Source organism: Oryx dammah, unplaced genomic scaffold (genome assembly GCF_014754425.2).
Source record: "Oryx dammah isolate SB20612 unplaced genomic scaffold, SCBI_Odam_1.1 HiC_scaffold_2, whole genome shotgun sequence".
Lineage (NCBI taxonomy): Eukaryota > Metazoa > Chordata > Mammalia > Artiodactyla > Bovidae > Oryx > Oryx dammah.
This window is the reverse complement of record NW_024070186.1, coordinates 120,329,570-120,449,960: the sequence shown is the minus strand read 5'-3', so window position 1 is coordinate 120,449,960 and position 120,391 is coordinate 120,329,570. Positions and strand designations below refer to the sequence as shown.

Below are 120,391 nucleotides of genomic sequence, written 5' to 3'. Positions count from 1 at the left end.
AGGTGGGATAAATGCTTGATTGGTTCTCTTTTTTTTAAAAAAAGAAGAAGTTTCAAAATAATGAGTTTCTCAGCATTTTGTAGCAGTTACCAGTTGTGAAAGTTGCTCAGTCGTGTCTGACTTTTTGCAACCGGATGGACTGTAATTCACTAGGCTCCTCTGTGGGATTTATATCAGTTTGTTGAAAAAACTCTCCCATTCCCCACCCCTACAAACTCAATAGCTTAAAACAATAAAGCACTTATGAATCTTGCCAAGATGGAGAAACAAGGTCCAGATTATCATCCTGGCTAAAATAATTTTTAAAAATATAAAATATATGAGACAACAATTTGTAAGACATTGGACATGAGACAACAAAGAACAGTTATCTTTGAGAGACATGAAACAAACAAGGTAAGCTCCTGTACTGTACGAACATGGAGGGATTTAGAGGCCACAGCAAAGGCAGGGAAAGCTGAGGCAGGTCCCAGCACACGCCCTGAGTCGAGGAGATGCAGGCAAGATTGTAGTGAGTCCAGAGAAACTAGAGTTCAGAGGAGATAGTACCGGAGAAGAGAGAACTGTTCATTGATAGAACTGTGGGGATAAGTAGAGGTATATCCTCAAGTATCAGCTGAGTACTGATCAGTATATGCATGTGAGGAAATTACCTAAGGTTGGAGGAGAATCAACAGAAAAGATTAGAGGCAGCAGTGCCTAGCACTCAGACAGGGCCACAAATAGTGTTTGTTCCCATGAACCAGACTAGAAAACCCATAATTTATAAAGTGTAAGGAACAGTACCTGGAAGGGTCTTGTCTCAGAATTAGAGATTACCTGGCAATGGACCAAGCAATGAACTGATCTCACTTAAGAATCTTAAATTCAAGAGTTTGAAAGGTCAGCTATTTTCAGGTCACAAAACTGTAACCCAGAACAAAGTTCAAGAATCCTTTTGGAATGCAGAAAATACCCAATACCCAACAAGATAAAGTTTAGATTATCTAGTAGCCAATAAAGTATTATTAAGTATGGAAAGAAGCAAGAGAGTAAGACTTACTGTTATGAGGCTATAAGCTACTTAATCAAAACTCATCCAGAATGGACACACCTGTTAGTAAACAAAAACATTAAAACATTTATTATAACTTTACTTCATACATTCAGCAATTAAGAAGAGATATGAAACATTAAAAAGATCCAAACCAAATTTGTAAAATTGTAATGTGTGAAATGAAAACGTTGAATGTAGTTAATGGCAGGTTAGAGACTCTAAAAGAAAAGTTTAGGGATTAATAAACCTGAAGATACCACAATAGAACTATTTAAAATAAATCACACAGAAAAGAGGGAATTTTTTTGTAATGAACAGAGCTGTGAGCTGCAACACAATTGAAGCAGACTAATCTACACATATTTGTAGTCCCTAAAGAGAGGAGAGAAAGGAAGAGAGAGAAAAGTTATTTGAAGGAAACCAGCTAAAACTTTCCAGATTAAATGAAAACTATAAAGCTACATCTCCAGATAAGCAGAAGAATCATGAGTAAAAATATACCAAGGTACATCATAATCAAATTGCTCAAAACCAAGGTAATCTTAAAAACAACTAGATGAAAAAATGCAAAATACACAGTATATACATGTGACAGCATATTTCTTGTCAGAAACAGTGCAAGTAAGAAGATAGTGAAGCAAGAACATTAAAGTGCTGAAAAGAAAAAAGTGCCCATTCTATATACAGTGAAAAATATTTCAAAGATGAAGGTAAAATAAAGACATCTTTAGACAAACAAAAGCTGAAAGATCTCCAGTATACCCACACTGTAAGAGATATTCAGGGAAATCCTTCAGTTAGAGGGAAAATGATGTAAATATGACCAACACTAAGGAATGAAGGAAATGGCAACCCACTCCAGTGTTCTTGTTTGGAGAATCCCAGGGACAGTGGAGCCTGGTGGGCTACCGTCTACGGGGTCGCACAGAGTCGGACACAACTGAAGCAACTTAGCAGCAAGGAATGAATAATTCTGGAAATGGTAAATTCATGGGTAAATGAGTATTTCTTTATTATCTAAATCTTTTAGAAGATAATTGATTATTTAAACAAAAATAGTAATAGTACAGTGTTGAGTTTATAACAGACAAGCTATATAACAAAAAATATGATGACCACAATAATGCAAAGGTCAGGAGAGAAGAAGGAAGTATGTACTATTGTAAAGTTCTCTTTATATACTTGAAGATGCATATGATAAAGCAATGGAGTAGGAAATGGAAATCCACTCTAGTATTGCCTGGAAAATTCCATGGACAGGGGAGTCTGGAAGACTAAAGTCCATGGGGTTACAAAGATTCAGACACGACTGAGCTTGCATGCAAGGCAAGGATGATAAAGGTATATACAATAAAACTTAAAGCAACCACAAAAATGACAAAGCAGTCAGTTACAGCTAATAAGGAAATAATGGAAATAATATTTTATAAAATAATTAAATCAAAGGAAGGAAGGAAAAGGGAGAAAAACAGATGAATAAAGTAGAAAAAATGAAATATTTAAATTACCCATACTATCTACATTAAATGCAGATTGTCTAAACACCCCAATTAAAGGGATAAAATTGTCAAATTGGGTTAAAAAATCAAGACCCAACTGTATGCTACGTACAAAAAAACACACTTCAAACATAAAGATAGAAATAGCTAAAAATATAAGAATGGAAAGATACACCATACTATTAATAATCAAAGAAAGAATGGCTTCCCAGGTGGTGCTAATGGTAAAGGACCCACCTGCCAGTGAAGGAGACATAAGAGACCCTGGTTCAATCCCTGGGTCAGGAAGCTCCCCTGGAGGACGAAATGGCAAACCACTCCAGTATTCTTGCCTGGAGAACCCTATGGACAGAGAAGTCTGGCAGATGTATTCTATGGAGTTGCAAAGAATCGGACCCAACTGAAACAACTTAGCATGCATGCATTAATATCATACAAAATAGATTTCAGAGCATAGCATTTTAGCAGGGTAAAGAATGTCATTTCACAATGGTAAAACTGGCAATTTATCAAAAGGACAAAACATTCCTAAATGTTTATTCACCAAATAAGAAAGTTTTAAAATACATGAAATAAAATTTATAGCTATAAGGAGAACTTGGCAAGTCTACAAGTATATTTTGAGAGTTTAATACCATTGTCTTAATAATTAATGTAACATGTAGACGTAAAATCAGTAATTGTCCTCAGAGTTCAGTGATCTATGGCCTGAGAGCAAAATCCATCCTCTGTCTGTCCCACCTGATTTTGTAAATAATATTTTATTATGTTAGCATTCTTTCACTTGTATGTATTGTGGGCTTCTTTTGCATCACAACAGAAGGTGTCTATGGCTGTTTACACACTGTACCAAAATAGTAGTATTTAGGGGAAAAGTTATAGTACTCAGTGCCTATATTTTTTATAGAACAAAAATAAAAACCAACACATCAAACTCTGTGAAACATCACTAAAGCATTACTTGGAGGAAAAGTTATAGCACTAAGAGCCAAAAAAGAAAAAAATAAAGATCTCAAATAAATTAATTTCCACCTTAAGAGTTGCATAATTGTGCCAAAGACTCTATGGCCTGCAAAGCCTAATATTTTTACTATCTTTTTCTTTATTGAAGAGTCTATTAATGCATGACAGAGAAGACTAGGAGAGTATCACCACTTTGACCTGATGGATGTTTATAGACTACTCCATTCAACAGTAACAGAAGACATTCATTTCAAATGCACATGGAACATCTACCAAGAAAGACCGTATTTTGAGCCGTAAAACAAGTTTCAGTTCAAAAAGATTAAAGTCATACAATGTATATTCTCTGATCATAGGATGATGGATATATCTGTCAAATCGTTCACAGTGATGGTTTTATGTGTGTACACATATGTCACAATTTACCAAGTTGTACAGGTTGAATATGTGCAGTTTATTGTATATCTGTTATATTTCAATAAAACTGTTTAAAAAATAGGCTTGAAAAGTAATCTGGGCAGTTCAACTTCTCCAGGCTGAGCTTTGTAGGTCAGCAGGCAGCTGGCTGGCATAGAATGACCTCAGTCAGTTGAGATGACTTAATTCTTTTACATGTAATCTCTCATCGACCAGCAGGCTAGCCTGGGCCTTTTCACAACATGGTAGGAAGGTGGCACAAAGGAGGAAGCACAGCTGTGTAAGAGAGCAGGCAGAAGCATGCTTACTTCTTGAGGCCTAAGACCTGGCACACTGTCCTTTCTGTTGCATTCTGTTGGTCAAAGAGAGTCGGAGGGCCAGTCCAGATTCAAGGGATAGAGAAAAATACTCTCCCTTCTGATGAGAAGAACTGCAGTCATGTCATAAGGAAAGGAAATAACTGAGGGGGTTTTTTGCAGTCAATCTTAGGATCATTATTAACTCATGGATTTAATCTTATTTGATGTATTTTAGTCCATCGTAGTTATACTGCATTCAAATTGTCTGTATTAGGGCAGTGGGACCCACCATTTGCTTGGAAGTCCTGCCACATTCTCTAAGTCTGGAAACCACATTTTCCAGATTCCCCTTTCTTGTGTGGTTTTAGGTCAGAGTGTGTCAGTGACAGGAATGCATGCAAAATTTGAAAGTTGAAAGTGGAGGCAGACGCCATTATTTGCAGGAGTTGGCTGTGGCCAGATTTCATTGGCTTCACAGATCTGTCCATGAGCTCACACTTCAGAGCCACTGTAGGGGGAATGACAGCTTCTTAAACTCTTCTAGAATTCTTTCTTTTCAAACTGATTTCAGCTTCATGCTGAAGAATTAGAGATGTGATCCTCTGGCTGCTTTCTCAGCTTTTCCACACACTCATGTAAATTCAGATTCTTATAACAAACCCTTTTATTCCAATATTAATTGTGGGGCTCTTCTCTTAGTTGAATCTAGACTGATAAAGAGGTTCTTCAAGTTGGCCTCTGAGTCCTTTTGATATAATATTGTGTAATCTTTAATAATTCTCTTACTTTCTGGTATAAGAAGATACTCTTAAGTATACCTTTTATTATTACTGCCCAAGATCTGAAATCAGCCATTTCTTCAAGGACCAGCTTTTTTTTTTTTTTATTTTTTAAAGTTACTTAGAATAGTTGCTCTCTGAGTACATGGTTTATTAATAATAGCTCCTTTCGCTATCTGACATTAAGTCATATATATATTTGCTTATTGTCTGTCTCCTCCTCTAGAATATGTCTAATAGAAACAAGGACTAATGGGATACCAGTGTATCCCTAGTATATTTTCAGCCTCTAAAATGCTTTATTTTCTTAGTCTTATCAAGTGATCTCTTACATTTTCTATTTTACTACTAAATAGCTTGAGCTCCTTTAATGCAGAATTAACTCCTGTACCAGAAATTTGTTTATATTCTTACTTTGTTTATCTATAAAATATATTCCAAAGATTTCTGACATCTATTTTTTTAAGGCTATGTGCAATGAAGAAAATGTTGGCAAGATAAGTTTAATTAAAATTACTATGCAAGGTAACAAGTCAGTTGCTATTTTTTGTCTTTATTATACTGAAATTAATTTGAACATTTACAATTTCAGAAAAAAAATTGCAGGAAAGTGCCTGTGATATGCAGCCAGGCATTTTTCTTCCAAGGACAAGCCTTGGATTACATACAATAAGAATCTACTAAACTGGGGCAAAAGTAAGTGTGGCTTTGAGCAAAAATTTGTTGCAATGCAGCTGTCATGTGACACCTAGTAGCTCTGTGGGTTTTGTGGACACAAAAAATAAACAGTGAACTCAGAAATGTATCACCACAGTAGTCTATTTTATATAAATATTCCAGTGCCAAACATTTGATGCTAACCACAGATCAAAAAAGTCAGTATGCAGATTAATACACGGTAAAAATTGAAATGTAAATAATCATAGTTGCACCAGTACAAACCACATGTTTTTCATAAAATGTCTCCAATTTGAATACTTAACTGTCAGGCTAAGTATCTGTAATTGGAGAAAGGCTACAGTCTAGAGAAATACAAACTGTCTACTATAAACTCCAGTGATTTGATTGAGATAGAGGAGCACCTATAAACCCCTTGATGTTTTAACAAATTTGATGTTTAACGAAAAAATTTTGGTGTTTTAACAGCTAAACTAAGTGTAATTAGAGAGGTCCTTTATGTTTTACTAAGTCAATATGCCTTAATATAAAAATTAAAATGTTGAAATTATATTTGCGTTCCCAAAATTCATCAGGTTTTTAAAAACAATTCTTTTCTTTATATTTTTGTATTCTTTTATAATTTGCTTATACAGTCTTCAGAGATCCTGTGAATTATTCCTATCTGAATTGTTCAGTTTCAGTGTTTTATAAAGTAGCAACAGATTGAAAATGGAAAATGTTAACTCTAAATCAGAAACCACTCACAGATTTCTTAAAGCCAAAAAAGTAAACAAGAATGATCTAATTGGTGCTGCCAAGCCAATATCTTAAGTTGTGATCTACAAAATGAGACTATTTGGTTAACTACAAGTAAGTTAAAGAGCTAACAGTATTTTTATTCTTTTTATACTATTAATATACTTTATGTCAAACCAGGGAAGGCTATAATAAAAATAACCTATTGATGTATAATAAAAATACATCTATTTTTGATAGCTCAAAATTCATTTCACTGCAAGCCTTGATGGGACAAGGAATAAGGAAAGCAGAGCATGGTGGGTAACAGTAGTCCATTTCCTGTAGCAGCATATGGGAAAAATCAGATTGCAAGTCTTCTGGGCTGGGCTTTCTTCTTAAATAAATACCGTGCTGTGCTATGCTATGCTAAGTGCACACACACTAATTTTCTTCTATCTGTGTTGTCCTGGAAACAAACACCAACATGGAGTTAGAAATGCAAGAGCTATAGTGGAGATCACACATGTGTAAGAGGAAAAGCAGAGGGACCAAAAGTGGTCAAAGAAAGTTTACAACCTACAATGAAAGTCTGACACATGTGAAAGTGAAAGGGGAAGCAAGATCCGGGAGGCAGAGCCTCAGACCACGCTGCAGCTCTGAGAAAGTCTCAGTCAGCCCAATGGGGAATGCTGGTGCAAAATTGTCCATAGTTTTGAATTGGGAAGAAATTGCATGCTCTGCTAACCTGCTGTGTTTAGTCTCTCCAGGGAGCTGCTTGAAGACAGCTTGGCCTTAATTTGAACCCTGGAGTATAACCTGAAGGCACTGCTGATGGAGGGGCTGTCAGCTCACTGGACTTGTGGCAGCTTCTCTATCTTTTGTAAAAATATTTCTTAATTGAAGTATAGTTGATTTACAATGCTGTGCCAATCTGCTGTACAGCAAAGTGACTCGGTTATAATACTTGTATAAATTGTATTTTTTAAAATATTCTTTTCCGTTATGGTTTATCACGGGACTTCCCTGGTAGCTCAACTGGTAAAGAATCCGCCTGCAATGCAGTTCGATTCCTGGGTTGGGAAGATCCACTGGAGAAGGAATAGGCTCCCCATTCCAGTATTCTTGGGATTCCCTTGTGGTTCAGCTGGTAAAGAATCTGCCTGTAATGTGGGAGACCTTGATTGGGAAGATCCCCTGGAGAAGGGAAAGGCTACCCACTCCAGTATTCTGTCCTAGAGAATTCCATAGACTGTATAGTCTATGGAGTCACAAAAAGACACAACTGAGTGACTTTAACTTTTAGGGTTTGTCACATGATTTTGAATATATTTCCCTGTTCTATACCGTAGGACTGTGTTTATCCATTCTAAATATAATAATTTGCATTTACTAACCCCAAACTCCCAGTCCATGCCTCTTCCTCCCCTCTTCCCCTTGGAAACCAAATTCTCTGTGTCTGAGTCAGTTTCTGTTTTGCAGACGGGTTCATTTGTGCTGTATTTTAAGATTCCACATGTAATTGATATCATATGGTGTTTGTCTTTTTCTGAGTAACTTCACTTAGTATGATAATCTCTAGTTGCATCCATGTTACTGCAAATGGCATTGCTTCATTCTTTTTTCTGGCTGAGTAGTATTCCATTTATATATATGTACCACATCTTCTTTATCATTTCATCTGTTGACTGGTATTTAGGTTGTTTCCATGTTCTGGCTATTGTGAACAGTGGTGCTATGGACATATGAACAAAGGAGTTCCAGAAAAACATCTGCTTCATTGACTATGCTAAAGCCTTTGACTGTGTGGATCACAATAAATTGTGGAAAATTCTTAAAGAGATGGGAGTTCCAGAACATCTTACCTGTCTCCAGAGAAAAGTGTATGTGAGTCAAGAAGCAACAATTAAAACTGGATTTGGAACAACTGACTGGTTCAAAACTGGGAAAGGAGTACAAGTCTATATATTGTCACCCTGCTTATTTAACTTATAGGCAGAGTACATCATGCGAAATGCTAGGTTGGATGAACCACAAGCTGGAATCAAGATTTCCAGGAGAAATATCCATAACCTCAGATATGAAGATAATACATTCTAATGACAGAAATTAAAGAGGAACTAAAGATCCTCTTAATAAATGTGAGAATGAAACTCTGCATTCAGAAAACTAAGATCATGCCATCCAGTCCCATCACTTCATAGCAAATGGAAGGGGAGAAAGTGGAAATAGTGGCAGATTTTATTTTCTTGGGCTCCAAAAATCACTGTGGACAGTGACTGCAGCTGTGAAATTAAAAGACCCTTGCTCCTTGGGAGAAAAGCTATGACAAACCTAGACAGAATATTAAAAAGCAGAGACATCACTTTTCCCCTAAAGGTTCATATCGTCAAAGCTATTGTTTTTCCATTAGTCATGTACAGATGTGAGAGTTGGACCATAAAGAAGGCTGAGCCCTGAAGAATTGATGCTTTCAAATTGTGGTTCTAGAGAAGAAGTGTGAGTCCCTTGGACTATAAGGAGATCAAACCAGTTTCAATCCTAAAGGAAATCAACCCTGATTATTCATTGAAAAGATTGCTGTTGATGCTGACGCTCTAATACTTTGACCATCTGATGTGAAGAGCTGACTCATTGGAAAAGACCCTGATTCTGGGAAAGATTGAGGTCAAAAGGAGAGGTGGATGGCAGAAGATGAAATGGTTGGATGGCATCACCGATTCAATGGACTTGAATTTGAGCAAGCTCCAGGAGATAATGGAAGACAGAGGAGCTTGGTCCATGGGATTGCAAAGAGCTGTATACGACTTAGTGACTGAATGACAGCAACAACAACAACAAGTGCCATGCCATTACAGTTCCAAGGTGGACCATCAAGGTCAAAAAGTGGGCCATGGCCCAATTCCTGGAACTCCCCACCCCTTCCCCCAAATATCTAGAAAACTCCTCCCACTCATTAGCCTATAAAATTACCCACCTGTGTAAAAACTGACAACCCCATACCCTGGTGCTTCTCTTGTTCTGAGATGGCCTACACTCTGTCTGTGGAGTGTGATTCTAAATAAGTCCACTTCTTACCTATTACTTTGTCTCTCACTGAATTCTTTCTGCAGTGAGACATCAAGAACCCAGGCTTCATTAAGTCTTGAGACCAGGTATGACCTCAATTATAAAACTATAGGGTCAAGTCCCAATGTGAGTATCACAGTTTTGGGAGGAATGTCAAAGAATTAGGAGTCATTTTTGATCCACCAAACAGCCCAGTTACCATTCAGCAATTCTTGCATATAAATGATATTCTTAAATATATTTTTTCAGTACCCAAAAGAAAGAAACTTTTTGTTCCTCTCTGTTCTCAGATTAATACTGCTATAGCTATATTACATTGTACCTTATATTATGCTACTGTCTATATTTTAATACATTTAAATATTAAATATAGTTTAATCACCACTTCTGAAGTCTACACTAAGATATTTTATATTTATGCCCAAGTTGTTTATATACCAATATGAATGAAAAGTGAAGGCAGAAATTTCATAACACTCATTTTACTCCTCACTCTTTCCTTCTTTGCCTCTCACTGTTTAAATACTTCAGTCTCTTTACTCTTTTAAAACAGATTGAGTGTGCAAATTACAAGCATCTCAGCATGCACAGACTTCTTATCATTATCATTAAATGATAGAATGTAAACCCCAAAGTATTTTGGGAACCATATAGACCAAATTTGGCATTTCACAGGAGTGAAATCTAAGGCTCACAGAAGTCTACACAAGGTTGTTCAAATCATGCAAATAATTTATGGATGAACCTAAAGTAACATTGAAGGTTCATTGATCCTCTTCAGTTGTACAAATAGCATGTGTGTTTTTTGTTGATATATTTTTCAAATGGAATTTTATTAGAAAACTAAAAAATTATTTTAAAAAATATTATTGGAATATAGTTGATTTATAATGTTGTGTTAGTTCCAGAGGAACACAAAATAAATCAGTTATACATATACCTATATCCACTTTAAGATTCTTTTCCCTATAGGTCATTACAGAATATTGAGTGGAGTTCCCTGTGCTATATAGGGAAAACTATTTTTAAATGCCAAATTAACCATATTCATAATACCAAGCCATAGAAATGATTGAATTTCCTCTGATTACCCAGTTACATCCTTCCCGTCTCTTAACACAATTCTGGTCACTTTAGCTTTATGCAACCACTGACTCTTGACTGTTTACAGGATAATTTCTTGTGGAAAATATTGGGTTGGCCAAAAATTCATTCATTTTTCCCATAACATCTTTGGGGAAAATCTGAATGAATTTTTGGCCAGCCCAATAGAATGCATTTTCCTTCCATAGGAACCTACTACCTAGTTAGTCCCCACCTTGGATATCTAGTAGAAAACTGACCCCTCTTAAAGAACCTATAAGAGGCAAATCAACTGTAGAATTCATCTTAACTTATTGGCAAGCTTAGTTTTCCTCAGGCTGCTTGCCTGGTAATGACGATACAGGTGATAAATAGCACTTGAGTAGATAAAATTATAACACCAAGGTTTATAATTAATGCATTTATTCATTTAATTGATTTTATAAATAAGAGAAATTCAGTCATTATAAGAAATCTCACTCCAAGGAAATGACAAATCTCATTCAGTCAAGGTGACAAACAACTCTCTCAAATGCCAGGAACAAGTTTAAAAATTTTTGACAGTACTTTTCCTGTAGACTATTCTCATCACTCAGGATATAGCACCTACTTTATGAGTTCATTATCAATCAGCTCTAGCTGTTTTAAGACTGAAAGTATAGACAAAATTCTTTAAAAAGAAAGGCTATTAAGTGCCATACACATGCTAGTATGTCATAGAAGCAGCTGGGTAAAGAAGGACAATGTCAAATTTACAAAAAGGATTATCAAAAGTGTCAATGATTCCTGAATTTTCAGAGTATTGAGCATAAAGTGAAACAATTGACATCTTTTATGCAGATCCTTCAGAGTATCAGTTCAGTTCAGTTGCTCAGTCGTGTCCGATTCTTTGCGAGCCCATGAATCGCAGCATGCCAGGCCTCCCTGTCCATCACCAACTCCCGGAGTTCACTCAGACTCACGTCCATCGAGTCAGTGATGCCATCCAGCCATCTCATCCTCTGTCGTCCCCTTCTTCTCCTGCCCCCAATCTATAATTCTAAATTAATATGACCACCATACCTTAGGCACCTCTCACACTCATAAAAGCATAACATATATGACAGATTCTCTTTTTAATGGGTTCGATAGGCTCCCACTACCTAATGGTCAGTTGTTTGTTCTAGGGATATTTCTAGATTAGAAAGTATACATATGCATGTACCAGAAAATAAAAATCCCTGTGACTCTATTACTCAGAGATAAATGTAAATACCTAAGGGTGGATCACCCTGCTTATTTAACTTATATGCAGAGTACATCATGAGAAACGTTGGACTGGAAAAAAACACAAGCTGGAATCAAGATTGCAGGGAGAAATATCAATAACCTTAGATATGCAGATGACACCACCCTTATGGCAGAAAGTAAAGAGGAACTAAAAAGCCTCTTGATGAAAGTGAAAGAGGAGAATGAAAAAGTTGGCTTAAAGCTCAACATTCAGAAAACGAAGATCATGGCATCTGGTCCCATAACTCCATGGAAAATAGATGGAGAAACAGTGGAAACAGTGTCAGACTTTATTTTTTGGGCTCCAAAATCACTGTAGATGGTGACTGCAGCCATGAAATTAAAAGATGCTTACTCCTTGGAAGAAAAGTTATGACCAACCTAGATAGCATATTCAAAAGCAGAGACATTACTTTGCCAACTAATGTCCATCTAGTCAAGGTTATGGTTTTCCCAGTGGTCATGTATGGATGTGAGAGTTGGACTGTGAAGAAGGCTGAGTGCCGAAGAATTGATGCTTTTGAACTGTGGTGTTGGAGAAGACTCTTGAGAGTCCCTTGGACTGCAAGGAAATCCCATCAGTCCATCCTAAAGGAGATCAGTCCTGGGTGTTCATTGGAAAGACTGATGTTGGATCTGAAACTCCAATACTTTGGCCACCTGATGGGAAGACCTGACTCGTTTGAAAAGACCCTGATGCTGGGAAAGATTGAGGGCAGGAGGAGAAGGGGAAGACAGAGGATGAGATGGTTGGATGGCATCACCGACTCAATGGGCATGAATTTGGGTAAACTCCAGGAGTTAGTGATGGACAGGGAGCCTGGCGTGTTGCAGTCCATGGGTCACAGAGTCGGACACGAATGAGCGACTGAACTGAACTGAACTGAGGATAGACTAGTTTAATCTCTTTGCATCCAAGCGACTTTCAAGAGTCTTCTCTAGCACCACAACTCAAAAGCATCAATTCTTCAGTGCTTCTTTATGGTCCAACTCACATCTGTACATGACTACCATAACATTGATTATACAGACCTTTGTTGGCAAAGTGATGTTTCTGTTTTTTAATATGCTGTCTAGGTTTGTCATAACTTTCCTTCCAAGAAGCAAGTGTCTTAGTTTCATGGCAGCTGTCATCATCCACAGTGATTTTGGAGACCCACAAAATAAGATCTGTCACTACTTCCACTTTTCCCCCTTCTATTTGCCATGAAGTGATGGGACCAGATGCCATGATCTTTGTTTTTTGAATGTTTTTTCACTCTCCTTGTTGTTCAATGACTAAGTCATGTCCGACTCTTTGTGACTCTGCTAAGAGTCACTGCAGCATGCCAGTCTCCCTTTCCATCACCAGCTCCTGGAGCTTGCTCAAACCATGTCCACCGAGTCGGTGATGCCATCCAACCATCATTCTCTGTTTTCCCCTTCTCCTCCTGCCTTCAATCTTTCCCAGCATCAGGGTCTTTTCCAAGGAGTCAGTTCTTTGCATCAGGTGGCCAAAGTTTTGGAGTTTCAGCTTCAGTGAATATTCAGGACTGATTTCCTCTAAGATGGACTGGTTGGATCTCCTTACAGGCCAAGGGACTCTCAAGAGTCTTCTCTAACACCACAGTTTAAAACCATCGATTCTTCTGTGCTCAGCTTTCTTTATAGTCCAACTCTCACATTCTTACATGACTATTGGAAAAGCCATAGATTTGACTACACGGACCTTTGTTGACAAAGTAATGTCTCTGCTTTTTAATATTCTGTTTAGGTTGGTCATAGCTTTTCTTTCAAGGAATAAGTGTCTTTTAATTTCATGACTGCAGTCAGCATCTGTAGTGATATTGGAGCCCCAAAATATCAAGTCTCTCACTGTTTCCATTGTTTCCCCACGTGTTTGCCATGAAGTGATGAGACTGGATGCTATGATCTTTGTTTTTTGAATGTTGAGTTTTAAGCCAGCTTTTTCACTCTCCTCTTTCACTTTAATCAAAAGGCTCTTTAGTTCTTCACTTTCTGCCATAAGGGTGGTGTCATCTTCATATCTGAGGTTATTGATATTTCTTCTGGCAGTCTTGATTCCAGCTTGTGCTTCATCCAGCCCATCATTTCGCATGTTGTACTCTGCATATAAGTTAAATAAGCTGGGTGAGAATATATAGCCTTTTCTAATTTGGAACCAGTCTGTTTTTCAGTGTCCCTTTATAACTGTTGCTTCTTGACCTGCATAGAGATTTCTTAGGAGGAAGGTCAGGTGGTTTGGTATTCCCATCTCTTGAAGAATTGTCCACAGTTTGTTGTGATCCACACAAAGGCTTTAGTATAGTCAATGAAGCATAAATAGATGTTTTTCTGCAATTCCCTAGCTTTCTTTATGATCCAGCAGATGTTGGCCATTTTCTTTCTGGTTCCTCTGCCTTTTCTAAATCCAGTTTATACATCTGGAATTTCTCATTCACATAGTGCTGAAGCCTAGCTTGAAGGATTTTAAACATTGCCTTGCTAGTGTGTGAAACAAGGGCAATTGTACAGTAGTTTGAACATTCTTTGGCACTGCTCTTCTTTGGGATTAGAATGAAAATTGACCTTTACCAGTCATGTGGCCGCTGCTGAGTTTTCCAAACTTGCTGATATATGAGTGCAGCACTCTAACTGCCTCATCTTTTAAGATTTGAGTAGCTCAGCTGGAATTTTGTCACCCTGAGTAGCTTTGTGGTAGTGCTTCTTAAGTCCCACTTGATTTCACACTCCAGGTACATCTAAAAGTGCGCATTAATGACTACATGGGATCTAGACATGAATTTCCTACTTACAACTCTTGTGATCTCACAGTAAGTTGATAAAATTCTGTGTTAGTCAAAGAATAGTTGTGCTATTCTTAAATAGCATAAAAATCTACAAGGGACGAAGATGAAAAAGCATCAGAGGAGAAAAAGGAAATCAGATAGGAAAGAAAATTTAGGGAAAAGACTGCATCTTATTTGTTTTGTGTTACTATTATACTAAGTATTGGGTTGGCCCCAGTGTTTGTTCCATGAATGTGGAAAAATGTGAAGAAACATAGTGACCAAGGCAACAGTAAAGAAACTACTATTGTTCTGCGGGAGTAAGCAAGGAGATGTTAGGTCGTCCCCTAGTAGAAGAAGAGTATTCAGAAAAATGTACATTCCACAATAGCGACCTTCATGGAGAGGAACAGAATTAAATTAGCAATGATTCTCAGACATGGAGTTCCAGTCCTGGTCTAGTGCTGGTTCTCTGAAATAGAGAAGTCTACTATATATTCTGTGTGTGTGACACAGATAACATGTGCTTGTTTCAAGTCAACATACAAGTGTGTAAAACAAGGTAAATATTGCCCCCAGCCCCATTCAATACCACCACTTGTTAGTAATCTTAATCTGAATCATTTGGTGTGTTTTTTTTTTTTAACCACATAAAAACATATTGTGCTTTGCATAACATTTTTTCTCCAAGATACACTTTGTATTTATATATGTGTGTGTATGTGTGTGTGTGTGTGTATATATATATATATATGAATTTAACATTGTGTCTCTTTTAATCTATTCTTTTAGATCACTTGAATAGTGTCATGATATGCCTGTGTCATAATTTTTGGACCATTCCAATGGCAACCCACTCCAGTATTCTTGCCTGGAGAATCCCAGGGACAGAGGAGCCGTCTATGGGGTCGCACAGAGTCGGACATGACTGAAGCAACTTAGCAGCAGCAGCAGCCAGTACTGCTGAACATTCATAGCACTTGCAGTTTTTTTATGATTATAATATTAAAATGAACTTTTTACATATATCTTTATACATTTGCTATTTTCTTTCTGATATATTCATAAAAGTGGAATTTGTTGGATTAAAAGGAATGCATAAAATATTATTACTACTGAATAGGTACTAAATCAGCATAGTAAGAAAAAAATTAAAAAGTCATTGTGTTCTATTACATACTGATTCCTTGTATGCTTAAACAGACAAGATTGTGGAATCTGTCATCTGATACACGTATCAACCCAGGAGGTTAGATCATAATCACCATTAGTTAGTGTCTAATCGATGAAGTACACCAGTGACTACCATGATATCCAGTATTCAGTGACACTTGATTTATCATGGGCATTGCAGTAAAATGTGGCAGGTTCTTATATTATAGGCATTTACATTGGTCGGTCCCATTGTTTAATAGGGCTTTCCTTGGTGGTTCATATTTTAAAGAATCTGCCTGCAATTCAGGAAACCCTGGTTCTATCCTGGGGTTGGGTATATCTCCTGGAGAAGGGAATGGCAACCCACTCTAGTGTATTCTGGCCTGGAGAATTCCATGGACTGAGGAGCCTGGTGAGCTACAGTCAATGGGATCACAAAGAGACATGACTGACTCACACTTTCACTGTTTAACAGATTTTAATATAGAAATTTATATTTTATCGATAAAACACACTACCAGATTTTCAAGGATATGCAGACAATTTAATTTGCAAATTTTCAATTTTTATTGCTTCTGTACAAAATAAGACTGGGACAATCAAGATAAAACCAATGATAAGTGTTTTGTTGGTAATTTACTAGTCTTACAAGGAATTGGTTTAAAGAAGTTGGCTAGAAAAGACGTGCTCTCCCACTCTTCTGCCCCCATTGCTGTGTTGTGGCAACAAATCTTTACTTTCTCTCACGTATCCCCAGTGGCTAGCGTAGCTTCAAGCACACAATAAGAACTAAGTACTAGTTGATTGCATATTACTCATGTTTAACCAAGAACTTGAGGCCATGAACTTTTAAATTATGATTCCAACATTTAAACAAGAGTGCACCAAGCATTCATCCTAAGTAGTATGCGTTTAAAACAAGTGAAATCAAGTAACATGATCAAAGTCATGCCATACGTATAAAACGCATCACAAGTCCTATTCTATTTGCTAGTTTTCATCTTCATCGTGCTAGGTTAGCTAGTCTGATCCCAGGAACATTTTGCAATATGAGATACCATGTTATAGGTGCATAATACAACTCAATTTACACAGAAAAAAAGGGAACTGTTATGAAACTCAAAAGCACATACATTCAGTTGGTTTACATTTAATAAAGGTTATGATGAGATTCTTTAGGAAAAATGATGTGTCTCTGATGGTTTGGAGATACTAAACTGGAAACAAGAGTATTCACAAATTTCTTAAGGCCCTACCTTTTTGACTTCAGAAAAAAAACAAGTCAATTACTTTATAAATTCACTGAAAAGTCGAAGTCGCTCAGTTGTGTCCGACTCTTTGCAACCCCATGGACTATAGCCTGTTAGGCTCCTCCGTCCATGGGATTTTCCAGGCAAGAATACTAGAGTGAATTGTCATTTCCTTCTCCAGGTGATCTTCCCGACCCAGGGATCAAACCCAGGTCTCCCGCATTGCAGGCAGACTCTTTACCAACTGAGTTGCCAGGGAATCACCGAAAATATAAATTCATTAATATCTTACAAATAGCAGTAAATAGAAGGACTGTTTGCCCTCAAAACTAGGTAAAACTAATAAAAGAGTTTCCACTTCTATACATTTTCCTCCAGTGCTGAATAAGGATATAGCAAATCTTTCAAAATCCCACTAAAACTTATGAGATGCAAATTAGGCCCTTGTCTTCCATTGTTAGTATTTCTAAAGGTAGAAAATTACAGTATGTTTCCAATTAAAAGTACTGATTAAGTGTATTTAAATATTACCTATACAATTTTAGGGGAAAGGGGCTATCTGTAGCTATGATGTGAATTTGATTTCACAGAATATATGCTTTGATACTGGGGGTAAAGACCGATAATCTTTCAAAGAGATGTAACTAGTAGGAAAATAAATCTATACTCATAAAACTTTATTATCTGTTGGAATTATGAAATATATGCTATTGACCCACAAAACAAAACATGCTTTCAAAACATTCTGAAATAATTTTTGAAATTTATTTCTAAAAGTCACAGAGACAAAACTTTAAAAGCAACAATTTATACTAAGTATACATGCATGAGCAAAAAAAATAAGCAAGGGAATACACAAATAAACATAGTAAAATTTTAATGAATACAGTATTCTGGATACAAGTAGAATACCACTACGTAAGAACTGTATTTACCTCAGAAATCTATGGTAGTATGGATTGAGATAAACCAGGCTTAGGATAGTCACTTCACTATTCACATTTTAATCAGGGTGGACTAGAAGCCAAAACATTTTAGGCTAAGATTTTCAATTAAATTATAGAATGAATTTTTTATTTAATAAACATGTTTGAAAGTGATCTGTACTCATTTATAAGGCTGCTGGAGCAAGTCAAACCACAGAGAGCCCTTACAAAGACTAAGCACCAAATGACAAATTGTGGCTTTTGTTTTGGGCCACCTTACATTTTTCTAAAATGTATTTTCCATTAACATTTACGTACAGATTCTTTCAGGCAAAAGGTCTGAATGTGGAACTTTCTGCTTGAAGATCTTGCCAACTGTCACAGTAGTTTTTAAGCAATGAATACTTCTGAACAATCCCAAGCCGATACTTAATTGGTTACAATTTTAAGATGCAGAACTTTATTTTGGTCCCTGAAAATTCATTAGGGCCAAATGCCTTAACTGGTAGTAGCATTTGTTTAAAATAAAAGAAGTCTTACTCAAAGATGATAATGAATAAAATAACTATTTAGGCTCCAATATGCAATCTTTCTCAATTTTCACCCTGTAAGAAATGATTATGTCTTTCAGGCTTGCTATATGCCCCAGAGAATCAAAAGAAACCAACAAGGAATTTAACATTTCAACAAGTTAGAAACTATTTACTGTAAGCATATAGTGAGATTCTGGAAGACATACTACCATACTTTGAGAAAACGCTATTTTAACAGGTAAGCATGTGTTGAAGGCAGTTTATAAATGAAACATAACAAATCTTATGTTTATGCATACAACTTATAAAATAGAAAAAAATGTGCTATTTTTTCCAATAGTATAGCATCACACTAACACTATAGTTAAGACTGAAAGCGTCTGTACACATGTCCACTACACACCACAGCAGCATATGCCTCTTATTCTGTTCGTTATCCAGCGTATGCCAACCATGGTTTCACAGATTTGTACCAGTTTGAGCAGGCTAATACAATCATTCTGCCTTATCTATTTAACTATGAAGTAAAGTTAACCAGTTTCAGGGAACGAAAAATTTCACAATCAGTAAAGAAACATATTAAACCTCCACAACAGGATGGAAAACGCTTCTAAGGACATGATATAATCCTAACAGGAAAGATTATGCCTCTAGATATAGTGTATGTGTGAAAAGTTAGGAGCCTGGAGAAATACATCAAACTATAGGGGACCTATATGATTATCAAATTAGTTTTAACTACTAAATACTCAAATGTGAATTATTGGTGTTTTTCTGGTGCAACATCATCCAGTTTACTGCTGAGGACTACTCAAAGCTATTCTGCCACGTTTGCTGTTATTGCAAATTAGTATCTAAATAGGGAGCTGTCTGATTCATGAGTCTTGAAAAAATTAGAATGATTGTTTATCTAACCTTATCTTTGTATTCTGAAAAGAATGCTATAAAACTCAATTATTTTCCTAGTTTCGTAGATCTGGTACCATCTTAGATAATTCAAATCAAACATGGTTGCCTGCAAATCCTTTATTAGAGGAAGTAAAAACAAAGTACATTTTGGTTATGTTTTGCTGCTGGTCTCCTCTTGCATGTGCTTTATCAATGAGAGCACTATTCTGGGCATTAATTGTGCTACTTTAACACAACTGAACATGAGAAAATCTGGTAGCTCAAATTCTGACAAGTGATTTTTCTTTTTTGGTGGCAGGCTTATTTAAAAATGAAAACCACCAAAAAAACCTCACATAAATCTAAAATCAGATGGGCACTTTGACAACCCAAACTAGGAACTTAAATCTACCAAAAAAGATATAGAAAGCTGTTTCTGAAAAACATCTTTTTCTTACTCACTTTGGCTTTTTTAAAATGAAGATTTGTGGTAAAATGATCTCAAGGATAGCTCCCTTTACATCACATAGGGCATCAATTATCAGTGCTTGTAATAGAAATATATTTTATAAACACTTTTAACTTGAATGTTTTCAAAGAATTTAAGACTTTTTTTTTTAAAGCTCTAGTCCAAGTTTTCAGCTGTTCAGTTTTTTAAAAATATATTTTGGGTATCCAACAAAGACGACAACTGGGCTAAGCTACTTTAATAACCTTACAGGATAGTGAAGTTCAGATAGAGCTCATTTCCTGAACATGGTTGACCTTTAACAGAACTGATTTATTTCCTCACCCAAACAGTTATGCAGGATACTGCCAGATCACCACTACAAAAAAACCTTGCCAGTATTTCTAGACAATGGTTTATCATCTATGTTTAAAAACCTTGTACCACCGGAGGCAAAGCATGTAAAAGTGAAAGTAAGTAAACTTATTTCTAGTCTATTTATCTAAATAAACTTTTATAATATCATATGGAAAATTAATGCATAAAAAGTAATCTCATCTGATTTGTCAGCCAAAAAGTAATTGCCAATTCTCTGTAAAAACAGGAAACTCAATCATAAAATGTCTACTTGTTTAAATTAAAATGCCAATCTTGAAGCCTTTTAATACCATGACATAAAAAAAGAAGTTTGCAAATTCAGAATGACACTTGAAATGAAAGCCTATGGTTCAAAAATCTGTTTATAGTTAGAGACTAAAATCGTATCACTGCAAAATTCCCAGTGGCTTTGGCACTGCCATGAAGATTTCAGTCTTTTGGTCACTTGAAGCTGCTACTAAATACAACAAGAAGCCTTAAAATAAAGAAAAAAAAAAAAGGGAAAAAAGACAGTGAGGAACTGAAGGATAGTTAAGGTAACTATATCATATACAAGTAAAGCACAGTCTGCAATAAACAGTCTTTTTCTGCTAGGAATCTGAAGATATAAGAATAGTTTCCCACCCTCCCTTCTTTTTTGAGGATCCTCTAATCAGGGAAATAATTTCTTTAAGTTACTGTGAGTGGTATTGCCTGGCAGCAGCTTCAATTTCCTAGGCTAGTCATCAATCCAAGTAATTAGGTAATCTCACAAGGAATAATTATACATGGCAACAGGGTAAAAAAGCAGGGCAGTTCTTCCATGCACAAACATTTCAGGAGAAAAACCATCAATTTTAAAGATAACCATCAGGTTTCAGGTATCCTAGCACACTCTAACCCTAAGTTTTGCTTTACACCATTGGTGACTAAAATTAACAATACATTTTGCAGTGAGTTTTTTTTTTTTTAATTTTTTGCCTGCAACTGTATATACATTGCAAAACTATTCTGCATCACATGATTAAAATGAAATAAATATAAAAATGAACCACACAATCAACACGTAACTTTTAATACTCCACATTATTTATCTTGATCACAATGGTGGTAACCTCCTTGTCAACAATCTTGTGAGTTAAGGAGCTGATTCTCATTCTCGTATCCATCAGGCAGGTATGCTCTCCTCAGTTGGTCTGACTTGGGTATGGAGCCTCCATTCTTCACATGGCGAGACAGGAAAGCACGGACTGCTGGGTGATCAGCCTTCTCAAGTGGGATATTGGCTTCCAGGCACATTTTCACAAAGTCCTGGATAACACTGACTTTCTCTGTTTGCGCAGTACTGTTGCACTGAAGCGATGCAGTTAGAGGCCTCTGCTTCTTTCTCACATTCTGCTCTTCAAATTCTGCCTTCCTCTTGGTATGAGTCTTTGACTTGAGGTGGTCACTAATGGCAGACTTGCGAACATGATTCAGAACCACATTGCAAGAAGTGCAGAAGAGCTTTCCTCCATCTTCGTGCAGCTCACCTCCAAACTCAGTGACTCGATCCAGGGGAGTCACATACAAAGCAGTCTTAGAACGGTTTCGAGCAGGTGGTGCTGTTACTACAAATCGTTCCATTCTGACTTTGAATGGGGTTCTTTCAAGACAAGAGAAACAAAGATAAGTGTTATAACACTTCATGCAGGAAGCAAAAGTAAAAGGTAGGTATAAACATTTTAAGATTAAAGGCTTCAGAAAATTTAATTCAAATTATTATTAATAGATTTGTCTATTAAGTCTTAACTTACCTGAAATATGTTAAGGGAAGGGAAAACCAGAGAAAATTACTAGTAACAACTAAGTCCATTCCTTGATTTTGATGAAATTAATTTTGAACTATTAAAAAAAGAACTCCAACTATCATAGATGTCACTATCCTTTAGAAAAATCTAACCACAGGTCTACATTAATGGCATCAATTGTATGAATCTCATCTAATTTAGATGTGTGTTCAATTTTAAAAGAACTTTGTTCCTGTCACAATTCTGGAATGACAGATTTTAGGAAATCAACTTCAAGGAATTATGTACAAAATTTATTTAAACAGGTGAGCCATTAAGCTAGTATAATTCTATATGGAGATGAATATAATTTCTAAAGTTCTTCTGAGAATAAAGAAAGTAAAAGTCAAGAAAGGACACAGGCCAAATGTGATTAAAAGCAGCAACAATGACATTAAATTTTACAGTCAAATATAGAGCTCAAATTAGTCATTTTTATTTAATGTATATACACCTCTACTAAGACAACTTTCCAAAAGGTGATGATAGTCAAGATATGCAAAGTAACTTTTCTAACACTTTTGTTTACATCGAAGAGTAATGTTTACATTTGCTAATATTTATTTCATTTATTAACTATTAAGTTAGACCAAAACCAAGAACTTAACACAGTATCTCATACATGATGGATGCTCAATCACAATTTGTTTGATATGGGATAATAATTGATTATTTTCACAAATATTTAACTCAGAAATAACTTAATTTCTCAATTTATCCCAACAACAGATTTTTCTGATCATGGCCAAAATCATAAGGTTATGCGCACTGAAAACTTGAGATAACAAAGGTTGTAAATGATACCATTTGTTGGATTAAACTCTTACATTAGTCCAGATAAAAGAAACTGAAGTGAATTTGATAGATTTCAGGATGGAATTCTGTTCCGTTTAAATACACTAGAGAAAAATTCCCAGGTGTGTTCTGAAGAACTATGCTTTATAAGCATAATAAAAAACATTGGAGTATTCCATTAATCTGTGCTACAGAATTCACAGCTGGTTAACATGAAATCTCTCTCAAAAGAATTTATGTATTAGACACCTGTGGACATAACCTCAGAGAACTCAACATTTCCCAGTATTCTTGGAAAGTTTAGGCTTTAATAGGTTTAATTCTATTCTTTTTTTTTCCAATAAAAATCTGTTAAACCAAGGCTCTCATGTGTCAAATATTTAGGCTATAGGTTTTCAATTGCAGAAGACAATTCCTGCGTACTTAACAGTGAATTACCATTACACATATTTGTACTTTATGGTATGTGTTGTAGAATCTTATACCAAGTCAGTCCCAATTATAATGAATGATTCCAACCTCTTTATGGAAAACATTACATATTTGTGACTAGTGATGCTTAAATCATTCTATGTTTAAGGTCTATCTTTGAATTTCAAACTGTAAACAATTAACATGTTCGTTATTCTCTGAACCATAAAATACGCAATCACTTGTGTTAATATGAAAGGCCTATTCATTATAAAATCTTTTAAGTTTTCTAGTACACTTGTGTTACTGCAGAGGCAACTATCTACCCAGTAGAGGTTGCTCGAGTTTACAGAACCGAAGAACAAAAGTGTTTTCCATAGAAGTAGAGATATTTTAAACGAGGAAGTTAAAAAGTTAAGGCCAGTAATTGGCCAACAAAAGAAGCAAATCATTTACTGGATAAAAATAAAACTCATCAGAAGTTTTCAAGTTTAAATGTTTACCGGATGAGTTTCCAGTTTTTTCGTCTTGATACCTAGCAGTGAAGGGTCTCCAGCGCAAAACCAAAGACGCATTAAATCCTGGCACTTTCCGTTTGTTCAAACCCGGATATGCCTTCAAATCAGTTTTTCAACAAGTGGTGATGGGGAAACAGTTTCTGGGCTTGCACCCTATTTTCCCTGAGGTGCTGGGAAGTCATGCCTTTACTGTAAAACACGAAAAACAAACGGAAAGAAAAAATGGAGGAGGGGGAAGAAGGGTGGATGAAAAAAACGAAGAACGTACACAACAGCCACCACGCAGGTGTCTTTAAAATCACCCTAGTTAAGTCCATAAATCCGGATCCCAACGTTTACCCCAGCTCTCCTCAGCCCAGTCCCTCCTCAGTCGTCCGCCCCAATCTGAGCCTCCTCGAGTGCCCCAGCCCCAGGGATCGGGAGGAGGGAAAGGCGGGGCTCGCGACGCTCCCGGCGTCTAGACTCCCTCCTCCCGCGCGGAGCCCAGCACGCCGGCGTCTCACCGCCCCTGCCCGCTAGCTGGGCAGGGCCGAGTCCCAGCTGCCGGCCGTGGGCCCGGGAACTCGACAGCCGAGTTGGCGGCAGTCTCAAGGGAGGAGGCGGCAGGCGCCTGGCGGAGGCGGCCGCTGTCAGGCTTCCCGTCCCCTCCCTCTTCCTCCCGCCGACAACGGCGCCCCGGCCCCGCCCCCGGCTCCCGCTCGGGACGGAAGGCCCCGGGCCCAAAGCCCGCACCAACGGCCGGGCCCACCCTCGGCCTCCCTAGCTCCTCGGTACCGTAGGATCTGGGCCGTCGCTAGGGGAAGTGGACGATACACGGCCGGAAAGGAAAGGAGGAGGAAGAATAGGAGGAGCAATAGGGAGAAGGAGGAGGACCAGCCGCCGCCGCCACCGCCGCCGTCGCCGCCGCCGTTGCACGAACGAGCCCCGCGGCGGCCGCCGTGTCCCCCGCCGCGCCCCGTCCTCCTGTGCCACCAGTGGCAGAGCTCGTAGGCGGCCCCCAGCAACCGCCGAGCAACATTGACCAACGGACTGCAAGTCTATCAAACAGACGGCAAATTTGACCAATAGTGGTAGAAGGGCGGACATGTGTATGATTGGCGGCTAGCGTTCTCCAATGAAAACTGGGGGCGTGGGTGGGCGGAGCCGGAAGTAGAGCCAGCCTAGAGGCCCCTGTCCGGCTGGGGAGGAGAGAAGGGGGAGGGAACTAGAGGAGGAGGAGGAGGTTAACCGAGGCAGCTACAGCGGCGGCGGCGCAGGGGTTGGTACGCGCTGGGCGGCGAGAGCCTCATGGCGGAGGAAGAGAGCGACCAAGAGGCCGAACGCCTCGGAGAAGAGCTCGTGGCCATTGTGGAGTCCCCGCCAGGCCCACCCGGGCTTAGAGCTGCGGGCGACGGCAGAGGCGGCGCTGGCGGCGGCAGCTGCGGTGGTGGCGGCGTCGGGATCAGCAGTCGGGATTACTGCCGACGCTTCTGTCAGGTGAGGCGCCCGTCGGCCGCCCGCCCGGACTTGTCAGCCGGTCCTGGGCCTCTTTGCCTCTCCTGCTCTTCCCGTCTCCGAATCTGGGCTGTGTCCGGCGCTCGCGCCACCGGCGCAGCGAGGAGCGTGGAGGATGAAGCTCCCTCCTCCACCTATCCGGCTTGGGGTGGGGGGCGGGGAGCGGGTTCGGGATGACCCGCGCAGGTTGAGGGTTGCGGAGAAAGTGAGAGTTTGTCCCGGGTGGAGGGGTTGGACCGGAGGGTCAGCTGGCAGGAAAGCTCTGTACTGACATGCCTCCCCTGCCCCAGACAGACCCCTTTCTGCCCGAGGGTCCCGCCTTTCTTGTGTTTCCTATCCTGTTTCTTGTCACCTCATTTGGAGTCTCTGGCAACATATCTTGCCTTCCCTTCTCCGCCTCTTGCCCCCCGTCTTCTCCCCTTTTTCGGATATGGGAGGCGTGCCATCTCTCTACCGCCCCCTCTCCTGTCATCGCCACCCCTCCCCCTCTGCTAGGGTCTCCTGTCATCCCCTCACGAGATCCCGCTGGGCCAGTTCTCCAGTTGGCTTAGGCGCTGACCCACAATGATTTAGTTACTTTTTTGGGGGGTGGGGTTAAGGCCATGGGATTGTCATCTTTCCTTTTCTTACTCCTTTCTCCGATACACACAAGCTCTTTTCTGATAAACTGCTAATAGAGAAAGTAGCTTTCCTGAAACTATTGCTCTGGTTACATCACCACCACCCCCCCTTCCTTTAAATTATAGTGTATTTTATTTAGCCTGTGGAAAAAAACAACAACAAAAGTGTCTGAACAGTGACAGTAAATTACTTACTTGGTCGACAGCCACAACGATTTGATGTATTTAGAACGTTTAAGCATAATCAAATATTAAAGTACCATATTTGTGCAGGGGTAGAATTTATGTAATCTATACATTTACATCTGCATATATTTATAGTTTAACATTTTGTTCTCTTTCGTAGCACTATTATTTTGCAAACTCTTGGGAAAAAATTTAATTGCTTCTTTTCCATCTCATTCCTTTGTTTATTATCTTGGATGTATAGGATTCAAATCTTGGTTCCACTACTTCTAGCTGTGTTATCTTAAACAGATTACTTAACCTCTTTGTGCCTTAGTTTCTTTACCTTCAAATCCGGATAGTAATTAAACGAGTGAATATGTAAAGGATCCAAACCCTTTGGATCCTTTACATCTTAAAGTTAGCCATTAATTTCATTCTGGTAGCAAGTAAGAAAGCTAAGCAGAAATGAGCATCATGTTTGCTGAAATTTGATTTTATGTCTTTCCAAGCGTTGAGACATTGCTTGGAAAAAAGGGTGGGGTTGACATCTTCAGGAAGATTTCATCCCCCTCTTCTCCAAAATAGATAAGTTTGTTTGATGGTGGAAATTGTCTTATTATATGGGATACGTGAGTTTTCTTTGGCATTGCTCTCTATTTAGTAACTTTCTTAAACAAATTTTTTTTTATTGGCATTCAGAATTTAGAGGTTGTGTCATTCCAGAGCTTATCTTCTATGTTTTATATGTAGAAACCATGTTTTCAGTAGATTATTTACCTGTAGGAGTTTTAAACTGCGTAAAATTATGTTACAATTGATCTTTTTAATAGCGTCACAGGCAGAAAGTCTATCTTTATCTATATTTTGCTTTTTATATCATTAATGAGTATCTTGGCTTTGGTTACATTTAGCTTTGTAAATTTATTTGCTGTAGAACGCAAAATTTAGTTTGAGGGCCAGAACATTTTTGGAGAACTTTTAATTACTTTCCTTCTATTTCTTGAAACCAACTTTAAGAACAAATGAATAAATTTAGCTTGTGAAATACAGTGTCCGAATAGTGACCGTAAATTATTTTAAGAACAAAAGAAGTTGACTATTTTATAAAACTCCACTACATCCTAAAATATCCAAGGAAATAAAAGTAAACAGGAAGAGCTTAGTAAACCTTTATATTGCTAAATTATGAGTGTTATACTGACATACTTTCATGTTACCAACTTTTATCTGAAATCTCATGACATATTTTATAATACTCTAGATTACCAAAAGATCTCTTCTTAGGGTTCCTATCCTGGTTCCAACTTGCAGGTGAGCTTTGTGAAGTGGTTTTTTTTGTGTTAAAACTTTAATAGAATAAAAGATTACCTGAATTAAGTTGCATTTTATGACTGATTAATAGAATTCTAGTATAGTAATTATGCTTTGTTTACCAGTAAAGGAATACAATCTAATTCCTAAAGATTGTTTCTTTTTAAATATTTGTTTTCCTAATATTCGCTAAGGGTAACTTGCCTTCATTAGTAAATTACTAGTTGTGAGTAATCCTTAAAATGGATAACACATACTTGAGTTGGTGACAGTTAACTCAATATATGAATTATACACACAGCCTTGTAAAGTTGAGAAGAAAGGCTCTAATTTTTCTTTCTCCTATTAGAAATATGAATCAAAATTTCTTGGCAGTTAGTGTGTGGGTGAAGGGAGAGGAAGGAACACTTCTTTTCAAGAATGGTTCTGTGTCTTTTACCACAGGGAAGAGTGAAAACAGAAGACTGTAGATAATATAAGTGAAAAATTATGCATGCACTCAATGCATTTGATGATAAACTTTCTATTTGAGAAACAATACTAGTAATTATAAATCTCAAACTGAGGGGATAATCCCTTAGCCTATAACTGATTTTTGAGATGATGGATTTGGGAGACTGAAATGTTCATTTCCAGTTGCATTGAATAATATTTGACTGCCCCATCATATCCTCCCCTTGGCTTTTATTAGTACACTTCAACAAATGCTTAAATAGAATTGGCCCTTAGCTTATATTTAATTTGAGGATGAAAGGAAGAGAAACGTAATTTTTATTGAGGGCCTACTAACTCTTAAGGCCTTCAGATAGGTCTTGTTATGCAAGTTATGTTGTTGAAATTGAGGCCTGAGCAACTTAATTTGTTAGGTGAACAAGCTGGGATTTTTGGACCCAGCCTTCGATTTCTTCTGAACTATAGACTGAAATTACAAATGAATCCTCAAATACTTATAAAGTGACTTTTATTTTTTTTGGTCAAGTTGTATAAGAGAGAAAGATTTGCTGAAGAACTCAGGGGATAATGGATGGAAAATTTTAAAAGTATTCTTTCATTATGCCACTGTATAAAAAATATTCCAAGTAACAGTTAATTATCTCTGATTTCTTAGGGGCTGTGAACATTTCCCCAATACCTGAAGGTTGTGGTAATTCATCTTAATTTTGTTGCTAGATACATTGAAATTTTTTATCACAAATTATAAATTAAGTTAAAGATAACCTTCTTAGTTCAGTGCCAGAATGGATATAGTGAATGATATATAAGTATTTCTGAAAGCACTTCAATATGTTGATTAAAATAGACTTTAAACTCATTTCTTATTATAGTGGGGTTAAATAGCCATCCCATGAGGATGTCATAAGTATAAAATGAGAGAATGAACATGAGGTTCTCAGTACTATACCTAGCACATAGATAGGCTTAAATAGATAGAGGCTATTAATATTTCTCACATGTGAAATCCTCTGAAGGTTTAAGAGGACCATTAGAGATAATCTAATCTGTAGGTCACTTAAAGTTTGTATCCTGCAGTAAACTTGAGAGAGAATTTAGAAATGTTACAATTCTAAATCATTAACTAGAAAAGCCAAATGTTCCTAATGAAGCACTAACTGATGCAAAAATGACTGTTGTTTTTCAGATTTTATTTCTTGTAGCAGACATTGGGCAATGTCTGGAGATATTTGTGATTGTCTTACTTGGGAGCTTGCTACTGGCATCTGGTGCGCAGAGGCCAGAGATTTTGAGCATCCTGCAATGTACCGGGCAGCCCTGGCAGCAGATTATCTGGTTCATAGTGGTCAACAGAATTATCGATAGAACTATCTGGTGCCAAAGTTGAGAAACCCTGCTATAACCTTACTTTGGAACTCTTAGTGGATACTCTGTCTTGAAAGAAAGTATTTAATCATCTCATCAAATAATTTTGAGCAGCTAGTGTGCATCCTGGGTAGCAAGAAGGGCTTCCCAGGTAGCTCAGCTGGTAAAGAATCTGCCTGCAATGCAGGAAACCCCGGTTTGATTCTTGGGTTGGAGAGTTCCCTTGGAGAAGGGATAGGCTACCCATTCCAGTATTCTTGGGCTTACCTGGTAGCTCAGATGGTAAAGAATCTGCTTGCAGTGTGGGAGGCCTGGGTTCGATCCCTGGGTTGGGAAGATCCCTTGCAGGAGGCCATGGCCACCCACTCCAATATTCTTGCCTGGAGAGTCCCCATGGACAGAGGAGCCTGGCGGGCTACAGACCCTTGGGTCGCAAAGAGTCCCACACCACTGAGCAACTGAGCACAGCAGTGTGTAGCAAGCACTCTAAACAGATAAACAATCTAACAGAAAAAGAGTTCACTTCATAGTTTTACAAAATACATACTCATGCCTCTTTAAATTAAAATTTAATTGTTTTAGGAAAATACAACCCTTATCTCTTAGTCTTGGTATAAAGTTCACATAATATAGTTTCTTGAGCAGTTACTTAGAGTATAATACATTTTTACTATTCCTGGAATTATTTTTTGATTTAGTTTTATGTTTTTGTATGTGCTTTGTTTATTAATAAGTCATATAAGACTTAAAATTGAGGAATTGCATTTTGCTGCTAGAAGTTCAGTTCAGTCACTCAGTCGTGTCCGACTCTTTGCGACCCCATGAACTGCAGCATGACAGGCCTCCCTGTCCATCACCAACTCCTGGAGTTTACCCAAACTCATGTCTATCAAGTCAGTGATGCCATCCAGCCATCTTCTCCTCCTGCCCCCAATCCCTCCCAGCATCAGGGTCTTTTCACATGAAGTGTTCAAAGTATTGGAGTTTCAGCTTCAACATCAGTCCTTCCAATGAACACCCAGGACTGATCTCCTTTAGGATGGACTGGTTGGATCTCCTTATAGTTCAAGGGGCTCTCAAGAGTCTTCTCCAACACCATAGTTCAAAAGCATCAATTCTTTGGCACTTTGCTTTCTTCACAGTTCAAGTCTCACATCCATACATGACTACTGGAAAAACCATAGCCTTGACTAGACTGACCTTTGTTGGCAAAGTAATATCTCTGCTTTTTAATATGCTATCTAGGTTGATCATAACTTTCCTTCCAAGGAGTAAGCATCTTTTAATTTCATGGCTGCAATCACCATCTGCAGTGATTTTGGAGCCCCCCAAAATAAAGTCTGACACTGTTTCCACTGTTTACTGACTTAAATAGTTTAAACAAGTACATATTTATTTCTCATATGAAAAGTCTTGAATGGTTAGTAGGAATGATATGGTAGCTTTATCATCATTTGTTCTTTCTTATTAGTCGTCTTTATCTTCTATCTCAAGTTTGCCTCATGATCCAAAATAGTTGCTGAAGTTCCAAGCATCAAATCTCAGTTCCATGTATCAGAAATGGGGTTTATCTGGGGTAAGCCAAAAACATCTTGCTGTAAATTCTACTTTGATTTCAATCTTGTTAGCTAGTCCCATCTGAAAAGAATGTTAGGGTATATTTTTGTATTTTTCTCCTGGATAAACTCAGGCCTGTGATTCCCCTGTGATCAGCTGGTAAAGAATCTGCCTGCAATGAGGGAGACCTGAGTTTGATCCCTGGGTTAGGAAGATCCCCTGGAGAAGGGAAAGGCTACCCGGTCCAGTACTCTGGACTGAAGAATTCCATGGACTAAGCATGAGGTCCCAAAGAGTCTGACAGAACTGAGCGACTTTCACGTGATTCTATTAATAAGGAAGGAAGAAAATAAGAATGGATATTGTAGAGGCAACCTTTTTTTGTTTGTGTTTTTATTTTTTTTTCCTATTTTGCCATTGATTATAATAAAAAAAATAGTGGTCATACTTTTGTCCGGTTCCTTCCCCACATATTCCCCAGAAGTAATCACTTGCAATTCTTTTAGCAAGTATGATGTTTACCTCCATGTTATTTATTATAATTATTGTAATAAGGAAAAACAAAACAAAGTGAATCCTAGACCTTGTTGGCTGTATTTAGGGAGCTAAATATTTTGCTATTGTTTATGCTTTTTCTTCCCCCCTGGAGAAGGAAATGGTTACCCACTCCAGTATTCTTGCCTAGAGAATCCAATGGACAGAGGAGTTTGGCAGACTATAGTCCACAGGGTTGGACACGACTGAAGCAACTTAGCAGTATGCTTTTTTTGGTTGACTTTCAGGTTGACTTTCAATTCTTTCAATTATGAAAGGTTGACTTTCAGCATTCAGTTCCGTTCAGTTGCTCAGTTGTGTCCGACTCTTTGTGACCTCATAAATCGCAGCTCTCCAGGCCTCCCTGTCCATCACCAACTCCTGGAGTCTACCCAAACCCATGTCCATCGAGTCGGTGATGCACTGAATACTACTAATTGTTCATAATTACATTATTTGTAATAGCAAATTATTAAAAATTAGCTAATAACAAAAGTTAGGAAAATGTTACATTTAATTGAATCCTTTCTCCTAACAGTCATGTGTTGTTGTTTAGGCTCTTGTGATCCCATAAAATATAGCCCTGCCAGGCTCTTCTGTCCATGGGATTTCCTAGGCAAGAATACAGGAGTGGGTTCCAATTTTCTTCTCTAGGGGCTCTTCCTGACCCAGGGGTCAAACCCATGTGTCCTGCCTTGGCAGGCAGATTCTTTACCACTGAGCCACCTGGGAAGCCTCTAAGAGTCATTATATAAGGGATATTTATTCATATGGGAAATTGTTAGTGGTATTATAACAACAGAAAAAGAAGACAGGTGATATCACTTTTGTAAATAAAAAGACCCCCCTCCCCCCAAAAAATCAAATTGTAAACAGTGGATAATTTATTAGTGATATTAAATCTTCTATCTTTATAATCAGAGGAAAAGTAAAAAATAAAAACATTTTATTTATTCCTATTTCACAGATTGCTTATTTTCTGTGAATAAATGCAAGAATATTTTGAGCATGATAAAATTTGAACTCCTTTGTTTTCTCAAAAATATGTGAAATGCTTTTTTTAAAAAATGAATTGGTTTATAATTTTCGGTTAACCATTAACAGCCTAAACTTAAATAACTTCTTTATATACAGTCTTGCATTAAAATATATATTAATTACTAATTTCTAATAATCACTCATAACATTGGGTTAAAGAAATTTATTTCAGATTTTGTAGATAAAATGGTAGAAGAAAATGCTTTTAAATGAAGTCATTGCTTTGAAACTTTGAGTGATACCATTATTTTACAGTTCTGCCAAACAGACGTTAAGGTACAAATTGTACTGTTATTGTTGGCAATGATCTTTATTTTCTTGCCGAAATTTGATAAACTATACCTTTAGCAATTACAAATAAAAGCAAAAAAGAAAACTTTAAAGGAACATATGGTAAAAGGTGTATATGATGAGGCATTTGAAAAATAAAACACGATCAATAAAATATGGTCAATTAATATGCTATTTAAAATATATACTGGGACTTCCCTAGCAGTCCAGTGATTAAGACTCCATGCTTCCACTGCAGGGGGCAAGGGGTCAATCCCTGGTCAGGGAACTAAGATCCCACATGGCTTGCAGCCAAAAGTTGTTGTTAATTTTAATAAAATGTATATTAATATGTAATGAAGAGGATATTAGGCCATTTGAAATCTAATATAATTTATTAAAATACTAACTCTAGTTATATTTTTACAATACCTAGTCTGATTTGGAGAGTATTTTTAAAGTTTGTAATTTCAAAGGAATCTAATACAAGGAGGTCTTCAGCTTCCATGTAATATGTATCACCTTTATTTTTTAGCTTATCTCTGACAGGTTGGTTCATCATTTCAGCGGTACACTCTGTTCAGTAATAGGTTAGCTTTCTGGGATGAGACCCAATCAGCATCGCCTGTTTAGCACTGTGGTGGAACACTTGGTGGCAACTAAATATGAGAGGAGGTCAATCTGTATAATGTGTGACATAAGATCCTAAAGTTCAGTATATTGACACTCATATACCAACCACTTAATACCTTCAGTTCCCCAAAACAGGGGTGAATGTGAAAAACAGTTGAAAGGCTTTGTGTTTAAACAGTAGGAAAAAAAGTGATTGATGTTAGGGTTGATGCTTATTGTTTATAAAATTGGCCCTCCATATCCACGGCTCTACAGCCCCGAGTTCAGCCAACCAGAGATGAAAAAATATTGGGGGGAAAATTCCAGAAAGTTCCAAAAAGCAAAACTTGAATTTGGTGCACACTGGCAACTATTTACATAGCATTTACATTGTATTAGGTATTTAAGTAATCCATAGATCATTTAAAGTATTCAGGAGAATATGTGTAGGTTATATAGAAATACTATACCATTTTAAATGAAACACTTGAGTACCTGCGGATTTGGTATCTGTGGGCAGGGTAGAGGTTGTAGGAATGGTCCTAGAACCAGTCTCCCAAATCCTGATGAATGACTATATAATGCATGGTCATATAGTCATAATCAAACAGGCACTGTCCCTGTTTTAGTGTATAGCTATAACTTTGTTAAGGTCTACAAAGAAAATGTATATATAAAATGCAGGCAGGCATTCTTGGGCAAGTTGACTTTGACTGAGATTCTTTGCTTTAGTTTGAACATGTTGAATTTAAGGTGTCTCCAAGGAGAGATCTCAGAGACGATTGGCTTTCCGTAATCTGGAGCTCAGACGTGAGGAGTGGTCAGTCATAGTTGTGTGGGTGGCATTTGCAGCCATGCCTGTGAATGAGCTCACATAGAGATAATACAGAGAAAAAGACTTGGAAGGGAAGGGACTCCGCAGGTAAATGGCCTGATAGAAATACGGAGGCTTGATATGAAGTCTGAGAAAAATGAAAGAGCTTGGAGAAAACCAGGTAACTGTGGTGAAACAGAAGATAATGAAGGATGAAGTGAATGGTAATTGACATAGAAAACTATTGAGGTCCAACCATTGAATTAACATGGAGATCTTTGGTGACTTTAAGCAAAGCTCTGTTTTCATTTAATGATGGGAGCAGGAGTCAGACTGAAGTAGTTTGAGGAGTGGGAAGCAAAGACATAAATAGTAATACAGATAATTTATAAAGGAGATGGGAAGATATGGGTGGAAACGAGAATTTGTGGGTTGAAGGTGAAATTTTTTATTTTTCCTAAAATTGTTGAGAATTTGTTGTGCTCAAAATGTGATGAGAATGATTCATTTGAAAGGAAGAAATAATGGAAGAAAAGATAATCTGTAAAATAAGATCCTAAAAAGGGAAAGGATGACAAGATTCAAAGCACAAATGGAAGAGGTGCTTTGTATAGGAGTTTTGGGGTAGGTGGAAGCTTCATCTCTTGAGAGTATATGGGGGTGGTTAGAGATATAAAGTGAACAGAGGTCTAAAATGGTAGCTTCTTAAAGAGATAGATTTAATTGACCTGCAGAACCATTTGAGTTTGCTGATTTTGAGAACAGAGTGATCATTAGTCTGTACTTTTGTTCTTCAGGGCTTGTCTGGGTAGGTAAAGGCATGGAGAACTTGATTAGCTGTATTTATTCAGTGTTGAGTGATACACTATAATTGATTAGTTAATTAACTTTGAGAGAGAAGGGGACATCCTCCTTTTATGGCTACATTTATGGTAAAACAGAGAAGTGAAAAGAGAAAGAAATTAGAGAAGTAGTTGTATCAGTAGATATTAATAGATGGGTACACAACATTGTTCTTTGTACCTAATATACGTGTGTATGTATTTGATACTCTGATAAAACATGTACACAATTTACTAATACATGGTTCTATAACTGGAGTTTACTAAAATTAACCCATATCTGTTTTAGTTACCCTGAAGTTAAAACGTTCTAAATATTACCTAATCAGTTGTCAATGATTTGCTATGTGTGTGTTATATTTTTAGTTATTGGAAAGGTTTACTTATTTTATTGAAGTTTATGAATATGTGATATTTTGAGTGTTTTCTGTGTGTCAGATACTGTGATAAGTGTTTTACCTCTTCTGTCTCATTTAATCCACTACCCTGTGTGGTATGTGCCATTATTCTCATTTTACAGTTTAGAAAATTTTAGACCAAGAGAGATTAAATGGCCTAAGTCAGATTGGAATCTTGGCTAGTCTGTCAAGAGCCTGTGTACTTAACCATTACAGTATACATATATATTATATCTATCAATAAGCATTCAGTATCTATTATAGTATCTGTGCATATACATCGGTATATACTGTGCTTAAGCAATTATTGAGTGGAAGTAGTAATTTAAAAGTACTCAAGGCAGCAGAAACTAAAGATGTTCATGAATGCGAAAGAGAGAAAAAAAATTAAGCTATCAGAAGTTCTCTCTAATAAGTGATTTTCAAACTTTTAATTTTTTTCCCCACCCACTTGAGTGGGATATGCTTCTCTCTGAAGCAGTGGCTCACTTTAGTGGTCATTTTTAAAATGCAAGAGTTAATGATTAAAAACCAGTTACTTCATGTAATTACCAAGTATTTTGAAGGCTGGAGGATTATGGAATATATTTCAGATGTTTTTCTTAATGATTAAAATTTTAAAGTTTGTCTCTCCATATTATTTAGATTAACCTTTAATATTTTCAAATTTTACTAACACAGAGCAGTGGATGTGCATTTTTAGACTTTATTATCCTTTGCCATGTTTTGGAAACTTGCCGAACATCTCTCAGGTTATAGAACTCATCAGTTAAGTTGTATTCCATGCTCATGAGGGTGTGGTGAAATGGATACCTCATGTTCAAATGATGGGAGCAGAAATCACCACAAGCTTTCTGAACCATAATTCATCAAAATAGATTAGAAACATTAAAAATGATTTGTACTTTTTGACTTAAAACATTAATTTCTGAGAAATATAAATTTGGATATAAAGCAATTCATCATAATATTAACTAATTAAAGGAATGAGTTGAAAATGAAAATGCAACCAGAACATCTAAAACAGCTGAACATTTTTCAACCTCATCAACTATTCAGCCTTAAAAAATGTTCTCAATGACTATATAATGACCTAGGAAGATAAAATATAATGATGAAAAAATCAGGTGGAAAAATTTGTTTGTAGGAAGACTATACAGTTTGAAGGCTGGTCCATTCTCACCAGATGCACTGTATTTTAGAGGGGTTTGGTGCTGTAAATAAAAATCAAATGAGCTACTTCACTAGAGACAGGATTTCTTGAAGATAAACTTTAGGAGCCATTTGTGACTTCAGGAAGTCTGTGAACTCTAAAACTATTTGCAAAATAAGTTGTACTTGGGTTTCCTTGGTGAGCAAGTGTAAAGTTGTTTTTTTTTTTTTTATCAGATTCTCCTAAGAATTTTCAAAACTTACTAAACAAATACAGGCCACAGTCATCCAAACACACCAACAAGTTATGAGCCTTTGCTGTAAGCCATTGTGACATAAGCAACACTGCCTGCTTTTGCAAAGAAAAATTTATTGGACTTTGCCTGTTCACTTCTGTATTTTCTATGGTTAAGTAGTTGAGATGGATAATGTGTGGCTCATAAACAGCTTTCTGGCCTTCTCAGAAAAAAGTATCTCAGCCCCTGTGCTACTTTCTTATTGATTCTTTTCTATAATCCTGTGAGATAGGTACTGTTTTTAATCTTCATTTTATGAATGGGACAGATGAGACTCAGAGAGGTTAAGCAACCCCAAGTCACACGCTAGAAAAGAGAAATTACCAAGATGTTAATAATGGTTATATGTGGGCAGAAAATGATGGATGATTTTTTAATAATCCAGATTTACTACAGTGAGTGTATATAACTTATCAAGAGGGGAGACAGTTGAAAAAAAACTAGAACTGAGTTAGAATCTTAAAACTCATTCATCCTTTTTTATTATTTTAATTTCCTCCATTTCATCCCGTGCTTGTGAAGAGCAAATATGCAATTTCTGCTTCCCTTTATGGGACTTAACTCTTACTATGCAGTCCTTTCTTACCTTGATTTTTTTGAAAAAAAAATACTCTATTTGTAGTTTCTTTTTTTTTTTTTTTTTGTAGTTTCTTTAAAACTCTATATTAACTGAAGCCATTTTGTCCTTTAACTCCTTTTTTATTACTGTTTTAAAATTTTATTGTTTTGAATTGCTAGTCTATTATTGAAGTATAGTTGATGTACAGTGTTGTACCAATTTCTGCTGAACAGCAGAGTGATTCAATTTTACACATATATACATTCTTTTAAAATATTATTTTCCACTATGGTTTATCCTAGAAGACTGGATATAGTACCCTGTGCAATACAGTAAGACCTTGTTGTTTATCCCTTCTATATGTAATAGTTTGTATCTACCAACCCCAGATTCCTAGTGTATTCCTCTCCCCTGTCCTTCTCCCCTACTCTAAGTCTGATCTCTATGTCTGTGAGTCTTATTCTATTTTGTAGATAGGTTCATTTGTGCCATGTTTTAGATTCCACATGTTTTGCCCTTTAACTCTTGAGATTCTTTGTATTCTCTTTATATTTTGAACTTAACTTCAGGAACTAGTAAGTGCTCATAACTTAATAGGTATTTATAAAATGCTGCATATATGCCTGTCTGACAGTATATATATATAAAACTTATTTTTTTAAATATCAATCTATTGAATTATCCTTAATTATCTTAGGCATAGATATAGATACATAAAGGTATTCCTAAAAAAAAACATTGGCTGTGTACTATGTGGGAAGTTTCATCCTAATGATTATAGGAGATTAAAGGAGGAAAAGTTCACAATCCCTTCCTTCAAGAAACTGTATCATCTAGTGAGGGAGAAAAAGTTTATCTGACTGCTGCAACCAATGTCACGACCTTGATCCAAGCCATTGGTCATCCTTCCTCTGGGAAATTTTATCTCCCTGCTTCCAGTTTTCTCAGTTTTTTTCTCCACATAGCCAATTGATCCTTTTAAAGACATGAGAGTGAGGTCTCTTCTAAACTAAACCTTCCATGTTTTTCTGTCTTAGGGTCAAAGCCAAAATTCTTGCAGTGGACTGCAAGGCTTCATGATCTAGCCTCTGTCTAGCTTTTTAACTTGTCTCCTATTACTTTTTGTCTCTGCTACTTACCTTCAGCTACTCTAGTGTTTTTGCCCCCTCCTTCAGTGGAATAAATATTCTCCTGCCTCTTGTCTGCCAGAAAAACTTCATTTGGACAATTGAATGGTCTGCTATGATTAATTTCACAAAGAGAAATTAAAGTCTAGAGTCCCAAACAGGTTCAGTTCAGTTCAGTTGCTCAGTCGTGTCCGACTCTTTGCGACCCCATGAATTGCTGCACACCAGGCCTCCCTGTCCATCACCAACTCCCAGAGTTCACTCAAACTCATGTCCATCGAGTTGGTGATGCCATCCAGATCTCATCCTCTGTCGTCCCCTTCTCCTCCTGCCCCCAATCCCTCCTAGCATCAGAGTCTTTTGCAATGAGTCAACTCTTCGCATGAGCTGGCCAAAGTACTAGAGTTTCAGCTTTAGCATCATTCCTTCCAAAGAATACCCAGGACTGATCTCCTTCAGAATAGACTGGTTGGATCCCCTTGCAGTCCAAGGGACTCTCAGAGTCTTCTCCAACATCACAGTTCAAAAGCACCAATTCTTTGGCGCTCAGCTTTCTTCACAGTCCAACTCTCACATCCATACATGACCACTGGAAAAACCATAGCCTTGACTAGACAGACCTTTGTTGACAAAGTACTGTCTCTGCTTTTCAATATGCTGTCTAGGCTGGTCATAACTTTCCTTCCAAGGAGTAAGTGTCTTTTAATTTCATGGCTGCAGTCACCATCTGCAGTGATTTTGAAGCCCCCCAAAATAAAGTCTGACACTGTTTACACTGTTTCCCCATCTATTTCCCATGAAGTGATGGGACCGGATGCCATTTGATTTAGTTTTCTGAATGTGAGCTTTAAGCCAACATTTTCACTCTCCTCTTTCACTTTCATCAAGAGGCTTTTGAGTTCCTCTTCACTTTCTGCCATAAGGGTGGTGTCATCTGCATATCTGAGGTTATTGATATTTCTCCCACAATCTTGATTCCAGCTTGTGCTTCTTCCAGCCCAGCGTTTCTCATGATGTACTCTGCATAGAAGTTAAATAAGCAGGGTGACAATATACAGCCTTGACGTACTCCTTTCCTATTTGGAACCAGTCTGTTGTTCCATGTCCGGTTCTAACTGTTTCTTCCTGACCTGCATATAGTTTTCTCAAGAGGCAGGTCAGGTGGTCTGGTATTCCCATCTCTTGAAGAATTTTCCACAGTTTAATGTGATCTACACAGTCAAAGGCTTTGGCATAGTCAATAAAGCAGAAATAGATGTTTTTCTGGAACTCTCTTGCTTTTTCCATGATCCAGTGGATGTTGGCAATTTGATCTCTGGTTCCTCTGCCGTTTCTAAAACCAGCTTGAACATCTGGAAGTTCACAGTTCATGTATTGCTGAAGCCTGGCTTGGAGGTTAAGATACAAAATTTCTGCCTTCCTGGAATATTGCTTAATCAGAGCCATTGTGCCTGTCTGGTTAGGGCTGGGGAGTTTTCAGGAGCTGTAGCTTGGTTGTCTTCTCACTGGGAGTGGCTTCTTTTGTACCTCAAAAGGAAAATCATTTAACCTCCAACCATACTTTTTTAAGAATCCAGAAGGTCAGTAGGGCAAAGGCTTGTTACACTACTCAGCCAACACCCATTAAACTTAGAAACACTAGTAATTCCTTGAACTTAGTACATAGTACAGTTGACTCACATCACTTTTGTCAGGAGGATTTAGTGGTATCACTAAAGATGAATATTAAAGGTAAGATAGGTGCACAAAAATCAAGGTATCAAGTCAGTTTTGGTTTCAACTTCACCAGGGTGCTAATCAGTTACAGCAATTGCCAGTGTCTATAACTTGTAAAGTTTTACTGGGAAAATACATCAAACAGTTGTGACACTCTATGCTTATGATAATTTTTTGAGAGGTGGAAGCACTTTACTTGAACATTTCTGCTTTCTTGAAAGCTGTTTCTGATTTTCTGTCTTGCAAAGTTTATACATTTCATGAATGACAGCCCCAGGCACCAGGTCATACTTGATGTCTCTTCCTTATGGTTTCCTTCATATTAAAAACTTTTAATTTCTATTTTTTTCTGTATTGTCCTGGAACTCTTGTGCTACAGTAAGTATAGATTCTGTTTAATGGTATATCTTTACTGCCTTTTGTAAAGAGTATATCACTTGTAGTGTGTAAAACTCAAAGTACAATCTCTGCAAGGCTCCACAACACTCGAGCCTTGCAATTACCATAGCTCTGATGTTCTGCCCTCGTCTCTGGATTTCTCTGTCCCCAGCCTGTGCCAAGACATTTTTAGCCTTGTGTTACCATGACTTTTGCCACTTTCCCTGAAAATCTTAGGCCTATTGAGCTAAAATCATAAAAGCACTCCCCTTGTGCCACATATTTGTATTATTTGGACAATAGCCATAAGGAAATAAAGCTACTTTTAATATTTCTGATGTCTGTACTCAATGAAGATAGTATGTCTTCTGCCACTTGCTCCTCTAAATCGTTTCTTTATTCTGCTTTTAACTGTTTGTTGTTGTCGTTCAGTTGTTCAGTCATGTCCGACTCTTTCTGACCCCGTGGACTGCAGCACGCCAGGCCTCCCTGTCCATCACCATCTCCTGGAGCTTGCTCAAACTCATGTCCATTGAGTCCGGGATGCCACCCAACCATCTTGTTCTCTCTCGTCTCCTTCTCCTCCTGCCCTCAATCCTTCCCATCACTGGGGTCTTTTCTGATAAGTCGGCTCTTCACATTAGGTGGCCAAAGTACTGGAGCTTCAGCTTCAGCATCAGTCCTTCCAATGAATATTCAGATTGATTTCCTTTAGGATTGACTTGGTTCGATCTCCTTTAACTGTTCTAGACCTTGCATGATTTGTTCTACTTCACTGGCAGTGTAAACATTCCTTTTTGTCACATTCCTTTCAGCAGTGATTGTTGTTATTTAGTCACTACGTTATGTCTGACTCTTATTGTGACCCCATGGACTGTAGCCCTCCAGGCTCCTCTGTCCATGGGATTCTCCAGGCAGGGATACTGGAGTGGGTTGCCAGTTCTTCCTCCAGGATTCCTGATCCAAGGGCGTCTCCTGCATTGGCAGGCAGATTCTTTACTTCTGAGCTACCAGGAAAGTCCTTCAGCAATGATAGGATATGCCGTTTCACATAAACATAGTTGGTTTCTGTTTTTGTTTATATCTTAGCCTATTCTTAAGTTGGTGCCTCCTGTCTTCCTTTCCCTTTCTGTTTGCTTTTGGGCTTAGGTTTTATTATTCTTCAGTTATCTCTTATCTTCAGTAAGATCTCCTGTAATATCAGAGATGAAAGTCAAGGAATTTGGAGTTTACTGAAAAGCATTCACCATGAAACAGATTTTGCCCATTCTTATCTGCAAGATTTAAGGAAATCTTGCCAGCTTAACATCAAACCAAGGTTTAGCCTCTTATTTTGCTTTTCTTCAGTTTTGCTTTTCCTGTCCATTCCCTGAGGCCTAACTTTGAGTTCCTGGGGCATTTTTCTTTGTGACACTGTGCCATATCATACATTGCCTCCTATAATAACTAGTAATTTGAAATGCATCTGAAATGCTTCAGGTATTCAGTAATAATCTCAGTTTTTGTTTTTCTTTAACCTTTCACATCTGTACAGATTTTATGTTACTGAATAGCAGTCTCAGTCTTCATGGTGTGTGGTTTTTACACGTACTCTTATTATGTATTTTCTGTTTGACCATAGTTGGATTTCCATTCTGATTCACCGCGACTTCCATGCTTCAGTTTACCTCCATGCCTCTGTTCGATACCTTTGGAGTCAGTCATTCTTCCTTTCTGATGATTAACAGCTAAAATACATGCCACCCCCCAACTCCATCTTTAATAATGCATAGTTTTGGTATATATCAGTATATTCTTGTTTTCTTTTTTCATGTCTGACTAGTTTAGTTTCTGAGATTGAATTCAATCTTAAGAAAGTCCTGCTTTCTTCCATCTTAACATGACCTCCTTTTATTTTATTTTTTTTAACTCTTTCACTATTATTTTGATTGAAAGTCATCTTTTAGTTCTTGAGACTAAGCATACCTGGTGTCTAAAGTTAGTTTTTGTTACCCTTTTTAGTTTCTGCTTTGGATGTGTAGTAATTCTATTGAGTTTTTCTTCTGCCTCAGTCTAGGAAAGTGATTTATGCCCTAAATAAAAAATTAAGTTTGACCTTTCTTTATTTCTGCACTTAATAAAATCCACTGGACATCTTCATTGAACTCAAATAAAATCTTGATATGTATAGCTCTGATGAAGTTCATGCGCATATTATTCTCAGAAGTTACTAGAGACCATGTGACAGTGACTAGAAGCCTTTGGGCGAGTCACAGGAATACGAGAGCTCTTCTCTGAGAACAGAATCAACAGGGATCAATATAAGTCAGCTCATCTAAGACTAATATTAATAATTTTAAGTCTAGACATTCACACACACTAGTGTTTAAGACCCATATGGAACTTAACTGGCTTTTCAGTTTAATTCTTTGGCCTGTGGACTTTGTTGAGAAACCAGACAGAAGGAACAAAAAAAGATTTCCACCTACTGGTATCTAAAAAACCTGTATAACCAAAGGACATTTTAAAAATTCAAAATATAATTATTGCCTCAACAACACCTGCAATACCATCATGCCAGGTCATGCTAATTTTTTTAAGTTGTAGTATAGTTGACTTACAATAGTTTGTGATAGTTTCAGAAGTGCAACATAATGATTCAATATTTCTGCAGATTATATTCCATTATAGGTTATTACAAGATACTGGGTATAATTCCTTATGCTTTATGGTATATTCTGATGCTTATCTCTTATATATAGTAGTTTGTATATGTTAATTACATTCCCCTAATTTGCCCCTCCTGCTTTCCCTCTCCCATTTGGTATCTACAAGTTGGTTTTCTATATCTGTGAGTCTGTGTTTTGCATAAACATTCATTTGTGTTATTTTTTAGATACAGTATTGGAATATTATCATATAGTATTTGGCTTTCTCTGACGTATTTCACTAACCATAATATTTTCTAGGCCCTTCCACATTATGCAGATGGCAGTATTTTTTTTAATGTTTTTGTGGCTGGATAAACAGCAACCCACTCCAGTATTTTTGCCAGGAGAATCCCATGGACAGAGGAGCTTGGTGGGCTACAGGCCATGGGTTGCAAAGAGTTGGACATGACTGAGCGAGTTCACTTTCACTAATATTGCATTGGGTATATATGTCTCATCTTAATTTGGTCATTTGTTGATGGGCACTTGGGTTGCTTTCATATCTTGGTTACTGTAAATAGTGCTTTGGATATTGGGGTGCATGTATCTTTTCAAAGTAAAGTTTTTTCTTTTTCCTTCCCAGATATATACCCAGGAATGGAATTGCTTCATCATAGGGTAATATGGTATTCTTATTTTTAGTTTTTCGAAAAACCTCCACACTGTTTTTCACATTGGCTATACCACTTTACATTTCCACCAAGAGTGTAGAAGAGTTTCTCTTTCTCCATATCCTCTCCAACATTTGTTACCTGTAGACTTTTTGATGACAGCCATTCTGACACGTGTGAGGTGATACCTCATTATGGTTTCGATTTGCATTTCTCCTATAATTATCTTTATTGAGCATCTTTTCATGCGTTAGCCATCTGTATATCTTAGGGAAAATGTCTATTCAGGTCTTCTGATCATTTTGTGATTGGATTTTTTTTTTAATTGAGTTGTATGAGCAGTTTGTATATTTTGCATACTCCTTGTTGGTCACATAATTTGCATTTATTTTCTTCAGTTCTGTAGGTTTTTTTCCTTTTGTTTATGGTTTCCTTTGCTGTGCAAAATCTTTTTAAAAAGTTCAGGTCTCATTTGTTTATTTTTGCTTTTATTTCTTTTGCCTTAGTGGCCATACCAAATTGAAGTCAGATGCAGAGTTCTGCTTAGCCCATGCTAGTTAAGACTTTATCATGTACACACACATCTGTGGATATCACCAGCTGCAGACAAATGAAGAGGTCTGTTCACTCCACATGTTAATTTGATATTCATATACATTTACACATATTTTGGAGTTCCTTGTTTTAGTGTTTACACAGGGAGTTTTATGCCAGTTTTAATGTTTATACAGGTAGCATTTAGTATATTGCATTCCCTAGTGAGTTTGGAATCAAATGAAAAATTGACAGGTACCAAAATCTATTAATATCTATTCAGGCATGAAGTTATTTTATCTGTATTGCTGTATCTAGGCTATAATTTATTTGTCAATGAATATTGAACAAAATAGTTGAAACTCAGTGATAGCTTTTGAATAGGTTTTACTTGTGAGTGACTTATCTGCTTGCTTATAATAGCAAGTAAAATTTGTTGTAATTTTACATCTGGAAACAGTTAACCAGTTCATACTGATACATTGAAATAGTCACCAGAGTAAGCTTAAGCTTGCTAGGTATTTTTTGAAACAAAGTGTACTGATAATAGCTATTTGTTACGTGCCCAGAATTATCCTGGATTTTGACATATTACCTTAGTTCTTCAATAGTTCTGTGATTAATATTAAATTCATTTACTGGAAACTTAGATTGAGAAGGTTAATAACTTTGCTAATGTTACACAGCTAATAAATGACAAAGCCCAGTCTGCTTGATTCCAAAACCTGTATTCTCCCCACAGTGCTGGCAATCTACCTGTTTTATTTTTCTATCTGACTCTACAAATGAAACCCATAGGTGAGGGTAAATCTTGGTGTGTAGTTAGGTAATAAGGGAAGGAAAGTAAATGTATTTATATTATAAAATAGCATCCAGAAAATAAGTGAGAACATTGAAAGCTTAGGGGAAAGTTTGGAACAAAAAATTTTGTTTTTAAACCTAAAAACTGAACTAATTTTATTCTTGTAGAAAAGAATACACTTATCAAGCTCAGGAAAGTAGCATTGTATAATATCCAGTAAATTACCTTATTAGACCTTATTAGAAAGTTACCAGTTTTCCCACCATTGCTCTTTTTTCTCTTTGTTTCAGGATATTGTTTCTGATCTTGCATTGTGTTTAGTTATTAGTGTCTTCCACTCTCCAGCAGTTCTTCAGTTTTTCCTTTCATGACCTTTGCATGTTTGAAGAGTACTGGTCAGGGTGTTTTTTTTATTTTTATTGTTTTGTAAAATATCCTATAGTTTGGGTTTGTTTGAGGATTTCTCATAATTAGAATGAGGTTTTTGCATTTTTGGCAAAATTACCACAAAAATGCTTTTGTCTTTCTTGGGGCATCTAGTATGCTTTACTAGTTATTGGTGCTGTTAACCTTGATGTCTTGGTTAAGTTTGTGAGGTTTCTCCACTTAAAGATACTATCTTTCTGTTTTTAGTTGATAACTGTCTTGTGAGAATTGCTTTGAGATGGCAAATCTCAGATTTTTCACCCACTAATAATAGCATAGATTGGTGGTTCTTATCTGCAACATTCATTGCTATATATAGTGTTTGCCTAACCATGATTCTCTGTTTCTCTCTTTTCATTGATACGTATTAATTGGTATTCTGCTGTGAGGAAAAGCAATCTCATCCCTAACTTTTATTGATTAATTAGATTATTTCTATCAGTAAAGACTCATGGATACCATCATTTATTTTGTTGCTCAAATTGTTCTAGCTTTAACTGCTCGGAGTGCCTTCAGGTTGGCTCCTGTGTTCTTATATTCCATCACTGTTTCATCATTTCATTACTTTCTGGCAGCACAAAGTGTTCGAGTCTTACCTTGATACTTTCCCTGTTCCATCCCTGCTGGAGGAGGGCTTGAGCAGCCCAAGTTCCTTGTGCCTGAGGAAACCCAAGGATATTGGAGAATAGTGTTTAGAAGCAAAGATTTGGGTCCTAAGTATGTATACTGCCTCTGAGGTGTCATTGCTCCTAGGCCCTCTCAATGGACAGAGCTAGGAAATAAATATATACACATAAATATATATGTGTATATATAAGCTATATTATAAATGAATAACCTAATGATACTGAAAGGGTTGGGGAAAAGACTAACAATATTTGTTACAATGTTTATTTTAGGTATTTAGAAGATTAATAGATTTATTCAGTGCATAGATTGGGATGTATTATAACCATGTTTTGAAGCTCTTAGAATGATTGTGATGTGGCTTAATCACATGACAGAGTACTAACCAATAAAGATCATGGCCATGGTATGTTAGATTTAAAAAGTGGGGGGATTCACTGTAAGCAAGTAATGAAATTAACATTAGTGAACAGCTCGGTTGATACCTGTGAAATATTTGAAATAATGTTGATGACAGTGGGAGGTTTCAGGTAGGAGAGTGACATGGGTGTGAATGGCCAGCTAATAGAAGTAAAGTCATCCTGGATCCTGGATACTGTGTTAATGATCTTAGTCTATTATAACGTGGATTTAGATATCAGGATTCTTTGCTTAGTGACAAACTAGTGTTTGGCAGTCTTCACTGTTGCGTTAGAAAAAAGGAGAACTCAGTTAAGAAACATAATCTTATTTTAGTTGATCACCTTATATTTTAGGGGTTCTTAAACTGCTGTGTTTGTGTTATTTTTATACATTTGTGTGTTAGGCAGCCCTGGCTGCTATAACAAAATATCCTATTTCTAAATACAGTCACACCGGGGTTAAGACATCATTCAATACATGAACTTTAGGGGAACACATTTCAGTCTGTAGTAATTTGGATGATATATTTTAATGTTCTTAAATAAAGTATGTAATTCTCTATACAGCAGTTCATTATAGAGTACCATAAAAACTGTTACTTATTAGATAGAATACCAAAGAAAATGACAAATATAATAAGGTGTGTTCCTCGCTGCACAGTGGCTGGGTAGAGTACCTTCATATTATGCTGTCACGGGATCAGCTCTCATTAGTTAAGTGCTTACTAATAAGTTATAGTGCAGGAGAAATATTTCAGAGTAAAAAGACAATGTAATGTAAAGTTTTATATATTTTAAGGAAAATATAAAGAAGTGTTATAGTGAATATTATAGTACAATATTAGTATCTGGCATGACATTAAATGGTGTAAGAAGATTCAGTCAGTCCTCCATATCTGTGAGTTCCACATCTGTGGATTCAACCGTGTATTAAAAATACTTGGGAAAAGACCCAGAAAGTTCCAAAACACAAAACTTGAATTTGCTGTGTGCTTGCAATTATTTACATAGTACTTACACTGTATTATGTATTATAAGTAATTTCAGAGATGATATGCAAATACACTTTTATATAAAGGACTTGAGCATCTGTAAATTTTGATATGGGGTGGGCAATCCTGTCATCTGAGTTAAATTCACCCATTCCAGTCCATTTTAGTTGGATGATTCCTAAAATGCCGATGCCACACTTGCCATCTCCTGTTTGACCACTTCCAATTTGCCTTGATTCATGGACCAGACATTCCAGGTTCCTATGCAGTATTGCTCTTTACAGCACCAGACTTTACTTCCCTAACCAGTCACATCCACACCTGGGTGTTGTTTTTGCTTTGGCTCCATCTCTTCATTCTTTCTGGAGTTACTTCTCCACTCATCTCCAGTAGCATATTGGGCATCTGCCGACCTGGGGAGTTCATCTTTCAGTATCCTATCATTTTGCCTTTTCATACCATTCATGGGGTTCTCAAGGCAAGAATAATGAAGTGATTTGCCAATCTCTTCTCCAGTGGACTATGTTTTGTCAGAACTCTCCACCATGACCCGTCCATCTTGAGTGGCCCTACACGGCAGTTCATTATAGGGGACTTGAATGAAAAAGTAGGAAGTCAGAGATACCTGGAATAATACGCAAATTTAGCCTTGGAGTACAAAGCGAAGCAGATCAAAGGCTAACAGAGTTTTGCCAAAAGAACGCACTGGTCATAGCAAACACCATCTTCCAACAACACAAGAGAAGGCTTTACACATGGATATTACCAGATAGTCAACACCGAAATCAGATTGATTATATTCTTTGCAGCCAACGATGGAGAAGCTCTATACAGTCAGCAAAAACAAGACCAGGAGCTGACTGTGGCTCAGATCATGAACTCCTTATTGCCAAATTCAGACTTAAATTGAAGAAAGTGGTGAAAACCACTAGACCATTCAGGTATGATCTAAATCACATCCCTTATGATTATTCAGTGGAAGTGAAAGATCTATTCAAGGGACTAGATCTGATAGATAGAGTGCTTGAAGAACTATGGATGGAGGTTTGTTACACTGTACAGGAGGCAGGGATCAAGATCATCCCCAAGAAAAAGAAATGCAATAACGCAAAATGGTTGTCTGAGGTAGCCTTACAAATAGCTGAGGAAAAAAAAGATGCAAAAGGCAAAGGAGAAGAGAAAAGACATTCCCATTTGAATACAGAGTTCCAAAGACTAGCAAGGAGACATAAGAAAGCCTTCCTCAATGACTAGTGTGAAGAAATAGAGGAAAACAATAGAATGGGAAAGACTAGAAATCTCTTCAAGAAAATTAAAAGATACCAAGGGAACATTTCATGCAAAGATGAGCTCAATAAAGGACAGAAATGGTATGGACCTAACAGAAGCAGAAGGTATTAAGAAAAGATTGCAAGAATACACAGAACTATACAAAAATGATCTTCATGACCCAGATAATCACAATGGTGTGATCACTAACCTAGAGCCAGACATCCTGGAATGCAAAGTCAAGTGGACCTTAGGAAGCATCACTACAAACAAAGCTAGTGGAGGTGATGGAATTCCAGTTGAGCTATTTCAAATCCTAACATATGATGCTGTGGAAGTGCTGCACTCAGTATGCCAGCAAATTTGGAAAACTCAGCAATGACCACAGGACTGGAAAAGGTCATTTTTCATTCCAATCCCAAAGAAAGACAATGCCAAAAAATGTTCAAACTACCACACAACTGCACTCATCGCACATGCTAGTAAAGTAATGCTCAAAATTCTCCAAGCCAGGCTTCAACAGTATGTGAACCATGAACTTCCAGATGTTCAAACTGGATTTAGAAAAGGCAGAGGAAGCAGGGATCAAATTACCAACACCTGATGGATCATCAAAAAAGCAAGAGAGTTCCAGGAAAACATCTATTTCTGGTTTATTGACTACGCCAAAGCCTTTGACTGTGTGAATCACAACAAACCGTGGAAAATTCTGAAAGAGATGGGAATAGCAGACCACCTGACCTGCCTCCTGAGAAATCTGTATGCAGATCAAGAAGCAACAGTTAGAACTGGACAGGGAAGAACAGACCAGTTCCAAATTGGGAAAGGAGTACGTCAAGGCTGTATATTGTCACCGTGCTTATTTAACTTATATGCAGAGTACATCATGAGAAATGCTGGACTGGATGAAGCACAAGCTGGAATCATGAAAGTGAAAAAGGAGAATGAAAAAATTGGCTTAAAACTCAACATTCAGAAAACTAATATCATGGCATTTGTTCCGATCATTACATGGCAAATAGATGGGGAAACAGTGAGAGACTATATTTTTGGGTTTCCAAATCAGTGCAGATGGTGAGTGCAGCCATGAAATTAAAAGATGCTTGCTCCTTGGAAGAAAAGTTATGACTAACCTAGCATTGTAAACAGCAGAGCCATTAATTAGCCAACAAAGGTCCATTTAGTCAAAGCTATGGTTTTTCCAGTAATCTGTATGGATGTGAGAGTTGGACTATAAAGAAAGCTGAGTGCTGAAGAATTGATGCTTTTGAATTGTGATGTTGGAAAAGACTCTGAGAGTCCCTTGGACTGCAAGGAGATCAAACCAGTCCATCCTAAAGGAAATCAGTCCTGAATTTTCATTGGAAGGACTGATGCTGAAGCTGAAACTCCATTACTTTGGCCACCTGTTGCGAAAAGCTGACTCAGTGGAAAAGATCTGATGCTGGGAAAGATTGAAGTCAGGAGGAGAAGGGGACGACAGAGAATGAGATGGATGGAAGGCATTACCAACTCGATGAACATGAGTTGATGGAAAGGGAAGCCTTGAATGCTGCCGTCCATGGGGTCGCAAAGAGTTGGACATGACTGAGCGACTGAACTGAACTGGGGGATCCTATAACCAAACCTCTGCAGATACTGAAGGCCAACTGCTTGTAAATTTCAACTAGTTTTATTTATTTTCCTTTATGTGTATTATGGGAAGCGTATTGGGAAGTACTGCACACAAGTAGTTTTACTATTTTGGGTTCAGATGGATCAGGTGGGATATTAATAGCTGAATCTTGGTGAATAAGGGAAGCTACAGTGATTATAGAACCTGAAAAAGTAGAAAGGTTCTTTCTAAGGAGATAAACCCATCCCATAAATAGGAAGTGAATAAGGTTCTAAGTAGAAATGTATTAGGGCAAACTAAAGATAGAAAAATGTGAGTTTGTTAGGTACCTGTTTTTAATGTGGCACCAGAGAGGTTTTATGTGGGCCAAAAAAAGGCAATAAAGTTGGTCAGACACTTTAGTGAAGAGAAGATTTAAATCCAGGAAATCACCATTTACATGCTCCTCCTTCTCCTTTTTTTTTGCCTATAGTGGTTTGGAAAAGTCTATCCTACTTGGGGTCATCATAGTTAGTAGTAGTTTATAATTCCCAGGTTAAGAAGTACTAGATAATAGAAAGGGGATACAAGTTCATAGAGCTGATGCTCTCTAGCTTTCTCTAGCTTTCTTCCTTATCTATACATGCTCCTAGAAACATGGGAGACATACTAGCACCTGGTGTGAAAATTTGGAATTATCAAAGAACTGAAAAGTCAGGGATTTTATCTAAGGTAGATTGCCATATTTTCACAACTGATGGCCAAAGAAGTGAAACTCCTGGGTCAGAGATAGCAGACTCTGTTACTTTTATAGCACAACAAACAACATGAGCTTGAAGTTCATGGTGGTTTCCTTTGCTTCTCAGATATCACAAAGGTTATGTGAATGGTCCAAATGAATCCTGAACTCATAGTAAGTTTATATCACAGCTTAGGAACCCAAGCTTAGGGACTCCTAATCTTAAATCCCATGGATAGAGGAGCCTAGTGGGCTACAGTCCACAGAGTCACAGAATAGTGGGACACAACTTAGAAACTAAACAGCAACAAACAGCAGCAATATTTTATAATAGTGGGCAAGCCTATCTGCCTGACCTTTGCTCCAGAGAGAGCCATTGCTTTGAAGACAGACATCATCTCTGTATTCAAGGCTGTTTCCTATAAACATCTTTGAAAGGATAAAGGCAGTCTGGGTCTCTTTTAAAACTGGAAATACAAGGACCCATGGAAAATTACCTGTAACAGGAAGTGATGAGTATGAAAAGTCCTTGAGCTCTAAATGTTCTTGGCTGTTCTACTCTTCTCTAGTTTTACCAGCTATAAATCAGGAGTTGGCAAGCTTTTTTGTAAAGGGGCAGATATTAAATATTTTAGACTTTGTTAGCCATATGATTTCATCATGACAACTCAACCTGTTATAGCAGGAAAGTAGCCATAGATTATATAATATGTAAATGGATAAACCTGGTTATGTTGCAGTAAGACTTTATGGATATTGAAATTTTAATTTCATGTAATTTTCATGCACCACAAAATTTTTTTAAACCATTTGAAAATGTAAAGCCCATTCTTAGATTGTAGGTCATACAAAGATGGTGGTAGGCTGACTTTGGCCCACATGCCATAGTTTGCCAACTGGTTTTATAAGATGAATTTCTAGAATATAATAGTTTGAATACAGTACTCTTGCATATGAGAGATCATAATTAACATTTTATAGCAATTGATAGTTCTAAATTGTTGTCTCATAAATTGTTCCCAGTTTAGCCTCAGAGTAAATCTGCAAGATAAGCATTGTTATCTTCATGTTATGATGAGGAAACTAATGCACAAAGAAGGTAGATGACATACCCAAATTCATAAAACTAGTTAAGTGACAGAGCCAAGACTGATTTTATTTTGTAATCTTTTCCCCATAATATGGTACAGTTTATGAAAGAGTATCATACCACTATATCTTTAATACCCATTTGTTGCCAGAATGTTTAGTTCAGTCCTATATAAATTATAATGATAATAATGGATGCTTATTTCTAATTTTATTTATTACTATCTTCTGCTGTCTAGCTATGTTAATATTTGATAATTTGTACTTTGGGAAAAAACTAGATATAGGATGTGAAAGCATTTATTACAACATTTGATAAAGATTTGGCAGTTGAACCATATGGTTTTTTATATATTATAATTTTTTCCCACATTTTCAGATAATAGTTCATTTTATTTTCAGATGTATACAATGAAACTAAACAATAAAGAGGAGCTTCACTGGTGACTCAGCAGTAAAGAATCCACTTGCCAGTGCAGGAGATGTGGGTTCAAAGATCCCCTGGAGAGGGAGGTGGCAACCCACTCCAGTATTCTTGCTTGGGAAATCCCATGGACATAGGAGCCTGGTGGGTTACAGTCTATGGAGTCACAAAAGAGTGGACATAACTTAGCAACTAAACAACAACAAACATAAAGAACTTTTTTCCCCTCCTAAATCATTTGTGTTCATGCTGAACTAATGTTTTATATAGTAGGTTTTATCCAAATTTAACATTTTCTCTAATAATGTACTTTTTGGATTGCTTCCTTATCAGGTGGTTGAAGATTATGCTGGAAGATGGCAGGTCCCTTTGCCACAGCTTCAGGTTCTTCAGACGGCACTTTGCTGTTTTACATCAGCCAGTGCATCATTCCCAGATGAATGTGAGCACGTACAATATGTTTTGAGTAGCCTTGCTTTGTAAGTACTCTTTACTTCTCATCAAAGTATTTTTTTTGATCTGAGAATTGGTTTTTGATTTTTTTTTTTTTTTTTTGCAGACAGAACCTTTCTTAAAGTCTTCCCTCAAAAAGAAATTTCCATTTCTTCATGTAAGGGTTTAGATTTAATTCTGAACATTAGCCATAATTTTACTTTTAGCTTTAGAGTTAAATGGAATAGTTATAAAGATTTTTAGGTTTACTATTAGCACTTGCCTTTCCTTTTTAATTCCCCAGAGTCTCTTGGCAAACTTTAATTGTAAGTCCCAGGAGCAGTTGAGGCCATCATAGTTAGCAGAGGGAACTTAAATCAGGTCAGAAAGAGGTTAGGAAACTTTGGTTTTTAAAAACACTTGTAAAGGACTCTGAGTTAAAGATCACAAACTGAGCACTTGTATTTATCCTTTTTGCCTTCCCAGATCCTACTAAAGTAGTAAAGAAGTAGAACGGGGAAATATAGTGAAAAGAAAATAGAGAAGAGTCATCAGTGAATGAAAAGGTTTCAGCAGTTTTCTTTGGGAAAGAAAATAGAGGAGTGGTTTTTGAAACATGGCAGAGCAAGTTACCACTTAATTTTTTAAATTATTTTTGGCTCCTTAAATTAGACTCATATCACATTAGTGGGTTGTGAATTCATTTATCAGCATTGCAAAATACAACAGAAAATATCAGAGTGTGTCTCACATAAAAAGTATTATTTTGTGCAACTCTTGTTGTTTTGTATATTTACTTTTATGTATGTGTATACTTTATTATTTGTATAACATTTTTTGAAACTGTGGGTAGCTTATAAAACAAAATTATCCTAGCCTTTAAGATGGGAGGAAGACTATCTGTCATGCCTCCCCCTTGGAATCCTAGGGAGGTATAGACTTTGAACATTCAAGGCATGAAATAGAGAGTAGGGAATGATACTTTGGGAGAATACAGATAAAGGAATTAATTGCAGTTTTTCCATTCAGTTTACTCACCAGATCTTAGGGCCTGTCAGGTGGGGAAACAGCATTGATACTTTCTTTTTTTCTCTAAAGAAATTAAATGACTTTGGAGCAGTGACCTTTGTATTCTTGCATTTAAAGATTTTTCTTTGAGACAGCTACCTCATCACTTAATTTCCCCAAAGAAAAAGCTTATCAATCACCAAACTCTAAACATGCTCATAGGGTTCGGGTTCCCAGTTAATCCTTAGATATTAATGGATATTCAAAAATTATCAGACATTTGAGGGATGACTTCATCATGGAAAAAACACAATGAAAACAAACTTAAAAAATTCTGGGAGAAATACTGTTAATGTTGAAAACAAAAAAATGAGAAGGGAAATATAAAATCTATAATTTGCCTTTTCAGAGAGAGTTGAGATTTGTAGGACATTAAAACAGCAACGTATCATGCTGTGTGAAAGGAATAATGAGATACCAAAAATAAGTTTGTGGAAATTAAGAAAATATGATGGTTAAAATTTAGAATTCTCTAGGGAGTTGGAAAGTTGAATAATCCAGAATGTAAAACAAAACCAAAATGAAGGAATGTGTCAGAAAAAACTGATGCAGTGACCTCATGTAGGAGATTCATTATTTAACTAGTTGGAGTTCCAGAAAGAGAATTTACAGAATATATGTTGGAGGAAAATTTCAGAGATACAATAAAATGATTTCCCAGAAACAAGTTTAAACTTCCAGACTGAAAGAGCCCAAGAAGTGCTTAGCACATTGACTAGAAAAAAATACTCAGATAAATACATCATTTTGCAACTTGAAAATACCAAGAATGAAAAAACAGATTTGAATACCTTCTAGAGAGAAAAAACTAGGTCACCTAAAAAGAAACGAATATCAGACTGGTATCAGTTTTCATACAACCAACAGTGGGTGATAGAAAATAATAATTCAGTGTCTCTACAGTTTTAATGAGGACTTATTTTCAGTGTAGAATTTTATACTCATCCAAACTGTTCAGTATAGTATGAGAGTAGAAACAGCATTTCCAGGCATGTAAGGACCTGAGAGATTGATTTGTCCACATTTTCTTTCTTAAGAAGTTATTAGAGAATGTGCTCCAGAAAAATGGGTTATAATATAAAAAGATCATATGACAGTGGATCTAGAAAACAGTATTTTTTACTCAAGATAGAGAGGAGAAAAGTTCCAGGGTCACTGCCGAATAGTAGGTCTTACAGATACGTCACTTCAAGAGGGACGTATTCAGTAGGAGATTTGAAACTAACTTTGAAATCATATGACAGTGGATCTAGAAAACAGTATTTTTTACTTAAGATAGCAAGGAGAGAAGTTCCAGGGTCACTGCCGAATAGTAGGCCTTACAGATATGTCACTTCAAGAGCGAAGTATTCAGTAGGAGATTTGAAACTAACCTTGAGATTTTGGAACCATTTAAGGTAATAATATAAGTAGGCAAGGTAAAGGAAATAAAAAAGCAATTAGATACTCCAGGAAAATTAAAAATAATCTGAATAGGAAAAGGATACAGAGTGATAACTCACTTACTTAAATATGCACTGAATGTTATTTATATAAATATTATTTATATATTCTTCATATACATGATGCTTAGGGGACTTTCCAGGTGGCCCTCATGGGAAGGAACCCACCTGCCAATGCAGGAGACGTAACAGGCGTGGGTTCAATCCCTGAGTTGGGAAGATCCCCTGGAGAATGGCATGGTAACCCACTCCAGTGTTCTTGCCTGGAGAATGCCATGGACAGAGGAGCCTGGCGGGAAATGGTCCTTAGGGTCCCAAAGAAATAATGACTGAAGTGACTTAGTGCACACGTACACACACACATACACACGATACTTATTGACTTTAAGCTTATAAAAGCACAAATAGTTACAGTTACAGAACAGAGGAAAATTATTAGCCTTTCAGTGTAAAACTATTTAGTGGAAATTGTGAGTTGAAAATGAAGGACAAGAGTGCTAATACCTTCCTTTATTTTGTATTTTACAAAATGGAGTTTCAGTAGTACAGGAAACCATAAATAAAAGTGTAAGTAAAGTTACAAAGATAAATAATAGAGGAATAATAATGAATAACTGTTGGGAGGATGAAATTGGTTGTGTGAGGAGTTAAATTCTTTTTTATCATAACAGAAATTTAAGAGATAATAGTTAAAATTGGTAAATCAAGAAATACTAGCAAAGCTTATTGTCAGTTACTATTAAAAATACTGAAGTTGTTAATTCTGGGGCATTGGCAGTAAGAGACAGGGTTGAAGCGTTTCTGTACACTTAGCATTTTTAAATCTCGAAGATGTGTAGATTTCATATATACGAACTTTATGGTTTTTTGATTTATATATATGATATATACATATAAATTTTAAAGAGAGCATGTATATTATGCTTCTTTAAAAGTTTATATGTGTTTAAAGTCATAGGAGCTATGTGAAGTGATGGATATATTAACTGGCTTAATTATGATTACTATTGTATGCTTTAAATATATACAATTTCTATTTATCAGTTTTACCCCGCTGCTGCTGCTAAGTCACTTCAGTCGTGTCCAACTCTGTGCGACCGCATAGATGGCAGCCCACCAGGCTCCCCTGTCCCTGGGATTCTCCAGGCAAGAATACTGGAGTGGGTTGCCATTTCCTTCAATGCATGAAAGTGAAAAGTGAAAGTGAAGTCGCTCAGTCGTGACCCCAGGAACTATTAGGGAAATATTAGGACTTCTTGATTATAAATGACAAATCTTTACCCAGGCTAGTATTAAAATAAGAATGGTGTGGAGCAATTTATTAGATGACTAAACCATGGAAAAGCAAGGATTAGAACTAGTTTCAGGATTTTCTGAATTCAGAGAATAAAATATCTAGAATTGGTCACTTTCCATCACTCCTTTTTTTGGCTTCATTCTCTTGGGCTTCTGACAATTCTGGGATTAAGTTACTTTTAACCAAAAGAAAAGAAACCCTCTGCTCCCACTTCTATTTCCCAAAACATTTTGGGAACTCAGGCCTGGCTGAGGTTATTTGCCTGGTGCTTTTAGTAATCACTGTGTTGAGGAGAGTGTGATAAGAGTTTTGCCTGTCTGATAGTAAACACACCCCATAGCTAGGGGAAAAAGGGGAAAGGAGGATGCTACATTGGCTACCACGTAAGGACCATAGATTTGTTGGAAGGTAAGGAGATTACTGAAGAAGTGAATGAGGTAGTGAGATAGAAAGCTGGCTAGGTAGGTAGACAAAAATAATGGATGTCATTTCAAAAAATATTTTTGTATGATACTTTGAAAGCTACCAAAACATTTTCAATTATTCTCTGCTGATTTCTAAAGAGAAGAAAATAAATACTGAAAGAAATATATTAATTTTAAACAAGAAGTACTATTTTTGATTCAGTGTTTATTTGTATTATTTTTCCCAATTTGGATTACTTCACTTTCATCTATATAATATTTCACTTTTTTATTATAATGTGAAAATGATTTTAAAGTTTTCAAAAGTAGTTAAACAGATTTTTAAGGTCATTTGTTGACTTTTATTCCTTGCTAGCTTTTTTTTTTTTTTTTTACTACTGCACATGAAAAGAATAATGTATTAAGCAAAAGTAAATCGTATCTAAGATGGACAGTGCTAGGCAAAAGAAAGTAAATTATCTTAGTGGTTTGTTAAATAGTAATGTTTCATAGAGGGGAAACTTTCTGCATTATTTAAATTTACTTTAGCAGAAAAGATAATTGTATTTTTAATACCAGAAAAAAAAATGGACAAATAACCACATGGTGGTACCATTAAAAGAATAGTGAGTCTGTAACAGTGTTCTATATTATTGAAATATTTGAGCCAGAAAACTATTCTAACAATTATTCTATAATTATTCATTCATTCCTTCTGTAAATCTCTGTGCTTCATTCTAAGAGATAAAATAGAAAATAAGAGATGAAGTCTTGTTTTAAAGATCTTATAGACTTACTACATAAGCAACTCCAGTAGCATATAAGTATAAAACAATTACATGGTATAGTGAGAGAATATAACAGGGGACCTGACTTGGTCTGGGAAGTCAGGGAAAATATGCTTGGTGAACTAATACTTCAGCTAAATTTTAAAGGAATGATGAGAGTAAAATAAATAAAAGAGCAAAAGAAACTTCCAGGAATGGCAAACAGAATGTTCAAGGTGCTTGGCCAGGATGTCAGGATATTAATGTATTTCACTATAACTCATATTTGTTTGTAGAATTCTTATTAAGATGTATATCATGTATTTTCCTAGTTTTATTCACTTAACAAAAAATGTTCAGGCAAGCTAAAGTAGTAGTATCTATAACATGTCTTATGCTAATATATATTATATATAATATGTAATATGTTAAAGTCACTATATTCTCTGGTAGTATTGTCCTGGTCTGTATATGCTCACTTTCATAAAAACCAATACACACCTTGTAAATTAACACATATGTGAAGATATACCTTCTATAGGCTGGGAGATTTAAAATCTATAATTTTTCTAAGATGTTCTTTACAGAGAAGAAACTGGATTCTGTTTTTTGGATTCTTACCGGAGTGTTTTTTTTTTTTTCACATTCTACAGAAATGAATAGTCATGTAGGGAATTTTCTTAAATGGACTAATTATAATTTTTATCTGGGTTGACTTTCCTTGTAAGCTGTATTTTCTAAAGAAATGAAAATTTTACCGTGTGTGTACATATGTGTTGGCACTAAAAAGGACTTCAAATTAATTCCTTTTTATAGATAAGAAAACTGAGACCTGAGAAGTTCAGGGATTTTTGCACATCTAAGCTAATTAAATTCTGTTTATTTTTTCCTATCATTTTCTTGTTTTAGATCAGTTAAATATTGGTTTCTAAGTTTTCCAAGTAGAACAAAGCCAAACACCTTTAACTAAGTGGGCCTTCAGACAATGTAAACTTTATCAGTTTTATATAAAAGCAAACTTTAATGTTGCCTTTCTAGCCTCTTTTATCTGGGCAGAAAGTAAATGTTCATAATTTCAGCATTCCAGGCAGGGTTCAGTAATGGAAGTAATAATTTGCTTGGCAGCCATTAGGTCTAAAAGGACCCACATGATCTACTGGAGGCAATAACTAGTTCAGCTAGCAGCATTTAGTATATAAACCAGCAAACATTAAAAGTATATATGCCAATTTGCATAGGGAGAGAAGATCAAAGGCCTTCTTTTTCATGGAACTAAGTGGGTATGCTCTGCCTCTTAATAAGAGTGGCTAGACTGTCATAGGCCACACATATAATGAGAGATCAGAGACCATTTCTGATTATGTTGCTGTATTGTACCATACTTCAAACATAGGCTTTGAGCCTAACTTCAGTCTCTACTGTGTTAAACCATGTTTTATTTGGTTGTATTTATGACTTAAGGCCAAGTTTCAACTAATTTAAGGGACAGCCTAGAAATCAAAGGAAGAAAGGCTAATTCTAAAGGACTTTTTTTTTTTTTTTTTGCAGCGGGGGGGAATGGTGATGGTAGGCCCCACAAATGGGGAAGGGAATGACACCTGAATCCAGTATTCTTGCCTGGAGAATCCCATGGACAGAGGAGCCTGGTAGGCTACAGTCCATTGGGTCACAAAGAATTGGACACGACTGAGTGACTAAACAACAACAAAAGCTCCGTTAAAGCTGTTAGTTTTGTAGGCCTCAGTCAGTATATCCTTTCTCTACAACATGTAACACTTCTATTAGTTCTTGACTTTTCAACTATTTTGAACCTTCTCCAATTTTGTATTCATTATCTTTACTAATCATTGTTGGCAGGTGAACTTTTTTTATTTTATAGAGAAATGAAGATTGTCTAGCCTTCTATTTCTTCATTTTCTCTCTCTAAGGAAGAAATCCCTTTTGAGCTCACTGGGGGTCTTAATTAAATTCCCTTACTAAATTCTCTCAACATTGTTTTTTCTTTGCTATTACATTAGAATATTTTGCTTTCAGGATTCGTCATGTTTAAAGTCAAATTAGACAAACCTATATGCATTTACTTACATTGACCATGTTTAAATGTTCAGCATTTCATTTGGTGCTATATGTGGACTGGCATCTTTTTTCCTTGTAATTTTGGTTTTTATTACTCTTTTTGCTAATTTTGGAGTGAAGTCGTTGAGACTGTAGTCATCTTAAAGGCAAAAAGATATAGGGATTATTAACTGGTATATTTGTTTTGGCAGAGGTGAAGTGATCAGATGACATCCTCTATTCTCACCTGTAGTACCTATTAAAATCTAGAAGGATGAATATGTGTAGTTTTAAAAATGGTATTTATTTTTTTCTAACTAAAGGAAGGAAAGCTTGATAATTCTTTTAATTTCCTTCCCATAGTAGCTTTGGTTGACAGAACTAGACTATATCATTATACTATTGGCTTTCACTGTGGAATGAAGTCAGAAGAAAAAACAAATAAGAAATACATCTTTGGTTTTTGAAAATTTGACAAAATTTTGCTCATTGCTCCTTATACAGAAATTGTAAACTCCCTCAGGTGCACCCAGATACATAAAGCACATATTAATAGATCTAAAGGGAGAAACAGACAAGCAATACAATAGTAAAGGACTTTAATTAATTGGTGGATCATCCAGACAAAATCAATAAGGTAGCATTGGCTTTGAATGACACTTTAGACCAGGTAAACTTAACAGACATACAGAATATTCTATCTAAAAGCAACAGAATACACATTCTTCTCAAATGCATAGGATAGATAGATCATATGTTAGTCCATAAAACAAGTCTTAAAACATTTAGAAAAATGAAATTATATCAAATCATATCTTTTCTAACTACAATGATATGAAAGTAGAAATCAATTACAAGAAGAAAATTGGAAAATTCACAAATATGTGGAGATTAAACAACATGCTACTGCCAGTCAAAGAACAAATCAAAGAAAAATTAAAAAGTACTGAGAAAAGTGAAAATAGAAATATAGCATATCAAAACTTATGGTATATGGCAGGAGTTCTCAGGGGAGAGTTCATAGCAATAAATATTTACATCAAAGAAAAAAGAAGATCTCAAACAGTATTGCCTCACTTTATATTCCTAGGAATCAGAACAAGAACAACAAATGAAGCCCAAAGTCAGTAGAAGGGAATGAATGAATGTGAAGTCGCTCAGTCGTGTCCGACTCTTTGCGACCCCATGGACTATAGTCTACCAGGCTCCTCTGTCCATGGAATTTTCCAGGCAAGAGTACTGGAATGAGTTGGCATTTCCTTCTCCAGAGGATCTTCCTGACAAAGGGATTGAACCCACGTCTCCCACATTGTAGGCAGATGCTTTATCATCTGAGCCACCAGGGAAGTCAGTAGAAGGGAACATTAACTATAGATGAGTGGAACTAAATGAAATAGAAACTAAAAAGATTGATGAAACTAAGAGCTGGTTCTTGGAGAAGATAAAATTGACAAACTTTCAACTAGACTCACCAAGAAAAGAGAGAGGACTCAAAGTCAGAAACAAGGGGAGTTGTTATAGCCAATTCCACAGAAATGAAAAGGATCATCAGAGACTACAGTTGTCTCACTGCGTATTCCAGGATTTCCCCAGAGATACCAAAATCCACAGATGCTCAAGTCCTTTACATAAAATAACATGGTATCTGCAATCATCTCTAGATGACTTATAATATTAGTACAGTGTAAATGCTGTGTAGATCATTGTAAATACAGAATAAAACCTATGTAAATCACTGCTGCTGCTGCTAAGTCACTGCAGTCGTGTCCGACTCTGTGCGACCCCATAAACGGCAGCCCACCAGGCTCCCCTGTCCCTGGGATTCTCCAGACAGGAACACTGGAGTAGGTTGCTAGTGTTCAGCAAATTCAAGTTTTGCTTTTTGGAACCTTCTGGAATTTCCCTTTCCTTCCAGTATTTTCCATATGTGGTAGACTGAATCCACGGATGTATTGTGTGTGTTGTACCTATGGATAAGGAGGGCTGTATGTACTATGAAGAATTATACCCCAACAAATTGAAGAACTGAAGAAATTGATAAATTCCTGCAAACATAGTTCCTACTAAGAGTGAATCATGAAGAAATAGAAAATCTGAACAGTACAGTTACTAGTAAGATTGAATCAGTAATTCAGAACCTCTCAACAAACAAAAACTCAGAACCAGACAGCCTTACTGGGAAACTCTACCAAACATTCAAACAATTAATACAAATCTTTCTCAAACTCACCCCAAAATAGAAGAGAACAGGACACTTTCAGACTCATTTTATGAGGCCAACATTACCTTAGTATCAAAACCAGACAAGGATAGCATGAAAGAAAATTATAGGCCAGTGTCCAGTGAAAACAGATGTATAAATCCTCAATCAAATATTAGCAACTATACATTAATTGTTGCAACAGTACATTAAAATTTTGACAGAAATAGAACTAACCATTCCTAAAATTTGTATGGAACCACAAAAGACCCTAAATAGGCAAGGCGACTTGAGAAGGAAAAAGCTGAAGGCATCATACTTCCTAATTTCAAATTGCAGTTGACCCTTGAACAATGAGGAAGTTAGGGGCACCAACTCTCCCATCCACTGTGTAGTGAAAAGTAACTTTACCATCAGCCCTTGCATTTGAAGTTCCACATCCACGGATTTCAACCAACCAAAGATTGTGTAGTACTAAAGTATGTATTTAGGGGAGAAAAATCCAGGTATAAGTGGACCTGTGCAGTTCAAGGATTGTTCAAGGGTCAACTGTATGTTACAATATTATAGTAATCAAAACAGTATGGTACGGACATAAAAGCAGACATATAGGTCATCGAACAGGATAGAGAGCTCAGAATTAACCAACACATATATAGTCAGTTAATTTATAACACAGGAGCCAAGAACATACAGTGGGGATTGGAGAGTCTCTTTAGCAAATGGTTTTGGGAAAACTGGACAGCAAAATGCAAAAGAATAAAACTGGACCATACACAAAAATCAACTAACAGTGGATTAAAGAATCAAATGAAAGACCTGAAACCATCAAACTCCTAGAAGAAAACACAAGTGGTAAGTTTTTTGATGTTCTTAGTGATGATTTTTTTTTTATTTGACACCAAAAGCAAATGAAACAAAAGGAAAAATCAACATGTAGGACTCTATGAAACTAAAAAGCTCCTGCACAGCAAAGGTAACCATCAATAAAATGAAAAGCAACTTTATTGAATGAGAGAAAATACTTGCAAATTATATGTCTGATAAGGGGTTGTTACGCAGAATATAAAAGTATAAAGAATGCATACAACTCAACAGCAAAAAAGAAAAATCAGATTTTAAAAAATGGGCAGATAAGAACAGATAGTTTCGCAAAGAAGACATGAAGATGGCCAGCAGGTATTTGAAAATGTGTTCAACATCACTCATCATCAGGGAAATGCAAATCAAAACCACAATGAGATATCACCTCACATTTGTTAGAGTGGCTATTATCAAAAAGACAAGAAGTAATAAGCATTGCAAGGATGTGGAGAAAAGAGAATTATTCTGCACTGTTTTGGGGAATGTAAATTGGTACCACCACTATGGAAAGCACTGCTATGGAAGCTCCTCAAAAAGTTAAAAAACTACCATATGGTATAGCAATTCCATTTCTGGGTATTAATAGGAAAGAAACAAAACTGTTAGCTCAAAAAATATCACCATCCCTATGTTCATGGCTGTATTATTTGCAGTAGCCAAGATATGAAAGCAACCTAAATGTCCATCAGTACAGGAAAGGATAAAGAGATGTGATTTGTATGTATATGTGTATTCATATGTCTATAAACACTAACTCAGCCATAAAAAAGAATGCAGTTTTGCCGTTTGTGACAATATGTATAGACTTTGAGGGTATTATACTAAGTGAGATAAGTCAGACAAACACCATAATGATTTGTGTTGTGGAATCTAAAACAAAACTGAACTCAGAGAGAGAACAGATTAGTGGTTGCCATGGGTGGGGGTTGAGGGTAGGCCAAATGGGTGAAGATGGTTAAGAGGTTATACAAACTCCATTTATAAACATGTCATTGGATGTATGTATATCTTGGTGACTAGTTAATATTTTATTATAAATTTGTAAGATGCTAAGAGAGTGGATCTTACAAGTTCTTTACCATAGGGAAAAAACATTGTGGCTATATGTGGTGATGGATGTTAAGCTAGACTGTTGTGGTGATCGTTTTGCAATATATGCATGTATTGAATTATCATATTATATACCTGAAACTAATATAATGTTATATGTAAAATTATGTCTGAATTTTAAAAAATTCCAGAATGAAAGTACTAAGACACACTCATATTTTAAAAATACTTCATAAAAATAAATTTGTCACTCATCTTGGCTGTATCCTATTGGTTATATTTTTCTTAAGCCATTGACTTTTGAAAAAGTTTTCCATTCTAAGTTTGGAACTGGGGGGATGCAATATAATTTTCTGCTGGTGATATAGGGAATAATCACAAGTAAATTTATTTTTGTCTCCTGTCTTTTTGATTAAGATAGGTTTATATTGTTGCTTAGTCGCTCAGTCGTGTCCTACTCTTTTGCAGTCCCATGGACGTAGCCTGCTGGATTCCTCTGTCCATGGGATTTCTCAGGCAAGAATAGTGGAGTGGGTTGCCATTTTATTCTCCAAAGATGGGTTTAGTAGGTGAAGATAAATTTATAAGTTACAGGTAAGATTTATAGGTTATTTAAATTAAGATCTAATTAGGGAAATGTAAATCATGCTAGATAATTCAGTAGAGGGAATTTAATTTAATTTATAGAACCAGTTTCATAGTTGTTGGAAGATGTGAGAGAACAGACCACGGAGAAGAGGAACCTAGACTTAGCAACTAGTAGTTAAGTTGCTGTTTCCCTGGAAATAGAAGGACAGAGGAACAAAGATGGAATGCTCGAACTCAAGAGACTGGAGATGGTTGATGAGGGGAAGATGTATTGACCTTTGTGAGAGGAGACCTTGGAAGAGAGATAATTACTTCTAACTAGGACCCAGAAGAAGAAGAGCAGCGGGGAAGGACCTCTTACTGTAGGTCCCTTCCTCCTTCAGTTTTCCACCACTGCCTCCTTGGTCAAACCTAATCATTAGCAGTTGCCTTCTGCATAACTGACAGAGATGTCTGGGGTTTCTACTCTCTTCAGTTTAGGTAATAAAAATGTATTGAGAAGTCCTGGGATGGTGGTTATTGCCTCCCAACCTTGAGGGAGGAACCCCCACTGTAGGAAGTCACTGAAAAATAACATGCTATTCCAACACCTCAGGCCAGCACAGTGAGGAGGAAAGTCATTCCTCTGAAAATGAGTCAGTCTTCATTTATCCAAGAAGGGTGGAGAAGACTGGAGCAGAGAGGACCATCACTTGAACTGGGGGCAGGGTGGGGTTTGCTGGACCCCAAGCTGACTCCTCAAACACCAAGAAAGGGGGAGATTCTCTTTTCTTCTCCAGCGGCAAACTCCTCTTACCCTTTATAAAGCTTCCCTGGGTGAAGCTTTCATCCTGTAGGTTCCTCACAATGTTGTCAGCATTCAGACAGATATGATACTGTCGTGTGGTGTGCTGATTGTCACGGAGATGAAAGACCTCTGTTTCTGAAAGGTATTTCCACTGATTTTATATTTGGTTGATAGGATTTTTTACCTTGGTACTTTATTTTTTTTTATTTTTTTATAATTTTTTTTTTTTTACTTTACAATTCTGTATTGGTTTTGGCATACATTGACATGAATCCACCACGGGTGTACATGCGTTCCCAAACATGAACCCCCCTCCCACCCCCCTCCCCACAACATCTCTCTGGGTCATCCCCGCGTACCAGCCCCAAGCGTGCCATATCCTGCATCGGACATAGACTGGCAATTCGATTCTTACATGTTTCAATGTCATTCTCCCAAATCATCTCATCCTCTCCCTCTCCCACTGAGTCCAAAAGTCCGCTATACCCATCTGTGTCTTTTTTGCTGTCCTGCATACAGGGTCATCATTGCCATCTTTCTAAATTCCATATATATGTGTTAGTATACTGTATTGGTGTTTTTCTTTCTGGCTTACTTCACTCTGTATGGTGTCTATCCATTGTTTTCTGGCTTGTGTGATTCTTTTTTTTTTTTTTCTGATGAAAAGTCTGGCATCCTTATTTTTGTTTCCCTGTATATAATGTACCCTTTGGGGGAGCTGTTTTTAAGATTTTCTTTGTATCATTTTTTAAGTTTTGAGTAGGTAGTATAATACATGTTTGTGGTTCAAAATTCAAGAGGTATGGTGAACACACAAAGAGATATTGTTCAATTTATATCCTTCAATTTTGTTTACAGTAAAAACGTCCTATAGTTTCCATTTCCATAGGCAATCAATGTGATCATTTTCTTGGGTTTCCTTCTAAAGATATTTTATGCATATACAAAAAAAATCACGTTTGCTTTTCCTCCATTTTACAAAAATGCTAAAAGGTGCTATAGTATGCACCCTTTCTTCATTTGGATATCTTTTCCCGTTATAGAGGACTATCATCGGTCATTAAATTGACTGTAGAGTATTTAAATGTTATGGATATTTAAAAGTTTTAACTAACTGGTACTCTGTTAATGAGTGTTTAGATTTTGTTCCAATCTATTGCTATCAAGCAGAGAAAGCAATGGCACCCCACTCCAGTACTCTTGCCTGGAAAATCCCATGGACGGAGGAGCCTGGTAGGCTGCCGTCCATGGGGTTGCGAAGAGTCGGACACGACTGAGTGACTTCACTTTCACTTTTCAGTTTCATGCATTAGAGAAGGAAATGGCAACCCACTCCAGTGTTCTTGCCTGGAGAATCTCAGGGATGGCAGAGCCTGGTGGGCTGCCGTCTATGGGGTCGCGCAGAGTCGGACACAACTGAAGCGACTTAGCAGCAGCAGCATTGCTATCAAGAACCCTTTATCAACAACCCCTTAATTAATTGCCATGTATGAATGGCCCTAGGAATATATACAGGTATATTTTGTTTTGTTGCATTTTGCTTTATTTGATTCATAGGTAACTATTTTACAAATTGAAGGTTTCTGGCAACCTTGCATTGAGCAGGTCTGTTAGTGCGCTACAGAATTTGCTCATTTCATGTCTTTGTCTTATTTTGGTAATTCTCACAGTGTTTCACACTTTTTTATTATTATTATATTTGTTATTATCATCTGTAATCAATGATCTTTGATGTTACTGGTACAGCTCACTGAAGACTCACATGATGGTTAGCACTTTTTAGCCATATTTTAAAATTAAGGTATATGCATTTTTATGCATAATATTGTTACACACTTAATGGACTACATAGTATAGTGTAAACATAAATTTTATATGCACTGGGAAACCAAAAAAATAAATTTTGTGTCTTGCTTTATTGCAATATTTGCCTTATTGTGGTGATCTGGACCTGAATCTGAAATATCTGACTTCAAGGATTTTTGCATATTGTACAGGTATCCTGGGAGTAGAATTGCTGGATCAGAGAATGTTAGGTTTATCATTTTGATTGTGCCAAATTGTCTCTGTTTAAGTTGAGCCAATATACAATATTGCCAGCCATATAAGACGGGACCTGTTTCCCTACATCTCTGTTAATGCGGCATTTTATTAATTTTTAAGATTATGACAAACCTACACAGAATTAAAAGGAATAGTATAATGAACTGCCCATCACCAGCTTTAATAATTATGAATATATCATCAGCCTTCTTTTATCTCTACCTCTACACTCCTTACCCACTGCTAGTTATCTCTTTTATACCTTTATTGAGGCATAATTTCCACTAAGTTCTTGCAATTTAAGTATTATTAATTGATCCCTGGGTAGGGAAGATCCCCTGGAGAAGGAAATGGCAGCCTACTCCAGTATTCTTATCTGGGAAATCCTATGGACAGAGGAGCCTGGCAGGCTACAGTCCATGGGGTCGCAAAAGAGTAAGATATGATTTAATGACTAAACAACAACAGCAAATGATTTACAGTAAATTTATAAAGCTGTGCAACCATTACTACAATCCAGTATTACTACGATTTTCCACCCCTAAAATATCCCTCTTGCACACTTTGGAACAATCCTTAGTCTCTCCCCAGCCCAAGGAACATCTGTTTTCTATCTTAATATTATACCTTTTATACCTAGACATTCCATGTAAATAATATATCACAACATGTAGGCTTTTACATATGAGTGCTTTCATTTAGAATAATGTTTTTGAAGTTCATGTTTTAGCACATCAGTAGCTCATTCCTTTTTGTGCTGGATAGTAATCCGTTTTATAGATACAGTACATTTTGTAAATCTAGTAACTGATGGATATTTGGACTGTTTGCAGTCTTTTGGCAATGAACATTTGTGTACAAGTGGACAAATGTTTTTATTTTCTTTGACTAGATATTTAGGGATGGAATTGCAATATCCTATGATAGTGTTGTGGGCTTCCCTGATAGCTCAGTTGATAAAGAACCTGCCTGCAGTGCAGGCGACCCCGGTTCTATTCCTGGGTCAGGAAGATCCCCTGGAGAAGGGATAGGCTACCCAGTCCAGTATTCTTGGGCTTCCCTTGTGGTTCAGCTGGTAAAGAATCCACCTGCAATGTGGAAGACCTGGGTTCGATCCCTGGGTTGGGAGGATCCTCTGGAGAAGGGAAAGGCTACCTACTCCAGTATTCTGGCCTAAAGAAATCCACTGACTGTATAGTCGATGGGGTTGCAGAGTCGGACACAACTGAGTGACTTTTACTTTCGTGATAGTGTTAGTCACTCAGTCGTCCAACTCTTTGTGACTCCATGCAAGAGGAGCCTGGTGGACTCCTGTGTCTGTGGACTTCTCGGGCAGGAATACTGGAGTGGGTTGCCATTCCCTTCTCCAGGGTATCTTACCACCTCAAGAATCGAACCCAGGTCTTCTGCATTGCAGACAGAGTCTTTATGTTTAACATAGAACTGCCAAACTCTTTCTAAAGTGACTGTACCTTTAAAATTCTAACCAGCTATCTATAAGGGTTTCAGTGTCTCCACATGTTCACTGACAAACTTACTATTTATCTTTTCCATGATAGCTATTCTAGTAGTTGCATAGTGGTATCTCAGTTTTGGTGGATTTCCTCAGTGCTATTGATGGTAGATCTTTTCATGTACCTTTCTTCGTTGCCTATCTTCTTTAGTAAAATGTCTATTTCAATATTTTGCCCATTTTTAAATTGGATTGTTTACTTTATTGAGTTTTAAGGGTTCTTTATACTAGTTATACATTCTTTATCAGATATGTGATTTGTAAATACTTTTCCTTATACTGTGGCTTACCTTTTCATTTTCTTATTAGTGTCTTTTGATCTTTTGAAGTTTATTACTGGTTTTAAGAGATTTGAGTGTAATTTTACACAGTAGTTTCTCTCACATTTCTTACTCGTAAGCTTCTTGGAAGTTTGGGTTTGTACTTTTTCCCAAATTTGTAAAATTCCTTTGAGAATTTTTTTAGAAACGACCATTATGTTTTCTTGAAGGACACCACTTGAAGGAAATCCACAGTTGACTCACATATTACTGACTGTTCTTTTCATTTTTTTCAGTCTTTGTGTGTGTGTTGACACTGTCTTCTGCAGTCCAATCTGACATTAATCCCATAAAATGTATTTTCCATCTCAGACATTATATTTTTTTATTTATAAAAGTTTCAGTTGGGTCTTATATGTTCTGTTTCTCTGCTTAACATGATTATTCTTTACCTCAGGAGTTGGCAGACTGTGGCCCATGGGGTCAAATGCTGTCCATAGCTGTTTGTTTTCTTTTTTTATGGCTCCCAAGCTAAGACATACTATATTTTTAAGCAGTGGTATTAAAAAAAAAATGTGATGTTGGTGACAGTGGGGACGAGGAAGGGGGGGAGGAAAAAAAAATGGGAGCGAGACCTTAACGTGGCTCAGAAAGCCTAATATATTATCTGACAACCCAGGCTCCACCTTCAACACAATATGACAGCGGAGGAATTTGAAACCAGTGGTGCACTGAAGGTCATGATAGCAACAACCCACATGATAGCAGTAACAAGCCCACTTAGCTCATGACTAGGTTTATTTAAATGCCTCACAGTAAAGGCTAGCAGAAGAAAAGGCATGCCATTTTCCAAGCACCAGTTTTCTTAGTATCTGTCTTTACTTTCATAATCATGAAGTCTAGCTTTCAGCCAAGAATTATGGACACATGAAAAAGAAAAAATAATGCACTATCAAGGGACAAAGCAGGTTGTAGAATCAAATTCACATATAAAGATCTAGTGGTAAAAGTGGATAACATGGTTGAAATATATTGAGAATTTCAACAGAGAGCTAGGACACTTTAAGAAAGATTCAAATGGAAATGCTGAAAATAAAAAATACAGTAACAGATGAAGAATGCCTCTGATGGGCTCATCATAGAGTTGGCACAATACAGTTAAGGAAAGAATAAATGAACTCAAGTGTAGGTCAAAAGAAATTACCTAAACTAAATGACAAGCAAAAAAAAAGAAAATAGAACAGAGGGTCTAAGAACTTTAAGAAAATATGAACCTGTATAACATAAGTTTGTTAGAATCCCAGAAAGAGAAGCAAAATGAGGCAGAAGAAATACAAGACAGTAGCCATGAATTTTTTCAAATATACTGAAAGACATTAAACCATAGATCTAAAAATCTCAGAACAAAGAACAACAAACAGAATAATTTTAAACTCTCTCTCAGCCTGCCACCTATATCACCTAGATGTGTCACATTTAAACTCAGAAAATCACAGAAAAAATCTTAAAGGCCACCAGAGAAAAAAGACATTACCTAATTTAGAATACCACAGCAGACATCTCAGAATCTATGTAAACCAGAACATAGTCAAGTGACATCTCTAAAGTACTTCAGGAACAAGTCTTTCAACTATTAATTCTTGAGGGAGAAATAAAGATGTTTTCAGGGAAGCAAAAGCTGAAAGATTTTATTCCCAGATGTGAACTACAAAATGGTGTAGCACAAGTATGATGCCAGACAGAAAATCTTATCAGTATTCTTATGCTGCACCTGACTTTTGAATCATGATTAAGAAAAATTTCTCTGTAACCAAGTTGTATGTGATTATTTCTGATATTTGCATTAATTTGTTGATCGAGTTTGAATTTTTTCTTATGTTTGGAAGTTGGAGTGAAGCAGTTTTGTCTTTTAATACTGGGCTATCTGATATGAAGCCAACATTTTCCCTGATTTGAGATGCTGCTTTTGTCACATATTCACTTCTCCCATGCAAATGTCCTATTTTTTGATTTTTATAATGCTGGTTCAATTATAAAGGTTTCAAATGTTTTAATATTTCAAAATGTTTTCATATTGGCTAGTTGCTTTTCGTTGCTCATGCTGTTTCATGGTTTTCATGGATATTCAGTTTTGTAATCAACTTTCTACTTTCAGGTATACAAATATATAAATTATGAGAACTTAGTACCGAAATATATATTTTATATGCTTTTTATCTTCCTTCAGCTCAAGAGCACTAGAACACAAAGACTGAAACTTCTCATTCCAGTTTTAATGCTATTGATGTTATATATTTTTACTATGATTTTTAAAAGCCCAGATGAAATTATTATTATTGCTTCATGCTATCAAATTTTTTAGTCATTATATGCTTACTAATTTGCATTAGTGAATTAGCATCTGCTTTCCTCATGGCTCAAGCAGTAAAGAACCCACTTGCCAGTGCAGGAGACACAGAAAACACAAGTTGCTAGTTTGATACCTGGGTCCAGAAGATCCCCTGGAGAAGGAGATGGCAACCCATTCCACTGTCCTTGCCTGGGAAATCCTATGGACAGAGGAGCCTGGTGGGCTATACTCCATGAGGGCGCAAAAGAGTTGGACAGAACTGAGCACACATACACTTTACTAATTTGCATCTTAGACTCTTCTTGCTCATTTAATTTCCCATGTCTTTTAAATAGTCTTTATTTTTTTCTGGTTGTTTATACATTGTTCTTTGGCGTTTTATAAATACTGTGATTAGGTAGGTATAGAGTAATCATTATGGAAATTTCTTGGGCTTTCTAGATCTGATATCTTTTATCAGTTATAAAAAAATTCTTACCTAGTTTTTGTCTTAGCTTCATCTTTCTCTCTCTTTTTTTTGTGGAAGTATGATTAGTCATGTTAGAATTGTACACTCCATTCCTCACGTCTTTAACCCTTGTGTGTTTTCCATTTCTTTGTCTCTCTGTATTGCAGTTTATTTTTTTTTACAGATCTTTCAGTATACTAGTTTTACTAGTTTTTTTCTTCAGCTTTGTCTAACCTGCAGTTAAATGTGTTCATTGACCTTTAATTTTGTTGATTTTATTTCTATAAGTTTTTGATTGCTATTATCTTTTTTATAATTTTTAATGTTTATTTATTCCTTAAACATGGAGTAGGAAATGGTAACTCACTCCAGTATAATCCCAAGGACAGAGGAGCCTGGTGGGCTACAGTCCATGGGGTTGCAAAGAGTCCTTAAACTATGTTATCCTCATTTTATATTCTAGATCTGGTTTAAATATATAAAGTCTTTGTGGATTTTCTTTTGCTTCTTGCTTATGGTGTTGTCTGTCCTTATATAGGCAATGATTTTTATTGACATCATCATTATTACTAATATTTACAAATACTACAGTATTTACAAATTGTGAATTTGTATTTTATTGGAATAAATTTATTTGTAAAAATTGAAGCCTGGGTTTGAAGTGGATATTTAGAAAGGATTTACATTTGTTTCAGCCAGAGACCTGGAGATACTACTAGCACAGGACCAATCTTAGCTAAAGTCTTGGCCCGAGAATTTTTGGACCATCTACAGAATATGAATTCAGGTGAAAACCTATATGAGAGGATTTTTAAATTAGTCTTTTTTTTTCCCCTTTCCTGTGTAATTCAGTGAGGAAGCAGGCAGTTTTCCTTACAGGCTTAGAAATGTGGTGAAACTGACCGGAGGAGCTTATTAGTATAACTCTTCTAATTTTTAGTCAAGGTAAAAGCCAGCTGTTTAGCCGGCATTTTACTTATTTTCAGAGGATGAATCACCAAAGGTGGTAATTCATAATATAGAAAAAATAATGTACAGTATCTTTATCTGTATATATTTGAAAAAAAAATAACAGACCTTTTCTTTCCTCAGTAAAGACATTACTGAAGAAATTGTTTTGAAGTTAAATGCATTCAAATGGTTGAGTATGACTAAATGCTCTTTGTTAAGCTTAAGTAGCATTTAAGCTGAGATATCTATTTGATCAAAGATTTAGAATTATCATAGAAGAAATTGTTAAAAATTGAGAGTTTATAACATTCTATTCTATTCTTCTTTAATTCATGTAGAATAGACCTAATTTTATTTGGCTTAAATTGGTAAGTGGATTTCTTGTATTTGGATAGTTAAGCATTATAATTTAGTAGAATTTTCCTTGGTACATAAATGCAGAAATCCACATTATTGTATTTCATTGTGAAAATTACTTAATCTGCTTCAGAGACCCAGAAATGAAAAGTAAATCTGGTCATAATTATCAAACAGTCTATTATTGTGTGCCTATGTATTTTAGGAAGTACCTTATTACCCCTTGTAGTATATGTGAAAATATGATCTGAATTCTAAGGCCAGAATATAGCTTGTTTCATAAATGGGGACTCTAGTGGTATTCTAGTTATTTAAGCTTACATAGCTAATAGGAATATACTGTTTGATAAAAGTAAAAATGACTATAAAAGGTATAATTTTTTTAATTAAAAAGGCATGCCATCTATAATATACTCATCCCACTGCAAATAATTTGTTTTTATATAAATAACTTTATTTAGGTATTTCTAATTTGAATAATTATTTCAGTTTAGTTGAATGAACTGTAGGTAACCTATAATTAGGACTAGTACTAATTATAACTGGCTAATGTATAGACCGTTACATATTAAGCATTATACTAAATATATAGTTTATCCAAATATTAAGCAATGTATGAAACACATTCAACATTTCCAGTATTACATTACACAATAATACATTTTTGAAGAAAAACATTTTGATGAATTTTTTGATATCTTAAAAATCTTCATAATTTAAGTAAGGAAAAATTGGTGTCTTATATTTCAACAAAACTGACATATGCACATCTGGGAAAAACTCATCTGTGAATACTTTAGTTTTCCTCTTAGATTGTTGAAGGAAACTTTGATGGCAATATTAATAATAAAAATAGTTCTGTATTATTATTAGCAAGCACCTGTATAGCTCTGCCAGGGATCATCTTAAGTGCTTTACAAGAGGTAGCTATTATTATTGTTCCTGTTTTATAAATAAAGAAACTGAGACACAGAGATACTAAGTGACTTGCTCAGGGTCACATATAAAGGAAATAGTGGAGCTGAGATTGAAACCCAGTGTTGGCTCTAGACCATGGCTGAGTAAAGGGCCAGATAGCAAATATTTTTAGGCTTAACTAGTAAGGTCTAGTTGCAGCTTCTCAGTTTTTTTATCTGGTGTGAAAGCAGCCATAGTCAATATGTAAATACATGGATGTGGCTCTGTTTGAACAATAATATAGTTACTGACAATGATATTTAAATTTCATGTAATTTTTCCTGTTAGGAAATACTATTTTCTTGCCCCCCCACCCAGCTTTTGGTTTTTAACAATTTAAAATTTTAAATTTAAGTGTTCTTGTCTCACGTATTATGAAAAATAGAAACTGTAGTTTGCCAGCCCTGCTGTAGACTACTCTCTGTCTTGGGAGTGCCACCTTGTTCTAGGGCTTCCCTGGTGGCTCACATGGTAAAGAGTCTGCTTGCGATGCGGGAGGCCTGGGTTTGAACCCTGGGTTGGAAATATCTCCTGGAGAAGGGCATGGCAACCTATTCCAGTCTTGTCTGGAGAATTCCATGGACAGAGGAGCCTGGAGGGCTACAGTCCATGGGGTTGCAGAGAGTCAGACATGACTGAGCGACTAACCACTATATCCCTCTGAAAAAAAAATTAGATTTTGCGTTTTCTCTGGGGTCTGTTGTACTGGCTTCAAGTCGGACTATGATTTTTTAATCATTTGGATACCTGTAGCCATATTTTTGCCACCTGGTATACCACTGCATTTTTTCCCCCTGGTTGCCAAACAGGAGACCTGAGTTTGATCCTCTGGAGAAGGGAATGACAACCCACTCCAGTGTTCTTGCCTGGAGAGGATCCTGGCAGGCTACAGTCCATGGGGTCAGAAAGAATTGGACACAATTGAGTGACTAACACTACTCCTACTACTAGACTCAAGTAATTCTATTGATATAGAACGTCAGTATATTTCTTTTATTATAATTTTACCAAAAACATAACATGAATCCTAAATGATTAATGGGCTTCCCTTGTAGCTCAACTGGTAAAGAATCTGCCTGTAATGCCGGAGAGACCTGGATTCGTTCCCTGGGTTGGGAAGATCCCCTAGAGAAGGGAAAAGTTACCCACTCCAGTATTCTGGCCTGGAGAATTCCATGGACTGTATGTATAGTCCATGGGGTTGCAAAGAGTCGTACACGACTGAGTGACTTAAACTTCACTTTACTTCAAATGATTAATACAGTTTCTCAAAGCCAACTAATTTAAAACTAAATATATGATATTATGTAACTGTTATTTCTTGATAATCTTTAAATTGGGGCAAAAAAAAATCAATCCATTCACTTATTCTTTCTAGGAGTTTCTTTGAGTTGCTGCTGTTCTTTGGAAGAGATGAATTTTATGAAGAGCCCTTAAAGGATATTCTTGGATCATTCCAGGTAAAACAGTTTATTAATTTCATTTTAATCTACCTTTGAAACAGGCCCTTTTGCTCTGCCTGAAAGTAGTATATTGATTATTTATTGATTATAAGCTTCTAGATTTCCTAACGTGGCAATGCTTAAGATTCTGTTACATTGGCAGAAAAGAAAGTTCTTAAAAGTAACTTTTAGCTGTACTTCTAAGAAGTTCATACATTAGATTTTAATTCCTTGTTTGCTAGACTGGAGCCTGCTGCCACCACCCCCTGTAGCTTCCTAAGCACATCCTTTTATTGCTAGCATGCTTTTTATTGCTAAAGGCTTTTGTTGCAAAACCCCATGCAGAACTTAGCCATAGAAAAAGCACTCTTTTTGCCTAGACTAGAAACAGGCTGTCTGTCCCCATGCCACTTTTTCCCTTGGCTATTGTCTGATTTTCTCATCTATTTCCTTAATAGCCTTCCCAAGAGAGGAGACAGGGTTTTTTTTCTTTTTCTTTTTGCATACACTTTATGAATGAATAGTAAATCTAGAAGGGAATGACTAAAGATCTAAGACCTCACCTGTAGATACAAGATCATTTGATGTTTTTATACCATTTTGTTGGGAAGCAGTATATAGTACTGTGGCTCACTAATGTGTCCTTGGCAGTATCTCATTGCCCTTTTGAGGGGTGGAATAAAGGAAGATGTGGGGCTTCCCAGGTGGCGCAGTGGTAAAGAATCCTCCTGCTAATGCAGGAGACACAGGTTTGATGCCTGACTCGGGAAGATCCCTTGGAGAAGGAAATCGCAAGCCACTCCAGTATTCTTGCCTGGGAAATCCAACAGACAGAGAAGCCTGGTGGGCTACAGCCCATGGGGTCGTAGAGTCAGACACAACTGAGTGACTGAGCACACACACATAAAGAAAGATGGACTTTGAGCTCCCCCTAGGGGTATAATTGTTCAGACAACATACTGCATTCTACATTGAGGAAGGAAATCATCAGAGTCACAGAGAAGTTGTGCAATGCTTTCTCTCCCCTATAACTTTTATTTCATGTTTACTGAAAGAGTTTTAGGTTGAATTAAAACAGATTTTTATGATTGATTATTCTGGTACATACATAAAATAGGAAGTGAAGTGAAAGTTGCTCAGTCTGACTCTTTGTGACCACATTGACATATAGTCCATGGAATTCTCCAGGCCAGAATACTGGAATGGGTAGCCTTTCCCTTCTCCAGAGGATCTTCCCAACCCAGGGATCAAACCCAGGTCTCCCACATTGTAGGTGGATTCTTTATCAACTGAGCCACCAGGGAAGCCCAAGAATACTAGAGTGGGTGGCCTTTCCCTTCTCCAGCAGGTTTTCCTGACCCAGGAATTGAACCAGGTTCTCCTGCATTGCAGGCAGATTCTTTACCAACTGAGCTATCAGGGAAGTCCTAAAATAGGAAAACTATAAGCAAACTTAATTGGCTAAAGTATATCTAAAACTTTTTCACACTCAGAATCTGACTCTAGAATTGCTTTTCCTCTCCAGTCATCAGTGTCTGTTTTTCTACACTATTTTGTCTTCAGTGGCATCGAAAGTGTTGGTGATGTAGCATTTCCTAAAATAGTTAATAAAAGAACTAAAAGTCATGTGTACTGGGTTTTTAAAAGCTTAAAATGACTTACAATAAGTTCTGTTTAACTAGTCACTTTTGACTCCTGCTTCAGGGGTATTAAGTTAGATTAATTATCTATACCTATACCATTTGATATCCAAGAGTTAAAGGAGTGCTCTGCTAGTCTCTTGGGTTTTATTCTGAGTCACCAGTAAACCGTTTGGCAAGGTTTCATGCTGTCTTTAATGTCCCTGCGTCCAGAATGACAACTACATCATAACCATTACCAGGCTGACACGGATTCAGATACTATTGTAAAATAATATGATCTCAGTGTTAAAAAATATGAAAAAAAAAACACATCTTAGACTCAGTTACATTATATTGAACTTTCTATTGTATCCATCCTTACATTGAGCAAAAGAGGTAAAAATACCTGTTCTCATGGAAACTGCATTCTAACTAGGGTCTATATTCAGGTATTTTAAAATAATTTTCCATTCCATTTTTCCTTCGACACTTGTGTCCTTAGCAATCTATTCTTGAATTTTTGCTTCAGTAAATATTTATTTAGTTTCCACTGTGCACTATGCACTAAGCTCTGGAAAAAACCGTAATAAGCAAAACCAGAAAAACCTTGCTATTGTGAGCTTTAATTCTGGTTTAGAGACAAAAAGACAAGAAGTCAAACCTTTGTAAACTGCAAGTATTTTAGAAAGTGACAAATGACTTCAGTGGCAAATACTGAAGTGTTTTTAGAGTTGATGAGAGACAGTATTTGACTTCTGTTTTAAATGTGTGAAATCATAATATTTGTGAAGTGTATATCCTTTTTTCGCTTTGTCAACAGAGTTTCCATTCAGTTATCTAAAGAATTAATTCCTCAATAGAGTTCCTCAACCTCAATAGGTTTGCACTGTTTTCTGTTTCCTCAACAAATTCTAAACCCCACCCCTTCTCCTGTTTGTTTTCAATCTCTGCATTTCTGCTACTTGTGATATTGTGGCCCATTCCTGCTCTAAATTTTCCTAAGCCTCTAATTCCTATCTCCTTGGAGAAATTTCCCCTTTTGTTCCCATTTTAGCTCTATCTGGAGAATAGTCTTCATTTTGTAACTGAACTGCTGCTGCTGGTACTTCCCCAGCCAGGTGCCCTTAAGGGACTCAAAAAGGCCAACATGTAGTCCATCATGTATACTCCTTTCAAACCTCACATTTGTAAGCTTGTGAATTTTCCAGGCTTTAGACCAACCTTTGATAGTCCAATGACAAACCCAATGTCACCTTTTGAAAAATCTTTTTAATACTTTCTACTAGTGCAAGCCGTAGTTCCCAAGTGGTACATTTCTATCCATCTTTCATACAGGTTCATACCAGCTAAGATCATGCTCTTTCTTCTCTACAAGAAGTAGGACAAACACAGCTGCTCATACTTTAGTGTACATAAAGATCACATGGGAATTTTGCTAAAATCCAAGTTAACAATTCAGTAGTTCTGGGTTGGGACCTGAGAATCTGCATTTCTAACAAGCTATGAGGTGATGCTGATGGTGCTGGTCCCTAGATCACACTTTGAATTAGCAAGAGACTAACATTCTTGGCAGATTTGAGTTGTTTATTCTCTTCCCCCACCCACTTCCTTCCCATTTCCTGACTTGCCACTCTGTCATCTTGGGCAAGTTACATACTTTCGGTGTCAGTTTCATTGTTTGTAAAGTGGGAACAGTAATTGTATTTGCTGTATAGGGTCCTCTGTTTGGCATTGTTCTTAGAAAAACGATCAGGTTTAAGGCCTAAGAAGTATGTGAACTCATGAAGTCATATTATTAGGATTTCTGTTTTTCACAATGAAATCAAAACCTACCTCTTAAGCTTATTCTTTTCTTCTGTGAATTTCAGATTTCCTAAACCTTGAGTTGTTTAGGTAGAAATTACTTATTATTCTTATCCATTGACTATATTTTCTCTGTGCTTTATTCCAAGAGGAAACTTCATTCTTAGAGCCAGATGTTCCATATACAGATTGTCCCCAACTTACAGTGGATCAACTTAGAATTTTTCAGCTTTACGATGGTGTGAAAGCGTACCATTCAGTAGAAAGTGTACTTCACATTTTGAAATTTGATCTCTTCCTGGCTAATGATATGCCATATGGTGGTGTCTCATGATGTTGGGCAGTGGCAGCAGCTCCCGGTAGCTCCAGTTAGCCATACTATCATGAGAGTAGACAACCATTCTGTACCCAAACAACCATTCTGTTTTTGACTTTAAGTATAATCAATAAATTACATGAGGTGTTCAATATTTTATTATAAAATAGGCTTTGTGATAGATGACTTTTCCCAACTTCAAGCCCAGTATAAGTGTTCTGGGCATTTTTAAGGCAGGTTTGGCTAAGCTATGATGTTTGGGAGGTTAGATGTATTAAATGCATTTTCGACTTACGGTATTTTCATCTTACAGTGGTTTATTACGCCTTAACCCCATTCTAAGATGAGGAGGATCTGTGCTGGCTCCTAAAAGCTTGCTTTCTTGGTACTTGGCTTCTGGTAATTTTTCTTTACCTCAACATAAGAAGATGACACATTTCTTGTGTGATGCACCAACTTCATTATTATTCTTTTTAATCTGTTCATTGGTGAGCTTTCCATAGGCTTGTAATTGAATTAATTACACTTGGTCTCTAAAACCCATTAATTTAATTAAATAGACTCCCAATGAAATGACAAAAATAATGTAAAACTTGGGAAAAAATTCCTTGTGAATGCTATAAAATCGGCAGTTGATTGACTGAATGTGATTAAATAGGGAAATGAGAGACAGAGATAAAAGAGAGAACCGTCCAGTGCTATCCATTAATATGTGGCTCCCCCCACCAGCTTGTAACAGTAGAGGCCAGAGGAAATAGCAAATAGTGGGTCATTTGGTATGTGGCCAATCTCATTCTTGTTGGTGCTTCCTGAAAATACACTAGGTGTGCAGCAGAACCAACAGAACAGGAACTGTGATGTGACTGTTAAACCTACATTAAAAATGGTATGTATGGCTCTGCATGAGAGCATTGCTTTCATTGAGAGAATGATGGTATGACCCAAACTAAATGCAGCTTGTCCCAACTTTCTTACCCAGAGGTAAGAAAGTTTTCTGAATAGCTCAGCTGTACAGCTCCAGCTGTAGCTTCCTCATAATTTACTGCCTCACAGGCCATTACTCTTAACAAATCATACTTAGAAACTTTTACCTTCTGTGTTTGGACTTGAAAAATTTGACGAAAGACCTATTTATCCATTAGTAAAACAGCTCTCTGTTGTAAATACTCTAAGTAAAGATGAATGAAGAGATTAAATAACATGAATTACCATCAGTTACATGGTAAGATAAAAGGTGTTTCTTTTTTTAAGGATCCGTTATGTTCTTGCTCTGGTTGAGTCTCAAGTATCTTCCATGAAACTGAAGTGAAATTTAAAAGAAAGGACAATCTCAAGGATGTATGGAAGTAAAATACTGTATGGAGAGGAAACCACTAAATTAAAAGTGTAGTGAAGGCTATCAGCAGCAGACTAGCTCTAAGAAAAACCAAACCAGTGAAGTAAATAATTTTAAAAATTAATTTTCAATTCATGGTTACATACAGCCATATCTTATTACAGTCTTCATTTTTAGGATAAAAAAAACTCCTACAGATGCAGGACTCACATAGAAAAACTAGGGTTCTCACAAAGGAAAGAAAAAAATCAGGTCTGCAGTGAACTTCTTCATTGTAACAAATGCCAGAATAATATCTGGAGTTTTTAAAGGGAAAAAGTATTATTTAATAATACAGATGCCAAGCCCTGTAGTTTATAAGAGAAGGCAACATAAATAAATAGTCCAGATACTTAGAAGACAAACCAGCTACATATCTTTTATCAGGAAAATGAAAGAAACCAGCTGATTTAGAAGTGATCAAAGAATTTACACAGGGTGGTTACAGGAAAAAAAAAATAGGACTGATCTGAAGAAACAAGTAAAAGTAAGCACACTATTGTTAATATGTTGTTATGAAAATCCTATTAATATCAGAAATGATTCTGAAAAAAGAAACTATAAGTTTTGAATAAAAGTACACACACAATAATCAACAACTAAGATCTCAGATTATAGTACTGATTGGATTGAAGGAAAATAAGGAGGAATCAATATATTCTTGGGCATTTAAGCTGAAGTAACCATGTATGTGCTAAGTGACTTCAGTCCTGTCCAACTCTTTGCAACCCTATGGACCATAGCCCACCAGGCTTCTCTGTCAATGGGATTCTCTAGGCAAGAATAATGGAGTGGGTTGCTGTTTCCTTCTTTGAAATAACCACGTAGAGTAGTGCTGTTCACTAACTGAGCATTGATCATAGGGGGAAGAGGAGGATCTAGAAAGAAGATAAGTTCCATTCTAGACACAAGAGTTTTAAATATCTTTGGAATATCCAAGTACTAATGATGCCCCAAAGCAGAGACATTACTTTACCAACAAAGGTCCATATAGTCAAAGCTGTGGTTTTCCAGTAGTCATATATGGATGTGAGAGTTGGACGATAAGGCTAGTGCTAAAGAATTGATGCTTTTGAACTGGAGAAGACTCTTGAGAGTCCCTTTTACTGCAAGGAGATCAAACTAGTCAGTCCTAAAGGAAATAAGTCCTGAATATTCCTTGGAAGGACTGATGCTGAAGCTGAAGCTCCAGTGCTTTGGCCAGCTGATGCCAAGGGCCAACTCACTGGAAAAGACCCTGATCCTGAGAAAGATTGAAGGCAGGAGGAGATGGTGACAACAGAGGATGAGACGGTTGGATGGCATCACCGACTTGATGGACATGAATTTGAGCAAGCTCGGGAGTTCATGATGGACAGAGAAACCTGGCATGCTGCAGTCCATGGGATTGTTTTAAAGAGTTGGACACGACTGAACAATTGAAGACAACTGAACTGAATGATCATCAATTAATGGTAGATATATGGGTTTTTATGTGTATCTCCCTAATTTGTTTCTTTTTAAGTCAAGATCATGTATCATTTTATTAATCAAGAGAAAAATAACTGTTATATAGATTTTTGTTCAGTTGTTTTATTTAGGGGCGGGGTGGGGGGGGGAGAGATTGACCCTGAAGTAGTCAACAAAATCCCAACCTGTAATCTAAAAGCATTACTGCTAGAGCTCTGTAGAGATGCCGAGTTCAATCCCAAGGTCAGGGAATATCCCCTGGAGGAGGAAATGGCAACCCACTCTAGTATTCTTGTGTGAAGAATCACATGGACAGACGAGCCTCACTGGCTACAGTCCACAGGATTATAAAGGGTCTGACACAATTGAGCGACTGAGCATAGCAGTTGGCCTTAGTTAAGCTTTTTTTTTCCCTTGGTATTCTACCCTATTTTTCCATCTGTTTGACCTTTGTGTGAGTAGGGAAAGGAGGTGGGAGGAAATAGGGGACAAAAATTCCCAAACAGGAGGAGGCCCAAGGCTATACTGTAATAGCATCTTGAAGAGCAAAAAATAATCAGAAGTAAAAGAACCAGCCACAAGAGAGGAGTGTAAATAGCTTGTTACGTCCACACTGTTTTACTGGGGCAAGTGTTGATCTTCCCTGAGAAGTTAGAGTGGCTTCCCTGGTGGCTCAAATGGTAAAGCATCTACCTGCAATGCAGGAGACCAGGGTTTGATCCCTGACTTGGGAAGATCCTCTGGAGAAGGGAATGGCAACCCACTCGAGTAGTCTTGCCTGGAGAATTCCATGAACAGAGGAGCCTGGCAGGCTACAGTGCATGGGGTCACAAGGAGTCGGACACAACTGAGCAACTGACACACACACACAAAGAAGTGAGAGTGTATATTCATCATCTTCATAAGACCAGTGTGTCTCCCAGATTTTATTATTTTAGCTAATAGGAATAAGTTTAGAACCATTGACATTCCACTAAAACCTTCTCAAAACCTAGATCATGTCCCCTCCCTAGACTAATTGGAATAAATTTCCCAAATGATTTGGCAAATTTCTCATCTTGGTATTCAAAACTACCTTTGTAGCTCTGGTTAAAAGGTTTTTAAATATAACTCCAAGCTAGGCTTCAACAGTACGTGAACTGAGAAATTCCATATGTATAAGCTGGATTTAGAAAAGGCAGAGGAACCAGAGATCAAATTGCTAACATCTGTTGGGTCATAGAAACAGCAAGAGAATTCCTGAAAAACATCTATTTATGCTTCATTGACTACACTAAAGCCTTTGACTGTGTGTATCACAACAAACTGGAAAATTCTTAAAGAGATGGAAATACCATACCACCTTACCTGCCTCCTAAGAAATCTGTATGCAGGTCAAGAAGCAAGAGATAGAACCGGACATGGAACAACAGGCTGGTTCCAAATTGGTAAAGGAGTAGGTCAAGGCTGTATATATAGTCACCCTGCTTATACATCATGAGAAATGCTGGGCTGGTGAAGCACAAGCTGAAATCAAGGTTGTAGGGAGAAATATTAATAACCTCAGTTGTGAAGATGACACCATCCTTATGGCAGAAAGTAAAGAGGAACTAAAGAGCCTCTTGATGAAAGAGAAAGAGGAGACTGTAAAAGCTGGCTTAGAACTCAGCATTCCCAAAACTAAGGTTATGGCATCTGGTCCCATCACTTCATGGCAAATAGATGGGGAAACAATGGAAACAGTGAGAGACTTTATTTTCTTGGGCTCCAAAATCACTGTGGACAGTGACTGCAGCCATAAAATTAAAACACACTTGCTTCTTGAAAGAAAAGCTATGACAAACCTAGACAGCATATTAAAAAGCAGAGACATTGCCGACAAAGGTCTGTCTAGTCAAAGCTATGGTTTTTCCAGTAGTCATGTATGGATGTGAGATTGGACCATAAAGAAGGCTAAGCTCTGAAGAATTGATAGTTTCTCGAACCTTCTGTGTTGGAGAAGACCGCTGAGAGTCCTTTGGACTGCAAGGAGATCAAACCAGTAAATCCTAAAGGAAATCAACCGTGAGTATTCATTGGAAGGCTTGATGCTGAAGCTCCAGTATTTTGGCCACCTGATGCAAAGAGCCAACTCACTGGAAAAGACTCTGATGCAGGGAAAGATTGAATGCAGGAGGAGAGGGGTATGACAGAGGACGAGATGTTTGGATGGCATCACTGACTCCATGCAATGGACGTAAGTTTGAGCAAACTCTCGGATATGGTGAAGGATAGGGAAGCCTGGCATGCTGCAGTCCGTGGGATTGTAAAGAGTCAGACACAACTGAGTGACTGAACAACAAATAGCAGCTTAAGAGCAAGACCTTCTGTGAGAAGCAGTTTCAAAATTGTGTTCCCATGTTATCTGAACATATTAATACCTGAAGTAATATATATTTTCCCAGATAAAATATTTCTAAATAAATCATTAAACCAAAGACCTGAGAAATTTTATTCATTCATTCAACAATATTTATTGGAGATTTAGTAACTTGTCAATTTGTGGCATAACCCATATTGTGACCTGTTCTCTTGACTGACCTATTCACAGAGTCATATTTTATATTTAGTTTGCCTAGGAACCTGTTCTCAAGTAAATCTTGCAGCTACCTTAATTCTGCTTCAGGGTCTATGTTACAGGTTAGAACTGTAACAATAGCACTTCTCTGATAGCCATATCATTTCATTACTTATTTTAAATTATTGATAGTAGGGTAGGTTGTACTTTCACGCTCAGATAACACACATAGAAATATATTTCTTTGTAATCTTCAGACTTTCTATGTAAAAATAATTTTAAACTAAATTAGAAGTAAATGTTTCTTAATAAGATATGCAGAAATTAAACTTTCTGTCTTTAAATTGAAAGTGCTGTGCTGTGCGTGCTTAGTTGCTCAGTCACATCCTACTCTTTGTGACCCCATGGACTACAGCCTGCCAGGTTCCTATGTTCATGAGGATTCTCCAGGCAAGAATACTGGAGTGGGTTGCCATACCCTCCTCCAGAGGATCTTCCCAACCCAGGGATCAAACCCAGGTCTCCCACACTGCAGGTGGATTCTTTACCATCTGAGCCACAAGGGAAGACCATTATCATGGCAACTACCAATTAATTCTGAAATCTGATTATACTCTGAGTTGGTGGTTTTACTTTATTTATGATTGCTTTTCCCTTCAGAAAAAAACTAAGTAACATTTACATTGTTATCTAAAAATTTTAAATGTAAAAAAAATGTAATCAGGTTTATTAAATAGGAAACAATAACTCATATTTTTATTTTTTCAAAAGCCCTCATAGTTCACTTATAAGTACATGATTTCTAGTTATTTTTTAAAATGAAATATGGATAATTTATATGCAATAATGAATTTTTTATAATTTTAAGATGACAATCACCTTAGAAATTTAATCCAATAATTCCTTATTTTATAGATCAGAAACTTAAGCTCAAGCGAGTTGAGGTTTATAGAATCCTGTTCTCAACTCAGCCTTCTTTCCAGTGTTCCCTAGTCTACTAAATGATGCAACCATGTGTTTGCAATAATGTATGGGTCAAAAGAATAGGCTTAAAGAAATGTTTTTATTTATACTCCTATCTTAAATGCTTCATGGTCGTAACATTTTAAAGCCTTTTCAAGACCACCCTAATGGGGAGAGGGAGAAAGAAGAAACTTTCTTGTGGCTGTCTGACAGCAGATGAAGGCGTCGACTAGAGCACAAACTGTGGTGATGGCAAGGAAGAAGCAGACCAGGGGGTGTTGGAGAGAGCTCCCAAGCCACTAGGATCAAGAGAAGAAGATGAGTTTTATAACTGATACCAAACACAAAAATAAATAAATAATACCTAAAACTAGGAATCCTCAGACTTCTGATAGCATACCCATTCAGCCTTTTTTTTTTTTTCAGTTTGAACATATATCCCCAATATGTGTGTAGCTGTTATTTTATGTACATGTACTAATACTATAGTATTTGGAAATATTCCCTGTGGCACAGATGGTAAAGAATCTATCTGCAATGTGGAAGACCCAGGTTCAATCCCTGGTCCCGAAGATCCCTTGGAGAAGGGAATGGCAACCCATTTCAGTATTCTTGTCTGGGGAGTCCCGTGGAGAGAGGAGCCTGGTGGGCTACAATCCATGGGGTTGCAAAGAGTGGGACACGACTGAGTGACAGACACTTTCACTTCCACTAATACTATGTGGGCTCCCCGGTGGCTCGGTGGTAAAAAGTCTGCCTGCCAATACAGGAAACATGGATTTGATCCCTGGGTTGGGATAACCCCTTGGAAGAAGAAATTGCAACCCACCCCAAAGTTCTTGCCTAGGAAATCCCATGGACAGAGAAGCCTCATGGGCTACAGTTCACGAGGTCGCAAAAGAGTTGGACATGACTTTACCAACTAAACAACTATTATAAAACATAAAAAATATGTAGTAATATAATATTTTAACTGTAAAATTTAATGACACCAGTATGACTGAATGTGCTTTATTTTTTTAAAAAATTAAGTTCATATTATTGAAAAATTTTTAATAAAAATTTGCAATTTTCAGTTTTTTGCAATTTGACTAAATTTGTTGTTTCTGAAATCACTGTTTTCTTGAAGAGTAACCATTTTTAAACAAACTGAAAACTCATTAAAATGCTCCAAATGAAGGATGTTTTAAACAGAAAATTCTAATTAAGTCTTTTTAATGGCATAAATACAAGCATTATAGTTGGTAATGAATTGGGGCAACAATAGTCATGTAATGATGTAAATACATCCAAACATCTATTTTAAATGATCATCTCCTAAGAACTTTCTTTTTCAAAGTAACTTTCTCACTGTATACTATCTTTCTATATTAGAAAACTCAGAATGCTAATTTTTTCAAAAACATCAGATGAATACTTCTCAGAAACCTATCACAGAAAAGAACAGCAAATTTGTGAGAACTGTCTTTTTGTGAAAGAAAACTGCATAACATCTTTGAATTTTACCCTTTTTGAAGTACTTTACCATAGCTAATGAAAATATAATAATAAAAGATATCATTTTCATTTCCCAGGGTTATAAATTATAAAGTTTGCTGTGTTTTAAAGTCTTTATTTTTATAAATCAACCACATTGAATACCCTTTACATTTTTGCTTTGATCTGCTGCAGTATCTTGCTTATGAATGAATTTGACATGGTATTTTATACTTTATTCTGGAATCTGATTTCATTCAAAATAAGACATATTTCATAGTGCTTCTGCTTTCACAGATTTCTATAAAATCCTAATTTGATTTTGAAAGTTATCTATTATTTAAGTATATATCTTCTCTGGTATACTTTCCTTTTCTGACTGAAGAAACTCTTAACTACCTAGGAAGTAAGATGATGGCAACACCTACTCAGTAATGCAGGGCCTTGCTCCTGTATAATGAGTACCAGAAGAGTAGAGTTGTACAGATTTTCAATACTGCTGGAGAATTATTATGGATTGAGGTAGCTAGTGGAGGTTTCTCAGTGGGAAGACAGGAGAAAGTTGTAGGGGAGAGTGGTAGGAGAAAAGGCATAGGCAAGGAAGTATGAGATAAGCTTAGGAGACATTAAAAACCAGGCTGGAAAAGAGGAGTCATGGTGTTCATTAATAGGTGAATGAGTTAGGTTGGTAAATTCAGAGGTCCTTAAATATGAAGTTTAAGTATTAAGAACTTCTATACTATGATAAACAAAAGAATTCAGATTAAGTTTGTGTAATGGCCAGAATACTGACCTGCAGCTACACAGACATGTAAAGTGGCAGCGAGTTTGTGAAAGAAAAGTCTTCTGGAACTAAACAGATTATAAATGAAGAGTGAGGAAGTTATGTTTTCTCTCTGCTTTGGCAAAGACACAAGGCTGAATGTAAGTTTCCAAGGGAATTATATTTAGCACAATGCAGTGAGTAAATAAAGGATTAAGTTAATATATAGGTCCAAGTTAATATATAGGTTTTTTAATTAAATAAACCTCCTAAACAATACAATATAAATATACTCTAGAAAAGATAAGTTGTAAATCTAGAGTGATTTAAGTATTTCCTTTTTCACTTGAGAGCTTGTAAATTGAAAACCATTCAAAAAAGCCACCATACTATTTAAGGAAAAATGAGCTAAAAGATACTTAAGAACTTTTCTTTCATTCTGTGTCTAAAATAGACCAAAGTGAAATCTTTATTTCATCTCTACTTCCTATCCAGACTTCCTTCCCCATAGAAGTGTTCTCCAAAATATGCTATATTTGACTCAAGGAGTGCACCAAAACCCAAAACTTTCACTTAAATATAATTTTATCTTAGAAAATGAACTTAAGCTAATTTACTAATTTTAATAGAAAGATTGGTAGGAGTGCAAGTATATACTTTACAGTATAAACAGTTATGACAGTGCACTTTAAATGTAGGAGGTACAATCAAAACATATGCCAGAGCTGACTGAGGGGTAGCTATTATTAAACATACAGGTTATTAGGGTTTTTCTTTAGAAACTTTGAATTATAATAATTAAATAGTAGGTTTAATAATTAAAACAGTAGGTTTGAATTGGGGTCTGGGAGTCATCTTTTAACAAGACCTCCAAGTATTTCTTATTTTCTGCCACGTTTAAGATATTAGCAGTAGATCTGTTTCATCATCTTTTGACTTTAGGCCCAAGTCCTGTTTCAGGTCCCACAGTGCTAAGTGCTATATTATTGGTGCCTCACCAAGAGTTCCACAGCAGAGTGAAAGCCTCACCAGTGATTCATGGGCTGGCATCCAGCTCACCTATTTCTTGTGCTTTGGACCAAAAGCCAGCTTGCTACTGCTGCTGCTGCTAAGTCACTTCAGTCGTGCCCGACTCTTAGCAACCTCATGGACTGCAGCCCACCAGGCTCCTCCGTCCATGGGATTTTCCAGGCAAGAGTACTGGAATGGGTTGCCATTGCCTTCTCCGAAAAGCCAGCTTACAGTAGCTTAATTTGTATTGGCAATGATATGTATGTCTAGAGTAATTTAGGAATTTATTTACCTTGAGGTTTGAAACTGATTATAATTTTTATCTGTGAAGTCATTGCCCAGATCATTACTGTGTTCCATGTGTTAAAAAAATCATGGCTGATCAATAACTTTATACCTTATTTTTATGAGTGCTATAACATGCTAACACATGGAAATATAGAAATTAATTTTATGCTAAGCGGTTGGGTGTCCTAAAATTAAATATTTATTCAGAATCTTTAAAAATACTAGAAAAAAAGTAACTTGCATTTATTAAGTGTCAGTACTATGTGTTGTTTAATCCTCACAACAGTCCTATAAAGTAGGTGTTTGTAGTATCCATTTTGTAGAAGAGTTAACTGAAAAAGCAGAAAGGTTAAGCAGAAAGGTTAAGTAATTGTTTATAGGGTTTTTGTGTGCTTGCCTGCTTAATTTGGGAATTCCATAGGTAACTTTTAGAAGGTGTTTTCCTGTTTGACTTGGTGGTGCTTCTTTGAATGGTTCTTTGTCTTAAAATGTGATTTCTTCTACTGCCTTGTTCTCTTAAAAGACAAAGCCTCTTTCATGTACTTTAACAATGAATGAAAAGTGGCAAATAGATACCGCTTTGGGCTACTGAAATAATGAAAGAATATGACAATTTAATAAAAGCAAAATGTTAATTGCCACTTTGAATATGTAGCCTAATGATTCATCTAAGTAAAATTTGTAAATATATATGGTTTTATCCTAAGCTTCGCTTTATAACTAAGTTTTTCATGTCTGAGGGATTTTTTGAGCACAGAAAAAAATTTTGACAGTTGTTTGTGTTTTAAGTGATGTGCATTTTATTCCAGTTTTTAGCATTGCCAATGTCACTATCTAGTTTTTTCTTAAGGCCTTAAGTTCAATTTATGCATTAAAAAATAAATCTATCTATACCTTCACTAGATCTTCAGTTAATCTTTTTAAATTATCAAATTCCATGAAATATTTTAAAAAACACCTGACAAAGTACATAATGCATCTAAGATGCATAATCAAATGATTAAATCCTGTAAATCTAAGTCTAATAAGTAAATTCAATAAACCAAGTTCTCTTAACATTGTTTACAAACTTATGTTATATAACTCATTATGTTAATCACCAGTCTATAAAAACATTTCAAATATCTTTTGTAACCCCCACAAATGCATAGATAAATTATCATTTAATGCCCAACTTATCAATAGTATCTTTATCTTAAATCTAATGCAAAGTCTTCATATTATAGGCTAGATTCATTCCTTCAGCCTGTCATTTCTCATCTCAAGACTATAAATCTACTTATACAACAAAGTGGAATAGAATTTCCGTCTTCCAGCCTCTTCCACATCTAAGATTCTACATCTGGGATCAGGGACCAAGACCTATACCTACCTGCCAGCCAGAGTCTGCATTGGACAGGGACCTCTTTATTCCCTTCTTATTGTCAGGCCTGCCATTGTTAATGGAAACTTTATGAGCCTTCACATAACTGAACATACATGTTTTATATTTTTGCAACCCCGTTCTTTTCCTAGGAATGATGCATCCCTTATGTTTTTTCCTTAGGTTACACTTTATCCCTGCTATAATGGGATTTTCTAAGTCCAATTTTGTATAAACTGTGTAACCTTTGGCATTAAAGCCTATTTGTGTACTAATGGGTTTTTGACACCCTAATTAGGTTACTAAAGCAACCCTTTCTCTTTCATAGTTTAACAGCTGCCTTATTGACCATCAGTCATTTTATTGACAATGATGATCAAGTTTAGTTTTTAACCCCTTTAAATTCACAAAGCCAAAATGATTTTTCTCTCCTAGGAATGCCAGAATCACCTCCGCAGATATGGAAATGTGAATCTGGAACTGGTGACTCGAATCATTAGAGATGGTGGCCCATGGGAAGATCCTGTGTTGCAAGCTGTTCTAAAAGCCCAGCCAGCATCTCAGGAGATAGGTACTACAGGAGACTCAAATCCAAACCTACATTTGTGAGAAACAAACACAATTTCATTTTCTAACTAGAGCAGTATTAGTGTTTTTTATTTATAGTAGAATAAGAGTAATGTATTTTCACATGAAGTGTGTTTAATTTGCTATATTAACCCAGCCCAAGAGTGATTTGACACAAGATTAGGTAAAAGTATCTCTAGTAATTCCCTATTAAAATTCAGAGTGTTAACATATTTAGTATCCAGATGCTACTTATTTACAAAGAGTTTGTATTTGTCACTTCAGTTATGTTTTTAAAATCTATTTAAGTAGGAACACCCTTAAAAAAAAAACAACACTCTGCTTAAGCACATGGAATCTCCCTTATACAGGAAACTCTATGAAGGATGGAGTTCCTTTAGCTTTTGTTTTGATAAACACTAACATATCCTACACCTAGCCCAGTACCTGGTACGGAGTAGTAGGTGCTCAGTATCAGTACTTGTTTATTGAATGAATGACTACATGAATGCATAAGTGAATGTATGACTAATTAAATGAGTAAGTAAATTTCAGTTCCAAATACTCTAGAGCAGTATTTTCCAAACTTCCTTCATCAGTAGGAGTTTTGCCTCAGCCCCTTACTACCTGCATACCTTTTTGACAACACTTTCTCTTTAATCTAGATTCCTGTGAGCCATAATCTCCTTTTGAAGGCAGGAAGCTCTGTCAACTATTTCTAATTAATTCTTCAAAATATATATATATATTTGCCATATTATTTCTGAGCCCTAGAACATTTGGGTCACTGAAACTTAGAATAAGCACAAAAGTCTGGACACATTTGAGAGCATGGAGAGAGCCTATGGAGTGCAGTTATAACATGGCCAAAGGGAAAAGACAAGACCTCTGAAACCATGCACACCACCAACTGCCTGAGTATGTTAGGATCTTTCTATTTGTCCCAGGTAAAGGGGTGGGAGTGGGTTGTGAGTAGAACTGAGTGGGGAAGGGGCTATGATTCTAGGGCTTACAAGCAAGCTGACCCCCAGATACAAGCATAGGGGACAAGAAAAGATGTGAGAGAAGATGAAAAGAGATAAGGCCAGGAGAAATAATGAGAGTGGTGGAATAAGATGGGAAGTAGGACAAGTCTAGAAGGAAAGAGCTAAGTAAGGTACATGTGGCAGTGGTATCATTGTATAAATATAACGGATAGAAAGGAGAACTAGCACTTGATGTGAAGGTCTCAGGAATTTAAAAAAAAAAGTGAAGACGGAGGCAGTAGTTACATTGGAGGAGGAAGAGTTGGATTATTAAGGGAACGTATGAACTGTCAAATATAGGGAAGGCAGGGGTGACAGGCTTGAAGGAATCTCTGAGGAAGCTGGGGAATGTGGCCAGAGGGGACAGGAGCTAGGCAAAGACAGATTCATACGGAGTGAGAACAGGAGAGAAGAGTTTGGGTTTTTCAGATGACTTTTAGGTTTCTCTAAGTAGGAGCTAGAACAAAACCATTATTGGTTGGTGTGAGGCTGATACCCTTTATATACACAGTTTATAGGCTTCCCTGGTGGCTCAGATGGTAAAGAATCCGCCTGCAATGCTGCAGACCTGGTTCGGTCCCTGGGTTGGGAAGATCCCCTGGAGGAGGGCATGGCAACCCACTCCAGTATTCTTGCCTGGAGAATCCCCATGGACAGAGGAGCCTGGTGGGTTGTAATCCATGGGGTTGCAAAGAGTCGGACACGACTGAGCAACTAAACACAGCACAGCACAGCACATACTATGTATAGTTCTTTGATACATACTCCTTTTATACTTACCCTAGCATACTTCATTTTGGGAAAAGCTGCTCTAGAAGCTCATTAATGTGGATGACTCGACTCTTGTGATCATTAGGGTAAAGATATTATAAACAGAGTTGCAAGGCAAATGTTGAAGCCCAAGTAAAACATTCATAGGCATTTCAGAAGCTATTGATTAAATATATATAGTTAACTAAAACATTTTTGGATTTGAAATCATGAAATATGGGTTCCATTTCCTGCTCTGCCACTTATTTAATTAATTATTTGTCCTTGGGCAAGTCATTTGACCTCTCTGAGACTCAGTTTTGTGATCTGTAAAACAAGTATTATATCTGTCATGAGGTTGTTGTTAGGTCTGAATAAACTTATGTAGGTAAAGGTGTTTATATATTTTAAAATTGTGTAAAAGCAAGTATTAAGTTTAGTAATTATCCTTGGACATATATTAATAAGCAGTCCTATTTGACATTACATTTAGCTTGCTTTTTCGTTAGAAAGTAATAAAATGTATTTCTTTTATGACCAAACTTTTCACTAATTCAAATTATATTTCACTATAAATCTGAATTAATATGGTTTTAATGGCAGATAAGGATTTAGCCTTCTAATTTTACAGTAATGAAAATAATGGTAAGAAGACAAAGTACATAATCTTAGACTAGAAAGAAATTCCAGATCCTGTGTTATTTGAAACATATTTTAACATTAGAGAACACAAAAAAAGAGTATTTCATTTTTTTTTTTTTTAATTTTGCTTCTTTCTTTAGATCGAAAAAGAATCAGCAAATATTTCTTGGGCACAGTTTTGTTGTCTTTTATTGCCATTTTTCCAACCATTTAACTGATATATTCTTTTCACAAACTCCTAATAAGGAAAATGCTATTTAATTAAATAGTTGATTTAATTAGATACTACATGTTAGTGCTGAAGTATCAGAGAACAATGTTTGAGACAGTCTTTTCTTGAGAGTAATAAGAGTCTGTTTTATTTTTAATATAGTGAACAAATATTTAAGTTCTGAAAATCCACTGTTCTTTGAACTACGTGCCAGATACCTAATTGCTTGTGAACGCATACCTGAAGCAATGGCTCTTATTAAATGTTGTATAAATCACCCAGAAATCAGTAAAGACTTGTACTTCCATCAAGCACTCTTCACCTGTCTGTTTATGTCACCTGTAGAAGATCACCTATTCCAGGAGGTACTGTTTGAGATTATGTTTGCCTATTAAACTTACCAAAAAATACATAGCCCATTTTTGTTAAATTCCTTTTACAGTACTATCAAAGGCCGTAAGATTACATTATCTAGATGTATTCCCTTTGACACCATTTTAAAGCTCATATTGAATTAGCTCATATTAACAAATGATGAAATTAAAATTTTCATTGATAAGCATTATTCATGTTGAGCGAGTTTCTGGTGTGACAGGTTAAATAAAAACTGAGAAGCATCAGGATTTTGCATCTTAATTAAAATACTAAGAAATTAAATTCCAATGTTTGTTACTTTGGTGTTTTTTTAAGATGAAAGAATTAATCTTTTCCTAATATGGACCCTACGTACCTACAAGCTACGGACACTGAGGTTAAAAGTAGTCATTATAAACTGTAGGTGCTATATAGTGAAACTATGGAAAAACATAAAAATAGTTCTGTATAATTCATTGTCTTTGTAGAAGAAAATTAGAAATCTAAATTCTTCTGAATGCTTAAACATTTATTACAGCTATCTTTCTAGATATTTTTAATGATATGAACTGAGTTTTCTTTTCATCTTATAGCATTTACTGAAAACTGATTGTAAGAGTGGAATTGATATCATCTGTAACACTGAAAAAGAAGGCAAGACTATGTTAGCCTTGCAACTCTGTGAATCCTTTCTTATTTCACAGCTCCAGAATGGGGATATGTACTGTATCTGGTAAGTGTTCATAATACAGACAAAGAAATGGTGAGATGGGATGCAGAAGGAGAATTTGTTAGAAGAATTTATACCTTATTTTTAAAAGTTATGTGAAAATGTTAAGCCATTTCCCTCCCCCCCCCACACACACACATTTATTGTGCAAGAAACAATGGGTTGTAAGACCTTAGGGTTAAAAAAGAAAATGATCAAAAAGAAATGACAAAATGATAAAAAAGAAAATGTGCCAGTAATAACAGTGTTATACTTAAGAAATGTGTTATAATGAAATAATTATGTTTTACATTACACTTAGTTATTTTAAAAATTTTTAAGAGATTATTTTTCAGCAAAGTTTTAGGTTTACAACAAAATCGAGAGGGAAGTACAGACATTTTCCACATACTCTTTGTCCCCACAAATGCATATCCTTCCCCATTATCAAAACACTCACCACAATGGTACTTTTTTTTTTTTAACCAAAGACGAACTTACATTGACATATATTAATCACCCAAAGTCCAGTTTATGTTTAGGGTTCACTTTTGCTGTTAATTATTTTATGGATCTGGACAAACATATAATGATATATATCAGTATAATATCATACAGAGTATTTTTGCTGCCCTAAAAATCCTCTTTGCTCAACCTATTCATCTCTTCCCTCCCACCCCTGCCCCTTATCTCTATGGTTTTGCCTTTTCCAGAGTATCATATAGTTGGAATCATACAGTATACAGCATTTTCAGATTGGCTCTTTCACTTAGTAATAGGCATTTTAGTTTCCTCTACATCTTTTCATAGCTTGATAGCTCATTTCTTTTTAGTGCTGAATAATATTCCATTTTCTGTATGTACCACAGTTTATTTATCTGTTGTCTACTAAAGAACATCTTGGTTGCCTCCAAGATTTGGCAATCATGAATAAGCTGCTATAAACATCTGTGTGTAGGTTTTTGTGTGGACATAAGTTTTCAACTCCTTTAGGTAAATACCAGGGAGCATGATTGCTGGAACTTGTGGTAAGAGTATATATTTAGTTTTGTAAGGAACTGCCCAACTGGCTTCCAAAGTGTCTGTACCATTTTTCATTTCCACCAACAATGGATGAGAGTTCATGTTGCTCTACATCCTCACCAGCATTTGTTATTTTCAGTGTCCCAGATTTTAGCCATTCTAATAGGTGTGTAGTAGTACCTCATTGTTGTTTTAATTTAGTTGTAGTTTGCATTTCCCTGATGACATATGATGTGGAGCATGCTTTCACATGCTTATTTGCCACCTGTATACCTTCTTTGGTGAAGTATCTGTTAAGATCTTTAGTCTATTTTTTAATTGGGTTATTTGATTTCTTATTGTCCAGTTTGTCCTTTGTATATTGTTGATAACAGTTGTCCATTAGATGCGTCTTTTACAGATACTTTTTTCCACTCTGTGACTTGATACTGTCTTTCACAGAGAAGTTTTCAGTCTTGATGAAGTCCAGCTTGTCAGTTACTTCTTTCATGGATCATGTCTTTGGTGTTATATCTAAAAAGGCATCACCATACACAAGGTCTTCTGTGTTTTCTGTTTAGACCATGATCCATTTTTAGTTAATTTTTGTGAAGGGTGTAAGGTCTGTGCCTGGAGAATCCCACAGACAGAGGAGCCTAGCAGGCTACAGTCCATAGGTTTTCAGAGAGTCAGATATGACTGAAGGCACTTAACACACAAGATCTGTGTCTAGATTCATCTTTTTAAAAATGTGAATGTCTAGTTGCTTGAGCACCATTTCTTGACAAGATATTTGCTCCATTGCATTGCTTTTGCTTCTTTGTCAAAGAACAATTGACCGTATTTATGTACATCTATTTCTAGGCTGTCTGTTCTCTCCCATTGATCTGTATGTCTATTCTTAAACCAGTACAACACTGTCTTCATTATGTTAGTTTATATTAAGTCCTGAAGTTAGGTAGTATCAGTCCTTCAACTTTGTTCTTTTTCAGTATTGTATTCGCTATTCTGGGTCTCTTGTTTCTCCATAACAACTTTAGAATCTGTTTGTCCATATCCATAAAATAACTACCAGGATTTAGATTGGGTTGAATCTGTAGATTAAGCTGAGAAGAACTAATAACTTGTAATATTTAGTCTTCTTGTCCATGAACATGGACTATCTCTTCATTTATTTACTCCTTTGATTTCACTCATCAGAGTTTTGTAGTTTTCCTCATGTAGATCTTATACATATTTTGCTAGATTCATAGCTAAGTAGTTCATTTAGGGGGTGAGGGGGTGCTAATATAAATGATATTATGTGACTGTTAGTTTTTCTGAGCATTTAAAAACCATTAAAACGTTGTTAGAACATATGAAGCATCCAATTACATGATCCAGGTAATCATGTAATTCAGAATGTGGTTTGAGAGTATTTTAATTTAAGAGCATTTAATTTAATTTGAGAGTATTTTACTATTAGAGAAAATCAAGAATAATTAGAAAAAAATCCTAATAACTTTTGACTCCTCTACCTCAGTACACACAGACACAATACTACCACTTTGACATGTCACCAATTCCTGAGAGAAAACTAGGTCTCATTTACCTAACAAAATAATATGAAATGGTATGGGCTATAAATATTTTTTAATGAATGCTTTTAAACTTTAAGTTCTTAGATACTTAAAAGAATAGCTTGAAGGAGGTATAAAGATAAACTTATTTAATATAGATGTTATAGATTAAAATCTTTAGATTCAGAGATGGAGTCAAAAGCTAGTTAATAGAGTTAGGTCTAGAAACTAGTGGACTTATCTTCTGTGGGACTATACACTAAGTTAGATTATACAAATTTTTATTCAAAAGTGTACTGTGTAAATTGGAGTTGCAAATAGAGAAGAGGATCAGGAGATAGTGGTTAAGACTTACACTTCTAAATAGTTTTCAAAGTATTATCATTTCTTGATAGGTAATTATTTTGAAACAATATATAGTCATTACTATTTAATATATCTTTTCTATGGTAATAGGAATGTTCTCTACCCTTGGCTTTATTAAACTATTTAAGACTATCTTTAGTCTTTCATTTTGACATACTTATAAGTAAACTGGAATCACCTATAAATAAACCAAAAAATGACCAGGAAAACATTTTATTTTCTTCTTCTCTTGGCTAACCAATTTCTACTCTTTAGAGAGGAACTTCAAAAATAGATCAGAGCCTATCTTTCCTGCTCCTGGCCACAGTCACCTTCTAAAAATAGAAGGTGGGTGTGTACCTCCCAGCTGCCTAACAAAAAAGGACTCCTTAGCCTGCTTCTTTGTCCTTCCTTCTGAGTAGGCTGAGTTCTGATTGCCTGCCCTCTTATTTCTTTTACCTCTCTCCTTTATATTTCTGAGTGCTAGGGTCTTCTTTCTTCTAAAAGTTGATTTTCACTGTAACTTGAAGATCAGGATTCTTCCAGCTTACAAGGTCTGTTTTGTCTGTTTCATTTTGGTCTTCAGCTTGTTCTTCATCTCCCCTTTCTGAGGACAAAACTTGATGTACAGTCCAGTTTTACTTTTGTTTCAAGCCAATGAAACAAGCTACTAATCTAGTTCTCTCACCATCAATAATAATATAATAATAATATATTGGCTGAGTGCTTTCATTAGTCTGTGCTTATATATAATCTCATTTACTCCAGCAATCTCATGGGGTAAATGAAGCCAAGATTCAAACCTAAGCAGCCTCTACTATTAAATATTACTTACTATAAAATGGGTATAGTATGAAAAAAATCTGTGTGGTAAGGATGGCTATAAATCATTTTATAGTCTCTCTGCAATTATATAACTTGATGGTTATATTAGCAGTGAGCTACCTGGGAAATGTGTTTGTACACCAAGTCAGTGCTGTGAGGCTTTTTGTTTGTTTTTTATTTGCTGCACTTGGGTCTTCATTGAGGTGTGCAGACGCTTCATTGTGGCATGCAGGCTTTCCTACCTGTGGTGCATGGGCTCTTAAGGGTGCGAGCCCTCTAACCCACAGCATGCAGGTTCTCTAGTTGCGGTGAGTGAGTTTAGTTGCCCCAAGGCATATGGGATCTTAGTTCCCAACCAGGGATCAAACCTGCATCTCCTGCATTGGAAAGCGGATTGTTACACCACTGGACTATCAGGGAAGTCCCAGTGCTATGTTTTTTGTACGGACCCTTTTTGTGAAAAGAAAACAGAAGCTTCATTAAACTTTCCCTTTGGTCTTCACAAAGACTATCAGTGAGCAATTTATTAAACATCAGTATCTACTAGACATTTTACCTAGGTGTTTTCACTTACCTGTCTTAATGCTTTTTATGTGTAAGAAAATTCTGGATAAAAGAGGTTAAAGCCATACAGCTATTAATAATAACAAAATGGAGTTGGAATTTATTCTAGTCAGTTTGCAAGTGATATCATTCTGTGTCTAACTGGTTCAGCGAAAAGGTAGCATTTATTGAATGAATACTGGGATATTACACAAGCCACATCAAGGGCAGAGATATGGGTGGTCCTCAAAAATAACTGCTAACAAGGATGTTGAGATTGCTGGGTTTTTAAAAAGTATCTCTGATCTGCCAGTTGGCTTCAGTCTTTCTCTTTGTAGACCAGAAGAATGGCAGCACTCCCCAGGCTTCATAGTTTAGAGTTGAGACCATTCCAGGGGTTCTAACTGAACTGAGGTCAGTTTCCCATCCTTAGATTAATATTTTAGGAACAGTGAGGAGGGTCATATAGAAGGCATGGCCACTGAGGTTCCAACCCTGTGTATTAGGGCTCTTCTTAGAGAATGATGGTTCACTGTGGACTGGGTGGTACCATCCCAGTTGGTATATAATGCCTGATTGAGACACAGGCCTCTTGAGTAGGTCTCATTTATTCTCAATCCCTGTTCTTTTCCATTAGCTCCACTATACAGTGTGTCATTGAGAAGATTTACAATGCATTAATATGTGAGGAAACAGGCCTTCTAAAACAAGGAAGTTTATGAAAGGCATGAAATCAATAAGAGAGATAAGATCTGTTCTGAAATAATCATCACTTTAGTTTGGGGTATTCATGAAAGTTTTCATGAAGAGTTACTTGATAAGGACTTTGACAGATAAGCTCATCTTAGAAATAATTATTTTCCAAGTAGAGCAATCAACAAACAAAAAAGAGAATAAATAAAGCACATTAACTGACACTGAGGAAACCAACCTAGAAGAATGCCCAGGATTCAGATCCTGATCCTTCTGACTCCAAAACCCATGTTTCTGTTGCTTTTAACACCATAAAGCATACTGAACAAGTACTAAATAAAATAATCTAGGAGACTGGTAGCAGATTAGTTTAGCAGCCCCTACAGAAGTACATATGGAAAATTAAAGGGTCTAAGGTGGTAACACTGAGAATGATAAAATTGTGGGCAAAAGTATAATGAAAATTAGAGACTATGAAAAACAGGTTAGAGGAATATTTAGTGTCTTTGGGCAACAGAGGATGAGATGGTTAGACGGCATCATCAGTTCAATGGACATGAACTTGGGCAAATGCTGGGAGATGGTGAGGGACAGGGAGGCCTAGCATGCTGCAGTCCATGGAGTTGCAAAGAGTTGGACATGACTGAGCAACTGAACTGAACTGAAGTGGATTAAAGTGACAGAAACCAATCTAAATTGAAATAACCAGTTATGCAAACTGGAGAAGTCAGAGGTAGAGATTTGGGAGCATGGTATGAAACCTCATGAGCTTCTCAAAGGAATTCTGTGTGCAAAAAAAAAAAAAAAAAAAAAAGTGAGCAGTAGACTGAAACTTAGGAACACTTATACAGCTAGTGTCAAATGGAAGTGAAATTCTGGTTTAACTTTCTGTGATGCTTGCCATCAGTTTTTGTTTTGTGTTCTCTATATTGTCTGTCTAAATAGAGTATGTGCACCTTCATGATAGTAGTCAAACTGTCCTTAGATTTAATAGCTTTATGTGCTGGGCTCAAAGTACATAATCAGTATATTGCTTTTAAAAAAATATATTTTCAACAATTATTTTAATACTTTTTAGACTATGATGCTTATGTAACTTTTATGACACTTTTCAAGGAGTTATAATTTGCTGAAATGTAATATCCAAACATTTCAATTATACCGTACAATTTCCTTTGTCTCAGAACCCATTGCTCACTCCTGTTGTTGTTGTTCAGTCACTTAGTCGTGTACAACTCTTTGTGACTGCAGCACACCAGATTCCTCTGCCCTCCATATTTTAGAAAAGAATCTACCGGTGTGAAATATTTTAAATGGTCCATAGCTTGTTCCTTTAAAAGTACTACACTGTAATGGAAGAGCAGATGATGTAAAACCTAAAATTTCAGAATCAATGCTGTAATATACTTAATAATTTTAATATGTAGTACTTTTGGTATCTTAATAGATTTAAAAGTATGAATCATTTCTTCTTTGCAGAAAGTACAACATTGATTTCTAAATTTGCAAGTGGATATTAATTTAAAGGTCAAAGTTATTTTTTTTAAGTAATCTCATTAATATTGGTACATTGAAATTAGAATGTGTTTTGATCAAGTACTAGAGATGCCTTAGGTTTGTTGGCATATGATTGGGATACATTCTGTACCATTGCAAGTTGTAATTTCTGATCTCTCCTTTCCTCCCAGCTTCTGTTAGTCCCAAACAGGTAGCTTTGGAAGTAGTTTGGAGTTAACTTAATATCCACTTACACCCACTTTGTATACATTCCAGCCAGGGCACTACAGAATAAAGGAAAGACAGCTAATGTGTGTATTTGAATAAACTGTATTTTTGATATTTCTCTTTTTTCTCATTTACAGGGAGTTGATTTTCATATGGAGTAAACTTCAGCTAAAGTCTAATCCTTCAAAACAAGTTTTTGTAGATCAGTGCTACCAGCTCTTAAGAACAGCAACTAATGTGAGAGTCATATTTCCTTTCATGAAAATCATTAAAGATGAGGTAAATAGTATATATTTATCCCTTCATTTTAAGTTAAATTTAAATGACACTTCACTAAAACTTGCATCTCTTATAAAATTTATTTGATCATGTAATTGAAGTAAAGAAAGATTTTAAGGCCACATTCTCCATATATTATATACTCCCCTCGCTCTAACCTCAAACTCCCAAGACACAAAGCTTATACATAAATGAAAATAACTGGAAAAAAAAGAGAGATAAAAAGCCAACTTAGTGTTACATAAAGTTTTATGTGGGAACAACTTGCTTCTGTAAGAAGCTGTTATCTCTTTTCTTAAAATTAAATAAGCCTGTCACTTTTAACATTATTCTAAATCCTGTTTATATAGTCTTAACTAATTTGCAGATGATCTTTGTGTAACTATAGGTAATACCTAATTCACTGTCATAGAGAAATACAGTTCATAGTTTTAAGTTTGATGTTTAGAATGAAAAGGAACAATGAATTCTGAGGCATTTTTGAAACCTAAGGACAAATTTTTAAAATGTTTATTTAAAATAAGAGTAAAAACCCATTACCTGTTTTTAAAAATAGTTCTGAAGCAAGTTTTTCATGGACTACTGGCAAGTGTGTACAGTTCTATAGACATAAAAGTAGATCCTATAGATCTTTTTACTTTTTCTCCTCAAATATTAACAGAACTTTGAATACAAAGATAGGAAAGATAAAGCTACCTTACATTTTAGATAGCTCCATTTAACTGAATCTCTACGTAGGTTACTTTTAAATACATAAGGAGGCATCCATTAAATAATATATTTTAATTTTTTATACATTTATGCATTTATCATATTTATTACTGCATTACTCATTAGATGTATGACCATGTAGTGATCATATTCCCTTGATACAAAGTTTTGTATCACAGTCCCATGATATAAAGCATTGTATCAGAGGACGTTTTTTAGGTTCTTTTTAGCTAACTACACTAATAGTTTCATTATTAAATAGTGATTTGTCATTTAAATGTATCATCAAAGTTAACCTCTCGTGCCACTAAAAAATGGAAAAAAAAAATGCTGTAGAGTGCAAATTTTGCACTTAATATTTGAAGTGTATCAGAATCACTTGTAAAACTTTTCTAAAAATAAAGATTTCTGTCTATATTTTTTAAACAAATGATTCTCATCTCAGATGGTAAAGAATCTGCCTGCAGTGCAGAAGACCTGGGATCAATCCCTTGATTGGGAAGTTCCCTGGAGAAGGGAATGGCAACCCACTCCAGTATTCTTGACTAGAAAATCCAATGGACAAAGGAGCCTGGAGGGCTACAGTCCATGGGGTTGCAAAGAATCAGACATGACTGAGTGACAAACACTTTCGCTTTTCACCAAAAATTGAGGAAGACTTACAGAAAGTTTAAAATATAGGTGAAGTGCAGCCAGTTATCTTAGAACTTTCTCAATTTCACATGCATGGTCAACATAAGAATGCTTGATAAGAAAATTCAAAGATGAAATAAATATTTAAATGTGCTTAATTTCTTATCCACTCTACTAAAAACATTTTTATCTGATGGAATAGATCATTCATATGCCTCAGTGCTGTGAAAGGAGGCACAGGTAATGCTGTGTGAGTTCAGAAGGAGATGTTACAGATAGCATATCTGAAAAGGCTTCACAAAGGAGGATGCTTTCAGCTGGGTGTTAAATGATAGAATAGCATGATTCTAATATTTGTAGAGGACTTCACAGTTTACAGAGCCTCTTTTCCTCATTTTATTATTTGGTTCTCATAACTGTCCAGTGACATTAACAGGAGAGTGTGGATGGGGAAACTAATCAAAGAGTTTAGTTGCTGTGGGGTTGGGGTTGCTAGAGATCCAAAAGGGACTGAATATTACACTAAAAGTTGAAACAATTCCTAAATGTAGTGGAATTGTTAAAGGCTTTCAGGTTAGAAAGTAGCCTTAGCCTGTTCCCTTTTGTGATGATTCTGAAATTTTTTTAAACCTCAGCAACTAAGTACATTATAATTTGTGAAGAAAGGTAGAGGATGCAGATAGAACTTTGGAGAAAGAGAATGAATTGTCTTGAAGTAGTGGATTTGAATTTGCTGTATCTGGAAAATTTATGCATGTTTTGTAATTGACCATAAGAAATTATAAGTAACAATAAGAAATAAGAAATTTAAATTCAGAAAAGGATTCCAAGTTGTAAATGGTAGATTTACAGAAGACTAAAATTGGTATGAACAGTATGAAAAGACAAAATGATAGGATACTGAAAGAGGAATTCCCCAGATCAGTAGGTGCCCATTATGCTACTGGAGATCAGTGGAGAAATAACTCCAAAAAGAATGAAGGGATGGAACCAAAGCAAAAACAACACCCAGTTGTGGATGTGACTGGTGATAGAAGCAAGGTCTGATGCTGTAAAGAGCAACATTGCATAGGAACCTGGAATGTTAGATCCATGAATCAAGGCAAATTGGAAGTGGTCAAACAGGAGATGGCAAGAGTGAATGTCGACATTCTAAGAATCAGTGAACTAAAATGGACTGGAATGGGTGAATTTAACTCAGATGACCATTATATCTACTACTATGGGCAGGAATCCCTCAGAAGAAATGGAGTAGCCATCATGGTCAACAAGAGTCCAAAATGCAGTACTTGGGTGCAATCTCAAAAACGACAGAATGATCTCTATTCGTTTCCAGTGCAAACCATTCAGTATCACAGTAATCCAAGTCTATGCCCCAACCAGTAACGCTGAAGAAGGTGAAGTTGAACAGTTCTATGAAGACCTACAAGACCTTTTAGAACTAACACCCAATAAAGATGTCATTTTCATTATAGGGGACTGGAATGCAAAAGTAGGAAGTCAAGAAACACCTGGAGTAATGGGCAAATTTGGCCTTGGAATACGGAATGAAGCAGGGCAAAGGCTAATAAGAGTTTTGCCAAGAGAATGCACTGGTCATAGCAAACACCCCAGTCCAACAACACAAGAGAAGACTCCACACATGGACATCACCAGATGCTCAACACCAAAATCAGACTGATTATATTCTTTGCAGCCAAAGATGGAGCAGCTCTATACAGTCAGCAAAAACAAGACTGGGAAATGACTGTGGCTCAGATCATGAGCTCCTTATTGCGAAATTCAGACTGAAATTGAAGAAAGTAGGGAAAACCACTAGACCATTCAGATATGACCTAAATCAAATCCCTTATGATTATACAGTGGAAGTGAGAAATAGATTTCGGGACTAGATCTGATAGAGTGCCTGATGAACTATGGACGGAAGTTCCTGACATTGTACAGGAGACAGGGATCAAGACCATCCCCATGGAAAAGAAATGCAAAAAAGCAAAATGGCTGTCTGGGGAGGCCTTACAAATAGCTGTGAAAAGAAGAGAGGCAAAAAGCAAAGGAGAAAAGGAAAGGTAGAAGCATCTGAATGCAGAGTTCCAAAGAATAGCAAGGAGAGATAAGAAAGCCTTCCTCAGCGATCAATGCAAAGAAATAGAGGAAAACCACAGAATAGGAAAGACTAGAGATCTCTTCAAGAAAATCAGAGATACCAAGGGAACATTTCATGCAAAGATGGGCTTGATAAAGGACAGAAATGGTATGTACCTAACAGAAGCAGAAGATATGAAGAAGAGGTGGCAAGAATACACAGAAGAACTGTACAAAAAAGATCTTCCTGACCAAGATAATCACGATGGTGTGATCACTCATCTAGAGCCAGACATCCTGGAATGTGAAGTCAAGTGGGCCTTAGAAAGCATTACTACGAACAAAGCTAGTGGAGGTGATGGCATTCCAGTTGAGCTATTTCAAATCCTGAAAGATGATGCTGTGAAAGTGCTGCACTCAATATGCCAGCAAATTTGGAAAACTCAGCAGTGGCCACAGGACTGGAAAAGGTCAGTTTTCATTCCAATGCCAAAGAAAGGCAATGCCAAAGAATACTCAAACTACCACACAATTGCATTCATCTCACACGCTAGTAAAGTAATGCTCAAAATTATCCAAACCAGGCTTCAGCAGTACATGAACTGTGAACTTACAGATGTTCAAGCTGGTTTTAGAAAAGCCAGAGGAACCAGAGATCAAATTGCCAATATCCGCTGGATCATCTAAAAAGCAAGAGAGTTCCGCAAAAACATCTATTTCTGCTTTATTGACTAGGCCAAAGCCTTTGACTGTGTGGATCACAATAAACTGTGGAAAATTCTGAGTGAAATGGGAATACCAGACCACCTGACCTGCCTTGAGAAACCTAAATGCAGCTCAGGAATCAACAGTTAGAACTGGACATGGAGAAACAGACTGGTTCCAAATAGGAAAAGGAGTACGTCAAGGCATATTGTCACCCTGCTTATTTAACTTATATGCAGAGTACATCATGAGAAATGCTGGGCTGGAAGAAACACAAGCTGGAATCAAGATTGCCGGGAGAAATATTAAGAATCTCAGATATGCAGATGACACCACCCTTATGGCAGAAAGTGAAGAGGAACTAAGAAGCCTCTTGATGAACGTGAAAGAGGAGAGTGAAAAAGTTGGCTTAAAGCTCTACATTCAGAAAATGAAGATCATGGCATGTGGTCCCATCACTTCATGGGAAATAGATGGGGAAACAGTGGAAACAGTGTCAGACTTTATTTTGGGGGCGGGGCTCCAAAATCACTGCAGATGATGACTGCAGCCATGAAATTAAAAGACACTTATTCCTTGGAAGGAAAGTTATGACCAATCTAGATAGCATATTAAAAAGCAGAGACATTACTTTGCCAACAAAGGTCCATCTAGTCAAGGCTATGGTTTTTCCAGTAGTCATGTATGGATGTGAGAGTTGGACTGTGAAGAAATTGAGCGCAGAAGAATTGATGCTTTTGAACTATGGTGTTGGAGAAGACTCTTGAAGAGTCCCTTGGACTGCAAGGAGATCCAACCAGTCCATCTTAAAGGAGATCAGTCCTGGGTGTTCTTTGGAAGGAATGATGCTGAAACTGAAACTCCAGTACTTTGGCCACCTCATGCGAACAGTTGACTCATTGGAAAAGCCTCTGATGCTGGGAGGGATTGGGGGCAGGAGGAAAAGTGGTTGACAGAGGATGAGGTGGCTGGATGGCATCACTAATGTGATGGACGTGAGTTTGAGTGAACTCTGGGAGTTGGTGATGGAAAGGCAGGCCTGGCGTGCTGTGGTTCATGGGGTCGCAAAGAGTTTGGACACAACTGAGCGACTGAACTGAACTGAAAATTGCTATAATATATCTGATCTTATTCATTCTGCAAACACTTATTCAGAGGTCTGCCAACTCCTGTGCTAACCACAGAAGATACTAACCACATGAGATACTGTCCCTGCTATTTAGGATTCTCAAAGAATGAGTAGGAGATAGGTAGGAATTTACCAGCTATGTAAAGTGATATGCAAAGTTAAGGCCTGCTTGTGCAACTGTAAGTAAGGGTTACAGAGCACGTAAGGATCTCAGAGGACATGAAGCTGGCAAAGTCCTGTTCCTCCCTGTCATCCATAATTTATCATATGCAGGCGATATGATACACACACATAACTGTTTAAAACAGACTATTTTATCTCTTTCTATTCAAACGAGCAGATATTCCAAATCACTAGAGGCATTATTTATAACTTGAATTCAAGTGGATAGTCAACAAATTCCCAACTAAAAGCTTGATGCAGTTACATTTGAGTCATCAGTGAAAGTTTCAAAGCCTGAATACTTTTCAGATAACTTTCAGTACGTTCATTATTCTGATACCTTACTTCTTTGGAAAGTTTGTAATTGCCTTCTTCATATGGATTACATTTCTCTGCTTATTTTGATAAATAATATTACTTAATAAGTAAAATAATATTATTTAGTGCATCTTTATGAAAGTTTCCATAAGCCATCCTTTTTTTAAAAAAAAAAATCTAGATTTGTAATAAACTTTAATCACCATAAGTTTATGAAGCATTTAGATTTTAATCACCATAAGGTTATAATATTTTGTATTATGGTTAGTAAGGCTCATAAACTTGAAAATTACATAAATTGAAGCGAAAATGCTATCTTTTCCAGATTATTCTCAAGTGAAAAAAGAAAGAAATTTATATATTAAAAAAGAGTAAACAAGGCTACCCATTGAAGAAAACTGCATGTTTAGAACACTATGTTTGTTTATTCAGCTTTTGTTTCAGAGTTGTATTTTAAAAAGATAAGCTAGTAAGTGTTGATGATTTTTTAGAAGGTATTCAGTGGTAATATTTTTCTTTTACAGGTTGAAGAAGAAGGCTTACAAATTTGTGTTGAAATATGTGGTTGTGCTCTACAACTAGATCTTCATGATGATCCTAAAACTAAATGTCTAATTTATAAAACAATTGCACATTTTTTACCAAATGATTTGGAGATTCTCAGGATTTGTGCACTCTCAATATTTTTTCTTGAACGCTCCTTGGAAGCTTATCATACTGTTGAAGAGCTTTACAAACGTCCAGATGAAGAATACAATGAAGGCACAAGTAGTGTTCAAAATCGTGTTCGTTTTGAATTACTTCCAATTTTGAAAAAGGGATTGTTTTTTGATCCTGAATTCTGGAACTTCTTAATGATTAAGAAAAACTGTGTAGCATTACTGAGTGATAAGTCAGCAGTTAGATTTCTAAATGAAAGTGCACTGGAAAATTCTACAGGTAATGTAAAAAAGGCATTGGATCAGCACGGTTTAGAGGAAGGGCTTGACTCTCTTACAGATCAGAGCCCTGGAGAGCTTGATCCTGATGATATATCTGGAGTGCAACCAAAAGGCCCTATTAACGCAAAGAAAAACCTTACAGCTCTTAATGCTTCCAGAGTAGATCACAATGTCCCAAGGCATCGGTGTATGTTATGTAACAAGGAATTTCTAGGTGGTCACATTGTAAGGCATGCCCAGGCTCATCAGAAAAAGGGCAGTTTTTCATGTGTGATATGTGGCAGGAAATTTAGAAACAGAGGACTTATGCAGAAGCATTTAAAGAATCACGTTAAGAAAATACAGAGACAGCAAATTGCTGCAGCTCAGCAAGAGGATCAAGAAAATCCTGCTTTGGAAGAAATGAATTGTTCTGATACTTTCATTTCATTTGAAAATGGGAATTCTGATAATAAGGATTTGGAAGTAGAGACTATTACCGGTTCCAGTGATGGAAACAAAGACGTCATCCCTGCACATGTGGGTGAATTCACTGAAATTCCTGTAAATGTATCAGAAGATGTTATTGAAAACATTACTGAAAATGGCAGCCCTGATACTTCTTTAAATAATGTCTCAGAGCCATTACCTATCTGTGTGGATGATTATGAGGAGGAAGAAGATGAGGAAGGTGATTATGAAGAAGATGACTATGACCTGAATCAAGAAAGTTCGGTACTTCATAAAATCAATGGAGCTGTGTGCCATCCAAAAGACATATATGCGACAGATCAAGAAGGAAATTTTAAGTGCCCTGCTCTTGGCTGTGTCAGGATATTTAAAAGAATTGGATTTCTGAATAAGCATGCAAGGACTGTACATCCAACTGATTTAAATGTGCGGCAAACAGTAATGAAGTGGAGCAAAGGAAAATGCAAATTTTGTCAAAGGCAATTTGAAGATTCTCAGCATTTTATAGATCACCTTAATAGACACAGCTATCCAAATGTGTATTTTTGTTTGCATTTTAATTGCAATGAATCATTTAAGCTGCCATTCCAACTTGCTCAGCACACAAAAAGTCACAGGATATTTCAAGCTCAGTGTAGTTTTCCAGAATGCCATGAGCTTTTTGAAGATCTTCCTCTGCTATATGAACATGAAGCTCAGCACTATTTAAGTAAAACACCAGAATCATCTGCACAACCAAGTGAAGCAATTCTTTGGGATGTTCTTACAGACTCAAAATCTTATCATCAGGAAAAAGACTCATCTGGTAATGAGAGACAGACTACTAGTCTCCCAGTTTCTACTAGCAAATCAAGGAAAGAGATTACAGAACCAAAGACATGTATAGAAAGTATGGAAAAGAAAACAGACAGTTTAATTCAGAATGGAGATGAACATTCTGATGACACTGTTTCTGATACAAGCTTGACAGACCAAAAGATGCCTGACATAGAGCCAAATTCTGAAAATAATTGTAGTATTAATGATTTAGTCAACGGACACAGTGGAATAGAGCAGACATCTTTAGTTTCATCAGATCCTGCTTTGAAAATTGATACAAATAGAATCAGGACAGAAAACGGTTCCATTTTACCCAGTGTTGTACCACAAGAACACAATACCCTGCCAGTATCTCAGGCACCTTCCAAACCAAATCCGACGAGCGAACACACTTCATATGGCTTAATTTTAACAAAGCCATATGTCAGACCATTGCCTCCCAGTTACCTTGATGAACGGTACCTTAGTATGCCAAAACGCAGAAAATTTCTGACTGATAGGGTAGATGCCTGTTCTGATCAAGATAACGTTTGTAAAAAATCAGTGAAAAGATTAAGATGTGGCAAATGCCTGACCACCTACTGTAATGCAGAAGCACTTGAGGCTCACCTTGCACAAAAGAAATGTCAGACCCTCTTTGGATTTGATTCAGATGATGAAAGTAAGTCTGCTGTCTTCTCAGTAGGTATATCTGTAGAAGTAGAAAATGCCATAAATCGTCATAAGGTTAAAAAAATTAACATTTGTATAACACAGATAATAAAGCACTACTCCATACATTATTTCCTGTAATCCATACAACCACCATAAGGTTCTGTTCCTGTTTTATATATCAAGGAACTGACATTCACAAGTAATTTGCATAGGCCTAGGCCTATGAACTTGTGGAAGCCAGAATTTAAACACAACTTTTTCATACTTTTTGGATCATACATTTTAACTATCTGAGGCTTTTCTTCATTCCACGTTTTTATGTAGTAAGAAATCTGAAGACAAACTAATTATGATGAAAGTGTTTTTCATCTGCATGCCAGAATATAAAACAAATGAAGCTGAGCCTCTATTACAAAAACAAAAATTTTTAAAAAACAAAAAATAAAAACAAAATAATTGAAAAGCAAACTGAGCTAAAGAAGAACATGCTTTTCTACTAGTATTAATATTCTTTGAATGAGTAAGGGTATAAACAAACAGGAAATCTAACTTAGAATACTAGATGAACATCTATAAAATATGAATTAACAGACGTGTTCTGTTTTACAGGTGCCTGATAAAAATGTTTCAGAAAGATCTGTCGATCAAGCAGTAGTGTGCAAAAAGCACTACAAGAAAATGCATCATCAGTTTGCTATTTCCCTGATGGCCTTAATTTTAGAGCGATCTTGGATTACTAAAGATAAAGACAAAGCACATTTTCTAGAATGAACCCACAGAGGAGATGTGCTGGTTTAGACTCCAAAAGGGTTATTACAAAACTCCCAAAGTACCAGTTATCCAGAAAAAACACATTTTTTTTTTTAAAGAAGTTGATGATGATCAATAGCAGCATGTTCAGTTTCGCTTATGTGAGAAACATGTTGAGGCAACTAGTCAAAAAGAATAACCAGCTATGGCCTTACAGAAAGGGAAAAACTAACCCATTATATATATATATATATATAAAAGAAGGAGTGGTTTACAATAAACAATTTAAAGTATTCTACAAATAGGATTCTTGTCATGCGTAATCAGATTTTGTCCTTCTTTTGGATCAAACATGCTTTAAGGAATCATTTCTATTTGGTTTATTATTATTTAGAAACTGACAGAATAAAACTTGACTTATCACCATCCTAGCCATAAAAGATTGTAACTTGTTTCCAGAGGATTGATTAGGTCAGAGTTCGATGAATGACATGCCAGCATTGAAAATTAACAGGAGGCAAAACACTAGTGCTTTGCTAATAAGCTCTTGACAGAACCTTCCACTTTCCATTTTTATAATACCAATGAGGTGTAAAGCAGCAGGCTCAATAGAAAACATACTATCAGTAACTCTGAGGAGAGATGGGAGGAATGTAAGACCATTAAAGGCTGTCTTAGATGTCTTAGTTGAAAGAAAACACTGAATTGCAAATTTTTCAATGTGAATAATGGTATAAGCACACTGGGATATTTCTATTTGTATATAGAGTAGTGTTAGGACATTGCTTGATGATTCATAGTAAGGTCCTTTAGACATTAATGTGAGTTATCTAAGTACAGTCCTATGAAAATAACTGGCTGTAAAAAAAAAAAAAAAACGCAGCTAAGAATCAGGTCAAGAATTCATTGGTTTTTTTCAATTAGGAGAGTTTATTCTAAAATAAGCCATATTACTCATGCTTTCTTATTTATTTCTGATAAATTTGGCCTGAATAGTGATTTTTATATATAAAAGGAAATACTTACACAAAAACTTGCACAGCAAGAACACAGTAAGATATATTGATGCATTTATTTTCTTTGATGACCAGTAATTTTCCTAAGGAAGATTTTTACTTAATAGCCAATAAATTGTTTAAAAAGTTTTTAAAAATACCCTCTCAGATGTGTTCCACTTGTATAGTCTTTAAAAGAAGAAGCTTAAAGACTTCCTTTTACCTAATAGGGTATTAATCTATAGCAGGGGTAAAATGAACAAAAGCTGCAAAGGTAGATTCTTTAAAAACAGAGCTATTAACGTACAAATATGTCAACCAAATATTCCAGTTATTCCAACTGGTATATTCTTGTTCAAAGTATATAATCTCATCAGAACCTACATTATAAATTTTTGGATATTCAAGCTTCTTAAATGAAGCTACTAAGGAAGTGAGACTTTTCTTCATGGGCAGCATCCAAACTTTATTAAACTAGGATTTCCAGGTCATGATAAATCAGATATCTAAAATAATGTCCCAATTTTATTAGTTTATTTATCATAGGCATTTACTACTATGCAATTGATAGTCATCAATCCATTTCAATCAAATCAGGTTTTTGTTTTGTTATGTAGCCTATATTAGGCTATGGATTTTACATTTAAATAACGTAACATAAACAGCTTGATCAGATTTTTATGTCTTTTAAGGTCAACTAAAGAAAAAACCATTTTCCATGCTTCCTGATACTAAAATATAATACTTGAGTTCTATTTCAGTTCAGTCATATAATAAAAAAGCCTGTTTGGAGACTAGTTCATATGGGCAATGAAGTTATTTTGAAATATTTTTGCTTTGTATATTTTCCAGAAGTTTAAAATCACAGCTTAACATTTTATCACATTTTTAACTTTTTGTTTTTTTATAAGTTGTAACTATTGACGTAAATCCATGTCTGCAAATTGTTTCATTCATTCTGTAGTTCATACCAAAATATTTTAAACATATTCCACTTGTTATTTTTTTGTCTTTAATTTGAGGTTTTATTTCTACTTTTGTTTTGCTAAGGGAAAACTTTCTGAAAGACTGAGATAAAATTGGTTTATACATCAAGGGATTGTTTTGTGAAATTCTATTGGACCACATTGTTCTGTTTCTAACCTTATCAAATAATTGCTATTGAAAGAATATGTGCATTTTCTTATGTATGCCTTATAAAACTTATATCATTTTGCTTTTATGAGGTGTGTAAACTTCCAACAGTTTTAATGTGGGATTTAGAAGACAAGAAAGCTTTCTTCTTATTCCTCAAAATCTTTTTTTTTCCCTCTACTCCTTCTATTTTAAGGATGTGTTTATCTTACATGGACCAGGTTTCAATTCTTCATTGTCAAATAAAAATTTCCATTGAAATATTAAATACTAGCTTTCTGCTATGTTTCAGTAAGGTCAAAAGAATAGCAAATCTGAAATTTTGCTGCTCAGATATTATGGAGAAGATAGAAAAGGAGACCCTTCGTGGACAAGGACACTGGTACTTTGGGCTTTAGCCATATTTTATTTTCTTTTAAACCACCAATTATATAACTCAAAGATAACTTATAACATCAAACTTGTGATTCTCTTCAAATCGCACTTGAAAGTACAGCCGTACTCCTTTCATATTTGGTTCAAACTGTAGTATGGGTGGAAAAACCTAAAAGAATGGTAGTGTTTATTTTTTAATTTATTTGGTACTGTAAAACACCTTTTGAGAATGACTAAATGCTGCATATGCATTTTGGAATTGTTAATATGTGAAAGGTATTACAGATTCAGCAAGAAAGGAAATTTGTGCTTCCTTGTTGAACATTAAATTATTTTACTTTGCATTTTATAAGAGTACAAATTAAAACTGAGCCATTGAACTGCAATAAATCAACAATAGTGTCTCATTTCAAGAAATTTTTTGTACTGTACATAGATTTGTTCAATAAAACATTGTCCTTGTTGGTAATGAAGTGTTCAGTTTTATGTAGCACATTACTTCAAAAGGAATTAGGCTTAAGGTAGATGTTAAATAAGAAATTTATAATTATCTTTCATAAGAGAATGAGGTATTTCAGTTAATAATACCATATTCAGATTATTGAGTGATTTTAAAATACATGGAAAACTGAAAACTATAAAAGTTTACACAAAATAGATATTTTTTGACATTGTTTAAACTAATGTCCATATGCAGGAATTACAAGTTGATAGAACACTGTTTACTAAAGTTATTTCAGGTAAGTAGTTTCAGTATGAAATAGTAGCCTCTGCAGACTTAGTACATGGAAGACAAATGTCAGAACTCTCCAGGACAGTGGATGGACTGATCTACATTGGTAATTCTTCAGAGATGAAGAGCCTCTGGTGGAACTTAAAGACTGTGAAGTCATTTTGAAATAAGATGTACATTATGGTAATTGCTTCCTACAGAAGCACCTCAGTGGGAACATGTTTAAGCCAGTTCGTAATCTGTACCTAAAAGTGAGGTCCTTGGTCATGGGGGCTTCTACTCTCTTGGCTCACTAACAAAGGTAAACCTCCTATACTTTCTGCTATAATTTTCAACTTGGAAAAGTGAGGGCTGAAGTAGAAAGAGAAGCTCTTTGATGCGATGATAGCACTGCAGATGAACAGATATTCTGTTAATTACAGTGATTTGCAAATATTCAAATGTTATGCTTTGAAAAACTATGAGAAAGTTATTAAAGCATTCAGGAGCTGAGATCTAGGATTCACCATCTATGATTCATGGTCATATGATCTTAGATGATTAAATAAATGCACTGAGGTATTTAGATATAAAGTTACTGGGATTATCTCAACTTCCTATTTTTTTTCTTTTCTGAAATTTGAGGAATGCTGGGAAGCAATTGAATATTAAATACATTTCCAAGACAAATGAGTTAGATTACTTTCAGAGCATAAAACTCATACTGATTTTAAGAATCAACCGATAATGAGGCCAGAAATTTGGGCTGTATATCCACCCATACCTGGAATGGAGGCAATCCAGTATTACTTCGAATAAAAACTAAAAATGGTAGAGAGATCCATGCCTTATTTATGGGTACTGCAAATGGAGAAAAAGTTACTATGTACCAGCTTACTTTATGTGTGTTACCTCTAATTGTTAAAACAACCCAAATATGGTTAGCAGCAGTGCTTTTCAGAGATGAAGGCTCAGGAAGGTTAAGTAACCTGGCTAGTCATAGCTAATACATGCAGAGGTGGGACTGAAAAATCTGGTTTCCTCCTAAAACCACATCATGTAGTTTCCATTCTGCCATGCAGTTTTCCCTACAAATGTGGGACACAAGTGGCTCTGATAATATCCAAACGGAGAGGGTTAGACTTGCCTGAGGATCAGTGATTTCAGAGACAAAGGATGAAGTCTGATAGAGACATGGCTGGTTGCTGTTTGATTCTCTACTAGCAGTGATTCTTTAAAGTGTGGTCCCCAGAACAGCAGCATTATCACCTGAGAACTTATTAGAAATGCTAAATTTGGGGGACTTCTCTGGCAGTGCAGTGGTTAGGACTTGGCACTTTCACAGGATTCCATAAGTCACAAGGATGTGGTTGTGCCCCTGCCCCTAAGAAAATAGACATGCTAAATTTTTGATAACTGAGGGACCAATGTGTCTTTAAGTCACCTAGGTGGTTTTGATACACACTAATGTTTGAAAAGGACTTCCCTGGTGGCTCAGATGGTAAAGCGTCTGTCTACAATGCGAGAGACCCAGGTTCGAGCCCTGGGTTGGGAAGATCCCCTGGAGAAGGAAATGGCAATCCACTCCAGTACTATTGCCTGGAAAATCTCATGGACAGAGGAGCCTGGTAGGCTACAGTCTATGAGGTCGAAAAGAATCAACAAGGTTCTTCGTATTTCCCTAGCAGGTAAACTATTAAATGTATAGCGCCTTCTTAGAAACCCAATTTCCAGGGCATTTAAGGAAGTCACCTTTAATAGGTTTTAAACAACTACTGTTGAATGAATGGATATTTTTACCAGATCTTATACCCCAAATCTGCTAATCTAGAAAACTTTTTTTTTTTCCCCATGAAGTAGTCAGTGAAACTACCAGAATGTAGTTAATGAGAAAAGCTCAAAGATGTGAGATCAAATGTATTTAAATTCTAGCATGATAGCTTTAAGGCGACTAAGCCCATCCCACAGAGTTCAGACTTCCATGTCTGTTAAAAGGGGAGAGCCAGTCTTCAAAGTTTAAGATTTAAGTGCCTGAAGGGCCTAGGGCTGAGCCGGTCCAGTTAGAATTTTATTGACTTGACTTTCTTTTCATGTTATGGTTCCTGTACTGTCCTTGTTCCAGCCAAAAACAGCCATGCTGTTCCATGCATTTTTCACTGCTGCTCCCTCTACCTGTACTACTTTTTCTGCTTCACTCATTCTTTGCTTAATCTTCTTGAGCATCATTACACTCTCCAGAAAGCAGATAATTCTGGATTTCTCTATTGAAACCTATTTCTCCCAGTCTTCCTCCTCTTAGTAAACAGCAACTCCAGTTGCCCAAACCAAAACTTTCCAGTAATCCCTGACTTTTTATGTTTTCCGCTCTCACCTGGACTATTGTATTAATCATCTAGTTGAGTTCCCTGCCTCTATCCTTGCCTTTCTGGCAGTCTGTTCTAGACAGCAGCAGCCAAAATGATCCAGTCTGATTAAAATCCTCCAATGGCTTTACAGTTCATTCATTTATTCAACAAATATTTATTGCATACTGACTATGTACCAGCCTCTGTTAATAGACAATAGAAAAGAAAAGAAAAAAAAAAACATATAAAAACCCCTGAATGCCAGAACTCAAATTCTGCCAGGGGGATGAGGGGGAGGTGCAAATGATAGCACTTCTGATAACTGTTGAGCAGAGGAAATAATGAAGTAAGGGAAGACAGCCACTCGGACATCTGAGGGAACGAAGAATGTGCCAGGTAAGAGCAAAGGCTCTGAGGCAAGTACCTACATGGTAAGTTTAAGACACACAAAAAAAGCAAGAAAACCACTGTGACTAGTCTGAAGAGACTGAGAATAGGAAATGCAAACTGAGGTAAAAGATAAAAGCTGAAGTCTTTACAATGGACTGTAACACTCTAGACTGCACTATTTGATACAGTAGCCACTAGCTACAAGTAACTTAAAATTCAAATAAAATTTAAAGTTCACTGACTCAGCTATACTAGCTGCCTTACAAGAGCTCAATGGCTATGTGTGGCCGGCTGACAGTTACTATATTAGCACAGATGTAAAATAGTTTCATCTTAGAAAGCACTTTTGTACAGGTGGTTCTGTATCAGTGTTCTCAACTGAGGGAATTTTGCATAAACACACACCCCACCCCCGCACCCCAAGGAAATATTTGAGGAAGGAGATATTTCAGCAGCCCAACTAGGGGAGACGGTGCTACTGGCATCCATTGGGTAGAGGTCAGGGATGCAGTTGGGCATTCTATAATGCACAGGACAGACCCACAAAAAAGAATTATCCTGCCTAAAATGTTAATAATGCCTCTGTTGAGAAACCCTGCTCTAGATCAATCTTGACTACAGGTCTAACCTCACTTCTTACCGCCTTCTTGCACAAGCTGCTCCAGCCTCCTGGCCTCCTTCCTATATGCCAAGCACTCTGTTCTTTCCTCAGAACCTCTATTGCTGCTTTTTCCTAGAACACTTCCATGGTTCAGTCTCTTACTTTTTTCAGATTTTCATTCACTGTCAGAGAAGCCTTTCTTCACAGCCTGTATAAAATAGCAACATCCTCTCCTCCATCCCTCTGACTTCTCACCATAGAATTTCCTGGCACTATTACATTTCTGTCTCCTACTAAAATGCAAGCTCCAAGCAGTGGCCACAGGACTGGAAAAGGTCAGTTTTTATTCCAATCCCAAAGAAAGGCAATGCCAAAGAATGTTCAAACTACCGCACAATTGCACTCATCTCACATACTAGTAAAGTAATGCTAAAATTCTCCAAGCCAGGCTTCAGCAATATGTGAACCATGAACTTCAGATGTTCAAGCTGGTTTTAGAAAAGGCAGAGGAACCAGAGATCCAATTGCCAACATCCGCTGGATCATGGAAAAAGCAAGAGAGTTCTAGAAAAACATCTACTGCTACTTTACTGACTATACCAAAGGCTTTGACTGTGTGGATCACAATAAACTGGAAAATTCTGAAAGAGATGGGAATACCAGACCACCTGACCTGCCTTTTGAGAAACCTGTACGCAAGTCAAGAAGCAACAGTTAGAACTGGACATGGAACAACAGACTGGTTCCAAATAGGAAAAGGAGTACGTCAAGGCTGTATATTGTCACCTGCTTATTTAACTTATATGCAGAGTACATCATGAGAAATGCTGGGCTGGAGGAAGCACAAGCTGGAATCAAGATTGCCAGGAGAAATATTAAGAACCTCAGATATGCAGATGACACCACCCTTATGGCAGAAAGTGAAGAGGAACTAAGGAGCCTCTTGATGAAAGTGAAAGAGGAGAGTGAAAAAGTTGGCTTAAAGCTCAACATTCAGAGAATGAAGATCATGGCATCCGGTCCCATCACTTCATGGGAAATAGATGGGGAAGCAGTGGAAACAGTGTCAGACTTTATTTTTTTTGGGGGGGGGCCTCCAAAATCACTGCAGATGGTGATTGCAGCAATGAAATTAAAAGACACTTACTCCTTGGAAGGAAAGTTATGACCAACCTAGACAGCATGTTGAAAAGCAGAGACATTACTTTGCCAACAAAGGTCTGTCTAGTCAAGGCTATGGTTTTTCCAGTAGTCATGTATGGATGTGAGAATTGGACTAAAAAGAAAGCTGAGCGCAGAAGAATTGATGCTTTTGAACTGTGGTGTTGGAGAAGACTTTTAAAGAGTCCCTTGGACTGCAAGGAGATCCAACCAGTCCATCCTAAAGGAGATCAGTCCTGGGTGTTCATTGGAAAGGCTGATGTTGAAGCTGAAACTCCAATACTTTGGCCACTTGATGTGAAAAGCTGACTCATTGGAAAAGATGCTGATGCTGGGAAAGATTGGGGGCAGGAGGAGAAGGGGACAACAGAGAATGAGATATTTGGTTGGCATCATTCACTTGATGGACATGGGTTGGGGTGGACTCCAGGAGTTGGTGATGGACAGGGAGGCCTGGCACACTGCGGTTCATGAGGTTGCTAAGATTCACACACGACTCAGTGACTGAACTGAACTGAAAAGACCTGTAATTGTTCCCAGCATAAAGAACAGTGCCTAGCAAGTGAAAGTGAGCGAGTAGTGCTCAGTATATACGTTAAACACACACACACTCACACACAGCTTGGGCACGTCTTTCATGTGGCTCCGCACCAGTATTGTGAGCACTTATCTCTTTATTTGCAACACTCCCAAAAGCTTCTTGGAGAAGGGTATGTGTCATTTCTCATGGTAGGCGATCAACACTTAATGAAAAATGAAGAATTGGCATCTGATAACTAAAATGTACCCTAAATGACATCCACTGGCAAGTCAGTTCAAATATGCTTTGAATGCCTTATCTTTAAGACTATATTCACAGTACATTTTGACTGATATTTAGCTGTTATATTTACATAAAGGTTAATTTTGCTCACCTGGATATGCAAGTGTGCACATTTCAGCTACTAACTGGCAATAATCTAATTAATGTTAATAAATCTAAACCATGGCTAAAACAGTGGAAGGGGACGGAAGCCTCTCGTAAATGTTGACACTAACAGTGATAACAAGAGCTAATACTGGGCTCTTTCTAGGCGCTACGGTTCTTCACCTTCCTCCGCTCCAACAACCCCATCAGGTAGGTATCTCTACTGTATCCATTTCGAGACAGAAAACTAGGAGACCAAAGAGCTTGCTCAAGGTCACAGTTAAGAAGTGACGGAATAAAATTCTGGCAATCTGGTTTTCAGACTCCCCAGCATTAAACCATTCGCGATAATGCCTCGA

General features: G+C 36.5%; 2 protein-coding genes across 3 annotated transcripts; one reads left to right on the top strand and one right to left on the bottom strand.

Annotated features, from left to right (window-relative positions):
- Window positions 1-17,725: 17,725 nt before the first annotated feature.
- Window positions 17,726-24,667, bottom strand: CGGBP1 (CGG triplet repeat binding protein 1). The gene is made up of 3 exons (XM_040226885.1): window positions 24,462-24,667; window positions 23,673-23,876; window positions 17,726-21,779 (listed from the first exon to the last, which is right to left on the bottom strand). The coding sequence occupies exon 3, from the start codon at window positions 21,758-21,760 to the stop codon at window positions 21,257-21,259; it is 504 nt and encodes a 167-aa protein (XP_040082819.1). The 5' UTR covers window positions 21,761-21,779; window positions 23,673-23,876; window positions 24,462-24,667; the 3' UTR covers window positions 17,726-21,256.
- Window positions 24,668-24,734: 67 nt separating this feature from the next.
- ZNF654 (zinc finger protein 654) lies at window positions 24,735-114,385 on the top strand. Of its 2 annotated transcripts, XM_040226849.1 has the most exons (9): window positions 24,735-25,163; window positions 52,923-53,068; window positions 75,801-75,882; window positions 91,265-91,400; window positions 94,187-94,389; window positions 94,972-95,111; window positions 101,917-102,058; window positions 108,323-110,669; window positions 111,272-114,385. In XM_040226849.1, the coding sequence occupies exons 1-9, from the start codon at window positions 24,975-24,977 to the stop codon at window positions 111,277-111,279; spliced, it is 3,393 nt and encodes a 1,130-aa protein (XP_040082783.1). In that variant the 5' UTR covers window positions 24,735-24,974; the 3' UTR covers window positions 111,280-114,385. The 2 variants fall into 2 exon arrangements, with proteins under 2 accessions (XP_040082783.1, XP_040082775.1); XM_040226841.1 differs by having other exon boundaries at window positions 108,323-114,385.
- Window positions 114,386-120,391: the final 6,006 nt, after the last annotated feature.

Excerpts from the sequence above, each read along its gene's own strand:
- ZNF654 (XM_040226841.1), top strand. The coding sequence starts at position 24,975 with ATGGCGGAGGAAGAGAGCGACCAAGAGGCCGAACGCCTCGGAGAAGAG. Across the intron at positions 94,390-94,971 it reads AAGATCACCTATTCCAGGAG|CATTTACTGAAAACTGATTG; the intron begins GTACTGTTTGAG and ends TTCATCTTATAG. Across the intron at positions 102,059-108,322 it reads TGAAAATCATTAAAGATGAG|GTTGAAGAAGAAGGCTTACA; the intron begins GTAAATAGTATA and ends TTTCTTTTACAG.
- CGGBP1 (XM_040226885.1), bottom strand. The coding sequence starts at position 21,760 with ATGGAACGATTTGTAGTAACAGCACCACCTGCTCGAAACCGTTCTAAG.